The sequence below is a fragment of the Pristis pectinata genome, chromosome 1 (genome assembly GCF_009764475.1).
Source record: "Pristis pectinata isolate sPriPec2 chromosome 1, sPriPec2.1.pri, whole genome shotgun sequence".
NCBI lineage: Eukaryota > Metazoa > Chordata > Chondrichthyes > Rhinopristiformes > Pristidae > Pristis > Pristis pectinata.
The window spans coordinates 8,172,195-8,282,165 of NC_067405.1; the positions used below are offsets into that span (position 1 = coordinate 8,172,195).

At 43.1% G+C, this 109,971-nt stretch overlaps 3 protein-coding genes across 3 annotated transcripts; 1 reads left to right on the forward strand and 2 right to left on the reverse strand.

Annotated features, from left to right (window-relative positions):
• Positions 1 to 22,878: 22,878 nt before the first annotated feature.
• On the reverse strand, positions 22,879 to 36,249 carry tsn (translin). Its single transcript, XM_052027233.1, has 6 exons — positions 36,015 to 36,249; positions 33,330 to 33,423; positions 31,302 to 31,398; positions 28,547 to 28,662; positions 26,442 to 26,521; positions 22,879 to 23,444 (listed from the first exon to the last, which is right to left on the reverse strand). The coding sequence occupies exons 1-6, from the start codon at positions 36,078 to 36,080 to the stop codon at positions 23,202 to 23,204; spliced, it is 696 nt and encodes a 231-aa protein (XP_051883193.1). The 5' UTR covers positions 36,081 to 36,249; the 3' UTR covers positions 22,879 to 23,201.
• Positions 36,250 to 37,092: 843 nt separating this feature from the next.
• On the forward strand, positions 37,093 to 50,127 carry rpl39 (ribosomal protein L39). Its single transcript, XM_052027238.1, has 3 exons — positions 37,093 to 37,219; positions 37,434 to 37,537; positions 49,926 to 50,127. Exons 1-3 carry the CDS (start codon positions 37,217 to 37,219, stop codon positions 49,972 to 49,974), a joined length of 156 nt encoding a protein of 51 aa, XP_051883198.1. The 5' UTR covers positions 37,093 to 37,216; the 3' UTR covers positions 49,975 to 50,127.
• Positions 50,128 to 53,608: 3,481 nt separating this feature from the next.
• stam2 (signal transducing adaptor molecule (SH3 domain and ITAM motif) 2) lies at positions 53,609 to 97,161 on the reverse strand. The gene is given in 15 exon segments (XM_052017361.1): positions 53,609 to 56,934; positions 58,936 to 59,090; positions 64,795 to 64,963; positions 66,434 to 66,488; positions 67,906 to 67,993; positions 69,287 to 69,363; positions 70,482 to 70,576; positions 76,524 to 76,719; positions 82,997 to 83,068; position 87,163; positions 87,431 to 87,577; positions 89,125 to 89,229; positions 92,601 to 92,629; positions 92,632 to 92,675; positions 97,082 to 97,161. Coding segments are annotated over 15 exon segments (1,491 nt in total). The 5' UTR covers positions 97,120 to 97,161; the 3' UTR covers positions 53,609 to 56,714.
• Between the last annotated feature and the right edge of the window lie 12,810 nt (positions 97,162 to 109,971).

Genomic DNA, 109,971 nt, shown 5'->3' on the forward strand with positions numbered 1-109,971 from the left:
TAATGAAACAGAAACACAATTTTTTACATGTTGTTATGATCCCTTTCCTCTCTGGATTTAGCTTGCGGTAGTGGCCAAAGATTTAATCTTCATTTCTTGGAGATTCCAGATTCCTGGTGGGTTGTGAATGTCACATGAGGGAATGGGAGACAGGTTTGGGGAAATGGGTTGGGGATAAACTTTTATATGTTTGAGAAAAAAAAAGACATTTTGCGTCCTGAACTAGCAGTTGGATATAAACTTGACACTGGCAACCTAACAACACACATTCAACCATATGACCCAGTGCAGGTTTGAACATGATTTTCCTGACTTTGCACTCAACAACTCGAGTGGTTGATCATAAAAGCATACCTTGTGTATTTATTTAACCTACGAAGCACTTTCTGTTTGCATCTCTGTTCCAGGAGCATAATTCCAACCTTACACGGTTAATTTTAACTGCTTACGTTAATATGGCTTCAATACATCAGTGTTTGACTCTCAATACAATTCAGTCTTACCACAACCAGTCTCTTAAAGCACAACCAATTGTGGCTTGAGTCAGCTGTTGGTTTATCTGCCTTGGTTGTTAAATGATTTAATTTGTATTTTACAACTGTCCTCTGAATGTCATCAGTCTGTGTATGAGTGCTTACTATTTACCCATTTAGAGCAATGGTCAGTGGCACATCCCAGGTCAGGAACTAAGCACTACATTCGTGCCCCAGACCTGAGTCGGCACAGGGAACTGGCCAGTGTTACCGATAAATATCACTTACTTAGGTGTCGTCTGAGCAATATAAACGGGTGCCTTCTCACGAGTTGGGCCACTAAATGTATTTCATCTGGGAAGGAAATTACTGACGCCAGGGGTTTAACTCCGTGCTGATGGGATGGTTATTTCACTTGCTGAATGTAAGGAACATGGAAGTCTTCTCCTCAACACCAATACTTGATGAACACAAAAATGTTTATAAAATAATTACGTACCCTAAACATTCTCTTTACTATATTGGTTCCAATTCCTTGTCGAGATATATTTTAAGATTGCTGATATTTTCCTATTATAAATCCCTAGGGCCACAGTTATAATTGTACCTGCATACATAAGCATGTCCGAATGAAGGCTCTTCACTGCCATACCAGGTGGGAGAATTTAACCACCACATACACTATTTACATGGATTTCTCTTCTTATAATGGAATAGTTCTCTTAAAATGCATGGAAGTTTTGGACCATTCTCTTGCGCCTGGATTATTGAAAAGTAAGTTCTACAACAGCTACTGGGTAATTTAAGTTCAAGCAATTAAATAAATCTGGCATCACATGAATAACAGACTGTAATAAAAACCCATCTGATTCACTGGTGTCCTTCGAGGAAGGAAATCTGTTGCCCTTAGCTGGGCAGTGCCGCCAATACAAACTTCGATTAGATATGAACAGCTGCAGAGATGCTTCAAGGGGATATGGACAGACAAAGTGAATGCACAAGGATAAGGAAAATGGAAATCATTTTGGAAAGATATGACATCATCCACATTGGTAGAATATTATCTCTCAGTGTATGTAAACTGCAAAAGAACCAAAGGGGATTTGATGGGCATGTAAGAGAGGTAAAAGGGACTGATGGGATTGTCCTGCTACAAGCCAGCATGGGCTGAATGGCCTCTTTCTGCATCAAGTTAGTAAATAAATAGCAAAGCGGAATATTTTTTTAAACGCTGAGAGGTTGGAAAGTGTTGCTACCTGGACGTCTTTGTACATGAGTCACTGAAAGTTTAACATGGTGATGGAGAGAAAAGGTTGCAGAGGATCTAAGTACAAGAGTAAAATTGTGTTATAGGACCACATCTGGAATATTGTGTACAGGTGTGGTATCCCCTCAGTCGGGATGATTCTATGAGATGACATTAAGTATACCAATATCTTTGAGATTTTAGGAAGGGAGGTGATGTGATTGAAACATACAAAATTATTATAGGGTTTAGTTGGATGATGTTTCGCCTGGCTGAGGTGTTTAGAATCAGCGGTCATAGTTTCAAAATAAAGGGTCGTCTTTTGAGGATCTTCACCCAGAGGGTAGTGAACCTTTGGAATTCTCTACCCAAGACGTCTGTATATTCAAGGCAGAGGCTGGATATTTTTAGATATTAAGGGAATCAAGAGCAATGGGGCTAGTGAGGGAAAGTGGCACTGAGGTAAAATATTAGACATAATCTTATTGAATGGAGGAGTAAGTGCAAGGGGCCAGATGGTCTTCTCCTGCTCCTCTGTTTGGCTTTGCAAACCACTCAAGGCACAATAAATGTTGGTCCTACTGGAAGTGCCTACATCTCACCAACAAATTAAGGGAAAATATAATTGGGATTTTTATCTATTTATACACAGCACATTGATGTCACTGCCAATGCTGGCATTTATTGTCCATCCACAATTGCCCCTGAGCTAAGAAGGCACATGAAGACAACCATATTGGTGAGTTTGGAGGGACAGTCCAGAGGGTGGCAGATATCTTTCCCTGAAGGACATCAGATGAGTTTTTACAACAAACCAGTAGTTTTTGTGGATTCTATTGCCGAGACTAGTTTTTCTTTCATAAGTTCAAAATGAAATTTCAATTCCCCAGCCATCCCAGTAGCATTTACATCTCTGATTCAACGGTCCATAGTTCTCGCTGCTAGTTCAGTAATGTGTCCACTACACTCCCATACTTCTTTCTAAGTTCCTCTCTGTATATTGTTTCAACGAGGAGTTTAAACAAGAACTTTAATGTAGTCAAAAAATCCAAGAAATTCCAACAATTTATGTTTTTTTTGTATAAGTGGACCTTGGAATTTGTAAGGAAAATATAAATTAAGAGCATTGAAATGGAGAGCAAATTCCATTTGCACACTTCAGCCCAAAAGGTCATGATTCAAAGTAAATATTCAATTACTAATACATTTATTGATAAGTGCATTGATCATATGATGCAAAAATCATACGATTCACAAATCAGTTCTTTCCCTGTTCTTCCAAGTTCTCATTGCCTACAGTTAGACAGAACTAACCTCCACTACCTCAGCCAAATTCCTCTTCTTCCTTAAGGGTCTAGTTACTGAGTGCCCGTTGTTTTCATTTTTTGGGAACTGAGTGCTGTCAACAAGGCCAGCACTTACTGCCCTTCCCCAGTTGTCCTTGTGAAGGCAGCAGTGAGCTTCCTTCTCGGACCATTGCCACTACTCTGGTGAAGGCATTTGGAAGTGAGTTGCAGGAGTTGGACCCAGTGACGATAAGTGATGACACACTAAGTCAGGGTGACACATGTCCTAAGCTAGAGACGGTGCAGAAAAGATTCACAAGGATGCTACTGGGATTGGACAGCTTGAGTTATAAGGAGAGACTTGATAAGCTGGGACTGTTTTTCCTGGAGCGAAGCAGGTTGAGGGGTGACCTTTAGAGGTTTATAAAATCATGAGGGGCACAGATAAGGTGAATGGTCACTGTCTTTCTCCCAGGGTAGGGGAGTCTAAAACTAGAGGGCACAGGTTTAAGGTGGGGGGGGGGAAGATTTAAAGGGGACCTGAGGAGCAGTTTTTTCACACAGAGGGTGGTTTGTATATTGAGCTGCCAGAGGAAGTGTTAGACGCAGGTACAATTACAAATTTTAAAAGACGTTTGAACAGGTAAATTAAATTGGAAAATTGGTTTATTATTGTCACTTGTACTGAGGTACTGTGAAAAACTTGTCTTGCGTACCATTCATACAGATCAATTCATTACAGCATTGCATTGAGGTAGTGCAAGGTAAAACAATAACAGAATGCAGAATAAAGTGTTACGGTTACAGAGAAAGTGCAGTGCAGGCAGACAATAAGGTGCAAGGCCATAACGAGGTAGACTGTGAGGTCGAGAGTCCATCTTATCATAGTAGAGAATAAAACAGCGGGATACAAGCTGTTCTTGAGCCTGGTGGTACATGCTTTCAGGGTTTTGAATCTTCTACCCAATGAGAGGAGGGAGAAGAGAGAATGGGTTCATGGATAGGAAAGGTTTAGAGGGATATGGGCCAAACACAGGCAAATGGGACCAGCTCAGGTAGGCGTCTTGGTCGGAATGGATGAGTTGAGTTGAAGGGCCTGTTTCCATGCTGTATAACTCTATAACTCTAGGATGGTGCACGACTTACAGTGTTCCTATGCACCTGGAGCCTTTGTGCTTGAGATGTGCAGTTGAAGTAGGCTGGGCAATTACCTGCAGTGCATCTTGTAGTTGGCACACACTGCAGCTGCTGAACGAGGTGAAGGGAATAAATGTTTAGGGTGGTGGACAGCAGTCAAGCTGTTGCCTTGTGCTAAAAAGTGTCCAACTTTGAGTGTCGTTGAAGCTACATTCGTCCAATCAAATAGGGAACATTTCATTACACTCCTGACTTGTCCCATGTAGAGAGATGGTGAAAAGGTGTCAGAAGGTGAGTCACCACAGCAGGATACCTGACCTATGTCCTGCTCTTGTAGTCACTGTATTTATGTGGCTGATCCAATTGAGTTTCTGGTCATTGGTAAATGTTGACGGCGAGGCAGTCATCTATGGTAATGTCATAGGGGAGGTGGCTAGGATCTCTTGTGTTGGTGGTCTTGCCTGGCACTTTTGTGACAGGAATGTTACCTGCTGCTTACCAACCCGGGTGTTGCCTGGGTGTTCCTACATGCGGGCACAGGCTGCTTCATTTGCTTATCTGCAAACAGCATCCCACCATGTGAACCTGCTGCGATAGGTGAGCCTGACCTTGGTCCTTGGGGGGATAATTTCCAGCCTTGATACCGGTCAGAGCAGGAACCATCATAGATCTTTCTCTTCTCTGACAGAGGGTAGGCAGGCGAGGGTTGAAAAAAAAATCAAAGTATTGAGTATAGGAGTTGGGATGTTATGGTGAGGTTGTACAAGTCATTGGTGAGGCCAAATTTGGAGTATTGTATGCAGTTCTGGTCACCTAACTATAGGAAGGATATCAGTAAGATTGAAAGAGTTCAGAGAAAATTTACTAGAATGTTGCCGGGTCTTCAGGAGTTGAGTTACAGGGAAAGATTGAACAGGTTAGGACTTTATTCCTTGGAGCACAGAAGAATGAGGGGAGATTTGATAGAGGTTTACAAAATTATGAGGGGCATAAACAAAGTAAATGCGAGTAGGTTCTTTCCACCTAGATTAGGAGAGATAAGTACGAAAGGACGTGGCCTTAGGGTGAAAGGGGAAAGGTTTAGGGGGAACATTAGGGGAACTTCTTCACTCAGAGTTGGTGGGAGTGTGGAACGAGCTGCCATCTGACATGGTAAATCCAGGCTCACTCTTAAGTTTTAAGAATAAATTGAATAGATACATGGATGGGAGAGGTCTGGAGGGTTATGGACTGGGTGCAGGTCAATGGGACTAGCAGAATAAAGTTTCGGCACAGACTAGAAGGGCCGAATGGCCTGTTTTCTGTGCTGTAGTGTTCTATGGTTCTATCTTGCAAAAAAAACTCAACATAGAAGAGAATTCTGGGAATGGGCACAGACAGACAGTGATCCAGGTTCGATCCTGACCACCAGTGCTGTCTGTGTGGAGTTTGCATGTTCTCCCTATGGCCATGTGGGTTTCCTCCCATGTCCCAAAGATGTGCTGTTTGTTAGGTTAAGTAGCTACTAGATATTTCCCCTCATGCAGTTGAGTGGTAGGAGAATTGGGGTGGAGTTAATTGGCATGTGAGAGAAAGTATGTAACAGGGAAATGGGATTAATGGGATCACTCTGAGAGCCAACATAGAATTGACAGACAATTTTCTACATGAAAAAGACTATATAAATGCAAACAAAGAAAACTAAGCAAATTCCTAAGTCAAAATTTGTCACATCCACTAGAAACAAATTAACTGGGTCATTGGAGACACAAGAGACTGCAGATGTTGGAATCTGGAACCAAAAAAAAACAAACTGCAGGAGGAACTCAGTAGGTCAGGCAGCATCTGTGGAGGGAAATTGAGGGAGGAGACCCTTTATTTGGACTAATTGGGCCATTTACTTCTGCAACATGTGAGACATTGTGGTGAGCGCTTGGAAGACACTTTCCCCTACGTTAGAAGATTCCCTGCACCAGACTGTTGGAAACTGTAAACTAGTAGGATGTGCCAGTAGTTCTCATTCATACAGCATCAGCCTGGAGTCTCCTTGCATTAGGACCACCTTGAACACCAAAATGATTACCGCATGGTCAAAATTAATCCCAGCGATAATAAAACACTGACTCCTCTCTTTTTAAGATGATCAAAAATCTCTAAAGCCATCTCCAACTCTTTTCTATCAAGAACTTCCTTCTCAATGTTTTGAAGAGCAGGGATGCAGCAGGTGATCATTCAGCTTGTCAGACCTGCGGCACCGTTCCATTAGATCATGGCTTAACCGTTACTGCATCTACCTTCCTTGCTTCTGTGGCCAAATTGCTTCCATGCCTTCTGTACTAACCATACCCTCCTCTGAACTTGTACGTATTGCAACTCAATATGCATGATAAGGGGAACCTGATTTTTGTTTAAAGAAAGACCATATTTGGGCACTTGTATGTCAGCTTCTTGTATGTCTAGTCTCGGCAGACCCCAGTATCTCAGTCATGACCACAGCCCTCTCTACGCAAACGAAAGTAACATTGCCTACCAAGTCCTAAGCAGAGATTTGGGCTGTTGTTTGCAGTGATGTAACTATAGACAATTAAATCCTGAAACCTGAAAACTCATGAGAAACTAACCCGTGAACTGTGTTTTAAATTTGTAATTTTTTTTCCATAATTTTTTGTACCATAGCTAAAGGGGAATCCTTATGAAAAACGTGAGCAAGACAATGATGAGGTGTGTATAGTGTATTATTGTGGATCTTATGATTAAATAAAAGCGATTCTAAAAAAATTCTGCATGTACTTTTCTTCATGTTTGCAAGTTCTTGGTAAGGAGAGCTGGTTAGGTGGATTCAAAATTGGCTTGGAGGTAGGAAGCAGATGGTGGTGGTTGAAGATTGTTTCTCAGAATAGTAACTAGTGGTCAGTGCTGGGGCCCTTCTTATTCATTATTTATATAAATGATTTGGCTGTGAATGTACAAGGCTTGTTCAATGATTGCAGATGAAATGAAATTAGGAGGTGTTGTTGATAGTGAAGAAGGTTATCGGAGATTACGGGGGGGATCTCGATCAGTTAGGGAAGTGAGCTGAGGAGTGGCAAGTAAACTTCAATACAGATAAGTGTGAGGTGATGCATTTTGGAAAGTCAAACCAGTGTAGGATTTGTACTATGAATGGTAGGGCACTAGGGAATGTAATGGTCCAGAGGGACCTAGGTGTATAAGTGCAATGCTCGTTGAAAGTGGTGTCACAGGTAGACAGGGTGGTGAAAAAGGCATTTAGCATGCTGGCCTTCATCAGTCGGGGCATTGAGTATAGGAGTTAGGACATTATGTTGCAGTTGTGTAAGTTGTTGGTGAGGCCACACTTGGAGTACTGTGCATGGTTTTGGACACCCTATTAAAGAAAAGACATGGTTAAACTGGAAAGAGTGCAGAGCAAATTTACGAGGATGTTGCCAGGACTAGAGGGCCTGAGTTCTCGTGAGAGGTTGGCCAGGCTGGGTCTTTATTCCGTGGAACGTAGGAGATCAAGGGGCGACCTGATAGAAGTGTTTAAAATTATGAGAGGCATAAATAAGGTGGACGGTCACAGTATTTTCCCCAGGGTAGGGGAGTCCAAAACTAGGGGGCATAGGTTTAGGGTGAGAGGGGAGAGATTTAAAAGGGACATGAGGGGCAACTTTTTCACACAGAGGGTGGTGAGTATATGGAATGAGCTGCCAGAGGAAGTGGTTGAGGCAGGTACAATAGTATCGTTTAAGAAGCACTTGGATAAGTACATGGAGGGGTGGGACTTCAAGGGATATTGGCCGAATGCAGGAAATTGGGATTAGTTGGGTGGGCACCATGGTCGGCATGGACTCATTGGGCCGAAGGACCTGTATCTGTGCTGTATTGCTCTATTACTCTGCTGCTTTCATGAAAAAATGGAATCTGACCCCCAGAAAAGTGATAAAGATCCTAGTGGGTAATTTTCACCTACATGGCTAAGTTGGTAAATACACAGAAAAGGTTGTTCTCTCTTTTTCCAACCCCTTCAAATTAAACGATACCTTAAATATTGAAGTGAATTATTCTGTCACATAGAGGTATTTGAAGTGAAAATATTCTCTTGGGTCAAGGGCTTAGAGAAACATGAAGTGTATGGTTGTGTCCACACTACATTTGAGGTCCAACCACACCTCAGTTCATCTGAAATCCTCACAGCTTTGTTAATTCAAGATTATTCAAGTGCCGTCTGCATTGTTTCCACCATAACTGAGCCCATCCTAAACTCTGCTTCCAACATGTGAACTTGCACTGAACCTTCCTCACCTATCACTCTGCCCTGAGACACTGGCTCCCAGTCCAGCAATATCTCCATTGCAGACTTCGAGTCATACAGCATGGAAGCAGGCCCTTCAGCCCAACTCATCCATGCTGACTGTGTTGCCCAGTGAGCTAGTCCCATCTGCCCACGTTTGGCCCATAGCCCCCTAAACCTCTCCTATCCATGCACTTATCTAGATGGTTTTTAAGTGCTGCTAATGTGCCCGCCTCAACCACTATTTCTGGCAGCTCATTCCAAATACGCACCACCCTTTGCGTGATGAAGCCGCCCCTGATGTCCCACTTCTTTTCAAACCCTTCAGCTCCCTCTACCACTGTAATCTCTCTTAGTCCTGAAGTTCTCCAAGAGTTTTGCTCTCCTCCATATCCAGTCAGCATCTTGCCTATGCTTTCAACTGCTTTGGCCCTTGTCGTTCAGTCCCGGAACTTGGCATTGGTATTGGTTTATTATTGTGACGTGTACCAAGATACAGTGAAAAGCTTGTTTGCACAACATCCAGGCAGATCATGCCATAAGGTAAGATTTCTTTATTAGTCACATGTACATCGAAACACACAGTGAAATGCACCTTTTTACGTAGAGTGTTCTGCGGGCAGCCTGTGAGTGTCGCCACGCTTCCAGTGCCAACATAGCATGCCCACAACTTCCTAACCCATACATTTTTTTGGAATGTGGGAGGAAACCAGAGCACCCGGAGGAAACCCACGCAGACATGGGGAGAACGGACAAACTCCTTACAGACAGTGGCCGGAATTGAACCTGGGTCGCTGGCACTGTAAAGTGTTACGCTAATCGCTACACTACCATGCCTGCCCACAAGTCATCAAAGTACTAAAAAGAAAATGGAATGCAGAATATTGTGTAGCAGCCATAGAGAAAGTGCAGAACAGGCAAAGTGCAAGGGCCACAATGCGGAGTGGGAGACCAAGAGTTCATTTTTGAAGGTGTTGCTTAAAACCAACCTTACTTGACCAAGCTTTCCATCAGAAATACATTGGATTGCTTTGCTATGTAAAAGGAAATACTTAAATGCGAGTTTCTGTTATTGTCTGCAAGCAACAGACCAATAGAAGATGGAGGAACAGCTCGGAAGGGGAAAGACAAGTTAGCATTTGTGGGAGAGACCTACAAATTCCATACTTGGAGGGGAGAACACTACCACTGAGAGACAACTACAAATGTTTTGCTTTTGATAGCCTCATATTTACACAGGTGATCCATCACACTTTCACATCGAGAAAGATCATAACCAGAAGTACAAGTTCACTGCAATTAATGTGTGTACAACATGGCTTTGATTACAGAATTGAAGTATGTACTTGAGGTATTCAGGTTTAAAATAACAAGAATATACAATAAGGTGCAAGGTCATAACAAGGTAGATTGTGGACTCTTGACCTCACAATCTACCTTGTTATGACCTTGCACCTTATTGTCTACCTGCAATGCACTTCCCTGTAGCTGTGACACTTTACTCTGTATTCTGTTATTGTTTTTAGCCTGTACTACCTCAATGCACTGTGTACCACCTCAATGCACTATGTAATGAATTGATCTGTACGAACGGTATGCAAGACAAGTTTTTCACTGTACCTCAGTACAAGTGACAATAATAAACCAATACCAATACCAATACCAAATTATCTTAGAAATGGTGTCATAGGCTAGGATGTTGTACTGTAGAAACCAATCACCTGTTGGTGTCTTGCCATTCTTCACTCAGGAACCCGAGCGGATTAATCAATCATGAGGCATCCCTGAAAGACTGATACTTATCCATATCTGCTGACCACATTATGGCATGAGTCACAGGACAGGAACATTTCCTCACTCAATCCTGAGCAGATTAGGTGGAGTAAACTGTGACACAACGGGTAGCAGTCAGGATTTATGAGACTTTAAGCAAATAATCCATGCTAACACTTCAGCACAATACTGAGGGGAGTGTCCTGACCAACACTTATCCCTGCCAATATTTCCAATAATAATTTTATCCTGTCATTATCACATTGCTGTCTGTGGGACTTGTACTCATTTTACAACACTGGCTTCATGCCAAAAGGTGTGTCAATAGTTGCAAAGGCTCTGGGATGTCGAGACTGTAGTAAGTTCCATTTAAGTGGAAGTCATTTTGTCCAACCCAACCCAATAACACAGCAGATAGTGTCTGTGAGACCTCTATGTTTTCTACAACACCCTGAATGATAGAATATTATGGCACAGATGGAGGCCGTTGATATCTTTGTGCCTGTGATCAGGGAATTGAGAGCTACGTGAGACTCTTGCAAATTTCTACAGATGTACGGTGGAGAGCATTCTGACTGGTTGCATCACCGCCTGGTATGGAGGCTCCAATGTGCAGGATCGAGAGTGGCTGCAGAGGGTTGTAGACTCAGCCAGCTCCATCACGGGCACAACCCTCCCCACTATCGAGGACATCTTCAAGAGGCAGTGCCTCAAGAAGGCGTTATCCATCATTCAGGACCCTCACCACCCAGGACATGCCCTCTTCACGTTACTACCATTGGGGAGGATGTACAGGAGCCTGAAGACCCACACTCAACATTTCAGGAGCAGCTTCACCCTCTCCACCATCAGATTTCTGAATGGTCCATAAACCCATGAACACTGCCTCATTATTCCTCTTTTTGTATGATTTATTTATTTTTGTAACTCATAGTAATTTTTATGTCTTTATATCTTGCACTGTACTGCTGCCGCAAAACAACACATTTCACAATATATATACCTGATTCTGATTCTGATTGTTATAGGAGTTGGGAGCCTGGGGCAGATCAACCATGATCACATTGAATGGAGGGGAAGGATCATGGGGCCAGGACTCATTCTCCTATTTTCTTGTGTTCTTGGCTCTCTGAGTGACCTATCCAACTGCTTCCCACTCACCTATAATTTCCCCCCTTTCAAGTTTTGACCCAATTCTCGTGACAGCTTCTATTGGACTTGCTTCCACCATCATTTCAGAGACCGCATTCCAATCCTGATGATCCTCTGTGTGGTAAAATACTTCTCCTCATCTCCTCTCCAGCTCCTGTGTCCTCGAGCTGTTGACCTTCCTGCCAGTGGAAACGATTTCTCCTCTGTAAAAAACTTCCAAGATTTTGAACATTTCTACTAAACGTTCTTTCAACATTCCCTCTTCAAACAATTCCAGCTTCTCTAGTTTTTCCACACAAGTTTCTCACCTTTGCAACCTGCCGCAACAGCCAGGACCTCCTGGTGGCCACCCACTTCAATTCCACATCCCACTCCCATACTGACATGTTTATCCATGGCCTCCTCTACGTTGAGGCCAGGCACAGGTTGGAGGAACAACACCTCATATTCCGCCTTGGGAGTCTCCAACCTGATGGCCTTAATATCGATTTCTCTAACTTCCAGTAACCCCAACCCTTCTTTCTCTCCCCCCCCCCACTCCTTTGTCTTCCCTTATTCCTGTGGCTCCCTTCCCCCACTTTAATGACCTGCCCATCTCCTCTCCTCCCTTCCCCTCCCCCATCCTTTATTCCACGGTCTACTGCCCTCTCCAACCGGATTCCTTCTTCTTCAGCCCTCGGCCTCTTCTGCCTATCACCCCTCAGCTTATTACATCTTCTCCCCCTCTCCCACCCACCTACCTTCTCCCCTCACCTAGACTCACCTCTCACCTGGACTCACCTGTCCCCTGCCTACGTGTGCTCCTACCCCTCCCCCTCCCCCCCACCTTCTTATTCTGGCTTCTGCCCCCTTCCTTTCCAGTCCTGATAAAGGGTCTCGGCCTGAAACGTCAACTGTTTATTTCCCTCCATGGATGCTGCCTGACCTGCTGAGTTCCTCCAGAACTTTTTGTGTATTGCTCCAGATTCCAGCATCTGCAGAATTTCTTGTGTCTCAGTTTCTCATCCCTGGTACTTTAATGGAAAGTCTCCTCTTCAAACTCTCCAAAAACATGAAGTCCATCCTAAAATGTGGTACTGCAGATGATGCCTAACCTTGACTAACGACCTGAAGGCAAACAGATCAGGTCCTACTCGTGTTTGAGCTAAGCGTCATTGCAAGTAATGCTACTTTTTTCCAATGTCTAGATTCAAAAATCAACGTAAATGAAAAATTAATTGCAACAGATCTTCCTACCTACTCAAATCACCCACAAGATCCACCATCAGAGATCAGATGGGAGACTTGGGATGACATTGTACGGGAGTAGCACAGGACAATATCTTCAACAAAGCGGAGGGAGAATGTACAGACTCTTTCACCACATGGGGAGTCTCCATCCAGTCACCTCGTACATCACCTTGCAGAATGAGTCACAGGTTGGTAACACTTGAGGGAATATTTTCCTGATAAATCCTGGATATATTAATAAGGTGTAAAACCATAACTCAATGGGCAGCATTCACACCTCTGAGGCAGAAAGTCATGGAATCAAATCCTTACTCTAAGCAGATAATCTGGTTGTTAAATTGCTGCTCTATATTGTGGGATGAGTGTGCCCTCTTATGGTAGGAGCACTGCTACCCAGCAGGTACAGTCGTCCAGGGGCTCCCTGGGTTATGAATGATCTGATTTACGAAAATACCACTTTATGTTAATTCTCCCATACATTTTTAAAGCATTTATCAAGCTAGCAATAATAATGTTTCATGATATTCATTAATGATTGGATGCAGTATACATTCCATTAGTTTATGAAACTTTAGTCAGACCGCACTTGGAGTATTGTGTGCAGTTCTGGTCGCCCCATTATAGAAAGGATGTGGAGAGGGTACAGAGAAGTTTACCAGGACGCTGCCTGGATTAGACGGCATGAGCTATAAGGAAAGGTTGGACAAACTTGGGTTGTTCTCCCTAGAGCATCAGAGGCTGAGGGGTGACCTGATAGAAGTTTTTAAAATTATGAGAGGCATAGATAGGGTAGACAGTCAGAATCTTTCTCCCAGGGTAGAAATGTCAAACACCAGAGGACATGCTTTTAAGGTTAGAGGGGGGAAGTTTAAAAGCAACATGAGGGACTTTTTTTTAAAATATACACAGAGAGTGGTAGGTGCCTGGAATGGTTACCGGGGTAGTAGTGGAAACAGGCAGTTTGGTGGAGTTTAAGAGGCTTTTAGATAGGCAAATGAATATGAAGGGAATGGAGGGATGTGGATGATACACAGGAGGGGGACATTTAGTATAAATTGGCATTGTTATGGACTCAGTGAAAGTCCCTTTAAGATAGAGAGTCTGTGTGTATGTGTGTGTGGGGCGTGATTATGTCAATAGAAGATAAAGGACGTAATGACGTGGTTGAAGAAGGAAGGAGAAGAAGGAGAGAGAGAGAGAGAAGGGAGAGAGACACCAGCCTGCTTGTTTTCTCTATCGATGGATGAGAAACAATAACTGTGTTTGCCACTGAAATCCATGTATGGAAGTTGGAAGTAATCCGGTGGAGTTCACTTTGTTGCTGACCTGTAGAGGGAAACAGGTATTTGTGTGTGGACGACCACGGTTCGGATGCTTTTCAGGGTGAGGAAGTCACTACCGAGTAAACACTGAAGTGTCGTTTGGGTTCCATCGTGGAACATTTGGATTTCGTATGTACTCTCTCTATGTTTTTCTACATCTACATCTTATCTTCAGACAACAGTGGTTGTTGAAGAAGCCCTTGCTCATGTTTCACCTTATGGCTTGCGGAACTGAACTTTAAGAACCATTCAGGAACTGGGAGTTTTGGACTTTGTCACACACACACACAACGAGTTTAGTTTTGGGGTTAACGTTCAAGGTTTAACATTTTTGAATTCTAACATACTAACATTTTTTTTAACTTTTATTTTCCGTATTATCATAAGTAGTGATTAATAAAATAGTTTTTAACACTGAATCATGCTCAGTGTGTTTCTTTTGTTGCTGGTTTGTGACAAAATTGGGAGATTCGTCCGGGATAGTTCCCAAGGTTAACGAGATTCGTCCGGGATCCAACCCGAAGGTTAACGAGTGTCGTCTGGGATTGTTCCCCAGATTGACGAGATTTGTTCGGAATTCAATCCAAAGATTTTTGAGGGAGGTCTGATAAATTCTTTTTAATTGGCTTGTGTGTGTGGAAACCAGCAGCAATGGATATTAAGGCATTTTTGGAGTCACCAACCCAAAAGGGATTGGAGGTGGCGAAAAAGGATGATTTGATAAAGATTGCTACAAGGCTAAACCTTACAGAAGTAAAGCAGTCTATGAGAAAGGCAGATATTCAGAGACTGATAGCTGGCCATTATGTGGAAAAGAAGGTGTTTGAGAAGGAAGTGTTAAAACAGTTTCCTGGCAGTGAAATAGCAATTTCTGAGGCACAGGTGCAGCTGGCAAAGATAGAGGCTGAACGAGAGCAAAATAAATTAGAAGCTGAACGAGAGCGAGAGAAATTAGAGGCCGAACAAAAGCTAACTCAGATGAAGTTAGAGGCTGAACGGGAACGGGAACTAATTCGGTTAAAGTTTGAGGCAGAGGAGAAGGAGAAACAGAGGCAGCATGAGTTACAAATGAAGCGTAGGAGTTTGGAATCTGATTCTGAAGATGGTTTTTCAGCCAATAGGGAGATTCGATTAGTCCCTCCGTTTGAAGAAGATCAGGTTGATCAGTATTTCCAACATTTTGAAAAGGTTGCTGTGAGTTCAAACTGGCCAAGGAAAGGATGGGCTCTTATGGTACAGAGTGTGATTAAAGGTAAAGCTCAAAAAGCTTATTCTGCTTTGTCTGCTGAGGATACAGCTGATTATACCAAGGTAAAACAAGCTATTTTGAAGGCCTATGAATTGGTCCCTGAGGCTTACAGACAAAAATTCAGAGACTTGAGGAAATCTGCAGATCAGACTTATATGGAATTTGCCAATGGAAAGAGAATATGTTTTGAACGATGGTGCCTGGCTAAAAATGTAGATGGGAATTTTGATAAATTAACAGAATTGATACTGGTGGAAGACTTTAAAAGATGTGTTACAGCTGAATTAACAACATATTTAAATGAAAAGGCAGTGGAAACTTTACAAGAAACTGCTAGGTTGGCAGATGATTATGCTTTAACCCATAAATCCAAATGGGGACAACCTAAAACCTTTCAAAAGAGTTACAAGGACAATCCAGGTAAACCGGAGATTAAATTGGGAGGTAATCAAAAAGGAAAGGATGAAAAGAAGCCAGGGCTGGAGAAACCTGTTGAGCGTACTTGTTATTACTGTAGGAAACCTGGCCACGTGATATCTAATTGTGCCCTTTTGAAGAAAAAGAAGGAAGCTGGGCCCAATGCTTGCTTTCAGGCGATTAAAAATCAAAAAGGTTTAGGAGATGCTGTTAAAGATCAGTCCTTGCAAGAGGGAAAAGCGGAAAAGTTGGAGGAGATTGAGAAAGTGCCAATTGGATACTATGTCAAAAATGGAGTGTTAATGAGGAAATGGAGATCTCCCCATGTCCAAAAATTTAAAACTCGGTTGGAGAGAGTCTGCCAGCTAGCGAGAGAGAATCTGAAAACAAGCCAGATAAGAATGAAGACATATTTTGATAGACGTGCTCGGCCTAGGACATTCGCAGTGGGGCAAAAGGTGTTGGTATTTTTCCCTAGCCAAAATAATCCCTTGCAAGCTCGTTTTTCTGGACCCTATGTTATTGAATCTCGAGTGACTGATCTAACATATATAATCAAAACACCAGATAGATGCAAGAAAACACAACTCTGTCATGTAAACATGCTAAAACCTTATTATGAGAGGGATTCAGTTGTGGCCTTGGTGGATGATGTAAAGGTTGTTTCTAGAGTGCCTGATGTTGATGTTGAGGTAGGCCAATTTAGACCAAATATTGTTCCATCGAAACTAAAAAACCAAAATATCATGGAGAACCTTGAAACGAAATTGGACCATTTACAAGTTTCACAAAAACAACAGATGAGAGAATTAATTTTAAAATTTAAAAATCTGTTCCCAGATGTTCCAAACAGAACATCGATAATTACCCATGATGTTGATGTCGGGGATGCAAAACCAATCAAACGACACCCATATCGAATGAATGTGGAAAAAAGTAAACTTGTTGATCAGGAAATAAAATACATGTTGGAAAATGATATTATTAGACATTCAACTTCAAATTGGAGTTCGCCCTGTGTTATTGTACCTAAACCTGATGGAACTGTTAGATTTTGCACAGATTACAGGAAAGTGAATGCTGTAACAAAGTCAGATGCTTACCCTATTCCTAGGGTGGATGATTGCATAGACAGAGTGGGAAAGGAAAAAGTTTCTTACAAAGATTGACCTATTAAAAGGGTACTGGTGTGTTCCATTAACAGATAGAGGAAGGGAGATTTCAGCCTTCGTAACCCCTTCTGGATTGTATGAATACAATGTTTTGCCATTTGGAATGAAAAATGCTCCGGCAACATTTCAAAGAATGATTAATTCAGTGATTCATGGGTTAAAACATACAGATGCCTACATTGATGACTTAGTGACTGGGAATGATACTTGGGAAGATCACATCTCTGCGTTAGAAAGGTTGTTTGAAAGACTTTACAAGGCTAACCTTACAGTTAACTTGGCTAAAAGTGAATTTGGCCATGCCACTGTGACGTATCTTGGTTATGTTGTAGGTCAAGGCAAGCAAGCTCCTGTTCAGGCAAAAGTTCAAGCAATATCTGAGTTCCCTATTCCCACAGGTACGAGGAAGGTTAGAAGATTTTTGGGAATGGTTGGGTATTACCGAAAATTTTGTAAAGGTTTTGCTGATATTGCTCTTCCCCTAACTAATCTTCTGAAGAAGGGAGTAAAGTTTGTTTGGACAGATTCTTGTCAAGAAGCATTTGAGAAGCTGAAAGCCATTTTATGCTACCATCCCGTGCTCAAAACACCTGACTTTGAAAAGCCATTTTCATTAGCAGTAGATGCCAGTGATGAAGCTGCAGGAGCTGTGTTGTTGCAGAAGGGTGACCTTGATGATATTGACCATCCTGTAGCTTACTTTTCAAAGAAATTTAATGAGCATCAAAAGAATTATTCCACCATAGAGAAAGAATTACTGTCACTTGTTTTAGCCTTGCAACATTTCAGTGTATATGTTTGCACTGCTCAGAAACCATTGACTGTGTATACAGATCATAACCCATTGGTGTTTCTGAGCCGAGTCAAAAACAAGAACAGAAGGCTGTTAAACTGGAGTTTAATTTTGCAAGAGTTTGATCTCATGATAACTCACATTAAAGGCAAAGATAATGTGATTGCTGATTGTCTTTCCCGATGTTAAATGGGAAACATGTATCTGTACTAATCTGATAGTCTGTAGTTGTGTAGCATGATAATTATTAACATTACTAACTGTATGCGCGGTTAAAATTTTTCTTGGGAAAAATTTTTTTTAGGTGGGAGGTGTTACGGACTCAGTGAAAGTCCCTTTAAGATAGAGAGTCTGTGTGTATGTGTGTGTGGGGCGTGATTACGTCAATAGAAGATAAAGGACGTAATGACGTTGTTGAAGAAGTTAGAAGAAGAAGGAGAGAGAGAGAGAAGGGAGAGAGACACCAGCCTGCTTGTTTTCTCTATCGATGGATGAGAAACAATAATTGTGTTTGCCACTGAAATCCATGTATGGAAGTTGGAAGTAATCCGGTGGAGTTCACTTTGTTGCTGACCTGTAGAAGGAAACAGGTATTTGTGTGTGGACGACCACGGTTCGGATGCTTTTCGGGGTGAGGAAGTCACTACCGAGTAAACACTGAAGTGTCGTTTGGGTTCCATCATGGAACATTTGGATTTCGTATGTACTCTCTCTATGTTTTTCTACATCTACGTCTTATCTTCAGACAACGGTGGTTGTTGAAGAAGCCCTTGCTCATGTTTCACCTTATGGCTTGCGAAACTGAACTTTAAGAACCATTCAGGAACTGGGAGTTTTGGACTTTGTCACACACACACACGACGAGTTTAGTTTTGGGGTTAACGTTCAAGGTTTAACATTTTTGAATTCTAACATACTAACATTTTTTTTTATCTTTTATTTTCCGTATTATCATAAGTAGTGATTAATAAAATAGTTTTTAACACTGAATCATGCTCAGTGTGTTTCTTTTGTTGCTGGTTTGTGACAGCATCAAGATCGGCACAACATAGTGGGCCGAATGGCCTGTCCGGTGTGGTATTGTCCTATGTTCAATTATGGGTGGCGTTAGGGGATTATTCAATGAAATGAAAGAATTATTGCAAGAGCATGTAGAGTGAGACGATTTGATTAGCTGTAGAAAACACGTTTCTGATTTATGGAGAAATCAGCTGACGGACAGTTCTCAGGAATGGAACCCTTACGTAGTCCAGGACTGCCTGTGGTTACATTTTGTGATTAATAATCCACAGACCTTGATTAATGATCCAAACAGCATTAAATTCAGCCAGTTACATATTTTTGGAATAAAATCTTGGTATCAAGAGTGAAATCAGGAAACTACAGAATGTTGTATATAAACTCATTTGGGTCACTGAGGTCCTTAAGGGAATGAAACCCACTTTCCTTATCCATTCTGGTCTATGTGACTCACAACTGTGGTTGACTCTAAATCACTCTTTGTAAAGACCCAATATACTGTTCAGTTCAATAGCAAATGGGTATTAAATGCTGGCGTTTTCTATGATAGGCTCATCCATGGATAAAAGCAGCTGTCTGTTTACAGTATTGTACTGCATAGTTACAAGCTAATCAAAAGATTAGCTTGGCTGTCACAAGGGAAGGAATGGCTGCTGGATATTCTGGGGTTTAGATGGTTCAGAAGGAACAGGGACGGAGGTAAAAGAGGTGGGGGAGTGGCTTTGCTGATCAGGGACAGTGTCACAGCTGTAGAAAGGGAGGATGTCCTCGAGAGATAGTCCACTGAATCAGTGTGGATGGAAGTCAGATGCAGGAAGGGAGCGATCACTCTATTGGGGTATTTTACAGACCCCCCATTAGCAGCAGAGACACTGAAGAGCAAATCAGGAGGCAGATTTTGGGAAGGTGCAAAAATAACAGGGCTCTAACTTCCCTAATATTGATTGGCACTTCCTTAGTGGAAAGGGGATAAATGGGGCAGAGTTTGTTGGGAGTGTCCAGGAAGGATTCCTGACAGAGTATGTGGACAGGCCGACTGGAGGAGAAGCCATACTGGACCTGGTACTAGGCAATGAACCTGATCTGGTTTCAGATCTTTCAGTGGGAGAGCATTTTGAAGGAACCGTGGTTGACAAGAGACGTAGAACATTTTGTCAAGAGGAAGAAAGAAGCTTACCTAAGGTATAGAAAGCAAGGATCAGACAGGGCTCTGGAGAGCTACAAGTTAGCCGGGGGGGGGGGAGTTTAAGAATACTTTGCTTCAGTATTCACCAGTGAGAGAGACCTTGACGTTTGTGAGGATGGCGTACAACAGGCTGGTATGATAGGGCATGTCGACATGAGGAACGAGGATGTGCTGGAACTTTTGAAAACCATTATAATAGATAAGTCACCAGGCCCAGCTGGGACATATCCAAGGTTTTTACAGGAAGCAAGGAAAGAGATTGCTGTGCCTTTGGCGATGATCTTTGCGTCCACAGGAGTAGTGCCAGATGATTGGAGGGTGGAAAACGTTTTTCCTTTTTTAAGAAAGGGAGTAGGGATAACCCTGGGGATTATAGGCCAGTGAGTCTTACTTCAGTGGTGGGAAAAGATTCTTAGAGACAGGATTTATGGGCATTTGGAGAAGCATAGGCTGATTGGGGACAGTCAGCATGGCTTTGTGAGGGGCAGGTCGTGCCTCATGAGCCTGATTGAATTCTTTGAGGATGTGACAAAGCACATTGATGAAGGTAGAGCAGTGGATGTGGTGTACATGGATTTTAGTAAGGCATTTGATAAGGTTCCTCATGGAAGGCTCATTCAGAAAGTCAGGAGGCATGGGATCCAGGGAAACGTGGCTGTGTGCATTCAGAATAGAAGACAGGTGGTTGTAGATGGAGTGCATTCTACCTGGAGGTCAGTGACCAGTGGTGTTCCACAGGGATCTGTTCTGGGAACCCTGCTCTTTGTGATTTTTGTAAGTGACTTGGATGAGGATGTGCGAGGGTGGGTTAGTAAGTTTGCAGATGACATGAAGGTTGGTGTGTTGCGGATAGTGTAGAAGGTTGCTGTAGATTACAACAGGACATTGATAGGACGCAGAGCTGGGCTGAGAAGTGGCAGATGGAGTTCAACCCAGAGAAGTGTGAAGTGATTCACTTTGGAAGATTGGATTTGAAGGCAGAATACAAGGTTAATGGCGGGACTCTTAGCAGTGTGGAGGGACAGAAGGCTCTTGGGGTCCATGTCCATAGATCACTCAAGGTTGCCACACAGGTTGATATGGTTGTTGAGAAGGCATATGGTGTGTTGACCTTCATTAGTCAGGGTATTAAGTTCAAGAGCCACGAGGTAATGTTGCAGCTCTATAGAATTCTGGTCAGACCACACTTGGAGTATTGTGTTCTGTTCTGGTCACCTCATTATAGTAAGGATGTGGAAGCTTTAGAGAGGGTGCAGAGGAGATTTACCAGGATGCTGCCAGGATTGGAAAGCATATCTTATGAGTTTAGGTTGAGCGAGCGAGGGCTTTTCTCGTTGGCGAGGAGGAGGATGAGAGGTGACGATGGAAGTGTACAAGATGATATGAGGCATAGATCCAGTGAACAGTCAGAGACCTTTTCCTAGGGTGAAAATTGCTAACACGAGGGGGCATAATTTTAAGGTGACTTGGGGAGGGTGGGGGGGGGGGGAATGTCAGCGGGAAGGTTTTTTTTAATATATACACAGAGTGGTGGAACACACTGCCAGCAGAGGTTGTGGGGGGCAGATACATTAGGGACATTTAAGAGACTCTTGGATAGGCACATGAATTATAGAAAAATGGGGAGCTATGTGGGATGGAAGGGTGAGAGAGATCTCAGAGCAGGTTAAAACGTCAGCACAACATTGTGGGCTGAAGGGCGTGTACTGTGCTGTAATGTTCTATGTTCATAGCCACCAGTCAGTAAAACCATCATTTCAGCATCTATCTGTTCCTCAAAATAATGCCAATCTCCATTCTACAGATTGATTACTTGCTTATGTGTAAATAACTTTTCCATAGGAGCCTGAAATTTGCTTTTCACTAGTCTGAATCAAAGAGTAACAGAGAAACAGGCCCTTCATGTCCATCTACACTAGTCCACTTACCATGTTACGAGCCAGGTTGCTATTTAGTACATGTCCCTTTAAGGCACCTGGCCAGTAGAGTAGTTGTGTGTGTGTGTGTGTGTGTGTGTGTGTGTGTGTGTGTGTGTGTGTGTGTGTGTGTGTGTGTGTGTGTGAGAGAGAGAGAGAGAGAGAGAGAGAGAGAGAGAGAGAGAGAGAGAGAGAGAGAGAGAGAGAGATCTAAGTAGTGTGGCTGTTTTGCACAGAGTCGAAGAATGAGACAGAGAGAAAACGAGAACGAGAGAGAGAGAGAAACACACTGCCTGCTGGTCTCTGTACCGAACAATAGCTGCATCTGTCACTACAATCCATGGATGGATTTTTGGAGCAATCAAGTGGAATCCACTTTGTTGTTAACCTGTAGTGGGAAACAGGTATTTCTGCGGATGGCCACGTATCGAATGCCTTTGGGGTGGCAAATACTTCGAAACAAAGCAATGGAGATCTTCGGAGATTGAGGTGTCGTATGGGTTCCATCATGGAACATTTGGATTTCGTAAATTCTCTCTACATTTTCTCTTCAATCAACGGTGGTTTTGCAAAAGCCTTTGTTCATGTTTCACCTTATGACTTGCTGAACTGAACTTTGAGAACTATTCCTAGACTTGGGGTTTGAGAATTTGCCACACACACACTTGAGTTTAGTTTTGGGGTTAATGGTTAATATCTAACGTTTTCATTTTTACTTTTCTTATTATTACAAGTAGTTATTAATAAAAATAGTTTCTAACATGGCTCGTTGTGTTTCTATTGTTGCTGGTACATAACAACCAGCACATGGTCCATAGCCTTCTATGCCCTGGCAATTTAAGTACTCATCTGAATACTTGAATGTGGAGAGTACTTGTCTCCACCATCCACTCTGGCAGTGCATTCCAGATCTCAACCATCCTCTGGGTGAAAGAAATTCCTCAAATCCCCTCTAAACCCTTCCCTCTTACCTCAAATCCATCTCCTCTGGGTTTTGACACCTGTTACAGGAAGGTTTACCCTGTCTATACCCTTTATAATTTTCTATACTGCTTTGACCACTTCACTGCAAAGAAATCATCTGGTATTAACGTTTCCATGGACTATCTCAGATTCATCTGGGACCTCCCATCCTTCAGGACCCAAATCCTAGCAGAGGAACGAGCTCCTTCCGTGCTGTACCATTCAATGAAATTTTTGATGACAGCACCCCTCAAAATAAGACCACAAGCACAGTAGGAATATTTGGTTTTATTTTGTTTGCAGCTTATCAAAAGCCAAACTGAAAATTCCATGAGCACAAATGTGGTGGTGAGCACTGGAATGAGTTGGACATCAGCAGAAAAGCTCAACACCTACAAAAGAAATAAGGCTGCGCAAACCTGCGTAATACTGATCTCACCGAAAGGAAATTACAGCTCTTTAAACTCTAGATCCCAAAATGATTTCACTGTACCACAAGCCAGATATAAACAATAAATCCATCGCAAACACCATCAACCAGTAACTTCCTTCCTTCTCACCAAACTGCCTACTCCTCAAACCTTCAACAGGAGTTACTTTTCCGCCACTTTGCCCTCGCTGGGCTCATCCCCTTTCCCCAGCCCCCGTATCGATAGATCATACACCACTTCCTCTATCTTCTTCACATCATACTTCAGGCCGTCGTAGCGCTTCCTCAGGGAGTCGTTCTTCAGGTTGAGCAGACGGAACCCGGAATCCAGCTCATTGATAAAGGAGGAGATTCGCAGAGGCCGGGAGTAGTCGCCGGCAGTGACGCTGTTCAGAGCGAGTCTCGACTGTGTCCAGCAGCCCGGAAAATGAATGGGAAACACTTATCACAATCTCTCGCGCTGGCATTAATTTCCTATTTCACGGTTAACCCACCACTTCCCCTCCGCAGACTGCAGTACTTCGCACCCTCCCAACAAGGTTCACCCACCTCATTCAATTCCCCCTCCCTGAGTGTGGAGATCGTGAGTGAGGGATGGGGGGCAGTGGGGAAGGACGCAGCAGGGAGGGAAGTTCAGAAGCAGGAAAGGATTTGAGGGAAGAGAGGCTAAACAGAATGAGTGGGAAATAGAGAGAGAGGATGGGCAGAAAACAGAGAATGAAGGCAAAAATGGGGAAATAGATACAGGGAAGGGAAATGGGGTGAGCAGTCGAAAGAGTGGGAGAGAGAACAGAACAGCACAGCACAGCAACAGGCCCTTCAGGCCACGATGTCTGTGCCAAAGCTGGGACAGGGCGGGGGACACAGCATGGGGGGGGAGAGAGAGAAAAATAACAGGGGAAGAGGGAGAGACAGAGTTAATAAGCCATTCACGCTTTCAAGAAAGAACACCAACTTGCATTTACATTGCAAAGAAACAACTCAAGAGCTCGTTCAAGAGCCTTAGCAACAGCCATATATTAGGGTAAGAAACCAAGCGCTGGGTCAAAGAGGTTGGGTTAAGGAGTGTGAGAAGTGCAGAGGTCTTCGGAGGGAAATTGAGGGCTTTTAACCCGGGCAGCTGAAGGCATGACCACCAGTGCTCAAGCAATTACTTGCTCAAGAAGCTAGAATTCAAGGAGCTCAAAGATCGTGGGAGGTGGCAAGGGCTGAGGGAGATTACAGAGAGTTAGGGAACACGATCCAGTATAGGTAAATTAGTTTACTGTTATCACATGTGTGAGCTACAGTGAAAGACTGTTTTGCATGCCATCTAGAGAGATCATTAAGATAAGATTTATTAGTCACATGTACATCGCAACACACAGTGAAATGCATCTTTTTGCGTAGAGTGTTCTGGAGGCAGCCCGCAAGTGTCGCCACGCTTCTGGCGCCAACGTAGCGTGCCCACAACTTCCTAACCCGTGCGTCCTTGGAACGTGGGAGGAAACCGGAGCACCCGGAGGAAACCCACGCAGACGCGGGGAGAACGTACAAACTCCTTACAGACAGTGGCCGGAATTGAACCCAGGTCACTGGTGCCGTAAAGTGTTATGCTAACCGCTACACTACCGTGCCTGCCCCCAGCGCATTACAACAGTGCATTGAGGTAGTACAAGGGAAAACAGTAACAGAATGCAGAATAAAGTGTTACAGTTACAGAGAAAGTGCAGTGCTGGTAGACACCAAGGCGCAAGGGCCATAAACAAGGTAGATTGTGAGGTCAAGAGTCCATCTTATCATACTAGGGAATCGTTCAATAGTTTCATAACAGCGAGATAGAAGTGGTCCTTGAGCCTGGTAGAAGATTGGTGAGCAAATGGAAAACAGAGAGTTAACATTGTGGGTCTCTTACAATTTATATAAAGGACTTGGATAAAATAACTGAGGTTACTAAATTTGCTCAAGTTCTGAAGCAGGCTCCATAGGGATATGAACGAGTGGGCAAAGATCTGGCCAATGAAATGTGGAGCTGGAAAAGGAGTAATTGTCCTTTAGGCAGGAAAAGTAATAAAAGCAGGTTATCTAAATGGTGAAAGATCACAGAGCTCTTCTACGTAGAGGGATCTGGGTGCCCTAGTGCATGAACCGTGGAAGGCTACTATGCAGGTATGACAGATAATTAGCTTACGCAGTTCTTCTTATGAGGATAGGTTGAGTGAATTAGGGCTTTTCTCTTTGGAGAGGAGGAGGATAAGAGGTGACTTTACAGGGGGTGTGCAAGACAAGAGGCAGAGATCCAGTGGACACGGGCAAAATTTGCTAGCACGAGGGGGCATAATTTTAAGCACTGCCTGCAGAGGTTGTGGGGGCAGATACATTAGGGACATTTAAGAGGATCCTAGATAGGCACATAAATGATAGAAAAATGGAGGGCTATGTGGGAAGGAAGGGTTAGATCGATATTAGAGCAGGATAAAATGTCAGCACAACATTGTGGGCCGAAGGGCCCGTACTCTGCTGTTATGTTCTATGGAGAATGTTATTGCTTATTGCCAAAAGAATTGAATTCAAAAGTAGGGAAGTTGTACTTCAGTTACATAGGGAGTTCTGCATGGAGTATTGACTCATTAAAGGAATGATGTTAATGCTTTGAAATCAGTTCAGAGATTTACTAGGCTGATATCTGGAATGCATGGGTTGCCTTACAAGGACAGGCTGGCATTTTGAAGAGCAAGAAGGGACTGGATTGATACACAAGATCCCCGGCTTTGACAGGGTGGATGTAGAGTGGGTGTTTCATCTTGTGGGAGAATATTGAATTAGAGGGACACCATATAAAAATAGGGGGTCACCATTTAAAACAGAGACGAGGTTTAAAAACAAAATTATTCTCCCAAAGTACTGTGCGCGAGTCTTTGGAACTCTTAATTCCTCAAAGGGCAATGTAAGCAGAGTAAGTGGATGTATTTTTCAGGCAGAAGTAGATGGATTCTGACAAGCAAGGGGGTGGTGTTGAAAGGTTACCATGGGTAAATGGAAATGAGGAGTTGAGGTTACAATCAGGTCAACCATGATCTTCTTAAATGTTAGAACAAGCTTTAGGGGCTGAATGGCCTACTCCTCCTCCTCGTTTGTGACATAAAAGCTAAAATTTAAGATACCAAAAATCCAAAATATAAACAGAAAATGCTGGAATGAGTTATAGACCAAAATCGAACTGAAAGGTTAAGCTGATTTACCCACAGAAAACGGAGGAGCAGTCTGGAAGCTGTGCACTAAATCAAGGGATTCATGCAGAAAATTGGTAGTATGATATACTACAGCCTGTCAGTGTGTGGCAGGAATGTGCACTCACATGAGCTGTCATTTATTCAGCAACTCAGTCTTATGTGGCATTGCCATAATCTTTACAGTATCTTACCAGTTCATTAGCTAGAATCAGGAGGCCTGAAAGGTAATCCTCAATATCCAGATGGAAGCCTTTATCTCGGTGCACTTCGACTGCATCCCAACCATAAAAAAAATTAGATATAATATCATTGCCCATTTATTGTCAATGTAACAGAATATATAAAGATACACAATTCACAGAATCGCAGAGCTATTCTACTAATCCCTTCCACTGCTCATTGTCCTGCAAATCCTCTTCCTTTCAAGTAACTTAAATCCAGAAATTTTAGCTTAAAGTCCAGGCCAAGTGTGGTGGCAAATCAGCAGAGTAAATTGGAGATGTCACCTTTCAAATAAGACATTAAAATGAGGCCCTGTTGGCTTCCTCATGTGGACATGAAGGGTCCCAGTGTGGAGCAGGGAAATGCTCCCTGGTATCCTGGTCATTAGTTACTCCTCAGATTGTCCAGTCATTGTCACATTGCTGTTTCTGGAAGCTTGCTGTGTGAAAATGGGTTGTGGCGAATTCCTACATTAGACTAATAACTGCACTTCTAAAGTACTTCAGTGGCTAGAAGGTGCTTTTGGGAAGTGCTGAGTTTGCGAAAAGAAATGCCAGTTTTTTTTTTAAACATTCTCAATTGTTAGTGTTGCAAGTAACCTTAAAACTCCTGACATACAAAGAGAAAGAATTGTTTCTACAGAGCAAGAATTTTTTTCACTCAGAGGATAGCTGGAATCAGGGAAGTGGTGCCTGAGGGAGCGGTGTAGGCAGAGACTCTCTCAATGTTTAAGACAAGCATTTGAATTGACAAGGCTATCGGCCAAATGCTGGTAAGATAAGATCTTTATTAGTCACATGTACATCGAAACACATAGTGAAATGCATCTTTTTGTGTAGAGTGTTCTGGGGGCAGCCCGCAAGTGTCGCCCCACTTTCAGCGCCAGCATAGCACGCCCACAACTTACCAACCCGTATGTCTTTGGAATGTGGGAGGAAACCGGAGCACCCGGAGGAAACCCACGCAGACACGGGGAGAACGTACAAACGCCTTACAGACAGCGTCCAGAATTGAACCTGGGTGTCTGGCGCTGTAAAGCGTTACGCTAACCGCAATGCTACCATGCATGGACAAGGTGTGCATTGACATGGTGGGCCAAAAGGCCTGTTTCAGTGCTGCTCGACTCCATGACCAGGTTATTCAGGAGAGAAGAGAGGAAACACTGCATCTGTGGAATCTAGGAAAGCTTGCTTAAGTCGGTGCCTCAGATAATAATGTATTGTTGGTGATGGATCTTTGGTAGTGTATGGGGTCAAGGTGACATCACTGATTAACAGAGCAAGCGAGGGGCTGAATGGCCTTGTCCCATTCATACTTCAGCAATAAAGGATGACTGGAATCCACAACGTTCACATTTTCACAGGAGGGCCAGTGAGAGATGGAAGGAAGCAATGGAGGGAAGTGGAGGAGGTGGTTATAGAATGAGGGACAGAGGACATGCATCACATACTCAGCTACCCAGTTATCTGGGCCATTTCATGTGATCCGTAGAACAGTAGCTGGAAGTCTTAAAGCACTGCTTTGCAGAATTGGAACTGTGATGAGTTAATTCCCATTGGGAACATGCTTGTCCTCTCTACTCAAACAGCAATGATCATATTGGGAATCATTAGGAAAAGCCATGTCCTGCATCTCTTTGTGACAGTGCCCCAAACACAGGCGGTGGTTGATGGCTCCTAGTTACTTACACCCTGATCCCGGTGTAGCAGTTAGCGTAATGCTATTACAGCGCCAGCGACCCAGGTTCAATTCTGGCTGCTGTCTGTAAGGAGTTTGTACATTCTTCCCACGTCTGCGTGAGTTTCCTCTGGGCGCTCCGGTTTCCTCCCACATTCCAAAGACGTATGGGTTATGAAGCTGTGGGCATGCTATGTTGGCGCCGGAAGCGTGGCGACACTTGCGGGCTGCCCCCAGAACACTCTATGCAAAAAGATGCATTTCATTGTGTGTTTCGATGTACATGTGGCTAATAAAGAAATCTTATTCTACAGACCCCCAACGCAGAGCTGCCTCTCAGTGTTATGGGCGCACAAGAAAAGTGACAGCAGAATTAAAGCACAGCTGCGTAACGTACCTCCCAATATTCCTGCCACACCTTCCCGCGTCACCAGGGTTTCCGACTCCAGATAGACCACGAACGCAGCCAGAAAGATCAGGCGTTGCAGTACAAACCTCCAGTGCTCATTGAACCTGGATAAGAATACTCAGCATCAGACACAAGTTTGGGCCTCACCTCAACGCATGACAATAATGTGTTAACAGTGGTTTTATCACTGGACTAAAAATCCAGAGAATGTTCAATTAAGACCTCTCCACAGCAGTCTATGAGATTTGAACTCGCTTTTTAAAATATCTGGAAATATGAAAGACTCAATAAGGAAAAAGTAAACAACGTCTGTGAAAATAAAAAATGTTTCACAAACATCCTTCAGGGAAGGATGTACTGCTGTCCTCACATAGTCCCAAATCTAGTCCTAGACCAGCATGCTAGGCTTGTATATAGCTCTTTAATGGACATCAATCTATAAACAGGGTGGGACACCCTTGCTAGTAACCCAGACATCTTACTGCATCCAAAAACACTGTACTCATTACTTTAAAAAATATTACACATTTTTGAAATAGAATTGATGGAAATAAGGTTCATCCTGGTGAACAGCCGAGTTCTGCAAATGAGTAAAAGCCTAGAGTTGTGTTAAGTTGGTGAAAGAAACCTCACTGTCAGCATTGGGGGTGGACGAAGGGAAGTCAAATGGGATTCCTGGAAGAGTGGAAAAAAATGTATTAACAGGTATGAAAATGACAGGCAGCAACTGGCTAAAGCAGCAAAACACACATTCATCATGTCGAATATTTGCTTCCTGTACTGTGTGATCTCTGCCCCAGAGAAGAACTATTTTTAGAACAGTACAGCACAGGAAGGGACCCTTCAGCCCACAATGTCTGTGCCGATCACAATGCCAAATTAAACTAATTCTCTTCTGCCTGCACATGATCCATGTCCCTCCATATTCATGTGTGTCTATTGAACAGCTTCTTAAACATCACTCTAATATCTGCCTCCACCACCACCCCTGGCAGCGCATTCCAAGCACCCACCACTCTGTGTAAAGTTGGGGTATCAAGAACTAGAGGACATAGGTTTAAGGTGAGAGGCAAAAGATTTAAGATGAACTTGAGGGGCAACCTTTTTTTTAAAGAAACAAAGGGTGGTATCTATGTGGGAGTGCCAGAGGAAGTGGTTTAGGCAGGTACAATAACAACTTTTAAAAGACATTTGGACAGGTACATGGATTGGAAAGGTTTAGAAGGTCATAGGCCAAACGCTGGGAAATGGGACAAGCTTGTATGGAGCATCTTGGCCGGCATGGACCAGTTGGACCAAAGGACCTGCTGTATGACTCTATGACACTCTAAAATCTACACCATGATGTAAACAGAGCACATCCCAGTGCCGGGAGCCTTACTATGACATGCAACGTGTACATGCCAGCAGTTCACAATCACTGGGCAAATAGGTTTGAGCGATAACTGCTACCTGGCATAGCAAAGCAGCAGACAGTGCTGCTGCCTCAGAGCTCCAGGGACCTGGGTTCAATCCCGACCTTGGGTGCTGCCTCTGTGGAGTTTTCATGCTCTCCCTGTGACCCCGGAAGTTTAATCTGGGTGCTACAGTTTCCCTTCAGATCCTGAAGATGTGCAAGTAGGTTAACTAGCAACTGTAAATTAACCGTTAGTATAAATAGGTGGCAAATGACTCAAAGGGGAGCTGATGAGCATGAGAGAGAATATGTAGAACTGCAGGGAAATTAAAGAAAGGGGGAGGGAAATGGGATTTCTGCGCTGGGAGCTGACATAGACTTAATGGGCCAAATGACCTCCTTCTGCATCATAATAATTGTACAGTCATTCAAACCTCAACAACAAGTAGAATTGTATGAATGGGCAGCTATTCTGAATGGGGTTAAAAAGTTGTTGCCTGTAATCCTGGTGCATTACTGGTGAAATTTTAAAACCAATAGTAAAAATACAGTGTTAATCTGTAGTTATTGGTATTGGTTTAATATTGTCACTTGTACCGAGGTACATTGAAAAACTTGTCTTGCCTACCGATCGTACAGATCAATTCATTACACAGTGCAGTTACATTGCTGGAATTACAACAGCCTGCATCAGTAAAGGTGGGACACCTACATAACAGTAGTCCCCATAGTTTAACCTGAGTCAGCTGAGGTTTAGTTGGTAGCACTCTGTCTTTGATTAAGAGTTGGGTTACATCCCCACTCCAGAGGCTGAAGAATGAAATATCTTGGCCGACACTCCCAATGTGGTACCAAGGGAGTTCTGCACTGCCAGAGATGCCATTAAACAAGGCCCCATCCACTCTCTTAAAGAGGCATATCAAGATCAAGGTAATATTTTAACAAACAAGTGATTATCCTTGGCATTCTGTTCCCAAATTAACTCTCAATAAACATCATTAAAACAGATTTTCTATTCACTATCACATTGCTCTGTGGAATCTTGCTGAGCAAAAATTGGTCACTTCACTTTCTACAACAGTGACTACATTTCAAACTTGCTTCATGGGCTATAAAGTGTTTTAGGACATTATAACAAATCTCAGACTCTCTTTTTAATTCATTGTATGAATCCACTGAGACACTCCTCAGAGAAATCCAATATTGTGTGGTGCCGAAAGGTCTTTAACCTAATTATTGGCCCCTGTATTTCCTCTTTAAGTTGCTGGTGGGTGGACTATTCCTTTCTGGTTTTTCCCCATTTTAGTTTTCTTTTCGAGTACTTACAGTTTCACTTTCACCACTAACCTGTAGTACTGGTCTGCAGGGAACTTGGTTTTCAGTTCTGCCAGATGTGTCTTCACAGTGTCAAAATGTTCCCGTGCTTTTTGACACTTGTTTGGTACTAACAAGAAAAAAATAATCAATGATTTGGATGATTATTAATAATGGATGTTTTTGGTTAAAAATACAAAGTTCACCATCAAGTTGCATCTTTCAAAGAGGTGAGTTCTGGCGCAAAACAATGAGTTGCTGGATGAACTCAGTAGGTCAGTCAGCACCTGTGGAGGGACTGGTCTAAGTGAGGGTTCTCAACCTGAAACGTCAACTGTCCACTTCCCTCCACAGACGCTGCCCGACTCGCTAAATTCCTCCAGCGGCACATTTTTGCTCAGGATTCCAGCATCTGCAGTGCCTGAGTTCTTATAGAACAGTAAAGCACAGGAACAGGCCCTTCAGCCCGCAATGTCTGTGCCATGCATGATGCCAAATTAAACTAATCCTTTCTCCTGGTCTCCTATCCAATATTTAAATCTCAACCAACATTTATCAAAGCAATAATTAACACAGAGTCGTTGTGAGATTCAATAACTGGCTGCCCTGTTTCCTAAATTACTACAGTGACTTGACATTAAAGATGCTCCACTGTTTGTACAAACACTTGGGAACATTCCAAGTGGGCCATTCAGTCCATGTTGGCATTTATGCCTTATGTAAATCCTCTCCCAGTCTTCCACACCACCAGGTTCAAGAACAGCTACATCCCTTCAGCCATTCGGTTCTTGAACCAACCAGCAAAACCCTAATCACTACAGCTTAGCAACACTATGACCACTTTGCACTAAAATGGACTTTGTTTTGTTCTAATTGTGTTCTCTTGTAAAAATTGTGTATAATTTATTTAATTTATGATTTTCTTGTGAATGCTGATTATACAATGCTTTGCGCCTGTGATGCTGCTGCAAGCAAGTTTTTCACTGCACCTGTGCAGACATGTACTTGTGCAGAAGACAATAAACTCGACTTTGACACCTAACTCTTCAACATAACCCTTTTCCTCTCATGCTTATCAAGGTTCCCTTAGATGCATCAATACCACTGGTCTTAGAGTAGCCATTCACACTCCTCTGTGCCACTTATTGATTTTTTGTCAAGAGGCACAATTCTAGCCAAGCACCACTTTCAAGAAACTAACTACACATTATACTGGAGTGACTGGATCTGGTACTGTTCTCTCAGTTTCTCATGCAATGCGCTCCTTGTGTCTTTGATTCTGCTGTGGGGGGTTGCCACATATTGTCCCACAGGATGAGAATGAAAACATCTGGAGGGGTACTCTTTTCATTTCTGGTTCTATCATTCCTGGTATTGAAACTGGGGAAATCCTGCCTCTATACATTGTAAAAATCAGTACCCGATTTCAGCCTTCGCTTCTCAAGAGGAAAAAAATGTAGCCTGGTATTTCTTTGCTGTGATGAAATTATTCAGGCCATTTTTGTAACATTTCATTGGCAGCTGTAAAAAAAAAGACTGGCCAAGGCTTTTTGCAATAGTTGGGTAGCAGGAATTATGGAGTAGAAAGCCACTGGCATATTATACATGTGGAAACTCTTTGTTCCATTCCATTAGCTGTTTTTTTAAATATTTCAAGAAGCACTTTAGGAGGACAGAATAGAAGTAAAAGGAAAAAATTACTGAGAACATGCAGCAGACCAGACAAGAGAAAACAGGAGAAGCAGGCAGAAGAAAAAATACAAATACACGTCCTCCTCAGGTTACAGCAGGGTTCTGTTCCTGTGAACTGTTCATAACGCAAATAGTTCACAAGTTGGAAATGCGACTGTGAACCAAACACACACATGACAGAAGATGCCTGCAAATCCATACTACTGCTCTCACAAACACTTGTTCATATGTACGAATTGTACACAAGTCAAGCGTTTGTAAGGTGGGGAGGACCTGCAAATAGGAGTAAATGAATATGAATGCAAAATTTTAAAAATAAAACAGCCAAAATAACTTGCTACCTTAGCTTTCTTCTCCTCTCATACTTACTTTCTTTAAAGCCCGACATCTGATGGACAGTCTGTAGCAGGGTTAGAATCTCACGAGCTGTTTGTTCAAGGGTTTGAACAACTTTTCTTATTTCCTACAAATGTCAACAGAAATTAGAGAATGAAATGAACATGGAGCATCGCAAGGAAAAGGGAGAACTTTTTTTTCCCTCAGACTAGAATTAGATCCTGGTATTCCCATTTTAACAGCACGGACATGATAAACCAAATGGCTCTCTTCTACTCATTAGTTACTTTGATTTTATGATTTTAAAGCCCTCTAGGAGTTTCACCATTCATCATTTAATAACTTCTGCCTTTAACTCTACCACAGACCTTCCCTTTGTGCAGGGATGCAAGAAGCTGCAGAGAGTAGTGGACCCAGCCCAATACATCACAGGCACATCCCTCCCCACCATGGGTAGTATCTACATGAGATGCTGCCTCAAGAAGGCAACATCTATCATCAAAGATCCCCACCATCTTGGCCATGCCATCTTCTCACAGCTACCATCAGGCAGGAGGTACAGAAGTCCCACACCACCAAGTTTAAGAACAGCTAGTTCCCTTCAACCATTCAGTTCTTGAACCAACCTGCACAACCCAAATCACGCCCTCAGTATAGCACTATGACTACTTTGCACTACAATGGACCTTGGGGTTTTTTTGGTTCTAATTGTGTTCTTTCTTGTAAAATTTGTGTACACTTTATATTTTACTTGTGAGTATTGTGTATCTGATGCTATGTGCAGCAAAGGTCCCAGCACCAACCCCTGGCCACACCACTAGACCAAGGCCTCCAGTTCAAGAAACAACCTTCCACCATCACCCTCTACTTCCTACCATCGAGCTAATCATGAATCCAATTAGCTGTCTCTCTCTGGATCTCATGCAATCTAACCTTCCAGACTAGCCTGCCATGCAGAACCTTGTTGAAGGCATTGCTAAAGTCCATATAAACAACCCACTCAGCTGCTAGGGGAACACAGGTCAGACAGCATCTGTGAAGGGAAATGGACAGGCATCGTTTCGGGTTGAGACCCTGCATTTGGACTCAATCACTAAAGTGGAAAGAGTGCAGATTCCAGACGAGGGGTCTCAACCTGCTGAGTTCCTCCAGCGGGTTGTGTGCTTCTCCAGATCCCAGCATCTGCAGGCTCTCCTGTTTCTGTATAGACAACATCTACCACCCCACCCCCATCTATCCTCTCGTCACCCCTTTGAAAAGCTCCAAGAGATTTATCAGACACAAATGGAGACACAAGAAAGACTGCAGATGCTGGAAATCCAGAGCAACAGGATACAGGAGCCTGACGGCACATACCACCAGGCTTAAGGACAGCATTTGTCCCCCTGTGATAAGACTATTGAACGGTTCCGTTAAACGATGAGATGGACTATGACCTCAATCTACCTTGTCGTGACCTTGCATCTTATTGCACTGCACTTTCTCTGTAGCTGTGACACTTTACTCTGTGTTGTTATTGTTTTTACCTGTACTACATCAATGCACTCTGTACTAACTCAATGTAACTGCACTGTGTAATGAATTGACCTGTACGATCGGTATGCAAGACAAGTTTTTCAGTGTACCTCGGTGCAAGTGACAATAATAAAGCAGCTGCATGGGTTGAGCTCAAAGCAGCTGCACGGGTTGACTCTATGGTTAAGAAGGCATATGGTGTATTGTCCTTCAGCAATCGGGGAATTGAATTAAGGAGCCAAGGGGTAATGTTGCATCTATATAAGTCCCTGGTCAGACCCCACTGTGCTCAGTTCTGGTCACCTCACTACAGGAAGGATGTAGAAGCCATAGAAAGGGTGCAGAGGAGATTTACAAGGATGTTGCCTGGATTGGGGAGCATGCCTTACGAAAACAGGTTGAGTGAACTCGGGCTTTTCTCCTTGGAGCGACGGAGGATGAGAGGTGACCTGATAGAGGTGTATAAGAGGATGAGAGGCATTGATCATGTGGATAGTCAGAGGCTTTTTCCCAGGGCTGAAATGGTTGCCACAAGAGGACACAGGTTTAAGGTGCTGGGGAGTAGGTACAGAGGAGATGCCAGGGGTAAGTTTTTTACTCAGAGGGTGGTGAGTGTGTGGAATGGGCTGCCGGCAACGGTGGTGGAGGCGGATACGATAGGGTCTTTCAGGAGACTGTTAGATAGGTACATGGAGCTTAGAAAAATAGAGGGCTATGGGTAAGCCTAGTAATTCCTAGGGTAGGGACATGTTCGGCACAGCTTTGTGGGCTGAAGGGCCTGTATCGTGCTGTAGGTTTTCTACGTTTCTGTGTAATAAACCAATAGCAACAGGCAAAATAAGAAGCAGGAGGAACTCAGACTCCTGGTGAAGGGTCTCCACCCGAAACGTCGACTGTCCGCATCCCTCCACAGATGCCGCCCGACCCGCTGAGCTCCCCCGGCATAGTTTCTGTGCGTTGTTCCCACGCACAAAGCCCTGCTGACTGTCCCTGGTTAGACTTTACGGGCCGTAGACCCAGCTGGGGAGGGGGGGGGGAGCATCATGTGGAAGAATAAGGGCGCTATCTAAACGCAGCCCGGCGGTCTCAGGGACCCGGGGGGAGTTCCTGCGCGCAAATTGGTCGCTGCCCGCTTGATTGGCAGCCGGCCCTCCAATCAGGCGTCCGCTCCCCACCCTCCCCCTCGTCGCCATGGACACCCACCTCTCTGACGTCCTGATCGGCGGCCAGCGAGGCCTGGACCACGCTGAAGAGCTCGCTGACCGACATGAAGGCGGCGGACGGGCCGAGCCGGGCCGGCACCGGACACACCAACAGCCGCGGGGAACCGCTCACCGACTCACCGACCCACCGACCGGAGACCGGACACCGCCGCTCCCTCCTCCTCGGCGCCGGCCGAGCAGGGTCCTTCCGCACCGCTCGTCGCTCGAAAAGACCATCTCCCTCCGTGCCTGTTTTTTAAAATTTCTGTAACACTTTAAGCAGCTTCATGAGGTTATAATAATAATTGTATTTTATAATAATTTAATAATTTTTATTTCTTATTTATATATAATCTAATTTTATATTTGTATTTATTATATGTTATATATAATATATATTATATATTATATAATGTGCTAATATATATTATGTTAAATAATTTTATAATAGTATTTATAATAATTTAATATTTTTTATTTCTTATTTATATATAATCTAATTCTATATTTGTATTTATTATATATTATATAATATATATTGTTATATTATATGATATATCATAATAATATATAACATTACATAAAGTAATTTTTTATATGATAGCAATTTAATAATTTTTATTTTTAATTTATATATAATCTATAATATAATATATAGTAATATAATGTTATAATAAATATTTATATTAGTTATATATATAATCTATAACATAATATAGTAATATGTTATATAATAAATATTTATATTATATTAGTTATATTATGTAATAAATATTTATTATATAACATTATGTTATTATATATTATGTTATAACATAATATATATATTATATATTATGTTATAACATAATATATAATAAATAAGTTTACATATGTTATAACATAATATATAATAAATAAGTTTACATATTATTTATAATAATTTGATATATTTTTACAATTTTTGGTTTTTATACAGTTTTTATTATCTATCACAGTGACCCACAGTCCTGTGATGATAATTTAACAGGTGGCTGCGGCGGTGCCGCCGGTTGAGCTGATGCCTGAGGAGCTGGTGTGATTCCTAGAGTGGGTCCCCCCAGTGTTTGGAATTTTCTCTGGCGGCATCCTGTGTGGGCTACTAAGCTGAAGGCCTTCACGTCATCGCCCCGCCCCCTCTCTCTCTGCCGCCGCTCCGCCATCGCAGGAGTCGCCGCCTCGGCCATGGTGAGTGCAGGCGGAGCCATCCGCCGCCATCCGCCCCCCAGACCCCCTCCAGCCCGCCGATAACCGCCGTCAGACGGCGGGGGAACGCCCGGTGTAAATTCTCGGGGCGATATTGAGGGGGAAATGCCGACGATGAGCGGACTGTGCGCCCGGGTTGCCCTCCGCACCGCTGACGGTCTCTGTGTGTGTCCCCCCCCCCCCCCCCCCCCCACAGCCTTCGCACAAAACCTTCCGCATCAAGCGCTTCCTCGCCAAGAAGATGAAGCAGAACCGGCCCATCCCGCAGTGGATCCGCATGAAAACCGGCAACAAGATCAGGTGAGCCCCGGGGACGGCGGCTCCCGGTGCGGGGAGGAGGCTTGAGTCACATCAGGCTGTGGATCAGAGGGAGGGAGACCGCACCGTGCTGCTGCTGGGCTGGCAAACCGGATCAGCCTTGTGCATGAATCACAGAGCAGGTCCACAGGCATGGGTAGAGCTGGCAGCTTACTCCCAGGGTCGGGATGTCTAATACTAAAGGGCATGCATTTGGGGGGGGGGGGGAAGTTTGTAAGGAGAGAGGGTGCGACGGGATCACTGGGTAACAGTCTAACACTGTTATAGACAATTGTCCAGAGAAATAAGTACAGAAGGTAGTTCACCCACCTTAGTCCTCCGCGGATGGCTGCCCTTCCGAGTTAGAGTAGTAACTGGCCAGTGGTCGACTTAAAAGAGCCCTCTCCAATTTGTCAGAGAAGGGTCCAAGGTTAAACCTTATGGTTGCTAGACATAGGCGGACTAGAATCAAGATCTCCCTCGCTATATTTATTTAAAAATATCCCTTTATAAGAAGAAGACTATATTACTCAGTATTTGCCGAAATTCAATCCATATTATTAATGGGCAAGCTAATAATGGTATAATCAAATATAAGCAAGATACACAAGATTAGAATAGGTTCTCCAATAATCCTTAATGAACTACGTGCGAAATAATCTAAAGGTTACTTACGGCTCCAGCGAGTAAAGCTGGAGTGTTCAAGTTCCTCAAGTGGGGTTGTTGAATACCTTCAATAACTCACAGAAGGGTTTATATATATCATTCTAGCCAGGAAATATTACCAACAGTCAGTTTAATTAGCATATGTGGTATTTTAACAAGACATTAACATCTTCCTGTACTTCAGGATATAGAGAATTTCCTCTGATATTACAGTCTTGAGTTACATCCTTAGGTCTAGATGGTGAGCAATTCACCTCGACCTTTACAATCTAAACATTAGTTACTTAACATGTCCTGACATTTAAACAATCTTAGTAAAGGACATTGAATATTACATCAATTACTCAGGTGTTGTGAGTCCTATACCGTCACAAGGGGACAACCTTTTATTTTGTATCGTAAAGAGATCATCACTGTCTGATTACAGATCAGACCTCTCTGTCTGAAAGTGTTACACTTTGGCAGATCAAATGCAAGGGGAATGTGTACATGTAATGGAGGGCATGCATTTAAGGTGAGAGGGGGTAAATTCAAAGGACATCTGCAGGGCAGGTGATTTACACAGAGTGGTGGGTGCCTGGAATGCACTGCCAGGGGTGGTGGAGGCAGATACGATAGAGGCATTTAAGAGGCTCTTAGATAGGCGCATGAATATGCAGAGAATGGAGGGATATGAACATTGTGTCGCAGAAGGGATTAGTTTGGTTAGGGGATTAACAACATTGTTGGCTGAAGATGAGATTTCTTTATCAGTCACATGTACATCGAAACACAGTGGGGCAGCCCACAAGTGTCGCCACACTTCCAGCGCCGACATAGCATGTCCACAACTTCCTAACCTGTACGTCTTTGGAATGTGAGAGGAAACCGGAGCACCCGGAGGAAACCCACGCAGACACAGGGAGACCGTACAAACTCCTTACAGACAGCGGCGGGAATTGAACCCGGGTCACTGGCGCTGTAAAGCGTTACGCTAACCGCTACACTACCATGCCTGAATCCATAATCTGCAGCCCTTTGTTGTCCGCATATCACCTCCAGGCCTCTGTCACTATCTCCACCCATCCCTTCCCCACTGGGCTCTGTCTGCCCATATATCCCTCACCTGGAACCATCCATTGCCTGCCAGTTCCTAACCCCCATTTCCTTATTTGCTTTTCCACTCAGTCCTGACGCACGGTTTCGACCCGAAACATTGACTGTCCCTTTGCCTCTACAGATGATGCCTGGTCCACTCGAGTTCCTCCAGCAGCTTGAATTTTGCTCCAGACTCTAGAAAAACATTCTCATGTTACCTGCACAATTGTTTGATTTAGCCTTTCCCTGATGAAGAGGGTAAATTTACATCAGAGAAAATTCACATGATCTAATTATAACATACTCATGAATGACAATATAAATGCTGGAAACAGTTGGATGAGGTAACTGGAAAAGTGAGCAGTTAATTTTTTTTTAGGTGAAAATTAAATTAAAAGATGCAGAAGCTGCAAATCTGAAACATAGAACGCTACAGCACACTACAGACCCTTCATCCCACAATGTGCTGACCTTGTAACCTACTCCAAGATCAATCTAACCATTCTCTCCCACATACCCCTCCCATTTTTTTTTATCATCCTTGAGGTTGTCTAAGAGTCTCCTAAATTCCCTAATGTATCTGCCTCTACCAGCACCCCTGGCAGTGTGTTCCACATACCCACCACTCTTAAAACAAACTTCTGATAGCTCCCTGTAGTTTGCTACAATCACATTAAAATTATGTACCATTGTGTTAACCATTTCTGTCCTGGGGAAAAAGTCTCTGGCTATCCACTTAATCTATGCCTCTTATCTTGTACATCTCTCATTCTCCTTTGCTCCAAAGAGAAAAGCCCTAGCTTGCTCAATCTATCCTCATAAGATGCACTTTCTGATCCAGGTAGCATCCTGGTAAATCCTTCAGCGTCCTTTCTAAAAGCTTCCACATCCTATGATGAGGTGATCAGAATGGAACAAAATATTCTAAGTGTCGTCTAACCAGGGCTTTATAGAGCTGCAACATTACCTCATGGCTTTTGAACTCAGTATCCCGATTAATGAAGGCCAACATGCTATACGCCTTCTTAACAACCGTATCAACTTGTGCGGCAACTTTGAGGGATCTATGGACTTGGACCCCAGGATCCCCATTCCTCCACGCTGCTAAGAATTCTGCTATTAACCGTATATTCATATTTAGACTTCCAAAGTGAATCACTTCACACTTTTCCATGTTGAACTACCATCTGTCACTTCTCAGCCCAGCTTTTCATCTTGTCAATGTCCCGTTGTAACCCTCAACAACCTTTTATACTATCCATAACACAACCAACCTTCGTGTCATCTGCAAACTTACTAACCCACCTTTCCACTTCCTCATCCAAGTCATTTATAAAAATCACAAAGAGCAGAGGGTCCCAGAACGGATCCCTGCAGAACACCACTAATCAGTGACCTCCAGGCAGAGTATGCTCCATCTACAACCACATTCTGCCTTTTATGGGCAAGCCAATTCTGAATCCACACAGCCAAGTTTCTCTGGATCCTATGTTTCCTGACCTTCTCAATGAGCCTATCATGGGGAACCTGATAAACGATGTACACCACATCCACTGCTCTACCCTCAATGTGTTTTGTCACATCCTTAAAGAATTCAGTCAGGTTCATGAAACATGATCTGCCTCTCAAAGCAAGGCTGACTATCCCTAATCAGATTGCACTTTTCCAAATGCTCATAAATCCTGTCCCCAAGAATCTTTTCCAAAAATTTGCCCACCACTGAAGAAAGACTCACTGGCCTGCAACTCCCAGGGTTATCCCTACTCCCTTTCTTGAAAGAAAGGAACAATATTTGCCACCCCCCAATCGTCTGGTACTACTGTGGCCAGTGAGGACACGAAGATCATCACCAAGGGTTCAGAAATCTCTTCCCGTAGTATCCTGGAATGTATCCCGTCAGCCCTGGGGACTTGTCTATCCCAATGTTTTTCCAAAAGTTCCAGCACATCCTCTTTAACATCAAGATGTTCTAGCTTATCAACCTGTGGAATACTGATACAAAGTAGTCATTAAGGACCTCCCCTATTCCTGACACACATTTCCTCTTTTATCCCTGATTGGTCCTACTTGTCAACGCCTTCTCATGCCCCCTTCTAGCTCTCCCAAGTCCATTCTTAAGCTCCCTCCTGGCTACCTTGTAACTCTACAGAGCCCTGTCTGTTCCATGCTTCCAAAACCTCAGGTAAGCTTTCTTCCTCCTCACTAGAGATTCCACATCTCTTGTCAACCATGGTTCCTTCACCCTACCATCCTTTTCTTTCCTCAATTGCACAAACCTATCCAGAACCCCATGCAAGTGATCTCTAAACAACCTCCACATTTCCATCGTGCATTTCCCAGAATACATCTGCTCCCATTTTACACTCCCAAGTTCTTGCCTAATAGCCCCCTCCCCCAATTAAATATTTTCCCATACCATCTGCTCCTATCTCTCCCCAAGGCAAGGGGAAATGTCAGGAAGTTGTGGTCACAGCCTCCAAAATGCTCACCCACCAAGAGATCTGACACCTGACCAGGTTCACTGCCTAGTACCAGATCCAGAATGGCCTCTCTCTAGTCGACCTGTCTACATGTGTATCCTTCCTGGACATACCTAACAAGTCCTGCCTCATCCAAACCTTTTGCACTAAGGAGGTGCCAATCAATATTAGGGAAGTTGAAATCACCCATGACGACAACCCTGCTATTTTTGCACCTCTCCAAAATCTGCCTCCCGATCTGCTCCTCAGTGTCTCTGCTGCTAGTGGGGCAGGGTGGTCTGTAGTCTGTAGATTACTTTCTGTTCCCGATTTCCATCCACGCTGACTCAGTAGACCGATACTTTCCCTGATTAGCCGCTCCCCCACCTCTTAGATCCCTCTTTGTCCCTTTTGAAGGATCTAAATCCCAGAACATCCAGTAACTATTCCTGCCCTCGTGACAGCCAAGACTCTAATGGCCACAGCATTGTAGTTCCATGTACTGATACATGCTCTTAGTTCATCATCCTTGTTCTTGAGATTTCTTGCATTAAAATAAACACACTTCAGCCCATCCAACTGACTGCAATTTTGCTTCATCAACTGCCTATCCTTTCTCAGTCGCTACATGCTGTATCAACCTGTACACTAACTGCCCCATCCTCTGACCTATCACTCAGTTTCCCATCCCCCTGCCAAACTAGTTTAAACCTTCTGCAACAGCTCTAGCAAACCTGCCCGCAAGGATATTGGTCCCCCTCTAGTTCAGCTGTAACCTGTCCCTTTTGTACAGGTCGTACCTTCCACAGAAGAGAGCCCAATGATGCACAAATCTGAAACACTGTCCTCTGGGCCACTTTCTCAGCCACATATTCATCTGTCAAATCAACCTGTTCTTACCCTCACTGGTGCATGGCACAGGCAGCAATCCAGAGATTACTACCCTTGAGGTCCTGCTTTTCAGCTTCCTACCCAAGTCGTTGGTACCAATGTGTACCACAACTTCTAGCTGCTCACCCTCCCCCTTTAGAATGTTATGGAAGCGATCCGAGATGTCCCAGACCCTGGCACCCAGGAGGCAACATACCATCTGGGAGTCTGTTTCACATCCACAGAATCTCCTGTCTACTCCCCCAACTATAGAGTCCTCTATCACTACTGCTCTGCCCCCTTCCCTTCTGAGCCACAGAGTCAGAATCAGTGCCAGTGACCTAATCACTACAGCTTTTGTTTCCCTCCCTCCCCACCCCCCACCCCCCACCCCCCACCCCCCAAATAGCATCCAAAGCAGTATACCTGTTATTGAGGGGAACAGCCAGAGGGGTACTCCACACTACCTGCCTATTCTTTTCCCCTCTCCGGACAGTCACCCAGCTACCTATCTCCTGCAACTTGGGAGAATGGGGGGTGATAGATCAATGCTAGAGGGAGGTAGCTACACCCATATGAGTCAAAGCTCATCTAGCTGCAGCTCCAGTTCTCTAATGTGGTCTGCAAGGAGCTACAGTTGGATGTACCTCCCACAGATGTAGCTATCAGGAGGTCTCCCACATCAGGCAGGAAGAACATACCACTGACCCTGGGTCCATTATCACCACTTTAGCTAGGCACTAATAGACATAAAGAAACTTGGCTTCTTCTTGCCAAAGTCTCAGCTCCCCACTCTAATGCTGGATCTCTCCAACAATGGTTGCTCTACTTGACCCTAACTTATTTTTATTGGTTGTTTCCCATTGGCAAATTTCTCATTCAATTATCACCTAACAATTCACAGCTGTGTGCCTCTGATTCTGCCTGGAAATACCTGAAAAAAGAACTAGGTCCTGATACTCACCTCTTTATCTGGTTCCCACTTCTTGCACTGAGAGTCCAGCTTCTTACTCCAACAAAATGAGAAAATGCTGAAAAGAAACTCAGCAGGTCAGGCAGCATCTGTTCAAAGAGAAATGGTCAATGTTTCAGGTCTGTGACCCTTTGTCAGAATGGGGAGAACCTACTTGCGTTTCTCTTGGTCTTTCTTCCCCCCCCCACCCCACCCCCCATTCTGAAAGGTTGCATACCAGAAAATATTAATTGTTTCTTTCCACAGATGATGTGCAACTTGTTCACCTTTTTGGGTGGTTCTCTTTCATTGCTGCAGTTCTGTTTGAACCTTTTGATGTAAAACAAAACTGAATGACAGCACTATTTACATCCTTGGAGTACGTTAAAAGTGTTTGGCTGTCATTGTGGTCCTATAGGCATCGTGGCAGGCAGTTAAATTAAGGGATTTTCACTTAAAGCAATGCCCAGGTAATGTTTCTGGAGAAGTTGATTGAGGAACACTTTGGTCCAGCAAACGAGGAACACTTTGGTCCAGCAAACAAGGAACAACTTGCTTGCTATATCTCTAATTGTACTGTGTTACCTTTTCACTCTGTGTGGGGAGAAACATCTGTGTTGATTTAAGATCTGATATGAAAGACCAATGAAGCATCGGCTGAGGATTTTGTGTTTTGAGACTGGAATGGAGCTTTACACAAGGGTGAAGAAGTCATGATCCAGTTGTGCAATTGGATGAGTTGCGCTTGGAGTAGAGTGTGCAGTTCTGGTCTCTGCATTCAAACACTTTCCTGGGAGAATAAAGAAAGGATCGGTGTGGATTATTGTAAATGGGTGGTTGATGGTCGCCACAAATTCATTGGGCTGAAGGGCCAGTTTCTGAACTGTATGACTTGAATTCTAGATTCACTAAATGGGCAGGCTGTGATTTGCTGGGTGCTGTTGCGATCATTGCTGGGCCCCAGTGGTTCAGTCTACAATTGTGTATACATTATATATGATTCCTTATCCCAAGTTTGCTGAGTGCTAACCTGGGTTGTGAGGAGGATGCAGAGAGGCTTTGGGAGGGAAGGTAAACAGTTTAAGGAACCTGGGTAGTTGCAGAGATGACGTTTTCTTCGGCTGGGGTGTCTAGAGCCACGGGTCACAAGTGATTGGCTTTTGGACTGAAGAGAATAAACTTCTTCGTCTAGAAGATGATGAATAGTTGATTTCTGTAGTTAAAAAGGGCGGTAGGGGCTCATTCACTGAGTGTTGGGGACACAGATTGTTCATATCTAAAAATCCATCAGTTAAGCCATGTGGGGATAGTGCAGGACATCATTGAATGGCAGAGCAGCTATTTCTTGTTTTTATTCTAATTGATGGGATAGATTCAATTTTCTCTGGCAGAGAGACTGGAACTCTGATGTTTAGGAGGGAGGGTATTTTGAAAGTTGAAGACAAGATGACCATTAAGGGTAGTGGTTTGGGTAATAGTAATCAGTGTGCCGGCAAGATGGGTTAGAGTAAGAAAAACTTTGAACTTAAAGGCTCTTTTCACTTAAATATATACAGCATTCACAACAATAAAGATGAATCGTTGGCACCGATAGAGATTGGGTGTGATTTGGTAGCCATTATAGTGACACATTTGGAAGATTATCAGGGCTAGTAACTGAATATTCAAGGTATTTGATTTTTTAGGAAGGATGGGCAGCAAGAAAGGGAGATGATTTAGTTGTTGAGATAAACTAGTGATAACTCATAAGCTTTTCAACAAGCTGTATCAATAAATAATGGGAGCTTGTGAGCTGCTGCTGCAGTATGTATTAGACAGCTTACATTGGCAAATTCATATTCCCCTCCCCTCCCCCTTCTGTTTTTCCTCATTCCCGTGGCCCCATCACCTCTCAGCTTCTTGCATCGTTCCCTTTCATCACCCACCCACCTACCTTCCCCCTCTAACCTGGACACATCTATCACCTGCCAGCTTGTCCTTCTCCCCCCTCCCCCCACCTTTTTATTCTGGCTTCGGACCTCTTCCTTTCCAGTCCTGATGAAGGGTCTTGACCCAAAACATTGACTGTTCATTTCCCTCCATAGATGCTGCCTGACCTGCTGAGTTCCTCCTGCATTTTGTGTGTTTTGCTTCAAATTAGCAAAGATAGTCTTGAGAACAAGTTCATCATGTGTGGTTGGGATAGTTCCTTAAAACTATATTGTTCCAAGTACCTTTTTTTCCTGTTTGAGATTTTGGTTGTGTGTAATGAGATGGGATTAATTATATTAAAGGATTGTCTGGAAAAATAATCGTAACATGATAGAACTTGGCATTCCATTTGATAATGAGAAAGTGGGATCTGGAGCTAGTTTTAACCTGTAGATAAAAGCAGTTACGAAGCAGAAAGTCTGCTGGGGAAATAGATGAGAAATGAGGATGGTAGATTAACAATGGCAGACTTTGAAGGAATTACCTCTGGCACTAAACAAAAATGTATTCCATTGAGAAGACATCAGGAAGCACGTTTCATCTGTGGCTAACCAAAGGTGATTAAGGATGGTATCAAATTCACAAATGACATAGTTGTGAAGGTTGGTGGCAGGCCAGAAAATTAGGGATATTAGTAGAGGATGGCCCTGTTAAACGAGAGAAAATAAATTGAGAGTCAAGCAGGAAGTATAAAAACAGTAAGAGCTTTTACAAGTGTACAAAAAGGAAGGCAGTTCTACAAAGGTTTAAATTTTATTTACAGCATGGTAACAGGCCCTATCGGCCCAACAAGTCCATGCCACCCATTTTAAACCCAAATTAACCTACCTGTTCGTCTTCGGAATGTGGGAGGAAACCGGAGCACCCGGAGGAAACCCACGCAGACACGGGAGGACGTACAAGCTCCTTACAGACAGCGACGGGAATCGAACCCCGATCACTGGCGCTGTAATAGCGTCACGCTAACCACTACACTACCATGCTGCCCATGGGATGGGTCATTATCATTATCGTTGGATTAAGTCATTATCGCTGGAAAAAAAAGTACAAGGCAACCTAATGGCCCACTTTCTAGGGTCATAGTGGATGCATTGGTTTTCATCTTCCAGAATTCCCTAGGTTCTCAAAATGTCCCAGTGGATTGGAAATCTGCAGATGTAATACCACTGTTCATCAAAGCCAGGAGACAAAGTGGGGAAATGTAGCAGGATATCAGCCGTTGGGAAAACGCTGGAATCCATTAACAGGACATTTAGAAAATCTCAACCATGTTGACTCTGCATAATGATAGTAGAGGGAAGTAGTGTTTTGACAGATTTATTTGTGTTCTCTGAAGATATAACAAGCAGGGTGAATTGGGAAACCAATACTCATGTACTTGGATCTGCTGAGGGATTTGCTAAGTTGCCACAAGAGGCTACCACACAACTTAAGATTTCCTGGCATTGAATTTAATGGCATGCATAGAGGAAGACATGAGGGGGTAACGAGGTCATTTTCATGTTGGCAGTGTAGACTACAATCTGTATTAGTGATTTAGGTGATGACTTTGCTTGTATTGTAGCATAAATTCCAGGTGACCAAAGGAGCAACACATGGGCAGAAATTTAGCAGATGGGGTATAATGTGCGGTAATGTGAGGTTATGTAGTTTGTAGGGAAAACAGACGAGTAGTTTGTTCAAATGGAGAGCTGCTACAGAATCCAGTGATTTGGGGGAATCTGTGTGTCCTTGCACAAAGTTAGCATCGTAAATAGGAATGCGGTGTTGGTCTTTGTTGCAAGGGCTCTAACGGTTGGGAAGTTCTGAAGAAATTTTATAAGATGTTGGTGAAACCATGCTGGCAGTACAGCACGTAGTTTTGTCTCCGAACTTGGAGAGAGATACTTGCATTGGAGGCAACTCTGAGAAGGTTCACTGGCTTTGTTCCTAGAATGAAGGCATTATCTCATAAAGAACAATTGAGCAAGTGGCATGAAGAGAGATGATCTTTTAAAAGACAAGTTTTTGATGGAGCTGAACAACACTGTTGCTGAGAGGCTATTTCCCCTTGTGGGGAATCCTAAAACCAGAAGGCATAGCTTTGGAAGAGGAGGAATTTCTTAACTCGATTGTGAATATTGGGATTCTCTACCCTAGAGAGCTATGAAGGCTGAGCCACTGAGCTAGGCAGATCTTTGGTTTGTGACGAAGTGAGGAACAAGCTGGAGAGTGGGGTTGAGGCCAAGCTCAGATCAACAAGCAGGCTACTGCTAATGTTCATATCCAAGCCTATGCTCAATATAAGGGATCAATTAGTAAGGATTTTACTTCTATAAATCTTTGGAATTCTCCACCTTGGAGGGTTGAGTACGTTCGCTAATGAAGTGGCTTGTGGGGAAATTGGGGAATGAAGTAGACAAGGTAAGGGTCAGTGATATCTGTTGAGGACCTTGCTTCTGAATGTTCCTCACATTCGGGAACATTTAAGCTAAACTTAAACTGGAAATGTTTCAGAAATGTAATTTGCCTTATTCACTTCTTCGTAATGGTTTCTCCTTGTTCACGTGACTGGAATGGGCTTGCTCAGGCGGTCTCCATGGTGAGTTCTGCCGGTTCATGCTGTGCTGCTGGAAATCTCTGGAGTTCAGTCAGTGAGGTTGGAGCTTATGAATTCATGTGGGAGTCCTGCACTTCTAGTCACTTAACAGGGAATAAAAGTCTGAAAGTTCAGCATGAGTTTCCTAGAAATTGGTTTGAGTTGATGGCCTTTCAAATGTCACTGCATTGAAACAGTCTTTCCCTCTGCCCTTGTTTCCTGACTTGAGTATTTCCAGTCTTTTCTGTTTATTTCAGATTCATAGCCTGGCAGTATTCTTAAGTTCTGTCATTTACTTGGACACTAGCAACATGTATAGAGGGCCAGGGGTGGAATCCTGGTGTTAGTCATCTCAAACGTGCTGTTGGATGAGTAGGAAGGCCGGACAAATTGAGGAAGCAGGCACAGTGGTGCATGAGCAGTAGAGGGAAACCTGGAGGATCGTTTCACATCTGATGCAGGGCTTTGTCGGTCTTGAGAAACTGCAAGTTGGGTGGGTAGTTGTAGCAAGCCACTGACTGGTAGCCTTTGTGTTCCTGGTAATCACTCTCCAGCAGCTGTCACCACCTTCATTCCCCCCCACCCCCGCTTTGTCTGCCTCAATCTATCATGCAAATGTCTCCCAATCCCCCCTTGCCCGTTCCCTGGCTTGACCTGCACGTCTGTCTGTAAGGAGTTTGTACGTTCTCCCCGTGTCTGCGTGGGTTTCCTCCGGGTGCTCCGGTTTCCTCCCACATTCCAAAGACGTACAGGTTAGGAAGTTATGGGCATTCTATGTTGGCGCTGGAAGCGTGGCGACACTTGCGGACTGCTCCCAGAACACTACACAAAAAGATGCATTTCACTGTGTGTTTCGATGTACATGTGACTAATAAGAAATCTTATCTTACCTTCACCCCTCCTCAGTCCACCTTGGGCTCCTGTCTCACCATTCCATCTCTTCATACTGGCTATTCTCCCTCTACTACTCTCAGACTTGACACAGGATTTGGATCCAAACCATCAACAATTCCCCCACCCACCCACCAAAACAGATGCTGCCTAATCTGCTGAGTTCCTCTAGCAGATTGTTGCTCCAGATTCCAGTATCTGTCGTCTCTGATGTCTCCAGTTACAGTGGGTGCTCTACATATGCTGCTGATTGGCTTTTGTGTTGTGCTTTTTGAGGTAACCATGACCTGTTGAGGTCATTAAAGGTTGGTGTGAGGCTGGAGTCAGATTTGGCCCAGACAGCATATTTTTTTCCTAGGAGGGAACTGGTCATCTTTTCGTGACAGTTCTGTTCATTTTCTCTAGAACTGACCACATGGGAAAAATCCGTATTTGCTTGGGTGAGATTCAAACTCCTATTCTGGTTTAATATTCATACCATGGTTCCTCCACTACACTAAGCTGTCCAGTTTTGCATGGAAAAAATCAAATAATATTTTGTAATTTTTACTTTGGTTTGGAAAGGACAACAACTAGTCTACAAGCAAGTCTGTCAGCTAAATTAATCCAACCTTTCCCTCAATGTCCTGTAAAAGCAGGTCTGCAATTACAGTGCCTCGTTCAGTGTTGTGCTGTCATTAATCCTGCTGAGATCAACCGCTGTCTGTATGTTGTATTCTGTCTTACCATCCCATTGGAAGATCAGACTTTATAACAGCTACAGATCAGTCGCTGAACTACTTGACTCTGTCATCATTGCATCTAGTCTTGCACATGCATCTAGTCACCTACAAATAGTTAAATTCCCCAGTTATTCTGCTTGTCATGGAAATTGGAAAGATGTAAAATGCAGAGGGGCTCACTCCCTGCTGTTTCTTTTTCTTACAGGTACAACTCCAAGAGGAGACACTGGCGAAGGACCAAACTGGGCTTGTAAAAAGATTCACTACCATTGGCACAACATCAGCTGTAACTCCCAATTTTTATCTTCTACCAAGTGGGGGAATGGCATTGAAGATCGGATTTATCCACTGCAGGGACAAAATTTTGTTTTTTTTCTATTGTAGAAAAATAAAATTATTAAAATGTTTGGCAGCTGAATGTGTGAATTCTTAGATGATGTATTTCTTCAGGTGCTTTGGTCTCTGTTGGTGCTCGGTTGGAAATCCACCCTGGACTTGTAACATTTGGTACAGAAGCTGTGAGACTGATGTTCAGCCAAAGTACTGCAGATGTTGGAAATCTTAGCAGATGAGGCAGTATCTGTGGAAAATGTGTTACCATTATGGTACCACACGATCTGTAGTCCTGTGGGTCACAACATATCCAGTGTGCATCCAGGTATATTTTAAATGAGAGAGCTTTTAATTCCAGTGCCTTTTTAGGCAGGTAATTCCTTCATCCCATTTACCTCTTTCCACCCTGTTAGTTTCTGCTAGAGTTACCAGAAAGCAGCCATTTCCCTTAACCAGGCCTCTCAATTTTATACTGTACATATGAATTAAAACTTTTCTCAGCCCTTTACAAAGAAAATAAATCCAACCTACTGAATCTTCTCATAATTAAACTGTTCCCAGCCCTGTCAATGTCATTAAATTCTTGAGCCTTCTACTAAGTATGTGCCCAGAATTGTAGATTGTAATCTGTGGCCTGGTTGCTGCTTTTGAATTTCAAGAGCAGGGAGGTATGTCAGGACTGCCTTCTCAGCCAAATTTGTCAATGTTAAGGAGGTTTGTCAACTTTGATCAATATCCGACCATTTTGTATTTCCCTTGTCTGCCCTCCACAACTGCACGTCTTTAGTAATAGCTTCTAACATTTTCCCAATGACATGTTAAGCCAACTCATCTATAATTCCCTCCTTTGCTTTCTTTGTGAAGAAAGGTCTTGTGCTTTTTTTTAAATCATATGCAGCCTTAGTCATACTTGAGTCTAAATCATTGATTATACCAGAGAAGGCAAAGGACCCAGAACAGAATCCTTATTTCCTGACCACTTTTATCTAGCATTCCACACCTTTCCATGTTGATCGAAAAACCGAAAATCTGCAGGTGACGAGGGAGAGAGCAGGAAATATGCAGCAACTGGGGAGAGAATATGTTAACAATCTGAGGAAGGTCACTGACCTGGACGTATACTATCCATTGATGTTTTTTGACCTGCCAAATATTTCCAACACATTAATATCTTCATTGGCCACTGATTGAAGTATGCATTTAAAATCGTGCCCGATCTACCTTCACACTTGGATTTTTTTTGGTGGTAATATCCTACATTTTCCCCTGTATTTTAAATCTTTGGATTTTTCCTAGCCAGGTGTCTTTTTCCCCAACATTGTTTGCATTCCTAATTTCACCTTATTTTCTATGTACTTCAGTTTTTTGCAGCATTGTGCTCCATTAAAACTTCCCCTTTTTTTGTGTTTACTACCCTTGACACCCCCTACATTCCATATTTAGAAACCCCAGTTTATTTCTAAATGATAAGGTTCTTCAAATGCATTCCACTGTACAGACCTTGATCTAGCTGTACCTGGTTACTCCATTTAATTTGGCATGAGGATCCAAAACACCAATTTCTTCTGCCTGCACATGATCCATAAGCCCCTCTTAAATGTCACTGCCATGTCTGCTTCCACCACTGCCCCTGACAGCTCATTCCAGACACCTACCACTAAAAAAAACTTATCCTGCACACCTCCTTTGAATTCCACCCCCCCCCCCCCCGACCTTAAATACATGCCCTCTAGTATCAGACATTTCAACCCTGGGAAAAAGATGTGTCTGTCTATGCCTCCCATAATTTTATAAACTTCTATCAGCTCTCCCTTCAGCTTCTGAATCTCCAGAGAAAGTAACCTGTTTGTCCAACCTCCTTATTAGCTCATACCCTCCAATCCAGGCAGCATCCTCAAACTTCTGCTCCCTTTCCAAAGCATCCACTTCCTTCCTGTAATGGGGGTGACCAGAACGGTATACAATGCTGCAAGTACTGCCTTACCAAAGTTTTATACAGCTGCAACATGATTTCCTGACTTGTTTGCAACTCTCACTATTGAAAATACTTCTAAATGCATACTCAAATGCCCTGACCAATGAAGGCAAGTATGCCATACATTCTTTACCACCTTGACTTGCTTGGCCACTTTCAGGAATCGATTGGAATGTCCCAATTCAAGATTGAGCACTATGCTTATTGCTCAAGTTTTACTGGAGGGAGGCATCTCAGACCGCTGTTAAAGACCCCCTCAACATTCAGTTTCAACACTTTCCCCAGGGATTCAAGTTGATAATAGTGCGATGATAGCATCAGTTTCAGATTTCTTTAACCAGAGTCTTGCAAAATAAATGGAAGAATCAAGTCACATAAAATGTAACTTCAGGAATTTATGTCTCAATTTACCAGCAGTGATATGCCAGTTTAAACCATTCCCTTTGTAAGCACAGTAGCATAGCAGCACGACGCTATTAAGGCGCCAGCGATCGGGGTTCGATTCCCATCGCTGTCTGTAAGGAGTTTGTACGTTCTCCCCGTGTGTCTGCGTGGGTTTCCTCCCACATTACAAAGATGTACGGGTAGGTTAATTTGGGGGTTTAAAATGGGCGGCGTGGACTCGTTGGGCCGGAAGGGCCTGTTACTATGCTGTAAATAAAATTTTTTAAAAATTGAGTTCTTAATGTGGATGGGGTTTTAATTTTTAAATTTTTAATTCAGATTTGGTGTTTTATCAAAATCAGGTATTTCTAGTTAAGGAATTCAAATCCTATTATGAAGTACCAATTTTAATTTTCTTCAGGGACTTGAGAACTAAAGAAAAAAAGATATTGTTTCCACAAGGCCAACGATGGCGCAATACTAATTGCATTTAGCAATGTCTTCCAGGTATTTAGAGTATGTGGATTTAGAATATGCATTTATAAGATCTTTACTGAAACACAGTGAAATGCATCTTTGCATAGAGTGTTCTGGGCCAGCCTGCAAGTGTCACCAAGCTTCCAGCATCAACATAGCATGCCCACTTCCTAACCCGTATGTCTTTTTGGAATGTGGGAGGAAACTGGAGCTCCCAGAGGAAACCCACGCAGACACAGGGAGAACATACAATCTGCTTACAGACAGCAGCCAGAATTGAACCTGGGTCACGCTAACCGCTACACTACCATTTAGAAATATTTTCACTGGGAGAGTCGTGAACATGGTTACAAGGTGTTGGTCACTTTTGTGTAGAAAATTCTCTCAAGAGGGTAGTGATTCTCAAATTCTCTGCTCCCAAGGGTGGTGGTCAGATCATTAGATATATTTTAAGGTGGAGCAAGATAAAGATTTGAAGGAACTGGCAATAGAAGAGTTGAGGCCAACATAAATCAGCCACAATCATACTGAATGGCAGGACAGGATCGGGGGGCCTACTGATCCTGTTTTGTGATTTTGCATCTTCCTCACAATTTGCTGGATAATTTACACATTTGGTCCTGCCAAACATCTACATCCACCAAGATGTTTCTTCATTAATCTCATCTAAAACTGCCAGGAAACATGCAAAAAAGTACACACTCATTGGTTTTATTTTAAATAAAAATTAATTCCTTTATTATTTGAAAGAACTGGAAGGCAACTGAAGCCTAGTAAATGTCAGTACAAGCCAATAGTGTGCGTCATTCTTGCTGACATCTTGCATTATGATATTACAGCACTCAGTGAAGGAATTAAACTAAAGGTTCTTGTACGGGTGTGAAAACAAAGTAATCCCACACTCCCAATTAAAACGATCGAGCATCACGCACACAAAAGCAACTGTCAAAGAGTGAGAAAACAGCCCAAATCAGCAGGATTTTTCTCTTTATGGGGAAGGAAGGAAGGAAGGAATAAAGTAAAATACAACTATAAACAAATCTTCAACATACATTATAATAGAATTAATTGGGCATGGGGGAGATTGGTTGGTTTCCATCTTATTGTGCTGATGTTAAATACAAGTAGCTGCTTAATATAAATAAGCGGATTTAAAACGGCAGGGGAAGTAAAAGTTTGACAGTGACATTTTTACAACAATCCTCAGATTGTGATATTTTTCCAGCCTAGTCTACTGAATTCAAAGTTCAAGAGAACATCCAAAGGTCCAATGACTTAATTTAAATATTGGGAGATACCAAATTTGAGGCCATAAATACATGTTCACATAAATCTAAAGCAGCAGAATGTATAACTCATTACCGTTGAGGCTACTAGCACAGGTGGATTTAAGGGAAAGCTAGTTTTATGTACGCGAGCCAGAAAGGGACAGAAGGATATGTGCTGGGATTAGGAGGGGCACCCATTAGTGGGGTATGAAATTGTTCATAATCAGAAGAAATAGTTTAAAATTTTATGATGGGGGACATTGACAGAAAGGGAAAGTGTGAAGATCATTTAAAAGGGGGTCTTTGTGCCTTGATTGGCCACACAAGCACTGGGGAATCTCCTAAGAGTGCAAGAGCTATCCTTGCCCAGTCAGTGCACAATACAATGAACGTACACAGACCATCTGTGGTGGCACTAGGATACAGCAGCAACTTCCAACATTGACAAAAAAAAACAACTGCAATTGCAGAAAGCACTCAAGAGCAATGATTATCAATTTTCTTTTGAAAAGACAAACATTTCAAAGAACCACCCCCCAATCTTTTGGAGAACTGGTGTATTATACAGACAGCCTGCCAACTAAGGGTCACACAACATTTGATCTTGGAACTACACTTAAAATCACAATTGAAATCCAGTATTCTGGAGGTGGTGGTGGTAGAGTAGGTTGGCAAAGGACTTTGTGGAGTCTTGCATATTATTGGTAAGATTCCACTAGACTCAGACACAATCTGCTCCTCTTAACTCAGACACCTTTTTCAGTGGGGCATGGGTTGCTTCTCACTGTCTTGTACTGATTGCATACAGGACTCGCCACTAAAACCTTAAAACACCATTATCTGACATTTTTTTCCCCCTCATCTACTACATCCAATAACCCAGGCTTTCCTCTGCAAGAACATCAGACTGCAGTTCATACTCCCAATGGTAATTGTGTAACCATAATTATTTTGGGTAGGGGAAAGAGGGTACAAAAGCTGGCCTAATAAGAGTCACGTTAGCCAATTTCAGTCAGGAGGTGGTGAAATAGATCCACAGGTGTTGCACTTTCCCTGCTCCACTGGCTAAAAGCCAAGATTATAGTATCCCTCCTTGCTCCTCAGCTCCACAAAGCCTCCTCTGAACTTACTCCTGTAGGTTTGCAGTTTAGACTCAGGCATGCCTTACAAAGTCCATGGAGGAACACAGTTAAAAGAATAAAGGGATGATCACTACATTTACTGGGGTGGATGGACCATTTCAAGTACATACGACAAGTTGTGACCCTGTTAAGTGGCTTTCCTGATTGGTCAAAGCATTTAGCTCAGGGAAGCAGGATGTGCTGCAGATTTTGGTGGTGATGCAGGGGGTGGGCTGTATTTGTCCAGTGAACTGTAAATCACTAATCACAAGGGACAGAAACATGAAATTTCAATCAAAAAAACAGGAAAACAAAAGATTGTGCTCATTTGGATTTCCCATGCACAATGAGAGCCACAGATCAATAAAACAAAATCAGTTAATTCAATACTATGGGTGTCACAGGGGTAGAATCATGATGCACATAACTATCTTGAGTCTGTTGAGGATATAGGGCAGTGTTGCCTAGCCCATGAAGTAATGCACCATGAATTCAGACCATGATATGTCCACTGGACCACGAACCCAGGCCAGAACGTGCTCAAAACACAATCATCTCGATGTTTCATCACTACTGCTTTACTCAATCCTTTCCCCATTCCAGATGAAATGATTTATGACGATACTTTGGGTGTTAAAAGAATTTGTTTTTTAATTTTGCTTTTGGGTAACTTGAGGGCTGCACCTTCACGGTTAGTTTTATTCTCCGTCTTCCGCCTGCCCAAACCTCCGTCAGCTCACTGTTCATTATGACAAAGCAGCGACCAGGGCAACATCAGACACAACAAATGAATTCCAGAACCTTGGTCAAGACCGAGAACAGGTGGAAAGCAATCGGGGATAAAACCCATAATCTCCCACAGTCCAGAACTGAATGGGACATTGGGAGTCATCACTGTGGAGACTACAATCCAATAACCCAGGCAGGGATGGAAACAGCCACGTCACTTCCAGTTGATGTTACACCTCTCACTATCTCCATCTGGTTCCGAGAACGCACAAGAACTTAGCCAGGGTAAATCACGAGAGTCATGTTTTGTAGTTGCATTGACAGGCTGGGAAGGGGGATGCTCATTTTAACAGGTGGGTACACGTTGGTCCCACAATGTTCAGCTGGAACAGGTGAGTTCGTGGTGTGGCCATGAGCAAATGAACTTCATGATCCACAGGTCTGAGAGGGGGGGGGGAACAAAAGACTAGAAAATAAATTTGCACCCATTTCATTAAGAGGACACAATACAGGGAGAGAAAAGGAAAAGAGCCCACTACAAATGCCCTGGGAGGGGAGGGGGTGGAGGAGGGAAATCTCAAATGTAAAGCTCACGCGTTGGCGCAGTTCTTCTTGTAGCATCACGTTAAACCTCACCAGGGCAACATCCAGCACAATAACATGGAAACCAGTACACTTGTCTGAAGATGTGCACCAGGAGGCAAGCTTCAAAGCAGCGGCTGCTGAAAATAGTTAGAGTGTTGCTGAGGGAGAGGCTGAGCTTGGGAGGCCATGGGATAGCCTGCAGCCAGAGATGCACTGACGGTAGTGTTCTGATAGGCAGACATGTCGGTGCTCAGTCCTACTTGGCCCGTGTAGGGAGTGGCAGGTCCAGTTGTTACCTGGAGGCTCACTGCTTGATTCATGTATGTTGGCGGTGCTCCAGTGCTGCTTAAACACATAAAAAACACGTTACCACCTAATTCACTCTATTTTTCCACCAGTCAGATAATCATTTACCAAAAGACTGCCTGCAGCGGTACTGCAAGTCCTGAATGGAAAGGAAATGATTGGATCATTTGTCCATCAATTGTATGTGGAGACTGTCATTGAGTAGCTGGGGAAACAAGATGCTGGAACCTGGAGCAACAAACAGTCTGCTGGAGGCACTCAGCAGGTCGAGCAGCATCGGTGGGAGGAATTGTCAACGCTTCCGGTCGAAACCCTCCATTGTAGAGTGGCTGGAATTGGTTTCATGCACATGATTAGTATTATGGAATTATGCACCCTTTATAAGCGAGGTCAGAGGTGGTGGTGAGAGAATTACTGACAGATAGAACCATAGAACAGTACAGCACAATACAGGACCTTCAGCCCACCATGTTGTGCCGACCTTCAAACCACACCTAAGACTATCTAACCCCTTCCTCCAACATATCCCTCTATTTTAAATTCCTCCATGTGCTTATCTAACAATCTCTTGAACTTGACCAACGTATCAGCCTCCACCACCACCCCAGGCAGTGCATTCCATGCACCAACCACTCTCTGGGTAAAAAACCTCCCTCTGATATCTCCCTTGAACTTCCCACCCATTACTTTAAAGCCATGCCCTCTTGTGTTGAGCATTGGTGCCCTGGGAAAGAGGTGCTGGCTGTCCACTCTATCTATTCTTCTTAATATTTTGTACACCTCTATCATGTCTCCCCTCATCCTCCTCTCCAAAGAGTAAAGCCCTATGTCCCTTAGTCTCTCCTCATAATCCATACTCTCTAAACCAGGCAGCATCCTGGTAAATCTCCTCTGCACCCTTTCCAACGCTTCCACATCTTTCCTATAATGAGGCGACCAGAATTGGACACAGTTTACCCAGATTACAATCTGATTACCCAGGTTCTTCTTCCTTTTCCTACCGAAAAAACACTCCCATTTCTCAGAATCATAACACAGGAGGCCACTAATCCCATCACTTATGTACCAGTTTGAAAGTCATTCAATTATTCTAATACGTTGAACAAACTGCTTATTGCAATCTGTAATTACGATTCAACAAATTTCACTACAAATTTTAACAGTGTGAATGGGATGGACTTGGGGGATAAAATCATGGAGAGGAACAGGAAGAAAAAAAATATTTCAAGGGAATGGTTTTTATAATGGCCTTTTCATTGTTCCTTATCAGTGTCACCCTGAACCACATCAAGACCTGCTCCAGCCCTTGGCCATTTTGCAGCCTGCACCACCAGGTTCAAGAAACAGCTACTTCCCTTCAACCATTCAGTTCTTGAACCAACCGGTATAACCCTAATCACTACAGTATAGCAATACTATGATCACTTTGCACTAAAATGGACTGTTTTATTTTGTTCTAATTGTGTTCTTTCTTGTAAAAATTGTGTACAATGTTTTTCTAGTGAATGCTGCTTCTCTGATGCTATGTGCCTGTGATGCTGCTGCAAGGAAGTTTTTCATTGCACCTGTACTTGTGCACATGACAATAAACTTGACTTTGACTTCAGAAGTAAACAGAAGACAAGGCGAACTTCCTGCCTTGTTCTTCTGGCCTTTCGACATGGGTGAGAAACTAGACCTGGGGTCCTGCCAGGAACAGGAAGCCGTTGCAATGTGGCAAGGCAGGCCAAAACAGAGGACAGAGGGGCACCACAGAGGTGCTGCACACCCACCCCCAAGTGGTGCTCTGGAGAGCTCAGGCTAGACTTTGTGCTCCAGAGTCAGCAGTAGCACTGGAACCCACAACTTGCACGAGAATCCTATCAACAGAGCCATAATGCTTGGAGTCTGATGGCAATCTACTGGTGATGCCACACCACCACAGAATTTTACTCTGCTACTGGCCCCACGTGTCACCACAGCCGAACCCGGGTGAGCACTTCTAGGGAAGCCAAAGCAGAACGGCACTGGAAAGTTAATCCTCTGCAGTCACTGTACCTCAGATAGGGTGCCTGATTGCTCTGGTTTGCATTTGGGGGCAGAGATCTCAGCGCTCCAATATGATCCGGTCCTATACTGTAGCCCTGGCTTGCTGCCACCTGGGAGATGCCTGCTGCCATGTACGTCCCACTCTGAGACTGCCCTGGATACACCTGTGGAGAACAAAGGCAAGATTTTTAAATCCACATTGTTTGACAGAAGTGGACTCACAGTCAATCAGGCAGCATGGAAACAGACCCTGAAGCCCAACTTGTCCATGCCGACCAAGCTAGTACCACTTGCCTGCACTTGGCCCAATATCCCTCTAAACCTTTCCGATCCATGAACCTGTCCAAATGTTGTAATTGTACCCGCCTCTACCACCTCCTCTGGCAGCTCGTTCCACATACCCACCACCCTCTGTGTGAACTAGTTGCCCCTCTGGTCCCCTTTAAATCTTTCCCATCTCACCTTAAACCCATGACTTCTAGTTTTAGACTCCCCTACCCTGGGGAAAAAAAATTGGAAAATATATTGCAGGCACAATGGCAGTTTAGAACATAGAACACTACAGCACAGTACAGGCCCTTTGGCCCACAATGTTGTGCTGACATTTTATTCTGCTCTAATATCAATCTAACCCTTCCCTCCCACATAGCCCTCCATTTCTCTATCATTCATGTGTCTATTTAAGAGTCTCTTAAATGTCCCTAATGTATCCGCCCCCACAACCTCTGCTGGCAGTGCGTTCCACACACCCACCACTCTGTGCAAAAAAACTTACCTCTGACATCCCCCTTATACCTCCCTCCAATCACCTTAAAATTATGTCCCCTTGCGTTAGCCATTGTCGCCCTGGGAAAGAGACTCTGACTGTCCACTCGATCTATGCCTCTTATCTTGTACACCTCTATCAAGTCCCCTCTCATCCTCCTCCACTCAAAAGAGAAAAGCCCTAGCTCGCTCAACCTATCATAAGACATGCTGTCCAATCCAGGCAGCATCCTGGTAAATCTCCTCTACACCCTCTCTAAAGCTTCCACATCCTTCCTATAATGAGGTGACCAGGACTGAACACAATACTCCAAGTGTGGTCTAACGAGAGTTTTATAGAGCTGCAACATTACCTCATGGCTCTTGAACTCAGTACCCTAACTAATGAAGGCCAACACACCATACACCTTCTTAACAACCCTATCAACCTGTGCGGCAACCTTGAGGGATCTATGGATGTGGACCCCAAGATTCCTGTGTTCCTCCACGTTCCTCCACACTGCCAAGAGTCCTGCCATTAACCTTGTATTCTACCTTCAAATTCTATCTTCCAAGGTGTATCATAGAAACATAGAAAACCTACAGCACAATTCAGGCCCTTCAGCCCACAAAGCTGTGTCCCTACCCTAGAAATTACTAGGCTTACCCATAGCCTTCTATTTTTCTCAGCTCCATGTACCTATTCAACAGTCTCTTAAAAGACCCTATCGTATCCGCCTCCACCACCGTTGCCGGCAGCCCACTCCACACACTCACCACTCTCTGAGTAAAAAACTTACCCCTGATATCTCCTCTATACCTACTACCCAGCACCTTAAACCTATGTCCTCTTGTGGCAACCATTTCAGCCCTGGGAAAAAGCCTCTGGCTATCCACACGATCAAAACCTCTCATCATCTTATACACCTCTATCAGGACCTTTCTCCATCTCTCCAAGGAGAAAAGGCTGAGTTCCCTCAACCTGCTTACATAAGTCATGCTCCACATTCCAGGCAGCATCCTTGTAAATCTCCTCTGCACCCTCTCTATGGCTTCCACATCCTTCCTGTAGTGAGGCGATTGGAACTGAGCACAGTACTCCAAGTGGAGTCTGAGCAGGGTCCTATACAGTTGCAACAATACCTCTCGGCTCCTAAATTCAATTCCATGATTGATGAAGGACAATACACCATATGCCTTCTTAACCACAGAGTCGACCTGTGCAGCTGCTTTGAGTGTCCTATGGACTCGGACTCCAAGATCCCTCCGATCCTCCACACTGCCAAGAGTCCTACCATTAATACTATATTCTGTCATCATATTTGACCTACCAAATGAACCACTTCACACTTATCTGGGTTGAATTGCATCTGCCACTTCTCAGCCCAACTCTGCATCCTATCTATGTCCCTCTGTAACCTCTGACAGCCCTCCAAACTATCCACAACACCCCCTACCTTTGTGTCATCTGCAAACTTACTAACCCATCCCTCCACTTCCTCATCCAGGTAGTTTATAAAAATCACAAAGAGTAAGGGTCCCAGGACAGATCCCTGAGGTACACCACTGGTCACTGACCCTTCAACAACCACTCTTTGCCTTCTGCGGGCCAGTCAGTTCTGGATCCACATTGCAATGTCCCCTTGGATCCCATGCAAGGCTTATTGAGAAAGTAAGGAGGCATGGGATCCAAGGGGATATTCAATGTGGATCCAGAACTGGCTGGCCCACAGAAGTATCACTTCACACTTTTCCCGAGTTGAACTCCATCTACCACTTCTCAGCCCAGCTCTGCATCCTATCAATGTCCTGTTGTAACCTACAGCAACTTTCTACACTATCCACACCACCACCAACTTTCGTATCAGCTGCAAACTTACTAACCCACCCTTCCATTTCCTCATCCAAGTCATTTATAAAAATCACAAAAAGCAGAGTTCCCAGAACAGATCTCTGCGAAAAACCACAAGTCACCGACCTCCAGGCAGAATACGCTCCATCTACCACCACCCTCTGTCTTCTATGGGCGAGACAATTCTGAATCCACACAGCTCATTTTCCCTGGATCCCACGCCTCCTGACTTCTTGAATGAGCCTTCCATGAGGATCCTTATCAAACGCCTTACTAAAATCCATGTACACCACATCCACTGCTCTACCTTCATCAATGTGCTTTGTCACATCCTCAAAGAATTCAATCAGGCTCATGAGGCACGACCTGCCCCTCACAAAGCCACGCTGACTGTCCCTAATCAGCCTGTGCTTCTCCAAATGCCCATAAATCCTGTCTCTAAGAATCTTCTCCAGTAATTTGCCCACCACTGAAGTAAGACTCACTGGCCTGTAATTCCCGGGGTTATCCCTACTCCCTTTCTTGAACAAAGGAACAACATTTGCCACCATCCAATCATCTGGCACTACTCCCGTGGCCAGTGAGGATGCAAAGATCATTGCCAACGGCACAGCAATCTCTTCCCTTGTTTCCCGTAATAACATTGGATATATCCCGTCTGGTCCCAGTGACTTCTCTATCCTAATGATTTTCAAAAGTTCCAGCACATCCCCTTTCCTCACATCAACATGCCCTAGCGTATCAGCCTGTCATACGCCATCCTCACAAACATCAAGGTCTGTGACAAAGCAAGGTATTCATTAAGGACCTTCCCGACCTCTTCTGACTCCAGGCACATGTTTCCTCTTATCCCTGATCAGACCTAGCCTCACTCTAGTCATCCTCCTATTCTTCACATATGTGTGGAATGCCTTGGGGTTTTCCTTAATCCTACTCGCCAAGGACTTCTCATGCCCCCTTCTAACTCTCCTAAGTCCATTCTTAAGCTCCCTCCTGACTATCTTGTAACTCTCCAGAGCCCCATCTGATCCATGCTTTCTAAACCTCAGGTAAGCTTCTTTCTTCCTCTAGACAAGATATTCTACATCTCGTCAACCATGGTTCCTTCACTCTACCATCCTTACCCTGCCTCAATGGGAAAAACCTCCCCCGAGCCCCATGCAAGTATTCCCTAAACAACTACATTTCCATCGAGCACCTCCCCAAGAACATCTGTTCCCAATTTATGCTCCAAAATTCCTGCCTAATAGCATCATAATTCCGCCTCACCCAATTAAATTCTTTCCCATACCGTCTACTCCTATCCCTCTCCAAGGCATTGGTAAAGGTCAAGGAGTCATGGTCTCTGTCTCCAAAATGCTCTCCCACTGAGAGGCAATGAACCTGGTCAGGCTCATTGTCTTGTACCAGGTCTAGTATGGCCTCTCCTCTAGTCAGCCTGTCCACACACTATGTCAGGAATCCTTCCTGGACACACCAAACAAACTCTGCCCTATCTATCCCCTTTACAGTAAGGAGGTGCCAATCAATATTAGGGAAGTTGAAATCACCCACGACAACAACCCTGTTACTTTTGCATCTCTCCAAAATCTGCCTCCTGATCTGCTCCTCAGTATCTCTGCTGCTATTGGGGGGGGGGGGGGGGGGGGGGGGGGGGTCTGTAGAATACTCCCAATAGAGTGATCGCTCCCTTCCTGTTTCTGACTTCCACCCACACTGACTCTGTAGACAATCCCTCCAGGACGTCCACCCTTTCTGCAGCTGTGACACTGTCCCTGATCAGCAAAGCCACTCCCCCACCTCTTTTACCCCCGTCCCTGTTCCATTTGAAACATCTAAACCCTGGAATATCCAGCAGCCATTCCTGCCCTTGTGGCTTGGTTACAGAATTAATAAGCAATAGGAAGCTGAGGATGTTTTATTGACTGGATTTGCTGCAGACATCCACGAGGGAGTCAGTACAAGGACAAGGATCACTGCAAAGCGAAAAGGCTTTGGGATGTCAGGAGGGGAGTCACTCCCCACAAGATACCCAGTCTCTGAACTGTTCTTGGGTCCGGTCCAGTTGATTCAAACCCAGACAATTGTCAATGGTGACCCTCAGGGTGTTAATGTCCAGGGACTCTGTGATGGTCATCCCACTGAATATCAAGGGTCAACGGTTAGATCCTCGCTCACTGGAGATTCATTGCCTACTATTTAGTGGCAATATTACTTCCCCCACTTAGGAGCCCTGTTTTGAACATTGACCAGGTTCAAGCAGGGATCAGCTACTGTATTTGCCGAGCAGTTGCAAATGGAATTGAACCTTTTACACAGAACAAACATCCCGACTTCTGAGCTTACGATGAAGCAGCTAAAGGTAGTTGAAATCCAACAATTTCAGGGAACCAGCCTTTCCTGTTTGTGAAAGAGCTGGCTTGTAAAGTTAATTCAGGTTTTCTTTCTCCATAGATGCTATCTGACCTGAGTTTTTTGAACATTCCTTATAATTTCAGATCTCTAACAATTTCTTATTTTTCACATCTCACAGTTCTACATTTCTCTCCTCTCTCCCTCCAATTATGCAGCTCCAGACAGATCAGCAATGATTGCTTGGTATTCATTCCCTTTTTACTTGGTACTTAAAAGCAATTGTGTCACCTGGATAACGTGGGTCTCCATCCCACTGCAGATATTGCCTCCCACTCTCTGCAACTTAAAACACACTTGTGACTCACTTTTCCAGTTTCAAAAGCATGGGAACACCACCAACTGGAAGTGGCCCGCCAAGCCACACACAACCCCAACTTGGAAACATATCGGCGTTCCTTCACTGTCACTGGGTCAAAATCCTGGAACTCTCACCCTGACAGCAGTGTGGGTATACTCACGCCTCAAGGACTACAACGGTTCATGAAGGCAGCTCACCACCACCTTCTCAAGAGCAACTAGAGAAGGGCAATTAAATGCTGGCTCAACCTGTGAAGCCCACACCCCTTGAATGAATACCTATTAAAAAAAAAGGCCTGATATATTAGCTCTCTTTTTCTCACCACAGATGCTGCCTGACCTGCTGAGTATCCACAGCATTTTGTTTTTAGTGCAGGTTTGCAGTTTCTCCCCACCCCCCCCAAAATCGCCCAAGGTCACTTACTACATATTGATGCTCCCCCTAAAACTTCCTCAACTTGCATGTCTTATTCCTAGTTTCAGTTACTACACAGCTATATTTCCTCCTCTTTCTAGACGGTAAAGCTGTTCAAGTTTTCTCACCGCACTGTGGAACCAACCTGCATTGGAACAGAGCCTGACTGTTGTGCATAGAAAGCCTGAGCTTGCGACTGGGTCTGAGGCTTGGAATACATGGAAGAGTACATAGGCACATCATTCATCAATTTGTTGTACAACTCCAGGGCCTCTAAAACTTTCAAATTCAGTTCCGACAGCTCAGAGTGCTTCCTGAATAAGAAAATGATGAGGTCACATGAGAGGCATACATTGTGTATGAACACACAAGGAAATATCTTGCATACTATTTATTGATTTTAAAAATTAAATTTAAGCTTTAATACCCTTTGTCAAAAATCACCACACAGGCCGACCCATTTCAATAGTGAATAAAATCATGTTGAAACCACCCCTGACAAACTTTACCGGTGAACAGAACGTGCCATAATTAGTCCTCTGCATATCATTTTCCAAACAGATGTTACAAGAACATACGATGTTAGCCAGTTGGAATTTCTGTCCTAGTATAGTCCAACCAGTGAATATATATTGTTGAAATAACTCTCGAAGTGGCCTCACTCAGTTCTCTGGGTTTCTATCTCTTCTGTCCCCAGTCTCATTTATTCTGTTAGCCCTAGCATGTTGGAATCAGCGATTTAACCATCCGTTTGGTATAAAGTTTGCAATGAAGGATTCACCAGGAGCAAATTAGGCCATTCAGCCCATCGAGTCTGCTCTGCTGTTCGATCATTTCTGATTTATTTTACTTCTTAACGCCATTCTCCTGCCTTCTCCCCATAACCTTTGATGCCCTTACTAATCAAGAACATATCAACCTCCGCTTTAAATATACCCAATGACTTGGCCTCCACAGCCGTCTGTGGCAATGAATTCCACTGATTCACCACCCTCTGACTAAAGAAATTCCTCCTCATCTCAGTTCTAAAGGGACGTCCTTTTACTCGGAGGCTATATCCTCTGGTCCTAGACTCTCCCACTACTGGAAACATCCTCTCCACATCCACTCTATACAGGCCTTTCAATATTAGGTAGGTTTCAATGAGATCCCATCTCATTCTTCTGAACTCCAGCGAGTACAGGCCCAGAGCCATCAAACGTTCCTCATACGTTAACCCTTTCACCCCCAGAATCATTCTGGTATGTGCGTGAATGGATAAAGAAAAATATTTAACCTCAGGATAATTTAGCTGCTAATTACCCAAATCAGAATACACACATAGAGAGCAGAACCCATCCAGTAAGAATTCATGAACAGCTGGTTCTCAGTGAAACAGCAGTGCAGGCATTGAGGCAAACGACGCCAATTTTAAGCTCAGCATAGGAAATGCCTCGCTTCCAGCTCGTGATGTCTCTCATAACCCATGCGACAGTCAGGCTTGAGCATAATGGACCCTACGTTAAAACACCAGAGAATCTCCAAGCTGAAGGGCTTTTTGTCTAAAGACTCCAAGAAGTCACTCCAGTGGCTCATCTTGCCTTGACAAAGGTAATCCATATTACAAATATATTTAGTGAACATAAATTTACCTTAACACATTACAGGAAGGTGGACAAGAGATGAGCTACACCAAAAACAAAACAGATTTGAACCTGCATGCCTATTTCTGGCAAGCCCATGTCAGAAATAGAGATTACTGGAAGAATGGCAAAAGGAGTTTTTATTTTGGCTTGGATCCCTACCTGTCTATTTCTTCAAGCTTTTCATCAATGATTGGTCCCATTTGTTGGCAGACATCTGGGAAAGAAGATACAAGACAAGTAAATCTGCAGGTCATTTGCCAAAATTGAAAGAAAACTTTTTTTTTCAGGTAACACATTTGCTTCACAACTGCAAGGTTAAGAGCTAGCAAGGACAAAGCCCTCAAACCAGAGCCTGAACCACAGGCTCCAGTTCACTCTTGTATACTAAGAGACATATCATGGTTTTCTGAACAATAAAGAGCAACACTCACTCTCACTCACAATTGGTCCGCACATTAGGAACAGTTATTACCAGCACCTGATATAAAGCAGCCTGCTGGAACTTGTTTATTTAGTTTGGACGACAGATGCTGTAGTCTTTTCAAACTGCAGTGCAACAGTTAATCACTAGACTGTTCAAACAGATGCAACACTGCAAACTCACTGCTGGGATATCATCCTTCAGCTGTACTGGTGATTTACACCAATGCACTGTCCATTAGTGGGCCTTTACCAACTAAGGGATTTTACCCATATCTTAGGAAAGATGTACTGATGTTGGAGAGGGTACAGAGAAGATTTAAGAGATGATTCCTGGAATGAAAGGGCTTACATACGATGAGCCATTGTCGGCTCTTGGACTGTATTCATTGGAGTACAGAAGAACGAGAGGTGACCTCATAGAAACATTTTGAATGTTGAAAAGACTGGACAGAGTAGATGTGGCTAAGTTGTTTCCCTTGGTGGGTGTCCAGGACAAAAGGGCACAGTGTTAGAATTAGAGGGTACCCATTTAGAACAGAAATGAGGAGAAACTTCTTTAGCCAGAGGGTCGTGGATTTATAGAATTCGTTGCCACGTACAGCTGTGGAGGCCCGATCACTGGGGGCGTTTAAGGAGGAGATTGACAGGTATCTAATTAGTCAAGGTATCAAGGGATATGGGGGAAAGGCCACGAATTGGGGCTAGATGGGAGAATAGTTTAGCTCATGGTGAGGTAGCGGAGCAGACTCGATGGGCCGAATGGCCTACTTCTGCTCCTTTGTCTTGTGGATTACAAGTCATCAACTGAACAAGTTCTTGAACTGAACAGGCACACAAATTGAAGGTCAGTGAAGAAGCTCAGCTACAGTAACGCCTACCTTCCCTCCCTTACGATAGAATCCCCTACCACTATCACTCTCCCAGTCCTGCTCCCCTCCTTCTGTACAGCAACACCCACTGTGGTGCCACAAACTGGGCTGTTGCTGCTGTTCTCCCCTGGGAGGTCATCCTCCCAACAGTATCCAACATGATGTACTTTATTAAGGTGGGGAATGATCACTACCTGCCTGCCCTTCCTGGTGGTCACCCATCTCTCAGCAGATTATTAGTCAAGCTCCCTCAACTGCATCAAAGCAAGACGAGGATTTATCTTCAAAGTCTATTTATAAAATAATTGCCTCTAATATTCACGATTTATGGTTGGTTACCTTCTAAATGGAGCAGCTCCACCGAATCAGGTTGCTGATCTGTGGGAATTACGTTCTGAAGCAGCTGCAAAACCTGGTCCATCTTCTCCTGCAATGACAAAATAACATTAAAAACAGCAGTAAGCACAGACAACTAAAGTTACTAAACTCACACATGGACAAATAAGTGCTAAATCTTTAAGAGCTAAAGCTCTCCAACATTAGGCACCATCCAAATACAGCAAGGCAGCGGGTGAGACCATCTCTTTTCGTTGATCCTCTGCTTTCCTGCTAAACCATCTTTTGTTTCTTTCTCACAATTACTCTCCTGAAGAATAGCTTGGCTTTCAAAAGTCTGGTTTAGTCTAATATAATTGGTCCAAATCACATAAATGCCAGGGCCAAGAAAGCTCAGTAGCACCTCCACTTCCTCAGGAGACTAAGGTAAGTTGACATGTCTTTTTTGACCCTCACCAATTTTTTTTAAATCATGAAAGCATTTTTTTTAAAAATAGAAAGCATCCTATCCGGATGCATCAAAGAAAGGTACGGCAACTGCTCTGCCCGTGACCGCAAGAAACTGCAGAGGGCTGTGGACACAGCTCAGCACATGACAGAAACCAGCCTCCCCTCCGTGGACTCTGTCTACACTTATCACTGCCTAAGTAGCCAACATAATCAAAGACCCCACCCACCCCAGACATTCTCTCTTCTCTCCCTCCCACTGGGCAGAAGATACAAAAGCCTAAAAGCATGTACCACCAGGCTCAAGGACAGCTTCTATCTGGCTGTTATAAGACCATTGAACTGTCCCTCGTACAATAAAATGGACTCTTGACCTCACAATCTACCTCGTTATGGCCTTGCACCTTATTATCTGCCTACACTACACCTTCTCTGTGACTGTAACACTTTATCCTCTATTCTGTTATTGTTTTCCCTTGTACTACTTCAATTCACTGTGGTAATGCAATGATCTGTATGGATAGCAGGCAAAACAAAGTTTTTCCAGTGTACCTCGGTGCACGTGACAATAATAAACCAATTTACTAATTAATACAAATCATTGCTGCTTGATTTTAAAAAAGGAAGTGACTAAAAGCTTTGCTAAAAGAGTTGAGCAGCATATTAAAGGACAAAGAAGAAATTCAGGGAAGGAATTCAAGAGGTTATGGCCTAGCTAGCCAGGGGCAAGGCACAATACAAGTGGAAGAAATAGAGAAATGCAAGAGGCAAGAGGAAGGCAATGTTGATGTTTGATGTGAAGGTTCAAACAAGTAGTAGTGCAGCGGTTGTGAAAGATACCAGAAGTCTACCAACATCCAGTGGGAATCAGCATTCCTCTGGGAGAGAGGAAAGCAAATGTACAGAAGAGTATTGACATCCAAACAAAACCACTTACCTCATCTATATAAACTGGCTCCGGCTCAGAAGGCTGAACATCTTGTACGGTTGTCTCCTCAGGCACCACGACCTTCTCTGGAATCAGTACAGAACAGACGGATGCACAAGGGTAATTTCCCACAGTTTTAAGCCTACACTAAGCTCACCGTGCCAGTCTCATTACAAGCTCTCCGATCCTCACTACAAAGTGCAAGAAAAAGGATTTTTGAATTGCACTACAGTGAAAGTGCACACATCAAATATTGGAGAGCAATCTCAACTCAGAGCAGGTTCAGAATTGATCAAGGATACTGAGTAGGAGAGAGGGTACAAACCAGATAAGCTTGGACAAAGTCTGCATGAAGAATACTGAAGTAACCTGCTCTTCAGAAGAGCCAGCATGGAAGTCCCTTTGACAGCCAGAGATGATTTTCATTTCTATAGCAATATTAACATAGTTAAATAACCTACATCACTTTACAGGAGTGCTGCTGCCTCAAAATGCAATGACCCAGGTTCGATCCTGACCTCGGGAACTTTGCATGTTCATCCTGTGACCGTGTGGGTTCCAAGTTCCCCAGCTTCCTCCCACATCCCAAAAAAAAAATGCGGGTTGGTGGGTGGCTGCTGTGAATTTCCACTAACGCAGGTGAGTGGTAGGAGAATCGGTGTGGGGATGTGGGGAGTTTAACAGGCATGTGAGAAAATGAGTTACAGGAAAATAAATGCGGTCATGCAGTTACACAGAGAGCTGGTATAAACTTGATGGACTGAATGACCTCCCAAGTCATAAGGAGCATATGAAAGGCAGGAAGACCCACAAATGTCAGCTCTGAAAAAGCTCAGTAACCACTTGGTTTAGGAAGCAATGAGGATGGGCAATAAATACTGACCTAGTGAACAAATAAAAAAGTTTACTTAATTCACTAAGAACCCATGAGTATCTGAATCACACCATCCAACTTCCCCCAAAACATTTCCACACTACTGGTGGGATTCATCAGGCAATCCATTTTGGTATCCTTCAAGACAGCACTCAAGTTGGAACAACCACCACATACAGGTCTGTTGATGCGAGAGCCTCTCTTAAATGCAATCTTTTACAACAGATTCATGGACCAAGCGTTGCTAACAAGCCACCACTTCATACCGTTCCCCAATGATAAGGCAAATACACAAAAACTATAACAATGAGACAAGTTAGTTCCACTTACCTGGCTCGGGGTCTGCATTCAGACTGGTCGACACAAAATTGGAAGGAAAAAGCCCAACACCTTTTTTAGTCTCTCCTTTCCACCAATTAGGGTCACTATGTAAAACATCAAAATATATACTATATAACTACACAAGCCTGGATATTAGGGATATTTTGACTCTGGACTACACTCCCTGGACAATAACCTCCATGATTTAGAATGCTGAGGAACACCACCCGCATTGGACCAAACCTTCACAGTCACTGGGTCAAAATCATGGAAATTCCAACCTAAGAATTCAAGGTCTAGAGCACCTCAAGGCAATAATTCACCATCACTTTTGCACGGCAGTGAAGGCTAGGTATTAATTGTTGCCCTTAACAGCTACATCACAAAACTCTTGTGGTTGTCTTATTCATTTATGAGATGTGGTTGTCACTGGCAAGGCCAGCATACTGTGCCCATCCCGAATTACACTAGGGTGTGTGGTGTTAAGCTACCTTCTGCAGTTCATCTGGTGAAGGTGTCCCAGACAGTAATTGATGAGGGATTTCCAGAATTTATACCAAGTGATGATGAAGGAATGGTGTGCGACTTGGAGGGGAACTTGCAGGTGTAGTGTTCTCTTGAACCTGCTGCCCATTTCTTTGGGTGACAGAGGTTGTGGGCTTGGGAAGCGATGCCACTGCACTACTTGATAAGAAGCCATGGAAGCATCTAAACCAATATTTCTCTCCCAATCAACATTACTAAAAACAGTTTAAAATTTGTCATCATCACTCTGCTATTCATAGGAGCTTTCTGTGTCCAAGATACATGCCACGTCTCCTACACTGCATGAGTGAATACATTTCAATTGTACTTGGTTACAAAATGCTTTGTGACAACCTTGAAGCCATGGGGAAACAAAATGAAGAAACACAGGCTTTTTTTTATTGCTCTTTAAGAATGAGAATTGCTGCTCACTATGATGTATGAAACAGACCACTTTTGAATGTGAACAATAGTTCATTACCTATAGTTTGTTGATTAAAATGAAAAAGTCATGTCAATGCAGCAAGCATCATCAAAAAGCAACTGCAGATCAGAAGGAATACCATGACCTCCAGTAGTTAACTACTAGCATCATTATTTAAAATTACATATTAAAATATGTAATCATTTAAAAATAAAAATTAGGGAGCCCAAAACATCCAAATTATCACACTGGTTGATCAGCAATAGGATTAGAACACTCCACAGTTTACATCCAACTCTACCATTCAATGCAATCACAACTGATCTGTATTTACCTTAGTTTCATAATCGCAAAAAGGTCAGCTTTGAAACTATAATTGATTCCCAGACTTGTAAGCTTTGAGGGAAGAATATTCTAGATTTCTACTGGCCTTGCATTAAGTAGTACTTAAGTAGTTAAGCTGACATCACCCTTGAATGGACCGATCTAACTTTGTTAAGCCTCCTGTTCTAGATGTTCCCAATGCCCCAAAAATAGTTTCCCTCTTATTTAGAGACCATGTACAGGAAGGTGAACACACACAAGGAAGCTGCCAGAGCTAAAGAATTCTGGCCATCAGAAAAGGTTGAGTGGGCTAGCGTTGTTTTCCACAGAACAAAAAAGGAGGTTGAGAGAAATATATATATTACTTAGAATATAACACTTTATATTCTAAGTACATAAGTAATTTTATATACCTAGAATATAATACTTTATATTCTAAGTATATAAAAGTAGATGTGGCAAACAGGACGAATATAGTATTTCCCTTGGAATATGAATCAATTGCATATTTCAAGAGGCAAGGTAATCAACAGTAGGGTAATAGATTTAAGATATTAAGAGAAGGATTAATGGATAAAAAATTACTTGCCCCTAGTTGTTAAGCTGGAAAGAATGCAAAGAAGATTTCTGAGAACGTTGCCAGGACTCAAGGGGATGAGCTTATAGGGAGAGGTTGGACAAGTTAGGACTTTATTCCCTGGACCATAGGAGACACATGGGTGATGTTATAGGTGTAGAAAATCATGAGGGGCATAGATAGGGTGAATGTACAGAGTCCTTTTTTTCTAGGGTTGGGGATTCAAAAACTAGACTGCCTAGTTTTAAGGTGAAAGAGAAAAGATTTAAAAAGTAACTTCTTCATACAGAAAGTGGTGCATATATGGAACAAGCTGTTGCAGGAAGTGGTTGAGACAGGTATAATAACATATAGAAACATAGAAAAACTACAGCACAATTCAGGCCCTTCGGTCCACAAAGCTGTGCCGAACACATCCCTACCCTAGAAATTACTAGGCTTACCCATAGCCCTCTATTTTACTCAGCTCCATATACCGATCTAACAGTCTCTTGAAAGACCCTATCGTATCCGTCTCCACCACCGTTTCCGGCAGCCCATTCCATACACTTACCACTCTCTGAGTGAAAAACTTACCCCTGACATCTCCTCTATATCTACTCCCCAGTACCTTAAACCTGTGTCCTCTTGTGGCAACCATTTCAGCCCTGGGGAAAAGCCTCTGACTATCTACCCGATCAATACCTCTCATCATCTTATACACCTCTATCAGGACCCCCCCTCATCCTCCATCTCTCCAAGGAGAAAAGGCCGAGTTCCCTCAGCCTGCTTTCATAAGGCATGTTTGGCATTCCAGGCAACATCCTTGTAAATCTCCTCTGCACCCTCTCTATGGCTTCCACATCTTTCCTGTAGTGAGGTGACCAGAACTGAGCACAATACTCCAAGTGGGGTCTGAGCAGGGACCTATATAGCTGCAGCAATACCTCTCGGCTCCTAAATTCGATTCCCCAATTGATGAAGGACAATACACCATAAGTCTTCTTAACCACAGAGTCAACCTGCACAGCCGCTTTGAGCGTCCTATGGACTCAGACCCCAAGATCCCTCCGATCCTCCACACTGCCAAGAGTCCTACCATTAAGACTATATTTCGCCAACATATTTGACCTACCAAAATGAACCACTTCACACTTTTCTGGGTTGAACTGCATCTGCCACTTCTCAGCCCAACTCTGCATCCTATCTATGTCCCTCTGTAACCTCTGACAGCCCTCCAAACTATCCACAACACCCCCAACCTTTATGTCATCCGCAAACTTACTAACCCACCCCTCCACTTCCTCATCCAGGTCATTTATAAAAATCACAAAGAGTAAGGGTCCCAGGACAGATTCCTAAGGTGCACCGCTGGTCACCGACCTCCACTCAGAATATGACCCTTCAACAACCACTCTTTGCCTTCTGTGGGCCAGCCAGTTCTGGATCCACACTGCAATCTCCCCTTGGATCCCATGTCTCATCACCTTCTCCATAAGCCTTGCATGGGGTACCTTATCAAACGCCTTGCTGAAATCCATATACACTACATCTACTGCTCTCCCTTCATCGATGTGCTTAGTCACATCCTCAAAAAATTCAATCAGACTTGTAAGACAGGACCTGCCCTTGACAAAGCCATGCTGACTATTCCTAATCATATTATACCTCTCTAAATGTTCATAAATCCTGCCTCTCAGGATCTTCTCCATCAGCTTACCAACCACTGAGGTAAGACTCACCGGTCTATAATTCCCTGGGTTATCCCTACTCCCCTACTTGAATAAGGGAACAACATCCGCAACCCTCCAATCTTCCGGAACCTCTCCCGTCTCCATCGACGACGCAAAGATCATCGTCAGAGGCTCCGCAATCTCCTCCCTTGCCTCCCACAGCAACCTGGGGTACATCTCATCCGGTCCCGGCGACTTATCCAACTTGACGCTTTCCAAAAGTTTCAGCACCACCTCTTTCCTAATATCTACATGCTCAAGCTTTTCAGGCCGCTGCAAGTCCCCACTACAATCCCCAGATCTTTTTCTGTAGTGAATACTGATGTAAAGTATTCATTAAGTACCTCCGCTATTTCTTCCGGATCCATACACACTTTCCCACTGCTGCACTTGATAGGCCCTATTCTTTCGCATCTTATCCTCTTACTCTTCACATACTTGTAGAACGCCTTGGGGTTTTCCTTAATCCTGCCCACCAAGGCCTTCTCATGTCCCCTTCTGGCTCTCCTAATCTCTTAAATTCCTTCCTTTTAGCCTTGTACTCTTCCAGATCTCTAACATTACCTAGCTCTCTGTACCTTTTGTATGCTTTTCTTTTCCTTTTGACTAGATTTATTATAGCCTTAGTACACCACGTTTCCTGTATCCTCTCGTGAGAGGATACAGGAACCGAGATTATCCTTCTGATAATCCTTATAAGAAGGGCCTGATGGCAATAATTTATGATCGGATTATGAAAGTACGTTCAGAGGAACTTGATAAAATTAAGAATGAATGGGAAAGAGAACTCCAGATACTTTTACCTACAGAGACATGGAAGGAAATTCTTCAATTAGTTAATATGTCTTCCATGTGTGATACACACTCTTTGATACAGTTTAAGGTGGTTCACAGGACCCATATGTCCAAGGACAAGTTAGCCCGTTTTTAAATCCTATATGTGACAGATGTAATTTGAAGGTGGCTTCCCTGACACATATGTTTTGGTCCTGTCCCCTTTTGGAAAAATATTTTTAACATTATTTCATCTGTATTGAGTATTGATTTACAACCTCATCCTATTACTGCAATTTTTGAGTTACCAATGATGGAATCTCGCCATTTGTCTGCTTCTGCTTGTCGCATGATCGCCTTTGTCACATTAATGGCCAAGCGATCCATTTTGTTCAAATGGAAGGATCCAATACCTCCCACCACTTTTCAGTGGTTTTCTCAAACTATAGCATGTTTAAACTTAGAAAAAATTAGGAATGGTACTGTTGATCCTTCACTTAAGTTTGAGGAAGCTTGGGAGTCCATTTATTCAATATTTCCATATGATATAAGCTGACCTTTTTCAGATCCCTTTCAATAACCCTTGAATGCAGAGGACCGGAGTTGACTACATAGTAATGTTTCTTTTAAAAGACAGCTGGACAGGTATGTGGATAGGAAAGGTTTAAGAAGGATACAGGCATCTTGGTCAGCATGGACGAGTTGGGCTGAAGCGCCCACTTCATTGGTGTATAACTCTATGACTCTAATGCTGGGGGTCTGGACCTCACCGCCCAGAAGGGTGATGAAGGCAAACAAAATCATCACATTCAAAAATAACAGAATGGTCATTCGGATCTGTAACCTACAAGCCTACGACAGAAATGGGAAGTGGCATTGAATTAAATATTGCTAATTTAGCCTCCACTGGCATGATGGACCAAAAAAATATAATAGGTAAATTACTATCAAAGTATTTCCATTGAAACACAATTAAATACCTGAAAAGGAATAAGGACTAAGAAATGAGAAGGGAAAGAAACTCGTAGTTTGCCTCCCAGGTGCCAGGGTCCAGGTATTAGAGCAATTGAACTTTTCACAGAATCATAGAACAGTACAGCACAATACAGGCCCTTCGGCCCACAATGCTGTGCCGACCTTTAAACCTCGTCTAAGACTATCTAATCCCTTCCTCCCATATATCCCTCTATTTTAAATTCCTCCATATGCTTATCTAGTAATTTCTTGAATTTGACTAATGTACCTGCCTCCACCACCGCCCCAGGCAGCGCATTCAATACCCCAACCACTCTCCGGGTAAAAAACCTTCCGCTGATATCTCCCTTGAACTTCCCACCCATTACTTTAAAGCCTTGCCCTCTTGTATTGAGCATTGGTGCCCTGGGAAAGAGGCGCTGGCTGTCTATCTATTCCTCTTAATATTTTGTACACCTCTATCATGTCTCCTCTCATCCTCCTCCTCTCCAAAGAGTGTCTGTGGCTGTTTGGAGAGACAAAGGGAGCTAGGGCTTCTAGCTCCCTTTGTCTCTCCAAACAGCCACAGACACAAGAGCTGAAGGCTTCCTTGTGTGCTGTACAGTTCCATGACACAGCTGATCTGCTGGTACTCCTGCTGTACTGCACAGTAGGGGATAGGCACCGTGGCTCCAGACCCACTGCAATACAGCTTTCAAAGAATATCAAGATTGACAAATCTCGTCATTTCCAAAAGATACCTGTCATCTAAAATGGTGATTATTTCCCCCGCTTTAAAAGTAAGCTCATTATCTTCAACAGCCTCAAAGTCGTAGAGAGCACGGACCATGCGTATTTCAGTTCTGTGACAGTTCACAGCACTTTCTGCTGACGGGTAGAAAGATTTTGTCTCTGTCTGCTGCTGCTGCTTCTGGTCTTGCAAAGAAATTTCAATAGCTGGGAAAAAGAAAGCACAAATCTGTAAATATATTGTATACTGTACTAGCGTATTCTTTTAAGCTAAATATTCTTTACAAAGTCAATCAATTACATTTCCCCTTATTCAAGGCATGGTCTGTAACATCCACCCATAATACATTGAAAACCTTACACTTGTGTCACAAACCTCAAGAGTTGAATAAACTTCAACTCTTCACATAATATTCTCATCTACAATTGGAATTAGAGAGGACGTTTGGGGAGAATTTTAAAAAATGGGATTAACCAAGGATTAGTGCAAACAGTTGGTTGATGATTAGTGCGGACTCAATGAGTCGAAGAGCATGTTTCCATGCGCAATTCTCAATGACTTCATGACAATTGCTAGCAAGCACTAAGTCCACACTTACCTTGAGCAGATCTTCCACAATGAAGCCATGGTTGGCAAGGTCCTGAACAGGTTAATCATCATCATGGTAGGGCCTTACACACCCCACCAACAGAAATAGCAAAAATATCCAAGTCATGTCCTTAGACTCATCTGGCTGCCAAAAGAGTCAAAGTACTTGAATACTTGTGAATATCTTTGAGATTCAGAAATTCTCAAATTTAATTGATCTATTAAGGAACTATAATGCTTAAAAACAACAAAATACAATCAAGTTAACTGAATTCAAAAGAAACTGTTAACCTGGAATTACTTCTCTCCCCTGCAGCCTTTCCTCTCCATTGAAGAGAATTGAGTTGGTGCACCTCCAGCAAGTTTAATCCATACAGATTTTCCAACATCACTGCCAAGCAGCTCTCAGGAAGTCTGCATTTACACAAGTTAGTGCAAAAATTCTGAACTTTCCAACAATTAAGTAGGGAATTGCTGGCAGTCCACACCTTACTGCTAGGATTCTCAAAGGAAAAACAGGCTCAATATGGGAACTGGCAAAGCTAATATATTACAATTTGGTCTTCTACTGCATTTTAATTGTGGAAGAATAAAATTATTCATGCAAAATTAATGCAAGCAGTTTCACTACAATTAGAACAGATTTACTACAGAAGGATAGATAATTGTATAAAACCAGAATAGTGTGCATGATTTTATAATGTTGACATAATTACATATGCACAACCAGGTTTAAACAGTAACTTAAATACTGTCTGAATAGCAAATGGATAACTAATACAATATTTTAGCTTTATTTGAAGGCATAAATTTGCCCTGAGATTCTTAAATTACTTTGAGCGAGTCAAAATGTCATGGGTTTGGGCTATTTTAAAATCCTTGCCTTTCTCAGATAGCAAGCACTATTGTTCCTACCTGGAGGACATTTAACAGAAACAACAACAGTTCCTTATTTAAAAGCACTCCCTTTAGTTAGCAGGCAACACCTGCAGTACACACCAGACATTCCTGCCTGGCTGAAAAATCTACTTTTATCTACAAGTGGATTTAAGCGTGTACACACACACACCACTAAAATGTAGTGGTCAAGTATATTCATAATAATCAAAGCAGCTGATGAAATATTCCTATTAATTTCTTTGTAATTAGGTTTGAAAGGAAAGCAAGTTTTGGTACATCTATATAAAGCCTAGTTAGATGGTATCTTGAAAACTTTGCCCAGTTCTAGGTATCAAACCTCAGTTACGAAAGCAGGACAGTGCAGATTTATCAGATGTTAAATCACGAACAACTAGAATACCCTGAAAGATAGAGGGTTAAAGATGATTTGCTTGATAATTCTGAAATTAATTTCTACAACAGATAGAATCTTTTCTGCTAGTGATGGGGTCTAGTACAAAACCAAGTGAAAAATCAAAACTACTGCAGACACTGGAAATCTAAAGCTAAAGCAGAAAATGCTGGAAATACTCAGCAGGTCAGGCCAGGCCACATCTGTTAACGTTTCAGGTTGAAGATTCTTCATCAGAACAGTTCCGAGCAAAGGTCTTCAACCCAAAATTTTCCTCTTCCCACAGGTGTGGCTTGACCTGCTGAGTATTGTCAGCATTTTCAGTTTTTGTTTTATTATAAAACCCAAGACAGAGCCAGGTAGTTCAAGGGAAAATTAAGAAACATTTCTAAAAGTTAACAGCACATCCTAGTTTAATTACAAATTTTAAGAACAACAATTTTTTCTAGCCAAAGTATTAGGTTAAATGGAACCAAGGTGACTGGAAGAGATTAGTATCGAGTTTAGCTGTAATCAGTGGAGGGGGTTTGATGGATCAAATGCCTACTTCTATCCCTAGGAGAAAATGAGGTGCGAAAAATTCATTAATTCTTGTATAAACTGTATAATTCATTCAATTACAGTACATTCCAGGTCAGTACGCTGGAGCTACCCACATTACATTCAGAGGTAGCTAGATGCCATACTTTCTCTCGTACTTTAAGAGTGAAGCCTACGCCTTTCAGGCCAGGCCAAGGTTACACCACAGCACACATGTTGCAGAAACTTCAAGGACAGAAATGGTAGCAAGCTTACTGAACTTTGTGTTCATTAACGGAATGAATTATCCAGTCTGATCACCCGACATCAACGTCTAGTGGGTTAATTAGACAGTGCTTCAATGTAAAGCAGAGTATTGTCCCTCAATTCATCCCTATGAGAAGCAGCCCATTAGCAGACCAATGCAGTCTTTTCCACATCAGACATCTTGTGGTCTTTATATAGATGTTATAACTTGTGAGTCAGGTACAGTTAGAAGCACCAAAGGTAGGAAGATGTGCCTGGAAGCTGTGGAAGTGGGTGAGGTTCTCAATGAATACTTCTCTTCAGTATTCACCAAGGAGAGGGGCCTTGATGACGCTGAGGTCAGTGTTGGTAAGGTTAATGTTCTGGAGCATGTAGATATCAAGAGGGAGGATGTGTTGGAGCTGTTAGAGAATATTAGGACAGATAAGTCCCCGGGGCCTGACGGAATATTCCCCAGGCTGCTCCACGAGGTGAGGGAGGAGATTGCTGAACCGTTGGCTAGGATCTTTGGTACCATTCCCATGGAAAATGAGGACTCAGAGGACTGGAGGGTGGCAAATGTTGTCCCCTTATTCAAAAAAAGGTAGTAGGGATAGTCCAGGGAATTACAGACCAGTGAGCTTAACGCCTGTGGTGGGCAAACTATTGGAATGGATTCTAAGAGATAGGATCTATGAGCATTTAGAGAATTATGAACTGATTACGGACAGCCAGCATGGCTTTGTGAAGGGAAGATCATGTCTCAAGCCTGATAGGGTTCTTTGAGGTGGTGACCAGGAAGATTGATGAGGGTAGTGCAGTAGATGTGGTCTACATGGATTTTAGTAAGGCATTTGGCAAGGTTCCACATGGTAGGCTTCTTCAGAAGGTCAGAGGCCAAGGGATCCAGGGAGGCTTGGCCGTGTGGATTCAGAATTGGCTTGCCTATAGAAAGCAGAGGGTTGTGGTGGAGGGAGTGCATTCAGATTGGAGGGCTGTGACTAGTGGTGTCCCACAAGGATCGGTTCTGGGGCCTCTACTTTTTGTGATATTTATTAATGACTTGGATAAGGGGGTGGAGGGGTGGGTTAGCAAGTTTGCAGATGACACAAAGATTGCTGGTGTTGTGGATAGTGTGGAGGACTGTCAAAGCTTACAGGAGGGATATGGATAGGATGCAGAGCTGGGCTGACAAGTGGCAGATGGAGTTCAATCCGCAGAAGTGTGAGGTGGTACACCTTGGAAGGACAAACTCCAAGGCGGAGCACAAGGTTAATGGCAGGATTCTGGGTAGTGTGGAGGAGCAGAGGGATCTGGGGGGTTCAATATCCACAGATCACTGAAAGTTGCCTCACAGGTGGATAGGGTAGTTAAGAAAGCTTATGGGATGTTGGCTTTCATAAGTCATGGGATCGAGTTTAAGAGCCGTGAGATAATGATGCAGCTCTACAAAACTCTGGTTAGACCACACTTAAGAGTTCTGTTCACCTCATTATAGGAACGATGTGGAAGCGTTGGAAAGGGTGCAGAGGAGATTTACCAGGATGCTGCCTGGTTTGGAGAGTATGGATTATGAGGAGAGATTAAGAGAGCTAGGGCTTTACTCTTTGGAGAGAAGGAGGATGAGGGGAGACATGATAGTGTACAAAATATTGAGAGGAATAGATAGAGGGGACAGCCAGCACCTCTTTCCCAGGGCACCAATGCTCAATACAAGAGGGCATGGCTTTAAAGTAATGGGTGGGAAGTTCAAGGGAGATATCAGAGGAAGGTTTTTTTCACCCAGAGAGTGGTTGGGGCATGGAATGCGCTGTTTGGGGTAGTGGTGGAGGCAGATACATTGGTCAAGTTCAAGAGATTGTTAGATAAGCACATGGAGGAATTTAAAATAGGGGGATATGTGGGAGGAAGGGGTTAGGTAGTCTTAGGCGTGGTTTAAAGGTCAGCACGACATGGTGGGCCGAAGGGCTTGTATTGTGCTATATTGTTCTATGGTTTCAACCATTCTATTAAATGCATTTGAATCTGGAATGTTTTTAGACCTACATAAGATAGGACAAAGTCCAACGTGCTCTGCACCAGGGTAGCTTAATTTATCCTTCATCCCCTGCTGAGCACAGATTCCTGGTTAGTACACAATTCATATGATGTCAAATGGATTTCAGTTCCAAACACAATATCAACACTCAAGCTTCACAGGCAAGGTGCAGCAAACTGTTCTAACTTGGGGGTAGGAGGCACCGCATGCACGTGCAAATTGGGTCCCTATAAAGAAATCAGAAACTAAAACCCAGTGAAGCTTTAGCCACTTGCCTACCCAGAAGCACCAATACTAACAGATGATTCACTAGCTTAACAGGCAAGGGTGGGACAAACAGTTCTAACTGGTTTATGTTACATAATCACTGGCCAGATACAGTCAATGAGTCATCATGAAAGACTTCAAATTTTTAACTGAGCTAGCTTCTTCTGCATGGAAGAAAGTTTCATACTTCAACTACCTACGGCACGAAGACGTTTAATAATTTCAACCCTGAAGCCTTGCTTCTGATTTTAAAGTTTATATTCCCTTTTCGAAACAGAATCAGTTTCTTTCTATTTACCGTCCCAACGCAGCAGAGACAGAAAACATTGAAAAACAAGGGCAGTAGGCCATTCGGCCCTTTAAGCCCGCTCCACCTTTCAATACCATCGTGGCTGATCATCCACCTCATTACAGGTGACCCCCAAATTACCAGGGGGTTGCTTTCCTATAAAACTGCCCATATCACAAATTTTCCGTAAAGTGAAGCCGCATCATCTGGTTGCATCATGGTCTGCTACGGCAATTCCAATGCATGAGAATGCAAGAAGCTACAGAGAGTAATGGACTCTGCCCAATGCATCATGGGCACATACTTCCCCACCAGTATCTACAGGAAGCTCAAGGCAACAACATCCAAAGATCCCCATCATCCAGGCCATGCCATCTTCTCGCAGCTATGATCAAGTAGGAGGTACAGAAGCCTGAAGTCCCACACCACCACGTTCAAGAACAGCTACTTCCCTTCATCCATTCAGTTCTTGTACCAACTGGTAAAACTCTAATCACTACAGTTTAGCAACACTACGACCACTTTGCACTAAAATGGACTTTTTTTGTACTAATTGCGTTCATTCTTGTAAAAGTTGTGTACAATTTATGTTTTTCTTGCGAATGTTGCTTATGTGCCTGTCACGTTGCTGCTAGTAAGTTTTTCATTGCACCTGTGCATACATGTACTTGTGCATATGACAATAAACTCAACTTAGACTTTGCGTTGAGAAACACAAAATGAAATAAAGTGTTTACCCTAACTTACATTCCCCACCCCCACAATATAAACTCAGAGAGTGTATTTCATTCTGAATCTCAATTTTTTGGGTAGTAAATTCTGTAGGGTGAATTTGCACTACCAGAACAGCTGTAATGCAGGGGTTGCTTATACCACATAGCCGCTCTCTCCTCATACCCCTTGATGCCTCGAGTCCAGGAATCTCCTCCTTAAATATGATATGGCTGCACAGCCTTCACTGGTGGAGAATTCCACAGGTTCACCAGCTCTGAGTGAGGAGATTTCTCGTCCTTTCAGCCTTAAATATCGCACCCTGAGACTATGACCCCAATTCTGGACACCATCCCAACCAGCGGAAACATTTCCTTTCATCCAGCCTGTCAAACTTTGTTATTTTTTTTAAATTTTCAGTAAGATTCCCTCTCATTTTGCTGCATCAGTTATACTACTCTTGATAAATTTACAGAAAAATACAATCTCCATACATTTTAAGAGCAAAAGTTTCAAGGTTGCTTTATTCCTTACCTTTAGCTAGATCTATATCTTCAGTAGTTCTACTTAGTGATGTGCTGCCGTTTTTTTGATGAATTTGCAGTGCTCTGGCTCTGCTGTAAGAAATATCGAACGTAAGTATTTTCCAAAACACATTCTCTGCCCCATTCCTTCCATGATTCAGTTTGGTTTCAATACCCCTTTGCACAATGTACCTCCTTTCTTCCACTGTATCAGAGATGGTTTAACTGGACTATGGAAAGATGGATTTATGCTCAACTGAAGAAATTTCCACAAGAAAAGCCTTTGATCAAGTGTGTCCATACCAGCACTGATTCCTTACTAGGAATTATTTTATACATCTTATTTCAACCCCCACCCAATGAAATGTCATAATCAATTCTTTCTTAATAAGACTTGTGGTAACCCACTCTATACCCCCAATCCTCCAAAGAAAATATGCATTCTGTTCCTCATCCAAAGCATGATCTTTGTCCATACAATTGGCAAATTAATACAATTGGATTAAATTCACCAAGGATTACCAATCCAATATCATTTTACAGCTTTAAGTATTCATTAATCATAACCCCAGATGCCACCTCTAACATCTCCCCTACTTCCAACACAATGCTCCCTGGACTAGAGTTATCCAGCCTACCCTTTTCTTCCTCAAGGATTCAGCATCCATCACTTTTAAACACTCAAAACCTAAACAATTTTCTGGGAACCATCTCAACTCTAAAACAAGTGTTTTAAAAAACTAATCAACTTGGAATAATTAAAGGAAGTTCTCCCTCTGCAACTTCTTTCATATTAATTGCAGAGACCTGTCACGCACGTTTTCTATTGTAGGTCAGTCCACTCTCACCTTTGGGGAGCGCATATACATTTACATGCTATTTTCTCCATCGTGGTCAGCAGGTGGGGAAACTCCATACAGCCTACAGAAAGTGTGAACTTGATAGTCCATTTATTTCACAAATATCGCAGATGAACTTCCACCATCATGCTTTTTAAATAGCAGTGATAGAGATCTGCAGGAAAACCTCTTCACTCTAGACGAGTGAAAATTCTCATGCAATAATGTGTCGGTGGTCAGCAGCACTGATTCACCAGCACCAGTCTCCCTCAAGACCTGTTTCACTATCCAGTTGAAAACAACCACATGTCCCTGTCCAGTTGTAGCAAATAATCTGCGAAGGCTTGTCTTCCTGCTCCCATACCATTTGCCCAAGGTCCTTTTTTTGCCCCCAATCCCACTCTCTCACTTGCACACTGCCTCCTTTTGTGACTTGCTGTCAAAGTTTGTTTGGAATTGCTTCTGTGAAGTTTTATTATTTTAGGTGAATGCAAGTTGTAGGAGTTAAACCTTCTAGATCAACACTAGTTACTCGGGAGAAACTCAATACATTTTACCCTTATTAAAAACTTTAATAATAACTTTAAACTTGAGTTCAGCTTCTCCCAAATCTGCAACTCCCGGAAGGTCAAGGGCAGAAGGGGCTTAGGGGACACCAAGTTTCCCTACAAGGCACAGAGCATCCCAACTTAGACCATAAGACACAAGAGCAGAATTAGGCCATTCAATCCATCAAGTCTGCTCCCCCATTCGTAGCACAGTATAGCAAAGCAAGGGCCCTTCGGCCCACGATGTTGTGCTGAACTACATGAACACCTCCTCCATGATCAATCTAACCCTTCCCTCCTCCACAGCTTATAACCCTCCATTCTTCTTACTTCCATGTGCCTATGAGTCTTTTAAACGTCCTTATTCTATTAACCTCTACCACCACCCCCAGCAATGCGTTCCAGGCACCCACCACTCTGTTAAAAAAACCTACCTCTGACATCTCCCCTGAACATTCCTCCTCTGACCTTAAACAGATGACATTTTGTGTTGGCCATTGCCACCCTGGGGAAAAAGGTGCTGGCTGTCCACTCAACCTATGCCCCTCATAATCTTATGCATCTCCATCAAGTCGCCTCTCATCCTGCATCGCTCCAAAGAGAAAAGTCCCAGCTTGCTCAACCTTTCCTCATAAGACCATGTTCTCTAATCCAGGCAGCATCCTGGTAAATCTGCTCAGCACCCTCTCTAAAGCTCCTACATCCTTCCTATAATGAGGTGACCAGAAATGAACACAATACACCAATGTGTGGTCTAACCAGACTTTTAGAGAGCTGCAACATTACCTCGCGGCTCTTGAACACAATCCCCCCAACTAATGAAGGCCAGCACACCATACGCCTTCGTAACCAACCCTATCAACTTGCCGCAGCAACTTTGAGGGATCTATGGACTTGGACCCCAAGATCCCTCTGTTCCTGCACTGTTAATCTTGCCATTAACCTTGTACTCTGCCTTCATGTTTGTTCTTCCAAAGTGTATCACTTCACACTTTTCCGGATTGAACTCCATCTGCCACTTCTGTCTATATCCAGCTGTAACCTACGACAACCTTCTACACTATCCACAACCCCTCCAGCCTTCGTGTCATCTGCAAACTTACTAACCCATCCCTCCACTTCCTCATCCAAGTCATTTATAGAAATCACAAAGAGCAGACGGTCCAAAACAGATCCTGTGGAAACACGTGTAGTCACAACCTCCAGGCAAGATACTCTCCATCTACTACCACCCTCTGCTTCTGTGGGCAAGCCAGTGTCCATGGATCCCATGCATCATGACTTTCTAGATGAGCCTACCATGGGGAACCTTGTCAAAAGCTCCACTAAAGTCTATATACACCACATCCACCACTCTACCTTCATTTATTTGTTTTGTCACCTCCTCGAAAAACTCAATTAGGCTTGTGAGGCATGACCTGCCCCTTACAAAACCATGCAGACTATCCCCAATGACTTTCCTTCTCCAAATGCTCGTAAATCCTGTCCCTAAGAATCCTCTCCAATAGCTTGCCCACCACTGACTTGAGACTCACTGGTCTACAATTCCCAGGACTGGCCAGGGAGGATGCAAATATCATCATCAATGCCCAGCAATCTCTTTCCTCGCCTCCTGTAGTAACCTGGGGTACATCCATCTGGTCCGGGAACTTATCTATCCTAATGTTTTTCAGAAGCTTCAACACACTACCTCTTTCTTAACCTCAACATGCTCCAGCACATTAGTCTGTTCTATGCTGACCTCGCATTCATCCAAGTCCCTCTCCCTAGTGAGCACTGAAGCAAAGTATTAAGGACCTCCCCTACCTTCTCCGCCTCCAGGCACGTTTCCCCTTTATCCGAGTGGTCCTACCCTCACCCGAGTCATCCTCCTGTTCCTCATGTACATGTAGAACTCCTTGGGGTTTTCCTTAATTCTACTCGCCAAGGACTTCTCATGTCCCCTTCTAGCTCTCCCAAGTGCCTTCTTAAGCTCCTTCCTGGCCACCTTATAATTCTCAAGAGCCCTGCCTGATTTTTGCTTCATAAAGCTTAAGTATGCTTTCTTCTTCTCTTGACTAAATATTTTACCTCTCTTGTCAACCATGGTTCCTTTACCCTAGCAACCTTTCCCTGTCTCAGTGGGACAAACCTATCCATAACCCCATGCAAGTGTTCCCGAAACAGCCTCCACATTTCTTCTGTGCATTTCCCTGAGAACATCTGTTCCCAATTTATGCTCCCAAGATCCTGCCTAATACTGTTGTAATGAGCCCTCCCCCAATTAAAAACTTTCCCACATCATCTGCTCCTATCCCTGCTCATGGCTGTGCGAAAGGCTGATTTATTTCTCCCTCTCAACCCCATTCTCCTGCCTTCTCCCCAAACTTGGCCACAAAGCCATCAATTCCATCATCCAGATTATCAACATACAACGTGAAAAGTAGCGGACCCACCACCAATCCCTACGGAACACCACTAATCACCAGCAGCCAGCCAGAAAAGGCCCCCTTTATTCACACTCTTTACCTTCTGCCAGTCAGCCAATCTTCTATCCATGCTGGTACCTTTCCTATAATACCATGGGCTCCTACCTTGTTTAGCAGCCTCATGTGCGGCACCTCGTCAAAGGCCTTCTGAAAGTCCAAGTAAACAACATCCACTGACTCTCCTTTGTCTATCCTGCCTGTTACTTCCTCAAAGAATTCAGATTTCTCAGGCAAGATTTCCCCTTGAGGAAACAATGCTGACTTCAGCCTACTTTATCATGTGCTTCCAAGTACCCCCAAACCTCATCTCTAATAATGGACTCTAACATCTTACCAACCACTGAAGTCAGGCAAACTGCCCTATAATTTCCTGTCTTTTGCTTCTCTCCATTGAGCACACATAGCATCCCGACTTGAGCATACATTACTGTTCTTTTACAGCTGCTAGATCAAAATCCTGGAATTCCCTAACAGTACACTTTCACCACACACACTAAAGCAGTTCTAGGCATCCCACTATCTTTGGCAATAAATGTCAAATTTTCCATTGATGCTTATGCTGCAAGAAGGAATATTTTAAAGTAAGTACCTGAGAGCTGGCTGTAGGAAAGGAGACACCATCTTCTTTAAGTGCTTTGATGGTAGCAGCAATAAGACTAAGCTGGGGATCCTTGTGAAACTCCTCCACCCATTCCACCATTAATGCCTTAAGTTTCTCACATACTTTTGGATGAGCCTGCATTCAAAAGGTAAAGCATGGTTCATTATACAGAATGGTTAGCATGTGAAAACACCTTGACTGAACTTGCAAACTTTATGACCAAGAAAATCAAAGGCAGCAGGCACATGGAAAACCACCACCCAGGTTCCCCTTCACGGCGCATAGTATTCCGACATGGAAGTACACTGCTGATCCTTCATCATCCTGGATTGAAATCCCAAAACCCACTACACAATAGGATAGTGAGAGTACCATCACCAAAATTGCAACGGCTCATCACCTCAATGGAAATAAATATTGGCCTCGGCAGCAAAATCCACATCCCAAAAAGCTTACAGCAAGAAGAACTTGTACTTGTTTGCATCCTTACAGTTTCAAAAATTTCTAACAGCTTTAATAAAATACATTATCAAAGTCAAACAAAAATTAGGGCAGATATCAGGGTTTTAAAAAAATTCTTAGAGGAGGTGGTGGCAGAAATGGCAAGAATTGAAAGGGATTTTCTCTGGAATACAATCAACAATTCTTCCAAGAAAAAGGGAATGCTTTCATATCGTGGTCAATATTCTCCCTTTTAACTATCGCCATATGAAATAGATCACTTTGCCGCTTGTGGGATCTTGTTATACAAGAAAGGCTCTTAACAAACTGCCTACAAAAATACATTGAAACACAATGACTTTGCTTTCCTTCAAAGCACATGGCATTTCTGTGACATCTTAGAAGATACAATAGATGCACTTTTTTTCCTATTATTGTTAATTATAAACCACTGTCAAAATGTTCACAATTTGCTCAATAGCCTAGCAAATACATGCCTTCTCTCAATGCAGCAATGAGCCATGCAGAATAGGAAGGACTCTAAATAAATGAACCCTAGTCTTTTCAGGTTACCCAGAAATTGAGCCTCGTGGCCAAGCCTTAGCCATGCTTATTGAGTCTTGTCTAGAATCTGACACTAGCAGGAGTGTGTGCTCACAAGACCAGGCATGGCTACAACAAAGTTACTGTGCAGAATGAAGAATGGATAGTCAGATCTACACACAGGAAGAATTAGAACCTTTGCTCGGGAGAAGATTGGGCAACAAAAGAAATTAAGAAAATCTGGGTTCTCTCTCTCAAAGTTGATTTAGAGATTGAAAATAAAAGAGTGCAGCAATTTCAACAATTTTTTCTTATCAGCATGACTGAAAGTGGGCTGGAATCAACAAAGAACTGCCACCTTTGGCTGAGGTGGAACAGGTGGAGGAGTAAGGAGGGGAAATAATTATAGTAAGCAAGTCAGTGTTTCAAAGTTTTGATGAAGTGGTCCAAGAAATGTTGCCAAGGTACAGGTTCCTTGCACCATAAGTTCCTTGAACTTCTGTACTAGAACATGGTTTACATGTAAATACACCATTAATGTGGCCTGAATTTACTGAACAATTCAGACAATTGTAACTAATGCAGTTTTAGTTGTAAACAGTACCTTGATTCATCATGTAGGGAGTTGAATTAAAACAGTAATATAACATTACTAATCAATAAATCATTCAGGGAATACTAGAATCCATTTTTATTACCTTACTATATGCACCTAATAAATTTCCAGCTTCACTTGTGAAGTCACGAGAACATATTTCTAGGTGGAAAATCTTCCCGCAGTTTGAGACACAGGCTCCTAATAACTGTAAAATTATAGAACAGAGTTATTTTTAGTCAGACAACAGATTATCAGTATAAAATGAATATCTGGCAAGATTTACAAGTGATCGTTTGTAAGTTTCAAGGTAGTTAAGGAAAGGGGAAACATTGATCCTCAAGTCAAGGTCCTCAATTATGAGAAGGCTGATTTCAATAGTGTGATACCTGGTGAAAGTAGATTGGGAGCAGATGCATGCAGGTAAAACAACATCTGACAAATGGGAGTCTTCTAAAAGAAAATTAGCAAGAGTTCAGTGCCAGTATGTTCTGATAAGGGTGAAAGACAAAGATGGCAAGATTAGGGAAACGTGGATGAGGAAAGTTATTGAAAGGAAGCACATGACAGTTATAGCAATTACAATGAAAACTAGCCCCTTGAGGAATATACAGCGCGTAGGAGAATACTTAAAAAAAATTAGAAGGGCAAAAAGAGGCCATGAAAAATCCTTGGCAGGTAAGATTAAGGAGAATTCAAAGTCATTCCTTATATTAGGAGCTAGAGGGTAGCTGAGGAAAGAGTGAGTCCTCTTAAGAAGCAAAGTGGTAATCTACATGTGGAGCCAGCTGATGTGGGCAAGGTTGTAAATGAATATTTCTCCTCCGTATTCACCAAGGAGAAGGACATGGAGGATAGCGAGTTTAGGGAGGGATACGCTGACGGTCTAGAGCATGTCAGTATTAAAAAGGTGGAGGCGTTAGATGGTTTGGAATGCACAAGGGTGGACAAATCCCCAGGGCTGGATGGATGAGATCCACTCCAGAATGCTATGGGAAACAAGGGAGGAGATTGCTGGAGCTCTGCCCCAGACTTTTGCATCTTTGTATGTACCAACAGTCTGGAAGATAGCTAATGTTCTTCTTTATTTAAGAAGGGCAGCGGAAATGAGTTGAGTAACTATAAGCCAGTGAGAGCCTTACATAAGTGCTAGGGAAATTAATAGAAAAAATGCTAAGACTCGATTTATCTACAATTGGAAAGGCAGGGACTGATCAGGGACAATCAAAATGGCTTTGTGCAGGAGAAATCCCCCAATAATTTGACCGAGTTTTCTGAGAAGGTAACAAAGGAGAATGATGAAGGCAGGGTGGTAGGTGTTATCTATATGGACTTTAATAAGGCATTTGACAAAGTCTTGCTTGGTAGGCTGGTCCAGAAGGTTACTAGTTGGATCCAAAATTGGCCTGGTGATGAGCCAGAGGGTAGTGGCAGAAGGATGCTTTTCAGATTGGAAGTCCACGACTAGTAGTGTACTTCAGGGATCGGTGATGGGACCTTTGCTGTTTGCAATATATATTAGCGACTTGGTTGTGAAAGTAGGAGATACGATAGGCAAGGTAGCAGATGACATCAAAATTTGTAGTGTTATGGATAGCAAGGAAGGCTAAAGCAGGATTATAGGACAGCTAGAAAGTTGGGGCAGAGCACTGGCAGATGGAATTTAATCCCAACAAGTTTGAGATAATACAATTTAAGAAGTCATATAGATAAAGGACATATATAGTAAATGGTAGAGCACTAAGGAACGTTGATGAACAGAGAGACCCTAGGGTTCAAGTCTGCAGCCCCCGAAAGTGGCAATATAGGTCGATAGGGTAGTGAAGATGGCATATAGCACGCTGGCCTTCATAGGTTGCAGCAATGAATACAAGTTAGGATGTTATGTTGCAACTTTACAAAACAATAGTTAGGCATCACTTGGAGTATCATGTGCAGTATTGGTTGAACTGGAAGGATAGTAGTTGCACTGGACAGAATGCAGAGGATGTTCACTAGGATATTGCCTGATTTGGAGGACATTAGCCATTTGTGTGTGAGTGTGGGGGGGGGGGGGGGGCGCGGTGAGGAGAAGAGAGATTGGGTAGGCTAGGCTAGGCTTGTTTTCCCTGGAGCAGAGGAGAAAGGAGACTGAAGGGCAACTTGATAGAAGTTATCTTTATCAGTCACATGTACATCGAAACACACAGTGAAATACATCTTTTGCATAGAGTGTTCTGGGTGCAGCCCACAAGTGTCTCCATGCTTCCGGCGCCAACATAGCATGCCCACAACTTCCTAACCCGTACATCTTTGGAATGTGGGAGGAAACCGGAGCACCCGGAAGAAACCCACACAGACATGGGAAGAATGTACAAACTCCTTACAGACAGCGGTCAGAATTGAATCCAGGTCACTGGCGCTGTGAAGTGTTACGCTAACCGCTACACTACTGTGTATCTAAGATTATGAGAGATAAAGATAGGGATAGATAATAAAAATCTTTTTCCCACGGTAGGGGTATCAAAAATAAGAGAGCAAGTTTAAGATGAAAGGAAGTAGTCTTAAAAGGGATCTGAGGGGCAAGTTGTTTTTAAATAGTAGAGTGGAAGATACCTGGAGTGCACTGCTTAAGGCGGCGGTGGAATCAGATCCAATTACTATGTTTAAGAGGCATTTAGAGAGACACTTAAAAAGGCAAGGCATGGAAGGAGACAGTCCTAATACAGGCAAATGGGATTAGTATAGATGGGCAAAAAGGTCAGCATGGACAGGGTGGGCCGAATGGCCCTTTTCTGTACTGTACAACTCGATGACTCTAAATCAATAAACACTGACTACTCAGAGCTTTTTAAAAGATTTAAGTATAGACACAGCACCAAGCAGGTAGTGAAGCTATTGTCATATTACAGTGGTATCTTCACAGTGCTGCCACTTTCCAACCTCAGGAAAAACATAACAAGCAGACACATGTATCAGAGATGCGAATGTTCCTGTGGCAACTCTGTGCCAACCACCAAGGATAAATAGTTCCTTCACAAACTTAGAGGTCTGCAGAGTGGGCATCACAATTGAGGGTGACTGACTTGCATCCTTTCACTTCATTTTATTTGGATGGGAACTAACATACAGTTCTCAATTATTTTGAAAGCAGGCTGGGGTGGGGGTGGGGATGGCCAAATGCTAATGCGAACTGCCAAGAGCAAAAGTTGCTTTTGTGCTAATGCCAGGAGCAAAAGTTGCCTTTATCTTACCGAGTTGGTGGCTCAAGTGGAACGAACTGGAGGTCACTGCTTAATTCCGGCACAACTTCGCCAACTGAGCTATCACTGAACCATTTACAAAGTTGCACTGTACCATCATGCAAGATGCATGGACATTACCTAATCAGATTCTATTTATGATTTGCCGCTAGCAACTCAAGCTCAAGGAGTACAACCCAGGAAAGCAGGGTGTTTCCTGTTTCCTATGGCTGAATGCCACAAAACAGAGCATTTTTCACCACTCAACCACAAGCGACGAGAGAGATTGGAGAGTTTTATCTCAATTTCCAGATGAGGAAAGAAATGAAAGGACTAACAATGAATTGGCCCTACTCACCGTTAAAGCCTTCATTGCCACGTGCGGATTTTGTGATTTATTCTCTTCATAATTGCCTTCAGACAATCTTTTGGCCTATAGTTAACCAAACAAGATTACTCATGTTAAAATACAAAAGTAATCCAAATAAAATATTAAATATAATAAAAGTTACAATCAGAATGTTAAATAAAAGCTACAATCAGCAAAAGTAATAAAAATAAATATTAAATAAAAATAAGCTACACTTAGCATTTGTAGCACCTTGCTGCAAATGCTGAACAGTACCGGTATTACAAGGCCATCAACAGGCAGATTCAAGTTTTCATTATTTTCTGACTTTTAATCGCTTGCTTAATTAATCACACTTATACCATTAAGAATATCAGTCTGATCAAACTGAAGAGGAGTCAATTATGAGCAAGTAAAACAAACTCCCTTTTGCCAATTTAAAAGATACACAAATTGACTTACACGTGAAATGAACTTCACCAGAACTGTGAAGCAAAAAAAGTGCAGATTCTGAAAATCTGAAACTTAACAGAAAACTAGAAATAGCAAGTCAGTTTGTCGGAATGAGATGGAGTTAATGATTTAGGTTGGTGACTTGTCACCAGAACCGTGGGGCTCAGGCGCCGGTGGTCGGGCAGCAGCAGCTGTGGCAGTGACCTGGTTGGCGTGAGGGGAAGGGGGCAGGTGAGGGGAGAACAAAAAAAAAATTTTAAAAAAGGGAGGGGTGGCAATACTGGTCAGGGACAATATTACAGCTGCAGAAAAGGTGGATAATGTAGAAGGATCCTCTCTAAAGTCAATACAGGTGGAAGTTAGGAACAAGAAAGGAGCAGTTACTCTACTGGGAGTATTCCATAGGCCTCCCGGTAGCAGCAGGGATACCGAGGAGCAGATTGGGAGGCAGATTTTGGAAAGGTGCAAAAATAACAGGGTTATTATCGTGGGAGACGTCAACTTCCCAAATTTTGATTGGCACCTGCTTAGTGCCAAAGGTTTAGACGGGGCAGAGTTTGTTAAGTGTGTCCAAGGCGGATTCCTGTCACAGTATGTTGACAGGCCGACTAGAGGCAATGCCATATTAGATCTAGTATTAGGTAATGAACCGGGTCAGGTGACAGATCTCTCGGTGGGTGAGCATTTGGGGGACAGCGACCACTGCTCCATAACCTTTAGAATTGTCATGGACAAGGATAGGAGCAAAGAGGACGGGAAGATATTTAATTGGGGAAAGGCGAATTATGAGGCTATAAGGCGAGAATTTGAGAGTGTAAGTTGGGATGACATTTTTGAAGGGAAATGTACCATGGAGACGTGGTCGATGTTCAGGGATCTCTTGCAGGATGTTAGGGATGAATTTGTCCCAGTGAGGCAGAGAAGGAATGGCAGGGTTAAGGAACCCTGGGTGACTAGGGAGGTGGAACAACTAGTTAGGAAGAAGGAGGCAGGGTACATAAGGTGTATGCAGCAAGGATCAGATAGGGCTCGTGAGGAATATAGAGTAGCAAGGAAGGAACTTAAGAAGGGGCTGAGGAGAGCGAGAAGGGGACATGAAAAGGCTTTAGCAAGTAGGGTTAAGGAGAATCCCAAGGCTTTTTTCTCATACATGAAGAGCAGAAGGATGATGAGAGTAAAGCTAGGTCCGAATAAAGACAAAGGTAGGAAGATGTGCCTGGAAGCTGTGGAAGTGGGTGAGGTTCTCAATGAATACTTCTCTTCAGTATTCAACAAGGAGAGGAGTCTTGATGACACTGAGGACAGTGTAGGTGAGGGTAATGTTCCGGAGTATGTAGATATCAAGAGAGAGGATGTGTTGGAGCTGTTAGAAAATATTAGAATAGATAAGTCCCCGGGGCCTGACGGAATATTCCCCAGGCTGCTTCGAGAGGTGATTGCTGAATCGTTGGCTAGGATCTTTAGTCCTCGTTGGCCATGGGAATGGTACCGGAGGATTGGAGGGTGGCGAATGTGGTCCCCTTATTCAAAAAAGGTAGTAGGGATAGTCCAGGGAATTACAGACCAGTGACCCTTACGTCTGTGGTGGGTAAGCAGTTAGAAAGGATTCAAAGAGATAGGATCTATGAGCATTTAGAGAATTATGGACTGATTACGGACAGCCAGCATGGCTTTGTGAAGGGAAGATCTTGCCTCACTAGCCTGATAAGGTTCTTTGGGAAGGTGACCAGTAAGATTGATGAGGGTAGTGCAGTAGATGTGGTCTGCATGGATTTTAGTAAGGCGTTTGACAAGGTTCCACACGGTAGGCTTCTTCAGAAGGTCAGAGGCCAAGGGATCCAGGGAGGCTTGGCAGTGTGGATTCAGAATTGGCTTGCCTGTAGAAAGCAGAGGGTTGTGGTGGACGGAGTGCATTCGGATTGGAGGGCTGTGACTAGTGGTGTCCCACAGGGATCAGGTCTGGGACCTCTACTTTGTGTGATATTTATTAATTGCTTGGATGAGGGGGTGGAAGGGTGGGTTAGCAAGTTTGCAGATGACACAAAGATCGGTGGTGTTGCGGATAGTGTGGAGGGCTGTCAAAGCTTACAGAGGGATATTGATAGGATGCAGAGCTGGGCTAACAAGTGGCAGATGGAGTTCAATCCAGAGAAGTGTGAGGTGGTACACTTTGGAAGGACAAACTCCAAGGCTTAGTACAAGGTTAATGACAGGATTCTGGGCAGTGTGGAGGAGCAGAGGGATCTGGGGGTTCATATCCACAGATCACTAAAAGTTGCCTCACAGGTAGATAGGGTAGTTAAGGAAGCTTATGGGATGTTAGCTTTCATAAGACGGGGGATCGAGTTTAAGAGCCGCAAAGTAGTGTTGCAGCTTACAAAAACTCTGGTTAGACCACACTTGAGTACTGTGTCCAGTTCTGGTCACCTAATCATAGGAAGGATGTGGAGGCATTGGCGATGGGTTGCAGAGGAGATTTACCAGGGATGCTGCCTGGAATGGAGAGTACGGATTATGAGGACGAGACTCACGGAGCTAGGGCTTTACTCATTGGAGAGGAGGAGGATGAGAGGAGACATGATAGAGGTATACAAAATATTAAGAGGAATAGATAGAGTGGACAGCCAGCGCTTCTCTCCCAGGGCACCAATGCTCAGTACAAGAGGGCAGGCTTTAAGGCAATGGTGGGAAGTTCAAGGGAGATGTCAGCAGGGAGGTTCTTCACCCAGAGAGTGGTGGTGCATGGAATGTGCTGCTGGGGTGGTGGTGGAGGCTGATACATTGGTCAAGTTCAAGAGATTGTTAGATAAGCATATGGAGGAATTTAAAATAGAGGGATATGTGGGAGAAAGGGGTTAGATAGTCTTAGGTGTGGTTTGAAGGTCGGCACAACATGGTGCGCCGAAGGGCCTGTATTGTGCTGTATGGTTCTATCTGTGTTACATGGCTCCTGGCACAAATAAACAGTGCATTCAATCTCTTGACCCGGAGCCAGGCATAAGTAAAACAAGATAAACTTTCTCACTTGAAACATTAGACCTACTTTTCCAATTCTATGTTTTTACATTTTTGTAAATTTTCTTTTCCCATTTACATTGTCGTTTTTCTAGCTGTCCACTGTATTAGTTTAAGGATAAATAGCAAAAGGATTAGAAAGCATGTAATTACAATTTTAGAAAAGTCACTGTCACTCTGATGACTCAGCATTGCCTCTGAGCCAAAACGGCATCCTTCTACATCGTAAGTAAACATTGAAACAGCATATGCAGAAATCTCAATGACAAGCAGTAGTTTGGTACACTTTGTCTTCATAGAATTAAACTGTAATCTTCTGGATACATCTCAACTTTCAAAAGCATCAAAATGTTGTATTGGTATATTATTGTCACTTGTACCAAGGTGCAGTGAAAAACTTGTCTTGTGTACCGATCGTACAGGTCAATTCATTACACAGTGCAGTTACATTGAGTTAGTACAGAGTCCATTGATGTACTACAGGTAAAAATAACAACAGTACAGAGTTAAGTGTCACAGCTACAGAGAAAGTGCAGTGCAATAAGGTGCAAGGTCACAACAAGGTAGATCTTGAGGTCAGAGTCCATTTCATTGTATAAGAGAACCGTTCAATAGTCTTATCACAGTGGGATAGAAGCTGTCCTTAAGTCTGGTGGTATGTGCCCTCAGGGTCCTGTATCTTCCACCCGATGGAAGAGGAGAGAAGAGAGAATGACCCGGATGGATGGGGTCTTTGATTGTGCTGTGATTGAGTAATTTATGCTTTACACAACAATGCAAGAACAATGACCAATTTTCTGTTTTTCTTTAATCAAGTCACCAATGTTTTGGTGGACTCTTAATGCTTGATTGGAGCCACAGAAGCAATGCAATAGCGTCTGGGATCAAATCACAATGTGGTTGATCAGAATGGCTTAATTGCTCACATGCTAAATCAGAAGAAATTTGCAAAGGGGACATTGTACAACAAAAATGGTTAAAGGGGAAAAAGTGGAAAGCAAATACGCATTTTCCACACTTACCCATTTGATGTTGTTCCAACACGATCACAGATATCCATTATGAGGGTCCAGTCTTCACTGGTATTATGTTCATTCGTGGCTTTTTCTGGAAAAAAAACAAAGATGTTGCATGAAGTGCAATGACCCCTTCAACAACAATTCAATATTTTAATATAAATCAACTATAATTATTGTGAAGTATATTGATAAATTAGTTTATTATTGTCACACGTACCGAGGTACAGTGATTAAACTTATCTTGCACACTGTTATAGAGTCAGAGCACTACAGCACAAAAACAGGCCCTTCGGCCCATCTAGTCCATGCCACCTGATCTTCTGCCCAGTCTCATCTACCTGCACCCGGACCATATCCTTCCAAACCCCTCCCGTCCATGTACCTATCCAAACTTCTCTTAAATGTTCCAATTCATCTTCCGCTGGCAGCTCGTTCCACACTCGCACCACCCTCTCTGAGTGAAGTAGTTCCCCCTCAGATTCCCCTTATACATTTCACCCTTCACCCTAAACCTACGTCCTCTAGTTCTAATCTCACCCAACCCGAGGGGAAAAAGCCTGCATACATTCACCCTATCTATACCCCTCATAATTTTGTATACCTCTGTAAGATCTCCGCTCTCTCTCCTGCGCTCCAGGGAATAAAGTCCTAACCTATTCATTCTTTCTGTATTATACAGGTTCTCAAGTCCCGGCAACATCCTTGTATATTTTCTCTACACTCTTTCAAGCTTATTGATATCTTGCCTGTAGGTAGGTGACCAGAACTGCACACAATACTCCTAATTCGGCCTCACCAACATAGTGTACAACTTCAACATAATATCCCAACTCCTGTATTCAATGCCCTGATTTATGAAGGCCAATGTGCCAAAAGCTCCCTTTACAACCCTATCTACCTGTGATGTCACTTTCAAGGAACTAAGGACTTGTATTCCATGGTCCCTTTGTTCTACTGCACACCTCAGTGCCCCACCATACACTGTGTAGGTCTTACCCTGGTTTGTCCTCCCAAAGTGCATCACCTCACACTTGTCTGCATTAAATCCCATCTGCCATTTTTCAGCCCATTTTCCTAGCTGGTCAAGATCACGCTGCAAGCTTTGATAGCCTTCCTCACTGTCCACTACGCCCCGAATCTTGATGTCATCCGCAAATTTGCGGATCCAGTTTACCACATTATCATCTAAATCATGAATATAGATGATAAACAACACGGACCCAGCACCGATCCCTGCGATACACCACTAGTCACAGGCCTCCAGTCAGAGAGACGACCATCTACTGCCACTCTCTGGCTTCTCCCGCTAGGCCAATGTTGAATCCAATTGACTACTTCATCCTGAATGCCAAGCAACCACCTTCTGGAGCAGCCTCCCATGCGAGACTTTGTCAAAGGCCTTGCTAAAGTCCATGTAGACAAAGTCCATTGCCTTTCCCTCATCAACCTTTTTTGTAACCTCCTCGAAGAACTCTCTAAGATTGGTTAGACATTACCTACCATGCACAAAGATATGTTGACTATCCCTAATCAGGCCCTGTCTATCCAAATACTAATATATCCTGTCCCTTAGAATACCTTCCAATAATTTACCATGACTGACACCAGGCTCACCAGCCTATAATTTCCCGGTTTATTCTTAGAGCCTTGCTTGAACAACGGAACAACATTAGCTATCCTCCAGTCCTCTGGCACCTCACCCGTGGCTAATAGTGTTTTAAATATCTCTGCCAGGGCCCTTGCAATTTCTACACAAGCCTCCCACAAGATCCGAGGGGACACCTTGTCAGGCCCTGGGGATTTATCCAGCTTAATTTGCCTCAAAACAGCCAGCACCTCCTCTTCCATAATCTGGACACACTTCATGACCTTACTACTCTTTTCTCAGTTCTGTGTCTGTGTCCAGAGTAAATACGGATGCAAAAAATTCATTTAAGATCTTCCCCCATCTCTTTCCGCTCCACACATAGATGACCACGCTGATCTTCACGAGGACCAAACCAGCTCTGTCCCTTGCTACCCTTTTGCTCTTAATATAGCTATAGAAACCCTTGGGACTCTCTTTCACCCTGTCTGCCAGAGCAACCTCATGTCCTCTTTTTGCCCTCCTAATTCCTCCCTTGCATTTCTTATATTCCTCAAGCGCCTCATTTGATCCTAACTGCCTATACATAGATGTCTTCTTTGTCTTTACCAGGGTCTCAATAACGAAGGTTCCCTAAACCTGTTAGCCTTGCCTTTTATTCTAGCTGGAACATACTGATTCTGCACTTTCAATATTTCACGTTTGAAAGCCTCCCGCTTACCAAGCGTCTCTTTGTCGGAAAACAACCTACCCCAATCCACACCTGCCAGATCCCTTCTGTTGCCATCAAAATTGGCCTTCCTCCAATTTAGAATCTCAATCCAAGGACCAGTCCTATCCTTCCCCATAATTATCTTGAAGCCTATAGAATTATGATCACTAGATCCAAAGTATTCCCCTACACACACTTCTGTCATCTGCCGTCTCATTCCCTAAGAGGAAATCCAGTCTTACGCTCTCTCTAGTTAGGACCTCTACACATTGATAAGTAAAGTTTTCTGAATACATTTGACAAACTCTATCCCATCCATTCCCTTTACAGTATGGGAGTCCCAGTCAATATGGCAAAAGTTAAAATCACCTACTATCACAACTTTACTTTTCTTGCAACTGTCTATCTCGCTACAAATTTGTTGTTCTAAATCCCGCTGACTAATGGGAGGCCTGTAATATATTCCCATTAATGTATTCATACAGATGACTAATGAACATTTTAGTTCATTACTAATGACTACAACACTGCATTGAGAAAGTACAAGTAGGCAATAAATTGCAAGGTCATTACAAGGTAGATATAGTGCGACATTCTTAAGAGAGAAGGCAAAACATTCAGATCAGAGATGATTCCATGTTCTTCACACATAATGAGGAGTTCCACACTGTAACCACACTGAGTAAACAAGTCTTCTTTCTAAATTGTGGATTCAGTCACAATTTATGGTGCATTTCTGCGAAGTGCTTCAACTGTCCTGCATCACCACCCTCTGCCACCTTCTCCTGGTGTTCATTAGTTAATGCAAGTCTGGATGGAAAGTTAATGGGTATTATATCGTGGGGGAAACCTCAGCCAAGCCTGATTTTACAGATCAGGTTCAGCAGGGTTATTCTAGATAGCAACATGGAGATTTCCCCATTTTGGGCTGCACTAAAATCAATTTGGTCACACGTGAGCAACCTAAATCCAGCTGAAAGATTCATGGTTCAGGGAAGAAGACCCCATCACTGATCCAATAGAAATTCACTCTGATAATTCTCCTGCAGTACAACTTAGCCCACTACTCTACTCTCATAACTGTGTGGTTAGGTACAGCTCAAATGCCATCTATAAATTCGCCAATGACACCACTGTCGTTGGTAGAATCTCAGATGACGAGGAGGCAGCGTACAGGAGTCTTCATTGAGGGGTCAGCGGTGGAAAGGGTAAGCAGCTTCCAAGTCCCTGGGCATCAACATCTCAGAGGATCCACCTTGGGCCCAACACATTGATGCGATCACGAAGGCAGCACGCCAGCGGCTCTACTTCAATAGGAGTTTGAGGAAATTTGGTACGTCACCAAAGATTCTTGCAAATTCCTATAGATGTACGGTGGAGAGCATTCTGACTGGTTGAATCACCACCTGGTATGGAGCCTCCAATGCACAAGATTGCAAGAGGCTGCAGAGGGTTGTAGACTCAGCCAGCTCCATCACGGGCACAACCCTCCCCACCACTGAGGTCATCTTCAACAGGTGGTGCCTCAAGAAGGCAGCATCCAGCACTAAGGACCCTCACCATCTGGGACATGCCCTCTTCTCGTTACTGTCATCAGGGAGGAGGTACAGGTACACACTCAACATTTTAGGAACAGCTTACTGAACAGTGCACAAACCCATGAACACTACCTCGTTTTTACTCTTTTTGCACTATTTATTTTTGTTACTGATCGTAATCTTATGTCTTGCACTGTACTGCTGCCACAAAATAACAAATTTCACAACATGTCACTGATCATAAACCTGATTCTGAGAACCCACATTTAAAGTGCACTTTTATTGGCTCGAAAGCACTTTGGAACATCCTGGGTTTGTTAAAAGGAATGATACAAATAAGTCTCTTTCTTACAAAATAATCCTAAGTACAGAATCAGGTTTACTATCATTGACATCACAAATTTGACATACAGCACAAATTTGGCACCAATTTCAATGTTAGTCAATGTTAACTGACGCCGTAATGAAATTGTTATTCTGAAGGTCTGTCATTGTATCCATTGTTGCAGGATATTGCTAAACTTTGCTGTTTTACAATAATTGGCTTAGCAGCGATGATTCTTGAATGATGGAACAAATCCACTGTGAACACACTAACATATAGAAATTCAAAAGAGTAATGCTACATAGTTGTCAGTCACTGACCCAACAAATCTCAATGATGCAACTGCAAAGCAAATCAACAAAGCAAAGACGACATGTTTGGACAACTGTGAAGACTAATAATGTCAAATGGTCAGCCAACAGTCACAATCTAAACTTGAAGACTGGCCAAGTTTGAAAGAGTACCCAAAGGCTCCCAACTACCCTGCAATTTCCACAAGTCATTGGGCCGGATTGTCCAAGCCCGCTGAGCTTAAGTTTAGCAGACCTACTGTACCACTTAGTATTTAATAGTGTGTGGGAAAGTGTCCTGGCATTCATAAATCAAAATATTGAGTGTAGGAGTTGGGATGTTATAGTGAGGTTGTATAAGACATTGGTGAGGCCAAATTTAGAGTATTGTGTGCAGTTCTGATCACCGAACTATAGGGAGGATATCAGTAAGATTGAAAGAGTGCAGAGGAGATTTACTAGAATGTTGCCGGGTCTTCAGGAGTTGAGTTACAGGGAAAGATTGAATAGGTTAGGACTTTATTCCTTGGAGCGTAGAAGAATGAGGAGAGATTTGATAGATGTTTACAAAATTATGAGGGGTATAGACAGAGTTAATGCAAGTAGGCTCTTTCCACATGGATTAGGTGGAGATAAGTATGAGAGGACATGGCTTTAGGGTGAAAGGGGAACGGTTTAGAGGGAACTTCTTCACTCAGAGTGGTGGGAGTGTGGAACAGTAAATGGGGGCTCACTCTTAAGTTTTAAGAATAAATTGAATAGATACATGGATGGGAGAGGTCTGGAGGGTTATGGACTGGGTGCAGGTAAATGGGACTAGCAGAATAATGTTTCGGCACAGACTAGAAGGGCCGAATGGCCTGTTTTCTGTGCTGTAGTGTCCTATGGTTCTATGGAAAGGTTGCATGACTAGGGGTGGGAAGGAAATCTGTGGTTGTGATATATTTGGACTGCCGGGAGGCCTTTACCAAAGTGCCACGCAAGAAGTTATTAAGCATAGTTAGACATGCAGCGTTGGGGGCATGGATGTGAGAGGATAAAGAGAAAACAGTAGGAATAAGTAGGTCATTTTTGGGTTGGGAAGCTGTAATTAACAGGGCACACCAGGAAAGGGGCCGCGACCCCAGCAGTTCGCAATCTGAGAGACTTCAAGCTGATAAGGATGGGCTAAGGGCAAGAAACTCAAATGTGGACGAGCATGGTGTCAGCACTTTGGCAGGAGAAGAAAAGTAGATCACTTTTAAATGCTGAGAGAGTGAAAAGTGTTGGCGTTTAGAGGGACTGGGGCTGTTCGTGTATATGAGTTACTGGAAGTTAACAAGCAGGTACAGCCATCAATCAGGAAGCCAAATATTTATTTGGCCTTCGTTGCAGGTGAGATTCCATTTTGAACATTATATACAGGTGTAGTCTTCCCACCCAGGGAGGGATATAATATTTTGTTACGAACCAGCAACAAAAGAAACACACTGAGTCATGATTCAGTGTTAAAATCTACTTCATTAATAACTAAATATGATAATAAGAAAAATAAAAATATTAGAATGTTAGAAGTAGACCTGTTAAACCTTGAACATTAACCCCAAAACTAATCTCGTCGTGTGTGTGTGTGTGTGTGTGTGTGTGTGTGTGGCAAAGTCCCGAACTCCAAGTCCAGGAATGGTTCTTAAAGTTCAGTTCAGCAAGCTGTAAGGTGAAACATGAGCAAAGCCTTCTTCAACAACCACCGTTGTCTGAAGATAAGACGTAGATGTAGAGAGAAAAGAGAGAGTAATTACGAAATCCAAATGTTCCATGATGGAACCCAAATGACACCTCAGTGTTTACTTGGTAGTGACTTCCTCACCCTGAAAAGCATCCGAATCATGGCCATCCACACAAATACCTGTTTCCTTCTACAGGTTAACGACAAAGTGAACTCCACCAGATTACTTCAAATAATCCATACGTGGATTGTAGTGACAGACACAGTTATTGTTTCTCATCCATCGATAGAGAAACTAGCAGGCTGGTGTGTGTCTCTCTCTCTCTTCTCTGACTGACTTCAACAACATCATTATGTCCTTTATCTTCTGTTGACGTAAGCACACCACACACACACACACTACGCCCTATCTTAAAGGGACATACACCAATAGTAACCTAGTCCGTAACAGTTGATAGATGGACTGCAATAAAGGTTTAACAGCTCAACATTCCTGGGATTTGGTGGGAGGAGGGCAGTGAGAGCATTGTCCCAAGCAGACTAGACTTATGCTTTTGAGAGTCTAGAAGAGAGAGGTAATCTCATTGAAACATACAAAATTCTTGTGAGGCTTGACAAGGAAGTCATGGGGTTGACACTTCTTCTGGCTGGTGAGCCTGGAGCCAGGGGTCACAGTCTCATGATAAGAAGTCAGCCATTCAGGACAGAAACAAAAAGAATTTCTTCATGCACAGGATCGTGAATCCTTGGAATTCTCTCCCCCAGGGGGCTGTGGAGACTTGGTTGCCAGGTAAATTTATGAGACCAATAGACTTCAGGAAATTGAGGGAATCAAGAGATGTGGGATTAGAGCAGAAAGTTGGAACCACGATAAAAGATCAGTTGTGACCTTAACGGCAGAGCAGGCACAAGCAACCAAATGACCTACTTCTAACCGTATGGTTAAGAATGTGGTAGCAAATTTCACAATCTAACCAAGGTCCCACACCTTGTAATTTCCTCCACAAATCCCAACACCACTCCACCTCATTGCTTAAGACGCTTCCCAAAACCTATCAATTTGATCACCTCTCTCAAACAGCCCAGATGATGTGGTTTACGTAAATTTGAAGGTGTGGCTTGACATGGCCTCCCACACTAACGACAGCACATCAATCATTGGTGCAACTTGCAAAGTGAAACCATAATTCAAGGTCAGTTTGGCTTCAGAGCATTGTAGCGTTGTGTGAAGGATTCTGTGGGTGGGTGCTTTATTAAATGCTGTATCCAGTTTAAATACTTAATTAATAAGGAATAAAAGTATGAGAAAAATCAAAAGATCCCAAAGAGTTTCTTTTGAGAGAGAAAAAAAATCAACCGATCCAAAAGAATCAAAAGTAATTTCAGAGTTTCTGTGAATTCTCTCTGCACATTTTGCTTCAATGCTGAATACTGACAACTTTCCTGGGAGCTACAGAACATCCGTCAACTACAGGATGGAACCGTACCATACTATACCCAAGTGCAAAGCAAAAAAACATCTGTTAAGATTTCCATCTCACACTGCTTCCCTGTGTCATAACAACTACTGCACTTCAAAAGACATTTAATTGGGTCAAGTGCCCTTTGGACATTGTGCAAAGTTCCGTGTAAAAACACATCTGTGTTTTCCTCAAATAGGGAATTCTTGCAGCACAGAAAAAGGAGATTCGGCTCAACTTCCCCATGCCAGCCTTAGGAGATAGCCGTCCAATTAGTTTAACCCCCCTCCTTTTAAAAGCACAACGTTATTCCTTCTGAATACATGCACTTAATTAACTTTTGGAAGTAATTGTCAAATATGTTTTCAGCTCGTATCAGGCAAAGTATTCCACACTATAATATCATGATGCACAGAAGAATTCTATCAACTCCACCCCCACATGTCTACACACCCTATTGTCCCAACCCCTCACCCCACCCTGGTTCTTTCACTAATCATCTTAAAACTTCCTATATCCCACAAAGGTTATTGATTGATGCTGTAGACATGTGCTTTACAACAAGTATTTACATTAACCTTTTTTCTGGGTGTGACTTGTTTCAAAGGGTTAATAATTTTGATATAAAAATACTGCAGGTTATAACATTGCACATTACTCCATAATGATAACAACTGCATCCCAAATTATTCCATGGCTTCCCAGCTGTATGCAACACATCTAACAGTTCTACCTCATAATGCAAATAATCTTATCTTCGTGTTAATTCCAGACTACCAATTTACATAATGCATCTCAGAAAACTGAACACAGCACTTAAGATGCAATCTGGCCAAAGAACAACTTGATTTCACACCAGACTGTCTGGAATGAGTTTTGTTGCTCAGTTACTCTCTCAAGAATGCCTCAATTATAGAAAAAGGCAGTTTACAATCTTAGGGATAACCTGTAACAAAACTTCTAAGTATCTATTATTCTATATACAAATCCCTCAGATAGATTACAGCCTATTATATACTCCAGATTATCCCATATTCTATGTTTAAATTGCCCAAAGCCTTTGATTAGTTTCTTGTTAATAACTAGTGTGCAGAATGAGGTTAGCTTGAAAGTCATCTACCAAGAAAGACCTTCTTAAATTCAACAGCACTTCATAGCCAATGAATGCCTTCTTTAGTAGTTGCTGCTCTACCACAGAAAGACAGCATCTAATATAACTGTAGCAAAATCCCAAATACACAATGTTATAATGACCAGATAATCTGTTACTTTAGCAACTGTGAATGGTTAATACATATTGGCCAGGTGATTAAGACAACTGCCTCGTTCTGTTTGAAATATTTGACATAGCAGATAGGCCTGATCCAGGGTTTTGACCAGAAAAGCAAACACAGATGCTGCTCGACCTGCTGAGTTCCTCCAGCAGATTGTTGCAGCAGATAGGCTCTCGGTTTAATGTTTTGTCCAAAAGTTGCACCTTCATTGGGACAACACATCCTCAGTACTGCACTGAAGTCTGAAGATTCGGGAGCTCAGCTCTCTGGAGTGGGAACTTGAGCCCAAAACAAGAGTATGCACAGCTAATACCATAGTTCTGCCACCTGACCTTTCCCGATTCACAAGGCTACTTGGCACAGACCACAGCAATTACTGAACTTAATTTCAGCTGGCACTCTTACTCCTCATTATGAATGAAATGTCAATCATTAAATACACAGGGCAAACTATAGGAAAGTCCAACATGAAAATGCTACCAATATGCATAAACAATTACCCTGCGCTTCAGAACCCACTGTAAAGAGTGTAGCAACAGACACAAGTGCTCTAATACAAAGGCAAAGGACACTGCAGATGCTGCAATATGGAACAAAGAACAAACAGAATGCTAGAAGAACTCAGCAGGTCAAGCAGCATCTGTGGAGGCAAAAGGTGAACACAGGAAAAAAAAAGGGTTGGGAAAGTGAACAAAGAGGGAAGAAACCTGGGTGGATAAGTGACTGTGTGGGAGAAGAAACACCAGTATCTGAAATAGGAAAATTCTGTTTATGCCATTACTGTTCTTGCCCCACTCACCTGTCCACCGAGGTTCTCCGCGCTCTGTTTACCTTTCCTATTCCCCCCACAAAATCTGTTCTGACCCAAAACATCCACTTAACCTTCTGCCTCCACGGATGCCGTCTAACCCACTGAGTCTTTCCAGTGTTCTGAGTTTGTACAAGTGCTCTAGACTTGTGAATATCTTTTTTTAAAATGATTCTTTTGAACATTTCATTAAAAGCATACATTCTTGTCCAAACTGCTGACTCTGTTCCATTGATGAATTTACTGAAAGAGTCCAATTAAACAAGAATTTCTAGTTTTGCGATCGGAAAACTGTCCTCACGATGTAGCAGTTTCGTGAGACAGCAGAACAGAAGCTGGTGTTACTCACTAAACTTGAACATCAAAGGCAGTAGTATCCAACCATGGCCTCACCTCAAGGGGCACATTCAAAACACATTCCAAATTCAATTAGACCACTGTCAGCAGCTGCCGGGTGAAGGCAAGGCACTTCCCCAGAGAGAAATAACACTGCACGAGTTCTATCTGATAGCTCCATTAAGTGTGGCTGTATCAGCATGTAAACAGGAGCTAAGATAAGCATCTCTTTCTAAATGACAGCACTGAACCAAGTGCACCTTCAAGGAGCACTGTGACCCATCACAGACCGGGGTAGTACTAGATTTCTGATGTGGTCACAGACATTCTACAATAACGTCACCATTTTTACTCTGTAGCATAGTTAGATAAAGTTTTCCATTGGCAGGAGGGATTATTTGACACATTACAGTAAATAAAACAAGTTAGGAGAGTTTCCAGATTTTGGGGGGGGGGGGGGGGGGGGGGGGGCGAGGGGGGCACGGGTGGTGAGGGTTAGGGATCGCAAGTTCCTGATTTTGGCCAGGATCACTACGAGATGCCTTAGCTTTAAAGGAAAATGGGTGGAGGACAATTCAATGCAGGATTCCCACTAACACTGCTGCTACCTGTCAATTTTCACCTGAAGTGTACGAGTGCAGGTAATAAGAGAAGTCAATCTGAAGCTTACTCCACTTCCTTTGGTTGCACTATTGATGATCACATGAGCGAGCAGCCGGGTTAGGTAATGGATGGGTGATGATGCAACTCGGCATCAGTGCTTTGAGAGATGGAACAAACTGGCATAAGAAGTCAAAGGGAAAGTGAAACTTGTGCCATCACTTCATCCTTCATACAAGAAATTTATCCCTGGCATACACTGTATGTTTCATATAAAATAGCAGGGAATTTAGACAGCAGCATATAATTTAATGCACCATTGCCTTTAGATGATTTTGACTAGTGATGGCAGAGAGCTTTCAACACTTATCCAAACAAGTGTTTAACAATTCACAAATGGTAAGGCAACAAACACCTTGCATGAAAGATGGGGTTTTGGTGAAGACTTGGAAATAACAGGGACCAAAAGGAACTGGAGAGAGTTGCAGCGATTGGGTCACAGCAGGAGGAAATGCCAGGCTGGAGTAAGTTGTAAAGGTGGGGTGAAGAACAAGGCACATAAGGAATTAGAACTTGAAGAAAAGGACTTTCAATGTAAAGGGTTGTGAGATGACATATATGAGCAAGAACTGGATGAGGCAGGCTGGACAGGATAGACTAATAATGGTTAAGGTACTGTCAAGCTAGAGGAAAGAGTGTGGGAATAACAGAGAAAAACAAATTGGGAAGTCAGACCAATTCCTGGGATGGCAAGACTAACACACAAAGTGAGTTCGGGCTTATATTTGCCAGGGTTTAGAAGAATGAGAAGGGAACTCATTGGAACATACAAACTCCCGTTTGGGACTGGACAGAGTAGAAGCAGGAAAGACATCCCACTAGTGAGGAAAGTCCACAACCAGGGGTCCCAGACGAAAGATATAGGATGCGCCATTTAGGACTGAGATAAGGAGAAATAATTTCACCTAAGGGGCGAAGAAACCTGTGGAATTCTCCACCACAGAAGGCAGTGAGGTCAAAACCATTAAATATATTCAAGGAGTAATAATAACTGAAGAGGACCAAGGGATACAGACAGAAAGCAGGATCATAGCCACGATCACACAATGGCTATGCTCTGCTAATCCCTACGTTTCTACACGTAGATCTACTGCCAAAGTATAGCTAGGGGCTTCATATCTGGAAGCAATGTGGCAAGAGTGGACGGTGATGGAAAACAGAAAGTTGAATGGTATCTCTATACTGAACACACTCAGAGGTTCTACAGAGATGTATTTAAAGTGAGCAGGCATCAGAAGGAATACAATAGGTGGAAAGAATGCGGAGCTTATAATAGATTGCCAAAAACAACCATTGCAACCTGTCTAACACCCATTCTGACAAGGGATCCCAAACCATTAACCATTTCTCCTTCTACAGATGTTGCCTGACCTGCTGAGTGTTTTCAGCATTTTCTGTTTTTGTTTCATACTTCCAGCATCTGCAGTTTTTTTTCCTCTAACACTCACAATTGGGGAATGTTATGACTTCCTGTCATTCACATAATCTGCAGAACAAATATGAGAGAAACGGAGAAATAAAGCTGGGTTCCGTCAATAAACATGTGGAATTGAACCCTGCTTCATGTAATCTTGAAGAGCGGTCTGTGGAAGAAGATTCTTGTGATTCCCCAGAACATCTGTTGCTAGAAAAGAGTTAAAGTTATTCAACAGTAGTCCCACAAAGATGTAGGGTTAATAGAATTGCAGTTATGACACATTAAATGACAGCAAAAACACACACACTGCTAGGCTCACCTACAAGGAGGTCAAGGGAAAACTCAAGAATCCAAAATTGAGTTACAGAGATGAAATCTGGGAAACAAGAGCATTAAAAGGAAGATGACAAATAGTTGGGGATAATAGATTGATAAAAGATTTTCTGAAGAGTGAAGATGCCCATTTGCAGTTGATCACAACATCAGTGAGCCAGCAGAAGGGGAAGGAATAGTTGAACCAATGGGAGGAAAAGTGGATGCTACAGACTAAATCAATAAGGTGGCATTGGCCCAGGTCCTCTCCTAAGAGAGCACAATTGACAAGGGTCCATTTAACCAATGACTCTTCAAAAAAATTAAAATACTTGGAATGTACCCTAATTAAAACATCCGACAGTCCCAACAATCAAAATGAGGTGTCATCAACAATGGACTATCATATAACACGGCAAGAGTTCATGTATCCATTGTGAATTAATCAACCATACTATCTAATAGTTCTAT

Coding starts and splice junctions, on each gene's coding strand:
- tsn (XM_052027233.1), bottom strand. CDS start 36,080: ATGTCGGTCAGCGAGCTCTTCAGCGTGGTCCAGGCCTCGCTGGCCGCC. Junction 31,399..33,329: donor GATGTCGGGCTTTAAAGAAA/GTAAGTATGAGA, acceptor TTTTCTTGTTAG/TACCAAACAAGTGTCAAAAA. Junction 23,445..26,441: donor TGATTCTAGCTAATGAACTG/GTAAGATACTGT, acceptor TGCTGGACACAG/TCGAGACTCGCTCTGAACAG.
- rpl39 (XM_052027238.1), top strand. Junction 37,538..49,925: donor AAAACCGGCAACAAGATCAG/GTGAGCCCCGGG, acceptor TTTTTCTTACAG/GTACAACTCCAAGAGGAGAC.